Source organism: Lagopus muta, chromosome 10 (assembly GCF_023343835.1).
Source record: "Lagopus muta isolate bLagMut1 chromosome 10, bLagMut1 primary, whole genome shotgun sequence".
Lineage (NCBI taxonomy): Eukaryota > Metazoa > Chordata > Aves > Galliformes > Phasianidae > Lagopus > Lagopus muta.
Window position 1 is genome coordinate 1,230,018 of NC_064442.1, and position 127,483 is coordinate 1,357,500.

At 48.5% G+C, this 127,483-nt stretch overlaps 6 protein-coding genes across 12 annotated transcripts in view; 2 read left to right on the top strand and 4 right to left on the bottom strand.

The window, feature by feature from the left end:
* Positions 1 to 3,131: 3,131 nt before the first annotated feature.
* On the bottom strand, positions 3,132 to 9,986 carry FEM1B (fem-1 homolog B). Its single transcript, XM_048956461.1, has 2 exons — positions 9,538 to 9,986; positions 3,132 to 6,207 (listed from the first exon to the last, which is right to left on the bottom strand). The coding sequence occupies exons 1-2, from the start codon at positions 9,783 to 9,785 to the stop codon at positions 4,572 to 4,574; spliced, it is 1,884 nt and encodes a 627-aa protein (XP_048812418.1). The 5' UTR covers positions 9,786 to 9,986; the 3' UTR covers positions 3,132 to 4,571.
* A 2,494-nt stretch (positions 9,987 to 12,480) lies between these two features.
* On the top strand, positions 12,481 to 18,851 carry CLN6 (CLN6 transmembrane ER protein). Of its 2 annotated transcripts, none has more exons than XM_048956462.1 (7): positions 12,481 to 12,600; positions 13,669 to 13,783; positions 14,344 to 14,442; positions 16,264 to 16,452; positions 16,571 to 16,626; positions 16,991 to 17,113; positions 18,481 to 18,851. In XM_048956462.1, exons 1-7 carry the CDS (start codon positions 12,518 to 12,520, stop codon positions 18,767 to 18,769), a joined length of 954 nt encoding a protein of 317 aa, XP_048812419.1. In that variant the 5' UTR covers positions 12,481 to 12,517; the 3' UTR covers positions 18,770 to 18,851. The 2 variants fall into 2 exon arrangements, with proteins under 2 accessions (XP_048812419.1, XP_048812420.1); XM_048956463.1 differs by lacking the exon at positions 12,481 to 12,600 and adding an exon at positions 12,691 to 13,268.
* Positions 18,852 to 19,801: 950 nt separating this feature from the next.
* CALML4 (calmodulin like 4) lies at positions 19,802 to 25,737 on the top strand. Of its 2 annotated transcripts, none has more exons than XM_048956009.1 (5): positions 19,802 to 19,892; positions 19,990 to 20,020; positions 20,921 to 21,061; positions 21,461 to 21,649; positions 22,203 to 25,737. In XM_048956009.1, exons 1-5 carry the CDS (start codon positions 19,890 to 19,892, stop codon positions 22,298 to 22,300), a joined length of 462 nt encoding a protein of 153 aa, XP_048811966.1. In that variant the 5' UTR covers positions 19,802 to 19,889; the 3' UTR covers positions 22,301 to 25,737. The 2 variants fall into 2 exon arrangements, with proteins under 2 accessions (XP_048811966.1, XP_048811967.1); XM_048956010.1 differs by having other exon boundaries at positions 19,854 to 19,892; positions 20,900 to 21,061.
* A 1,139-nt stretch (positions 25,738 to 26,876) lies between these two features.
* On the bottom strand, positions 26,877 to 75,107 carry PIAS1 (protein inhibitor of activated STAT 1). 3 transcript variants are annotated; one of them, XM_048956008.1, is made up of 14 exons: positions 75,033 to 75,107; positions 55,063 to 55,507; positions 43,794 to 43,878; positions 43,181 to 43,228; positions 42,568 to 42,658; positions 41,784 to 41,918; positions 39,611 to 39,716; positions 38,067 to 38,140; positions 32,765 to 32,925; positions 31,072 to 31,202; positions 30,619 to 30,796; positions 29,249 to 29,391; positions 28,864 to 28,901; positions 26,877 to 27,175 (listed from the first exon to the last, which is right to left on the bottom strand). In XM_048956008.1, exons 1-14 carry the CDS (start codon positions 75,054 to 75,056, stop codon positions 27,140 to 27,142), a joined length of 1,695 nt encoding a protein of 564 aa, XP_048811965.1. In that variant the 5' UTR covers positions 75,057 to 75,107; the 3' UTR covers positions 26,877 to 27,139. The 3 variants fall into 3 exon arrangements, with proteins under 3 accessions (XP_048811965.1, XP_048811962.1, XP_048811963.1); XM_048956005.1 differs by having other exon boundaries at positions 26,877 to 27,375; XM_048956006.1 differs by lacking the exon at positions 75,033 to 75,107 and adding an exon at positions 74,788 to 74,903 and having other exon boundaries at positions 26,877 to 27,375.
* A 15,986-nt stretch (positions 75,108 to 91,093) lies between these two features.
* SKOR1 (SKI family transcriptional corepressor 1) lies at positions 91,094 to 95,029 on the bottom strand. The gene is made up of 8 exons (XM_048956320.1): positions 93,083 to 95,029; positions 92,928 to 93,018; positions 92,426 to 92,533; positions 92,226 to 92,294; positions 91,941 to 92,015; positions 91,799 to 91,873; positions 91,292 to 91,357; positions 91,094 to 91,191 (listed from the first exon to the last, which is right to left on the bottom strand). Exons 1-8 carry the CDS (start codon positions 95,027 to 95,029, stop codon positions 91,094 to 91,096), a joined length of 2,529 nt encoding a protein of 842 aa, XP_048812277.1.
* A 6,487-nt stretch (positions 95,030 to 101,516) lies between these two features.
* Positions 101,517 to 127,483, bottom strand: part of MAP2K5 (mitogen-activated protein kinase kinase 5) — a 110,781-nt gene continuing 84,814 nt past the window's right edge. For 2 of the 3 annotated variants that reach the window (XM_048955823.1, XM_048955821.1), the window contains 2 exons: positions 121,623 to 121,684; positions 101,517 to 101,871 (listed from right to left, as the gene is read on the bottom strand). In XM_048955823.1, the coding sequence (XP_048811780.1) occupies positions 101,709 to 101,871; positions 121,623 to 121,684 (225 nt within the window). In that variant the 3' untranslated portion in view covers positions 101,517 to 101,708. Of the gene's footprint in view, positions 101,872 to 119,087; positions 119,134 to 121,622; positions 121,685 to 127,483 lie in introns of all 3 variants that reach the window. The other variant, XM_048955822.1, reaches the window with a different exon arrangement.

Genomic DNA, 127,483 nt, shown 5'->3' on the forward strand with positions numbered 1-127,483 from the left:
GAAAAGAGTCCGGCCTCGCCATTCTGCCCCCCACACCTTAGATATTTATAGACCTGGATCAGGTCCCCTCTCAGTCTCCTTTTCTCAAGGCTGAACAGACCCAGTTCACTCAGCCTTTCCTCATAGGGAAGATGCTCCAGGCCCTTCACCATCTTCGTGGCCCTGCGCTGGACTCTTTCCAAGAGATCCCTGTCTTTTTTGTACTGGGGAGCCCAGAACTGGACGCAGTGCTCCAGATGAGGTCTTACCAGGGCAGAGTAGAGGGGGAGGATCACCTCCTTTGACCTGCTGGCCACGCTCTTTTTAATGCACCCCAGGATGCCATTGGCCTTTTTGGCCACAAGGGCACACTGCTGGCTCATGGCCAACCTGTCGTCCACCAGGACACCCAGGTCCCTTTCTGCAGAGCTCCCCTCCAGCAGCTCATCCCCCAACCTGTACTGGTGCATGCAATTATTCCTCCCCAGATGCAAGACTCTACACTTGCTTTTGTTAAACCTCATCCGGTTTCTTTCTGCCCAGCTCTCCAGCCTATCCAGGTCTTGCTGAATGGCAGCACAGCCTTCAGGCGTGTCAGCCAATCCTCCCAACTTCGTATCATCACAAACTTGCTGAGGGTGGCCATTATCCCCTCATCAAGGTCATTGATGAAGATGTTGAACAAGACCGGACCCAGCACAGACCCCTGAGGAACACCGCTGGTTACAGGCCTCCAACTGGACTCTGCACCAACAACGACCCTCTGCGCTCTGCCAGTTCTCAACCCACCTCACTGTCCACTCATCTATCCCACACTTCCTCAGCTTTGTTATAAGGATGTCATGGGGGACAGTATCAAATGCCTTGCTGAAATCAAGGTAGACTACATCCACTGCTCTTCCCCTATCCACCCAGCCAGAGACAACATCATAGAAGGCTACCAGGTTGGTCAAGCACGACCTCCCCCTTGTGAACCCGTGCTGACTGCTCCTGATAACCTCCTCTTCTTCCAGTTGTCTGGAGATGACATCCAGTACAAGCTGTTCCATCACCTTTCCAGGGACAGAGGTGAGGCTGACTGGCCTATAATTGCCTGGGTCTTCCTTCTTGCCTTTTTTGAAGACCGGGGTGACGTTGGCTATCTTCCAGTCTTCAGGCACCTTCCCCGTCTTCCAAGACTTCTCAAAGATGACCGAAAGCGGTTCAGCAATCACCTCTGCCAGCTCCTTCAGCACCCGTGGATGAATCCCATCGGGTCCCATGGATTTCTGCACATTGATGTTGCCTAGGCGCTCTCAGACCACCTCTTCCCTGACAGAAGGGGGGTCTTCCATTCCCCAGATCCTCTCACTAATCTCCAGGGTCTCAGATTCCCGAGGGGGAGCTTTTTCACTGAAGACAGAAGCAAAGAAGGCATTCAGTATCTCCGCCTTCTCAGCATCCCCCGTTACCAGCACACCCCCGTCACTTAGCAGGGGAGCCACATTCTCCTTAGTCTTCCTTTTACTGTTAATGTACTTGAAAAAACCTTTTTTATTATCCTTTATCCCCTTTGCCAGATTTAATTCCAGGCGAGCTTTAGCCTTCCTTGTCGCATCCCTGCAGACCCTGACAACATTCCTGTATTCTTCCCAAGTAGTCAGAAACACACCTGTGTATTCATAAACTACACACACGTATACACACACACAAACACCACACATATATGTGTACACACAGCCCATAGACAGCTATATATGCACACACATCTATATGTACACAGCCTATAAATATGTATGCCTCCATATATATATATATATATATATATATATACACACATACACACACCATTTATATACTATATACACACCCCATATGTACATAAACACACACACAGACCCCATATAGATACACACTCCTTATATATATGTGTATACACACACACACACACACATATATATACACAAACACACCCCCATCTAAAGCCACCCACAGACGTCTATGTATACAAAATACATACAGAAAAGCCCCCTCCAGCTCTGGGAAATGCTGCTCATAGCAGAGACTGTGCATTATCAAGGGAGTGTATGTGCATTTCTCTGTCATATATATATATATATATATATATATATATATATATATGTATAATCTACATACAGCATTTATGTATCTATTTACATAGATATATAAAAATAGATATACATATATATGCATACATATACCTCCATAATATACATACACACACACACACACTATATACTTAGGTATACACATATACATAAGCATATATTTATATCTGTATGTCCACTCAATACCTATAATGCATTATGTATACACATGGACTATATGTACGTGTACACACATATGTATATTTGTATATAAGCACATTATATGTGTGTATTTTGTGCATTTATGTGTGTATATATGTATATGTGTACACATACATAACGTGTGTATACACATATACACACACACACCTAAAAAGTGTATACATGCACACACACAGAGCTGTGGGACAGACATGGTCCCCCCTATCATGATCCTCCATACCAAGCACAGACTCCCCTGTGACCAAAACTTCCCAGAGCAGAAGCTGTGTGCATACGTAGCTATAGGAACACCTTCATGATGGATGTTAACACAACACACTGTAAGCATGTGCTATGTAAGATAATGCATCATGTCATACATCTGTACACACAGATTTGGACACCTGTGTATGTTTGTATACAAGTGCATCCACATGCCTGTGCACACATGTGCATGGTGTGTGCACACACACATGTACCATTACACACAACACATCAACTGTGTGTAAACATATGTCTTATGTGTATGGAAGTGAGTGACAGCCTTACTGCCTACATCTGTATGCAAATACACATATTAACATGTCTGCATGTTGATATCTGCATTAAAGCTGTGGTTATACAGCTGTGTGCACACATGGCTCTGTGTAGCTACGATGTGAGCAGTTATCTGTGCATACATGAAGGTGTGCACGCCCTGTTGCCTGCAGTTTCCAGCAGAGCAAAGATGGCAGTTTGAGAAGCCCATGTATTTCTAAATTTGCCCTTGGAGGAGACACAACCACCAATGCCAGCAGTACCACCCACCTGAAGCCCTGCTCTTCTTCCTGGTGCTGCACAAAAAAGCCACCCTGCAGCCCAACCCCACATTCAGTGTTTATTTATTTGTCATACAAATAGAAACGTGTGCCATAATCTCGCCTTGGAGTTCTACCCGGATCGTTGTTTAAAAAAAAAAAAAACAAACCTACAGAACATTCTTTCATCATCTGAGGGTTAAAAAGCTGCTTTTAAAATGGCAGAGTCCCCAGGGGGCGGTGAGGCCAGCGACGCAGCACTGCCACAGCATCTGCAGCTCCCAGCCAGGACAAGCCCCGTCTGAGGCAACAGTTCCACTGTACAATCAGCTGCTTACCATAGAAGACCTTATGATAGGAGAGTTCATCGTAAAAATCAGTTTTAAGAGAGATTTCCATAATGAAAGGAGTAAAAATGATGAAAAAATTCTCACAGAGTCCAACTGGGGGAGGCACAGACTCCTGGCTTGTTGGAGGAAGCAGTTTCAAGCAGAATCACGCTCTGAAGGAAGACTCTCTTTGGCGACGACGACCCCGTTAGGAAGATACAGCATTTGGAATCTGAGAGTGCAGCTCCACACACTTTGAGTCCAAGGAAGGTGCGTGTTGAGCGTCCAAAAAACAAGTGAAAAGCGGTTTGAAATGCTGGGACACACACAGACACAGATACCCTGTCCATTCCCCAGGTACCCATGCAGGGCCTTTACATGTGAGGGACTTTCAGCTGCATAAAAGGAAACCATGCTGCTGGTTCACTTTGACCAACGTGCCAGTTCGTTCTCCAGAAGCTACTCAACACTTACCAGAGTATTGCCAATGAAGAGCTTGCTACTTCAACTGTTATGAGAGGAACAGACCACATCTGAATTTGAACCTGTATTTCCTAACAGAGCATCCCTTACTTCGGTAGCTGTTGATAACTGCTGTTCAGAAAGTCATTAAAAAGAAAATTAAAAGCTTTTAAGATGTTACCAACATCTTCAGCATGAACTGAAAGGCATTGTAAGACTGTGAGGTATAAGAGCAATGGGCTGCTCTGTGTGCTGAGACATTAACCACGTAACGACCAGGGAATTCCATCCCCTACCTCACTTGGAGACGCTTTAAAACCTCGGGAGCAGCGTGAGTGGGGCACTGGGGTGCCTTTGTATGGAACCACTCAGAGCATTCAACTGCCATCACCAGCAGAGAGATAGATTTGGAACAAAATATTCTGCACCACTTACATGGGGAATCTTTTTCTTTTGTTCCTGAAAAGAAGGGAGAAAACATTATGATTATTTTTCTAATTAAAAGCAATGACCAAAATCTCAAACACCAGATGTGACTATGGGAAAATCACGTGGCTTTTATCCCCCCCCAGGATCCACATGAGAACAGAGGCTGCAGACCGAATCCAAAGGAACCAAAACGAGAGAGAAACACAACTCCATGTATACACGCATGTCCTGTCGCCTGCAATCGATGTCATCGTGGGATAGCACCACCACAAAAGGTTTTGTGTAGCCTAGTGAAACTTCACAAACTCCTCCAGAGTTCTGGGGATCTGGTTCTGATAGCTGATGTTATAGATCCGCACCGCACGGGCAGCCAGGCACTTGAGACTCAGCTTCATTTGAGTTTTAAGGAGTATTTCAGACACCCCCGTGGTACTTTTATCCAGAGGAGTTTTCTTCTGCTTATTTGTCATGTCTGTGTGGGCTCCGGCCTCCACCAGGCTAATGATGATGGAATGCAACGTCAAGAAGTCACTGATGGGCCTGTGGTATTGGACAATGAGGTGGAGAGGACTGTTCCCCTCGTTGTCCACAGCGTTCACATCAGCACCGCAGTCCAGCAGCAGCTTCGTGACGAGAGCATTCGGGAAGCTGCAGACATCATTGGTGTGGAAGTCGTCCACGGGAGTGCTGGAATTGACGGCGTGGTGCAGCAGGCTGGAGCCATCCCGCGTCCTGGGGTCGAGATGAATCAGGTTGTAGATCTGCTTGTTGATGCGCGACTGATCCTCTTCGCTGCACTGGGTCTTAGTGGAGATGCAGACCAAGTAGAGGAAGGTAAAAATATTGCATTCGTAGTTGTCCATGGCTGTGTGGATGTCAGCGTCCTGGGTGGTTTTGATGCGGGACATGCCTTGTTCTATTTCCAAGACGTTGCACCTCAGAACGCTCTCGATGTCCTTGGCTTTAACCGGCTCGTTTAAGTGTATCATCTGAGAAAAGACCTGGGCAAACCTCAGCAGGTCCCTGTGAGTATTCCTGTTGCCTTTTTGCCTCAGGTGCAAGGCATGGAGCCACAGCTTGATACACTGCTCAAACTCCATGCTATCCGCATAAACAGCCCCACGGTAAATAATGGGGTGAGAGACATCGATGTTGTCCGAGCCCAGAATTCTTTCACGCACAATGAGGCCTTCCATGTGGAGGGCATCTCTGTCCTGCCTGATGGACTCTAATTCCTGAGGAGTTCTGCATTCCGTCCTGTTTCCGTACGCCTCGATCGGTGGAAGAACTTCCTTCTCAATGATATTCTCACTGTCTCTGTACCTCTCCAGCATCGCTAAGTACAGGTAGTGGTAAGTCTTCATGATGTCGTAGTTCTCCCTGTCATTAGCAAATGAGGCGCCCAGCAGCTCCAGCGCCTCGATCCGACTTCTCCTGTTGCAGCCGGCGTGCGCCAGCAGCAGCTCCACCACGTCTGCCTTGCAGCTCTCGGCCGCTACTTTCAGCGGAGTCATCCCGTGGCCGTTGACCATCATCGCCGCCTTCCACTTGACCAACTCCCTCACTATCTCCAAGTGGCCAGCCTCAGCCGCAAAGTGCAGTGCTGTGGCCCCGCAGTGGGCTTTGGCATTGGGGTCTGCATGCTGCTCGAGGAGATACCTCACCACGTCCGTGTGGCCCTTGTAGGCTGCGATCATAAGGCAGGTGTTGTCGTACTTGTTGGCGATGCTGATGTTGGCATTGTTTTCCACCAGGTACTTGACGATGTCCAACCTGCCGTCGAAACAGGCGGCCCTCAGGGGAGTCGAGTTGGTCACCGTAGTGTGATTCACATTGGCTCCATGACTGACCAGCAACTTGACAACCTCAAAGTGCCCCGCTCCTGCCGCGCACCACAGGGCTGTGGCGCCATCGATGACAAAGCTGGAAAGAGAAAGCAAGCAACAAGCAGTTAAACATTTGGCTGCTCTTTTAAATGCATCTTTTAAAGACAGCTGAGGAGAAAAAAAACAACACGCACCTCACCACTTTATAGCCACCCTGTTTCTAAAGGCAAAGAGACTCAGTGGGATAGCCAAAGGAAGAGAACAAGAGACCTACCGAGGAGACCTCCTGCAGGAAGAAGAGCTGGAAGTGGAAACTTCAAAGCAGCCAAGGGTGGAGCCACGTTCTGCAGCAGCGCTTCCTGGGCTGCTTTGAAGATCCTACCTGCAAGCTGCAGCCCCGGCCTGCGGAGGTCTCCGGAAGAACAGCGGCAGGAATTCCCACTCCTTTCATCCCTTGTGCCAAAAACTCATTAAAGAAACAGATAAAGTTTTATCTTTAAGTTTACATATTGACAAAAAACAACAACAAAACTCTGAATTCAGGCACGATTGACAGTGTAACTACAGCATACATTTGGCAGCAAGGCTGCCTTAAGAAATTCATAGCACTTCACTTGTTCCCTGCCCCTGACAGAGAACAGGGGTGCTCTCTGTCACCCCTTCTGCTGTGCCCATTCCTTGACACCACAACGCACAGCAGACCAGCAATCAGATTTAAAAAAAAAAACAGACTTTAAGGAATATAATAAAATTTTAAAGAGGAAGCTATTCTAAGCTGGAGTGCTTCAGAGCTCTGCTTTGCATTACAGCCCTGCAGACAGCTTGCTGGCACTCGTAAACGTGGGGACAGTTAACTCCAGCAAAGCCTCACTGCTCCTTAAGCCATTTTCATCCCCAAATCTTCAGCACCTTCTGCGACTACAAACACAAGGGCTGATGTCCTTTCCATTCCCCTCCATCTCTGAAGCAGCACTTAAGCACAGTTCGCCCTGCAGGCGATATACATTGCAGGCACAGCCCGGATCACAGAGCAGGGAGAAATATCTGATTATTTCCATACGTCCACGCAGTCACGTTTTTCAGAATGAAAATATCAGGAGACACCGGCTCACTTTCAGCTTCAGCAGCAATTTTCATCATTCTACAAAGCTCTGCAGAAGCAGCTGGTTGCCTGTTTGTAAATCCAGCATCTCCAGACAACACTTCAGAGGCCACTTAAGAGCTCTGGCACGCAGAGATGTCTATATAACAGATGTGGCTACCTTTGTTCCCAGTAAGAAGTTCCTTATTTTGCACATACACAACCACATCAAAGTACTTTTCTATTAAAACAGAAGTAAATCAGGATGTAGGCCCTGCGAGTGAACACAAGGTAATTTACTAATGCACTACAGGCCCATATTTACGAGTCAAAAGCTTGGAGCCCAAACAAGGGGGGTTTCTGGGCCACCTTATCACAAAAATGAAAATAATGCCAAGCATGATCTGGGATCACATGCTGCCTTTCTTCTCACCAGGCTGCGACTCCTACTGAGGCCAGGGGAGAGGTGATGGCACACTGTGCCCATTGTAAGTCAAACAACACCTCCTTTAATCTGCATCAGGCAGAGGCTCTGGCAGGCAGATCAGCATCCCATCAATGCACAGCACGAGAGAAAATCCAGCAGCACAGGGGAGACAACAGCCCTTCTATCACTTTCTGTCAACACAGGCCCTTCTTTTATCTAAAATAAGGACAGACATGCCAGCAGGTATTCTCAACCAGTTTTTACTTGTGAAAAGAGGGCTGAAAGAGGAATAAAAAAGCACACACACAGGGAAGCCAGTTCCTCCCCCTTCATTCAGCACTCAAGAAGCAAGTCAGCCTTCCCCTGGGTTAGGTGGAGCTGCACAGACATCTCTGCAGCTCATCAGGCAGGAGCCAGATGAGAGATACAGGGGGACGGTGACGATCCCTCTCAGTATCTGATGGGAGCTCTCCTTCCTGTGCCAGCACACAGCCAGCTACCTGCTTAACCTGGAGCTGTTCAAAGGGTAAAAGGTCCTTCACGATTCCTGGCTTTAAGAATGACATATGGGCAACTATTTGACAAGAGTTGTGAAAGACTTTAAAAACAAGAGAGGTAATGAAGCTTGTGACAACAAAGCAAAGGAACGTGGGAGCACAATGGCCTGCAGGTTGAACACGAGGACAGGCAGAACCACTTCAACACCCAACAGAACGGATGTGCTGCTCATTTGCTGTGAAGAGAACACTGCTGTTAAGAGTCTAAAATCTATTTAGAAACAGGCTTTCTGCAGCCAGCCATGCCCCCCAGACGAGGAGCAAACCACAAGCATTCATCCTGCTGCCACACAGCACCATGAACCCCAGCTCCTGGGCAATGCCCTTGTTCCTCAGCACAGCCCGTCCTAAACCATCGCATTTTCCTCCCTACTACCCTGTGCCAGCCCCCAGCTGTGAGGAAGCTGCTTCTTATCCCAGCTGGAATGGAAAAAGCCTCACCTGGAACAAGCAGGTGGCACCACCCCACTCTCATCCTACTTGCAGCCTATCACAGAATGCTTGATGTCACAGAAAAGCTGCTTTGGTGCAGAATGCATATGGGGTCACCTGCCCACCAGGCTAATAAAACCCTGCCTGCAATCTCAGCTTGAAGTGGTAAAGGCGCATCAGGTGGCTGGGACAGCAGTGCCATGCCCACCCCAACAGCCCAGCCACCAGCTGAGCAATGCCAAGCAGGCAGCCACAGCCTGGTGCTGGCCCTGGGCACAACGTAACATGTCCAGGACAGACTATCAGCACAGAATCATAGAACTGTCTGAGTTGGAAGGAATCTTTGAAGGCTATCTGCTGCCACTCCTCTGCAATGAGCAGAGACACCCTAAGCTCTATCAGTGCCCAGAGCCCCTCCAGCATGACCTCAGGTGTCTCTAAGGAGGGGACATCCACCGCCTCTCAGGGCAGCCTGTGCCAGTGCCTCTCTAGTCTTACCGTAACAATTTTTCTTCCTTACACCCAGCCAAAATCTCTTCTCTCCTAGTTTGAGACCATTTCCTTTATCCTATCACAGAGACTACACTGAAGAGACTGCATCCTTCCTTCTCAGATGCTGAAAGGCCTCTCTCAGCTCCCCCCAGAGCCTTCTTTTCCCCAAACTGAGCAGCCCCAGCTCTCTCTTAGGGGAGGCGTCCCATCCCCTGGGTCACTTTTGTGGCCCAAAAATGCTCCAAGAGAACCACAAGACACCTTATGACAAAGCCAGGACAGGCCGTGCACACACCATAACCAGGCTCCGGCCAAACCACCACCGGGCCCAAGGCAGGGCTCAGATACACCGTGACCAGCAGCAGCTCAGGCCCCATCCAAACACCAACCCCATGCCCAATACCAGGCCCCGGGCATCGGGCAGCCGGCCCTACGTACCCATCAAAGCGCACGGTGCCGGTCTGCTGGGTCTGCACGCGGTAGTGCTCGAGGAGCAGGCGGACCACCTTGGTGTGGCCGTTGCGGGCGGCGATGATGAGCGGGGTGGAGCGCTGCCCGCCGTGCTGGCTGACGTATCCCAGCAGGTACTTGATGTCGCTCTCGGAGCGGTTGAGGAGCAGCGCGGCCAAGGTCAGCACTCGCCCCTCGCTCGCCGCTTTGTACACGTACCCCGCCAGCCCCTCCATCGCCGCCTCCTCCTCCTCTCGGCTGCGGCCCCGCCGGCCCGGCCGGCCCTGCTCGGGCCTGCCCGCGGCCGCCGGGGCCGCTTCTCCCTCCGCCTCCCGCTCCGTCCTGCCTCGGGGTCCGGCGGGGGGCACATGCGGCCCTCTCGGGGCCAGCCGCCCCCCGGGCCCGGCGGCGAGGCGGGGCAGCCCCAGCGCCCACCTCCTCCTCCTCCTCTTCCTCCTCCTCACCCACGACCCATCCCGGCGCCGCCGCCCCCGGCCGGGACGCGAACCCGCAGCCCGAGGCGGCGCGGGGTGGGGTGGGAGGGGGCGCCGGGGGAGCGGACCGCCGCTACGGGTCGCCGGAAGGGCCCGACGGGGCGCGCGCCGGGCACGGGGCTCTCGCGGCCGCTCCGCCCCCGATTCCGGAAGTGAAACCGGAAGTGAGCGCCGCGCGATCTCCCTCGTTGTCCACCCGGAAACAGGGAGCCGCGCACAGACGTTCCGCGTTACGGACTCCATCGTTCCCCCTGACCCCAGCGCCGCTGCCCGTCGCGGGGCCTCCCTCAGCCCGCTCGGCGAGGGCAGCCCGGCCTTGGGGTTGGCCCCTTGGTGCTGCGTTTGGGTTGAAGTCACGCGTGGCTTAAAGTTGCCAGCAGCTTTACAAGTCCATCCCCAACAGGGCGCACACAGGTGTGTCATCCCACTGAGCCGCCCCCCACCGTGCCCTCAGCAAGACGCCTCGAAATCCCCCGAGCTCCCCCTGCGGCCTGGGGTCCCATTGGCACGAGCGATGGCACCGCGAGCACAGTGACAGACGGCTCATGCCAATCCGCAGACCGTCTGCTGCGCCCCATTGTCCTGAGTGGGATCCGGTATCAGCCCAATAAAGAATTAATGGAGAGCCATGCAACCGGAGCTGTGCGTAGGCTGCAGCGTGCATTATGCATGGCTGTGTGGCCCGGCCGTGCTGCGGGCAGTCACCAAAAGGAGCCCTGAGGAGAGGGGTCGGGGTGTTCAGTCAATGGGGATCAGCCTCACGCAGCCCGAGCTGTGCCCAACACGAAGAGTTCATGGTGAGTGTAAGTGGAGTTCTCCGTTACCTCCGCCATCCCCTCTGCCTTGCAGGGTGTTCGCATTCCCAACAAAAGCCATGCTCCTCGATGCACAAACAGCCACGAAGGGAGAAACCAGGTCCATTCTGCAGCCTCATCGCAGCCTCTCCTGCCATGCTCGATGCTGTCAGGACCACAAGTCATCATCATGCAAGCTGTGGCACAGCCTGCAAACACTTCCAGTCTCATTCTCTGCAAAGAGAGCTCTGTCGTCCCAGCCCGGCAGCACATACTGGGGCCGTGCACTGGGTCACTTTTGGTCACAGAAGGCAGCACAGCATCAGGAGGTTTGGAACTCTGTGATCTTTAAGGTCTTTTCCAACCCAGGCAGTTCTCCTGACTCACCAGGTTACACCTTTGTGCCAATTGTGTGAGGCAGCGTTTGCACTCCGTCAGCCTTTTCCCACTTCCAAATCTCATTTCCTCCACCAGGTGAGGACTCACATCTGTGCATGTGATGGCACTTCGGGACCGATAGGGTTTTATTTCTAAAGAGCACTTAAGGAGTTAAAAATCGTCTCACTCTCCTTCTTCTATTTCAAAAATAGCAAGGATTATCTGAGCACGCTTTGGACGGGGAAATAAAATTTCTACGTGGAATACAGGGGACGATTGCAGACTTGAAGGGTTTTCTGTGCGTTATCTCTCCACTCTGATAGCTGGAGGAGGAAGGAGAGTGATGCTGTGCCCACAGAGCAATGCCTGCTCCTGGTTTTGGGGTGGATTTCAGCCCTGGCGCTCATCCTGCAGGGCACTGCGTGCAGAGGCAGCAGCAGCGTGCTGGCCGGCTGCTTCCCGTATCAGGGTGCATAAAGAGGGGGACAGGAGGATCATGGAGGCGGTAACGATCATCGTTTGAAAGAAATAATTAAAAACAATCACGACAAAAAACAACAAAAATAACAACGAACGCAACAATAACGAAAACGGACAGAATACAAACACGAAGAGTCGCAATAACGAAGCCCGTTACAGCCCCTCCGACCCCGGCTCCCCCCGGCCGCTCCCTCCGCCCGTCCCGCCGCCCGCAGCCGCGCAGCCGCCCGCCCTCCCCCAGCGCCGAGGCGGGGCCCGGGCAGAGCAGCACCGAGCCGAGCCGAGCCGAGCCGAGCAGAGCGGCACCGAGCCGAGCAGAGCAGCACCGAGCCGAGCCGAGCCGAGCCGAGCAGAGCAGCACCGAGCCGAGCAGAGCAGCACCGAGCCGGGCCGGGCCGGGCCGGGCCGAGCCGAGCCGAGCCGAGCCGAGCCGGGCCGAGCCGGGCCGAGCCGAGCCGAGCCGAGCCGAGCCGGGCCGAGCCGAGCCGAGCCGGGCCGGGCCGAGCCGAGCCGAGCCGAGCCGGGCCGAGCCGGGCCGAGCCGAGCCGAGCCGAGCCGAGCCGGGCCGAGCCGGGCCGAGCCGAGCCGAGCCGAGCCGAGCCGGGCCGAGCCGAGCCGAGCCGAGCCGAGCCGAGCCGGGCCGAGCCGGGCCGAGCCGGGCCGAGCCGAGCCGAGCCGGGCCGAGCCGGGCCGAGCCGAGCCGAGCCGAGCCGAGCCGGGCCGAGCCGAGCCGAGCCGAGCCGAGCCGAGCCGGGCCGAGCCGAGCCGAGCCGGGCCGAGCCGAGCCGGGCCGAGCCGTGCCGGGCCGGGCCGGGCCGGCGCATGCAGGTCTCGGCGCGGCGGCGGCCGTTCCCGGCTGCGGCTCCGGGCTCCCCGCAGCCCTCCGGGCCGCTCTACGCAGGCAGGTGAGCGGCAGGGGAAGGGTGCGGGTGGGGGGGATATGGACACGGAGGCGGCCCATCGTGCCCAGTGCTCCCGGCACCATCCCTGGGATCACCCGGAGCGCCCCTGCCCGCATCTTCCTGACCCCCCGTCCCAGACCATCGTGGCTGTATCGGATGCCCAGCTCCACGCAGCTCCCTCCCTGCACACATCACCCTGACCGCCCCCTGGATCAATGTGGACCCCTCCGGTCCCTCGCAGCCCCCCCGGCCCAGCTCCTGCCGGGTACCACCTCCTCATCCGAGATGCTGCAGTGCTCCCGGGCATCCCTGGTGGTTGGGTGCCCCAGACTTCATGGCAATTTCTTAAGGGAACTACGGCTCTCAGGCTCATCCCGACCCTCCAGGGTACCACCATCCATCCCACAGCTCCGTGCTCATCTCGGGGCTCTGCTCCCAGCACCCCAGAAGAGCACGTGGCACCTTGGCCCTAAAGCAGCTGCTTTCCCTTGCCATAGGCAGGTGAAGTCCGGGGGGCTGCCTGGAGGAATGGGCTCAGTGGGGCCGTTCTGCAGGGGCAGGGATTGGGATGACCCTGAGAGCAAAGGATGAAGCTGACGGTGAGGCCGGACCATCCCCATGCTGGAGCACCGCAGGGCAGGGATACTTTCTTGCATTCAATACTTTTTTAGGTTGAGTACTTTCATAGCATTTGCCACTTTCTTTTTCTTTTCTTTTTTTTTTTCTTTCTTTTTTTTTCTTTTTTTTTTTTTAGCATTGGAAGCATGGTGGGAGCTTTGTTTTGTCACACACAAGTTGAAAATAGTTGCACTTCATTCAGCATTCGGGCTTTGCATCCTGCTTTTGTGCTCCCACCTCAGCCGGGGAGAGCCTTCATAAGAGACGTGTGGGTTTTTATTCCTGCTGCTTTACCTTTCCGTGCTGCCTCCTCCTCTGCTCAGAGCCCCAGCTCTGTACACACACCACCGATCCCAACCCAGCAGCAAAGCACCGGCTCTGGCTGGGCACGCAGCACTGCAGCCTCCTCCTGCCTTCCCAATCCCCACTGATTTCTCCTTCTGTCCCTACCAGGCATGGGGCAGCAAAGAACGAGGACACCTCCAAGACCTCCCCGTTCCACCTCGACCTCTGGTTCTACTTCACACTGCAGAACTGGGTGCTGGACTTCGGCCGTCCCATCGCCATGGTGAGCTGGGGGTGGCAGAGCAGTGCTGGTGCATCCCCAGCCCCATAGGTTTACTTTTTCATAACACCTGTGATGTTTCTGCTGCTCATCCCCGTCCCTTTGCCTGAATGTCTTGAGCATGGGGCTCTTGCTCTCCACATAGCATGTGGCAGGAGGTTTTTTTGAGGCCTTTGCCCTAAAAATGAGGTTTTTTAGTGCTGGCACCTGAACAGAACAGCGCATTTGCACAGATCACTGCTGTTGGGTTTCTCAGTGCTTTCTCAGCACTGCAGGAATGCACAGCTGAGATTCAACCACACTGTTCCTTTAGCTCCTGTATCCCAATGGTGCCAGAGGGATGCTCCCTGCAAGAACAGCTCCCCACTGTCATTATTAGCAGTGTGAAGCATCGCAGAGCTGGCCACCAGACCACAGGCCAGCAGCCAAAGCCCCGAACCAAGCTCTGCTCTGTTCCCATCCCAAAGCAGGTGTGGGGCTGTGAGTGCTCCCAAAGCAAGGTGTGGTAATGGCGAGCTGGGCCATAGTTGTGCACTGATGCATCTTTTTCCCCCTCTCCTCAGATAATCCTGCCGCTGGAGTGGTTTCCCTTGAACAAACCGAGTGCTGGAGATTATTTCCACATGGCTTACAATGTTATAACACCGTTTCTTCTGCTAAAGGTAAACCATTCTTAACGCTGCCAGCTGTAAAAGCGGGGCGAGTGGCACTTCTCAGGTGAAACCACTCCCCAACCACCACTGAGCCCTCCTTGTGCAGTGCAGAAGGAACTGAGGATGCTGGCTGCTCAGGATTGAGGCAGTGCCCACCTCCTTGCAGCCCACAACCACCTCCCCACCTTTCTGCGCTCTGGAAACTATTCTCACCTTTCCAGCAATTCCCCACCCACCGGCCATAAGCCACAGATGTGGGGCTTTTGAGGTTTTTTCTCCTGCTTTGAGGCAGTTTGGTGGCTGTGAGCTCGTGGGAGTCAGGCTGCTTTCCCATCCGTGTGCCGTCAGCTGGAACAAACCCGGTCCGACCGCATTCTGCTCCCACATGGCTCAGCCTCTGACAGAAGCTCTGATCCAAGGGGAAGGCTGCAGAAGTCAGAGCCCGGGAGAAATCCCTTCGCTTGTTCCCATGCTCCCTGCATGTAAAAGCACGCCGCTTCACCCTTGAGCTCCACGTTCAGAACCAAAGCTCTTCGCCCCAAAGTTCTTTGTTAAGACAACACCCACCCAGACCTTACGGGGCAGCTGGAACTGCAGCAGGTTTCCCAAGTCATTCAGTGCTTAATTACACTTGTTGTTCAGCATTAGAGCTGCGTCTGTAGCTCAAATTCATCCAGCCACCAGATCTTGCAGCTACGTTTTCAGGTTAAGGACTGTCCTGTCACTGGGAATCTTTTCCTATGAAACACTTGGCAGTGAGGAGATACAAAAAGCAGTTATAAATATATTTTAACCTTCGTTAGCCAGGAATTGAATTACGTCCCAAGATGGAAATGATTCTCTCTTGAGTTTGGGAGTGATTGAATTCCTTTGGGGCTGGAAAGCAAAGCTCAGTCCCAGTCCTGGTGGGGCTGTGGGCACTTTCACACTCAGTGTGAGCTGTGCTGAGTGGCACAGCCAGCTTTTGGGAGCTCAGTGCTCCATAGGACACAGTTTGCTGCTGTGGTCACCCCGTGTAGCCCTAAAGGACACCTCTGCCCTTCTTCCTGCACCAGACGGCAGCTCCCTGAGCCCGGGGCTCCCCTCCCCAAACCGTGTGACAGTGGCAGCGGCTAGAGAGAGGGAAAGTTAAGCCACAGAATTAAATACAAATAAGGAGCTTTTCTGCATTCGTGCAGACGAAGGGCTGCAAAGCTGCTTTGGCAGCGCGGGGCTTGCTGGGTCCCAACACCGCCGTATCTCCGCCTGGCGGGCTCTGAGACCTGCCCCATCCCCAGGCTATGAGGGACGACGCTTCCCTGCCCACAGCGGGTGGGCTGAAATGAAGGAGGGCTCATTCCGCTCCACTTCAGGAGCAGAAAGAGAGGGAGGGCTCCACTTCCATCAGGAAGAAAGGAGAACAAACCACCCAGCAGAGCCCCCTGCAGACCCTCTGTACGGGGATGCGGCGCAGAGGAGCGGTGCGGGAGGTCCCTCTCACCGCTGGAGGGCACAGAAAGGCTGCTGGAAGCACGAGGGGAGGCGAGCCAGCAGCTGCTGCTTTGAGGCTGGTGAACGATGCTTTTGGTCACGTCTGGGGAAGGAATTGCGGGGTGTCCTGGTTGGGAATCGTGGCTCAGTGTGAGCGGTGACTCAGGTGTGAGTGCCCCAAAATGTGATTTATCGTCCCAAAAAGGGATGGAACGCATGCAGGGAACAGAAAGCTGCACAGGCTGCGCTTTTCTGCAGGTCCCTGCATGGCGTGGGGGTGACTTTTGCAAAGCGGGAGAGGGATGAATTTGTCACAGCATGGCTTTGTCCCTCCTCACTGCTCAGTGTCTCCTTTGGCAGCTCATCGAGCGCTCCCCAAAGACGCTGCCACGATCCATGGTGTACGTCAGCATCATCACGTTCGTGATGGGCGCCAGCATCCACCTGGTGGGCGATTCCGTCAACCACCGCCTCATCTTCAGCGGCTACCAGCACCACCTGTCCGTCAGGGAGAACCCCATCATCAGGAACCTGAAGCCAGAGACGCTGGTAAAGCCACTTCTTTATATCAGGGCTTAAAAAACCATCATCATCGTCGTTGCTTGTTCTTATTTGGGAGCGTGCCGTGCCCTCTCTGCCCTTTTGAATCTGTTCCGTTGCATTGCAGATTGATTCCTTTGAGCTGCTGTATTACTACGACGAGTATTTGGGTCACTCGATGTGGTAAGCGCTTTGCAGGGTTGATCTGGAGGGCTCAGAACGATGCATTGAGGGGCAGAGCTGCTCGCTGCGCTCCGCTGCAGTGCTTGCAGGGATCTCTCCCTCCAAACGCTGCCCATTTCTGCCAGCTTTTTTTGATCCCCATCACTTTGGGGATGTGCAGCCATGGGGAGCGGCAGAGCAGCACTGTTCCCCCCTCCTCTTTGCAGATTCACTGACAGTTCTGCTCCAAAAATGTAAACCTACAAGCACCACCACCCTGCTTGTTTGTTCAGATGATCACACTAACGAATGGTCACAGTGGGGGGGATGGACACCAAACAGGGCTCTGAGCCCCCAGCTCACCCCAGGCTGCCTCTGCCCCCAGGTACATCCCCTTCTTCCTGATCCTCTTCATATACTTCACCGGCTGCTTCACACCCGACAAGGATGAGAGCAGGATGCCAATATCTGCACTGCTGCTGACGGGGCCGAGCAGCCTCTATTATTGGTGAGTGCCCCACTGGGGCTCTGGGGGTGCCAGGGCAGAGCTGCAGCTCCCGTGCCAAGCTGGAAAATCCAATCAAATCACCTTTGAGAGCTGGGATCACTTCAGCACTGCGTGTCCCTGTCCCAATTTGAGGTGTTCGGTCACCCACTGTGTCACTCCCCCCACTGGCACAGCTGTCCCAGCCCTACCTGCTGGCATCCCATGCTTTTCCCACTCTTCTGTTCCTTAGGAATCCCAGCACAGGGTCCATACAGCTGCAGCCTGAGCTCCCACCCCCCCGTGCTGTGGGCAGACAGATCTGCATGGCGTTGGGATTCTCCTGGTGCCACTTTCCCTGGAGCACAGGGATGTACACCAACACATCCTGCAGGGCTAAATGGCCTTTTGAGAGAGGTCTTATTTATTTCCCATATTCATTAGCCTCCTCTTCCCAGACAACTTCCCTAATGGCAGCCAAACAACTTCCCATTCATTGTCAGTGACTGCGCCTGTGGCTTTGACCCCTGCTGAGGCTGTTCTCATACACTAAATTAATTTTTGATCGTCAAAATCATCAGGATGATTTGGTCAGTTCCCACTTACCCTGCTGCTCTGCCTTTAAATACATCAGCCGAGTCTCTGCCATTCCAAGGAAAGCAATTTAAGATGCTCTGAGCACAGTTCCACCCACCAGCACGGGACCAATCCTCAGCACAGCTCCCTACAGGGAGGCATCCATGGGTGCCCCCACCCCACAGGCTCCTGGGGGCTGGTACCCAAAACAATACCTGGCTTCCAACACTCCCCATGAGTTTGCTGCCTCTCTGCACTCCCCCAGATGAGTGCAGCACCCTGAGTTACACTCACGGTTCTGCGTGGTGCAGGAGAAAACAAATGGGTAACAAGCCGTGGGTAACAGTTCCTCAGGTCTCCCATGGACAAGAACCAAATCCTTCCCATTTCTCATAGACAAGGACCAAATCCTCACTATTTGCCATTGACAAGGACCAAATCCTCACTATTTGCCATTGACAAGGACCAAATCCTCACTATTTGCCATTGACAAGGACCAAATCCTCACCATTTCCCATTGACACAAACAAGAGCCAGGGAAGTATGAGAGCTGTTCCCCCCCGCTCCCCAGCCTTTTCCTTAAGCATTCAGGACTCACCGCAGCCATTTCTCTGGATTTCTGGGCTGACAACAAGTGCCATGTATCCCATTTGGAGCCAAGCAGGGAGAACACCAACCCAAACAGCTGCTTTAATGGGGAAAGAACATTGTAGAGTGCTTGCAATGGGCTCCTACAGTCAGTACGAACCTTTTGGACAACACTGCATTGCTGGCACATGTTTTGGGGTGCACGCTACAGGTGCTTTGCTTTGCAGGTACCTCGTGACCGAGGGGCAGATCTTCATCCTCTACATCTTCACTTTCTTCGCCATGATGGCTTTGGTGATGCACCAGAAGCGCAAAGGGCTGGTGTTGGACAGCAACGGGCTCTTCCTCTTCTACTCGTTCATCATCACCTTGGTTCTGATTGCTGTGTGGGTGGTGTGGCTGTGGAACGACAAAACCCTCAGGAAGAAATACCCCGGGGTGATTTACATCCCCGAGCCGTGGGCTTTTTACACCCTGCACATGAGCAACCTCCAGGCGGCGAAGGAGAGTTTATAGGTTTTGATATTTGGGAGCAAATCAAAGGGAAAAAAAAATAAATAAAAAAAATAAAATCTAGTTTTTCTAATGTAGAGGTGTTTCAAATAAATCCTTTGCCCGACATTGGCTGCAAGGTGAATGCTGTCAGCCGGGGGGCTTCGCTGGGAGCCCACCTGCAATATTCAGCTGCTGGAGGTGGGGGCTGCAGGGGAGGATTGGCTGCGCTGGGGGTGGGGAGCAGCAGGGGGGGCTGCTGTGCCCGGCCCTGGTGGGGCTCTGGGCAGACTGAGCTGAGCTCACATCAGGGGGGGCTTTGGGGTCCCTTCCAACCCAACCGTTCTGTGATGCATTACCAGACGTCGATGTATTATCATCAATTGGGGTCCTGCTCTTTGGTTTATTGCTTATTCGGGACACGTTGTGATACGTTCATATGTGGGAATGATTATTTAGGGTTGAGCTGTAATGCCTGCTCGGTATTTTTATAGGAAACACTCGACCCCACAAAAAAAAATAATAATAATAATAAAAATAAAAAAAAAAAAAGGAAAAAGAGGGAAAATAAAAGAGGAAAAAAGAGAAAAGAGGAGGAAAAAGAGAAGGAAAATAAAAGGGGGAGGGAGGGAAAAGGAGGAGGAAAAAAAGGAGAAGGGAAAAAAAAGAGGAGGAAAAAAAGGAGAAGGGGAAAAAAAAGAGGAGGAAAAAAAGGAGAAGGGAAAAAAAAGAGGAGGAAAAAGGAAAGGAGGAAAAAAGGAAGAAAAAAGGAGGAGGAGAAGAAAAGGAGGAGAAAAGCAAATAAAAGAAAATAAAAGGAAAAAAGAAAAATAAAAGGAAAAAAGGGGGGAAGAAGAGGAGGAAAAGAGAAAAATATGAGGAAAAAGGAAGAGAAGGAAGGAAAAGAATAAAAAGGAAGAAAAAAGGAGGAAACAAAAAGGGAGGAAGGGGGGAGAAAGAGGAAGAAAAAGGAAAAAAAAAGGAGGGAAAAAAAAGAAAAAAAAAAAAGAGAAAAAGCCCAGCGGAACCATCCGATCCCCCCCCGCCTCCCGCCCCGCTCCGGCTGTTATTTCAGCCCTTCCCCGCCCCGCCCGCCGGACTTCGGCCCTTCCGCGCCGCGCGGTGCGACCCGCGGAGCTCCGCCATGGTGAGGTGGGGGGGGGTGGGCAGCGCGCTGCGCCGCGTCCCCGTAACGATGTTGAAGTTTTGGTTCTTTTCTGTTTTTCTCCTCTCCCTCCCCGCAGGCCAAGTTTCTGTCCCAGGATCAAATTAATGGTATGTATTTATGGTTGCTATTATTCCTACTTTCCAGCTGCAGACCCTCGCAGCAGAGGGTGTTGCCCCCTCCTTTTTCTCCGAGCAATCTCCCTTCCCCCCGTGCCTTCCTCCCCCCCTCCCCCGCCCCCCCCCCCATCCCACGGGGTGTGCGGGGTCTGGGGGGGCCACCATAGGCAGAAAGGCTTCAGCTGCGGTGGGAGCCGAGGGGCAAACCCGGCTGCCAGCCGTATGGGAGGAGGTGGGGAGGGGGGACGGACCAGGGACCCCCCCCCCCGCCGCGGAAGGGGCCCCGAGGAGGGGGTTGGGGGCGGGGGCAGCGTGTGCACAGCAGTGCTGCAGAGCAATAAGAGTATTATGGCCAATCTGCTCAGCGGGATCGCGGCGGGGGGAGCCGGGGCCGCGGCCCCACCGGGACCCAATGCCTGTGGGAGGGCGGGGAGGGGGACCTCGGGGGGTTTGTGCCATGCTCCATCCCTTCCTGCTTTGCAAGCCTGCACTTTTAATTGCTTCTGGCACTTTAAGAACAGAATCACAAATTCCCTGAGGTTGGAAAAAGTTTCCAAGATCCCCAACCCAATCCACCCCAACCATGCCCACATCCCTCAGTACTGCAGCCCTGTGGTTCTGAACAGCCCAAGGGATGGGGACCAGCCCCGCTGCCAAGGCAGCCTGTGTCAATTCATTACTTCTCTCTTGGAAAAGAAACTGTTCCTTTGTATCCAACCCAAACACCACCTAAGGCCAAAGCAGTGTTGGAAAAGATCCTCCAGGATCCCCAACCCCACCCCTATCCCTGGCTTCAGTCCTCCCCTCCCTGCACCACAGGGTAAGGAGACACCCAACACAGCCACCTGATCCCCTCGTTTGCCATCATAGAGACTTTTGGCTTTTAATTAGAGTTCAAGGAGTGCTTTTCGCTCTACGACAAGAACCACAAAGGGAAGATCAGGGCTGCAGACCTGCTGGCTGTGATGCGCTGCCTGGGGGTCAGCCCCACGCCGGCTGAGGCACAGCGGCACCTGCACCTGCACAAGATCGGTGAGTCCCAAACACACATCCCAACATCAGCCCACCAGTCCCAAACACACATCCCAAAATGGGTCTGAGAGGGAGGGCACAGGGAGCGAAGCTGGCTGATGCTAGCAGGAGACGGCTGGGGGTATTTTGTGGTTAAAATGTTGATTTTGTGGAGTTGGGAGATGATGGGAGAGGAGGAGGGGGCTGTGTGTCACTGTGTGCCCCAGGACCTGGCACATAGAGGGGGAGTTCCGAGCTGGGCAAAAGAGAACAGCTGTACGTGGGCTGTGGGAACCACCAGCAGTGCTGCCCCTGTCAGACAAAAACCAGAAGGAGCCCCAAGAAGGGAGGATGGGGGATGTGGGAAGTGGTAGAACTAGCCCAGAGTCCAGAGCTGAGCTTTTCTCTCCCTTCTGCCAGAGCGCAATGCAGAGCTGGACTTCTCCACCTTCCTCAACATCATGTACAGGCAGATGAAGCAGGAGGAGCCTGAGAAGGAGATCCTGACGGCGCTGGCCATGATCGATCGGGAGAAGCGAGGGCTGATCTCTGCTGCTGAGCTGAGGGCAAAGCTGACACGACTGGGGGAGAAACTGTCTGAGGAAGAGGGTATGGCAGCTTCTGACCTCCCACTCCTTCTCTTCCCCGTCCCCCTGTCCCATGCATGCACACAGAGCGCTCCCACAGCCTCATTAGCGTGCTGTTCTTAATTACACACCCATCAGCGTGGGCTCACCATGCTGCTGCCAACCCATGGCCACCACCACTTGTCCAAACAACGCAGAAGGACAGCAGTTAAAAGCACCTGATGCTGACCTGACCCCATCCCACCTCAGCTGTGCTGTAACTCAATGCGCTCTGACCCAGTGACAACCGACCCTTTCTCCCCTCCCCACGTTACTTGAGTGTTCTGAGAATCGTTCATTATTTTTCAATTGAAGAATTAATTACACCAGCAGGATGTTCTCTTTGAGAGGAGGAGCAGAGTGCTCAGCCTGCTCACAAAAGCACACCCAGGTCCAGTAACCGCAGACTGGACGGCACCTCCAACAGAGCCTGACCACCTCACAAACCCACATCCCATGTTCCTTATCGTTCAAGCAGCACAGTACCACTGACCTACACCCAATACAGCCTTGTATTTCCTTTTGTTTCCTTGCAGTCGACGACCTGCTGAAAGAAGCCAAAATCGGGCCAAATGGCACAATTAAATACGAAGAGTTCACCCACACCATTTGCCTCCCCCCAGTCGATTACTGACAGCAGGAGGGGTTTGCGAGCAGCAAGACCTGCAACTTCTCTTCACTCCATCCTTCCTCATCACCACCTGCACTCAGGAATCATCATTTGCCTTTGGGAACCCAGGGGCTGCCTTGGCTGCGCTTCCCCAGGACCCCAGAGAAGCGGTCTCTCAAAACGCGAGCTGATATTGAAATAAATGAGGTGTGACGTTCCCAAAAGCATCGTGCTTCACACCACTTCTTATCATACAGCAAACCTACAGCCACGTCCTGCTGTGCTCACACTGCCAGGCCCTGCAGCCTGACCCAGCAGCAGAGCTCCCGGCCACATGCTGCCAACAGCAGTGCTGCACATAGAAGGGGTGCAGCTGGGCGCGATGCCTGCTGGCTGCAGGGGATGCTGCCAGCCTCAACGTGTGGCAGTTCTCATTCCCCCCTCCTGCAGCGTTGCACTCTGCTCAGGTGCAGCATCACACAGGTTGGCTCTGTGCTGTTCAGTTGCCCCTGCGTTCAGGCAGCACCTGGGTCTGCTGCTGAGCGCTGGGCTGGAACACATTCCTGCAGGTGTCTGGCAGGGAAAACAGGCTATGGAAACCCAGCTTTCCATAATAGCAAAAAAAAAAAACACACCACCAAGCAAAAACGCATCTCTAGACTGCTCAAAGCTGAGGTGATGCAGGGCAGTCAGTGTTCATCCCACCTGCAGCATGGCAGCACAGCTGAGGACTGAGGGCAGCACACAGCAGAGCCATGAAGGCCGAGCAGGGCTGGACTCAGTGCACATCCCCACCACCTCCTGCTGCCTCTCCCTCTTCTCATTCATTCTGCAGCAACCAACACTCCCTGCTCCATCTGTGAGACAGCCAGCAGGTAAACCCTCACAGCAAGTCAGTGCAGTGCCTTCAGGCTCTCAAAGGCACGCAGCACAGCTCCAGCACCATCACACAACCTGTGAAGTCAGGCAGGAACTCCAGCAGCACACCACTGCTTAGAAAGCAAAGCACCAGCAGGCTCTTCCAGCACCCCAGCAGCACGGCCACAGCTGCAAGGCAGCAGCAGGAATCACCCCATGCTACAGCAGCAAAGCATTCCTGCTCACAGGGACCTGGGCCACCAAAGACCCCCAGCCCCCCCAGCCCCCACCCTGCTGCGTGTGGCTGTAGGAAACACAATGTAGCTGAATGCTTTTTATTACATCTAAAGAGTTCTACATAAACAGGTAACATTCAATAGGTAAACCATTTGTTTGTTTTTTTTTCCAATGCATATAATAAATATTTTCACTTGGTACTTTTATACAAACTGACATTGGTCTACTATACATCTTTAAAAGCCATGTACTGGTTTGGCATGCCGTATGGAAACTATGAGAAAGTTTTAAGGCAATGAATGACAGGTCTGAGTTAATGGTCATTTTAATATTCTGCTTATATACATTTTTTTTTCCCTTTGTTAATTAAAACAATTAACAGCAGCACTTTGGGGGACCACCAGCAATTTTCCCTTGTTAGAAATCTAAGCTCTGTTAAAAAAAAGAAAGGAAAAAAACCCAAAACAGTTACACTGACAAAACAAAACCCTTTCTGAATATATTTAAAATGTGCTTCAAACCCTGAAATGTGAACCCGCAGGGAGGAATTCCCATCCCACTGCTCTCCCCACAGCGCTGCGTATGGGGGCCGCCCCACAGCCGCCCTGCATGGGGGGCAGCAGGTCGGCCTGGAGCCACTACTGCAGCGCTGATGGCGGCAGCACAACGCTCTCAATGCAAGCTGTGCAGACCGCAGTTCCAAGCGGTGGTTTATTCCCTTCCAACGCAGCACTGATGCCCACCAGCACCCAAAGCCACGTCCAGCCCATGCTGTGCACGCACCCTGACCCCACGCAGGGCTCCCACCCCCAGCCCTCCCCTGCAGGAGCTCAGGGATGTGAACCACAGAGCGCGGCCGCCCAGCATCAGCAGGCAGCGCTTTGCAGCTCTTCTCCTCAGCCACCCGACGGCGCGGATCAGAGCTCCGTTTGCAGGGAACTTTGAGAACTCAGACTGAGACTCCTACCAAGTCACGTTAGCTGTGGTCAGAGGCACAGAGATGATCGACTATACAGCACAGCCCAGCGTGAGACACCAACACTCAAAGCATACGGGATTCACACCGCAAAGAGTTTCGGGAACGTTTCTCTCCCTTCTTTGCAGAGCAACGAGGTCGGAGCCGGCAGCAGCAAACTGAGCAGCCTTCCTTCCCTCCGGGGCCACGCAGGAGGAGTGCAAGACATCACCAGGCGGCCTCACTCTCCAGGCGCGGGCAGCGAGGTGCCGCATCCTGTCTCACCACGCCTGCCACAAGCGGTCTGACACGTGAACGACAAGGATTTCAATAGCGTGGTGCAAACGGACGCAGGCTGCTCCTCTGCTCCTCTTCAGCACGCTGCTCAGTCAGTGGGACATCGCCTCCCTGCGCTCTGCCAACGTCTCTGGCTGCTCTGCTTTACAAGAGGCGCGGATGGGACGCGGCTGCTCTGCGGCACGGGGCAGCACGCACGGCTAAAATGCACCAGACATATTCCTCATGGGGCTTTAATCACTTCGAAATCAGACTGAGTTTAAAAAATAAGTATTTCCCATTTTCTATCCTTTTATTTTATTTTTTTTTTTAACTGACATTTAATAAATTATAAAATTGGTGTATGGTGAAATATATATATATATATCAGCCAGATATGTATGAAATACACATGCATGGGAAAAACTATTTAACTCACTTTTAACTCACACACACGGATCTATAAATACATATATACACACACATATACATATAAACACAAACGTTTGTTTTCAAAATTCAAGTCAACTATTTAGTGGCAGAGGGATGCTGTAAAAACACTAAAAACAATTTTGATGCCACATAATCATGTGAACCTTTCAAAGAACCATACAACTGATCATACAGCAATACCTAATGCTACTTGGATTAACGTGTTTTTCTTCTTTTTTTTTTGTCATTTTTCTCTTTTTTTTTTTTTTTTTTTTTCCTTTTTTAATTAATGCAATATTTTGAGACAACTTCATAGGCAAAAGGTGGCCCTCGTCAATGCTCAAAGCAAACTACAGCTGCAATCAACAGCTTGGGACATTAAAAACTCAGACAAGCATCTGCTAACCTCTGTATTCCTCACTCTCTTTCCTGATAAACCTGTTACCTGCACTTTCAACCAGTTACAAAAATAGTTTTCACACCAGAGGAAATCATTTCTCTCTGACGCGGACTTTGGGACACAAGAGAATCACCTCCTTCCCTCCCCCTACTCTCACTTTAAAGAATCTCCTGAAAAACTGCATTCCAGCTATTTACACGTTTCTCTGTAACAAGAACGGATCAGCCCAAATGATCCACCAGCTCTTACAAAAAGATTTTCCTATGTCACACATGGCTGAGAAATAAAAAAAAAGAAGTGAAACCAGGAAGCAAACGTGGCTCCAAGTGCAATGGAAGTGAATGGAAAGGAATGGGGAATCAAAATAATCACCAAGCCAAAGGGAGAAAACTGAATAGGAACCCATGACCTTGGGAGACTGCAATAGGCAGAGATGGGTTTAAGTGCAGGGAAGGGCGCCGGGCTTCTTTTTGGTTTAACAGACTCACATTAAACATTGAATATCAACTTAACTCGGTGAAGGCGAACTCAGAAGACAGTGTACCAAGACCACTATCAGCTGCACAAACCATGCAAGAGAGCGTTGGCATTTGGATTTTCTTCCTTTTGCTGACAAGTTCACTGTGAAGCAGCAATTTGATGTACTGCAGCTCAAAGGAGGTTTTCCCAGCCAGCAGGCAGGCCCAGCCCAGTGGGCCAGCGCCACACACGTGGCTGACCTTAAAGCACAAGCAGCTCCACACATCTCAAACTGACACATGCTTAATATTGTGATTAGGATCTGAAGTTATTTTAAAAGGGTTTCATAGTAAGTTGTTAGAAACAAAAACCTACAGTGGGATGTGTCGATGCTTTTCTCTGGGGCTAGATTCTGTACCGATTTGGTCTTGTCCCACATTAACACAGCCAAAACATTTCTCAGCCTGACATTTTATTGAGTCTGGCCCTCCAGAATAATTGGTGCACTAACGAGCTTGCAACATGCTTGATTAAAGCATGGAATTCAAAAGAAAGTCAGCTGAACAGAGGGTCACATGGAACAAAAAATGACAGATAAACACTCCTGAAAGGCTACGTACTGCAAACTGAGGGAACGGTACGGAACAGGCTGGGTAGGGTTTATTCCACTTCAAGCACAACAAAATCTGCACCAAAATGGGATGGGGGAATTACATTCCACCACCAAATACAGATGTCTCTAAGAGGCAAAAAAAAAAAAAGAAAAAAAAAAGAAAAAAAAGAAAAAACCTAGGAGCTTGAACTTCAGAAGTTCAGTTCCTTTTCCCATTTATGTTACTGTGAAGAGAATAATGCCATTTGTGTCCAAACTAAGGGCAGAAAAAGTAACTCACATGACAAATGCACAGGTGTAGAATCTTCAGCATCCAGAAAATCGAAGTTCCTTGTATTTGTGGGTTTTTTGTGTGTGTGTTTTGCTTTGTGGGTTTTTTTTTTTGTTATTTTTTTTTTTTATCTGTGAGGCCATCTTAGATTTATATACAAAAGTAAAACTGAAAATATAGTTTTGTTCTCTGTACATGTAAATTTTTTTCCCTAAAAAAGGAAAAAAACCTGTCTATGTTTCTAACATAAAGTAAAACCAAGCACAAAGACTTCCTCTGACCAGTTCGTTTTCTCCAAAAATCAGTCCAAGGAAATAATGTCTGATATGATACCAAAGATAGACGCCGTGTCCGCGCCGCTCCTACTTGCAACTGGATGACCATGATTCTCTCGCAGGCTGTTGGAGGAAACAAGACTGCTGTTACTGCCACTATTGCTACCGTTTGTGGCTGGCAGAGAACTGCTTCCTCCTGCATTTAGCTGATCGAGAAACATCTGAGATGAAGTGTATGGGAAAAAACGAGAGTGTAAGAGTTCTTGATCATCTGATGCAGAAACTGCCGCAGCTGCAGCGGCAAGAAGGGATGTGTTGTAATGCTGGGGGGAAAAACAACATTTGCAAGTTACATTTCAGACACCATTGGTTTGATTCAGACCAGCAAAAAAGAATATATCTGTAAGCTACAGCTCTGACAGCTGCTGGGTTTCACACCAGCTCACCCACTCAACCTTTCTGTAAGGTGAGTGGATCGACGCAGTCAACTTTTACCTCTGCAGCCCCTGACTTCCAGAGCCAAACAAAATGGGAAATACTGGCAATTAGTAAGAAAAAACACTAGAAAGGCAGCAGCATTGCACAGGCAAACAGTAAGAAACGGCAAGCAGAAGCACTCTTTCACCTCTCCATACAATTCCTTGGTGGAAAAATTCCCCAAAATTCAAATAATCATTTGGCCATCCCTCTGCTCATTAGTCATCAACTACAGCTGCTATAACTATGTCCTACTCATTGCTGGTGGAGGAAAGCATACTTCTGTGAAAAACACCTTTAGAAATAGCACGTTTAGGCCCATCAGAAGGCAGCAAGGGCTGTCCAAGGTGATACTCTCTGACAGGCAGCCCCCAAAAGGCAAGAACTTCTATTACCAAGATCTGGATTTGAAATGCTATCTATCCGTATGGTAATTCTGCACTTTGTATTTCTTTTCACCAGGAGGAAACATCCACACAGGCCATTTAGCCTTGTTTCCTGACACTCAGGCACTGGTACAATTATGCCATGCCAGTGCAACACCAGACTTGGGCAATACTCATTTCAGAGTAATCCTCATATCTGTGTTTTTACTGAAAATGAAGAAAGCTTCTCTGAATCCAAGCTCTGTTAAACTGGCTCCAGTCTTTGCAATGACAAACAAGGGAAGTCCCCTTGTTTGTAGTACCATTCTCCTATCTGAGGCTGCTGAACAGGAATGGAGGGACAAAAGGTGGGTGAACCCCAGTCCTCTTCTTTCCTTGGACACAGTGGAGGCACTGTGATCAAGTGGGAGGGCTTGCCAATCCTTTTGAGAATGATCTTTTTAGAACTGCAGAAGCCAGCACCAAATCTAGCTTGTTTCAGTAAGTGCCCACAGAAAAGCAGCAGTGTGAGCAGGCACACAGACTCAGGGGAAGGAAAAAAAAAGAGCTGCCCTGACTCTCAAAATTGTGCAGAGAAAACTGCCAAGAGGCCCAGTGGTGGGGCCTAGCTCTGTCAGATGGAGACAGGTCACACAGATTTAAAGTCTGCAAAAGCTCAGGAGGTGGCTGGTGCACTCTCAGCCACAGCCAATGGTCATCCCACAGTATACCTGCAGCTAACCAGCTTGAAGGCCTTGAAGAGAAGTATTTATCTGTTATTATGCCTTATATTGCACCTGTATTTAGGCCAGTGCTCATGTTTGGCTACATCCTGCGTGCACAAGAGGTACAGACTGCCTGCACTCACACCTGTGTTACAGATTTGCTCTTTTCTCGCCTATATGTCCAAGTCAGCAAGTCCTTTTCAGAAAAGCAATCAGCCAGATGATTTGAGTTTCCTTAACTTACCTGATTGTCTCCTGACAGGAAAGGGAAGAAATCTAAACCTGAAAAGAGCCAAAGAAAAAGAGGTCAAGCTTCTCAAAACAAACAAGCACCTCCCAATTTCTCCCACCAAATTTTGAAATGAAACAAATTCAATCAGCATAAAACTAACGACATTTCAGACTCTCTTTACCACCAGGTCTTGGAAGAAATAAGAAATCAGACTTTTAACACCTTAAGACACTAACTTAAACCTTCCTTCTCTTCAAATACCACCTTATCTTCTACGGTTGTAAAAATATTATTTTGTACAACTGGATTGTGAAACAACTGTATGTTTGAATCCTTCTCTAATAGTCACAGCTGCTGAGAGAGCTGTACCCACAGCTAGGAACAGTCAGAAGCTTACCTTGCAAGTCATAAGGCATAGGTGTCATATGGAATGGATGCCTGTAGTCTTGGATAAGTGATGTGTTGATGTAACTGGTGTCAACAGCAGGAAGGCTTGGTGTTCTTGACACAGGAGATGCTTGATGGGGTAAATTCAAAATACTAGAAAAAGCAGAAGGTTTAAAGGATAAAATTTAACCTTACAGCCAAGACTAGAAGTACATCATTCGAAGATTCCCTTATTTCTACTGCTGTCCCATGCAGGGGTGCCCATCTCCAATTTAACAATCTCAGCACACTGTATTACTGTTGTGACAGGCAGTAACAGCTCCCCTGCTAAATTTCAAAGCTTCTCTAGAAAGCATCAAGCTGCTGCTATACCTCAGTGAGTCCTGCAGGGGAAAGAGGTTGAGCATCACGTGTTCCCCAAACTTTTTTCTTGCAATTAAGTTGCTAAATCAGACAACTGATTCAGTTCCAGACAGACGGCCAGCCTGCTGAAGTTCAGCAAAACTAAAGCAAAGCAAAGTTCAATCTTAACAGAAGAAACTGATGGGACCCACTGCAAATGGTACAGGAATCTCCACTACAAAGATTCTACATGCACTCCTAAGCTGGGACAAGACAACCCTAAGGCATCTTGTATCCTAGAAGGAGGTACAAATCTGCCTAACAGTCCTGCTTTACAAGGCAATTAACAATGGAACACACCCAAAAAGGACTTGAAGAGTTTTAAGTGATCACTGAGAGGTTTAACATCACTGGAGAAGTAATGAGTTCAACAGCAGGATCCCATAGCTTTAGCTTCAGTTTTCATCCCCACATGTTTACGTGAACAGGGTGCTATTAACAGCATAGCTACTTCAGTGCAGTCAGCTTATTCTGGCATTCTTTATTGCTATGCTACTGGCAGCAGTTACTGGCAAAACCCACACGTCCCACACCACACCCGAGTATGTTTCTCACTGCTCACTCTCCATATATGCTGCTCTTACATTTCCCTATGGAAGGAAAGCATTTCCAAAGCCACAAAATCATACCTCTAAGCCACAACCTCTTGCATGAAACCTCGTTTTCACAAATGCAATTAAAAACCTGCATCATGCAACGCGCCGACCGATGTTAACTTTACAAAGCTATGAAAGCACGTGTACATACAACTTCACTTATGAGCTGCATATCCTTCACAGTGTTATATGTGTGTTTTACATAGAATATACATCTAATATTTTGTACTCCAATCTTTTCAGGCTTTGTAAGCCAAGACCAAATTATTTTGTAACAAACTACTAACTTTGGGAACAATTTAAGTATGCTTTAGTTTTAAATTTGTCAGCGTTTTGTTGCAAATACATTCTCTCTGCATTGGCCTGCATTTTTAACTCTCACCCCTTATTATTCATTGGTGATGCTGGAGATATGGAAGGACAGCTTCTCTTTGCAGAGGGTTCCTCCTCCTCTTCATCTGACGAGCTGTCAATGGTCAAATCAATCACTTCTACCTTCTTATTTTTGTTTGATTGCTGGTGAGAAGACACCTGATGTTCTAAGGAAGAGCTTATGCATCCTGTACAAGGCAAGACAACAGCAGCTGTAGTTTACAACAACACTACAATCATCATCACATCACAGCTTACTATACTGCCTCCAGAAACAACTTAGAGACAGCAAACTGACACATTACTTATTCCTTAAAAAGTACTACTGGCCCCAAGAGGGAATTATTCAAGCAGTCTTTCCTGCAAACATGCCTAAAAAAGTTACCACAAGCAAAAATAAGCGTATCAAAGTTGAAGTCCAGCAGTAGGACATTCAGTCCACACGTCCCAAAACACAACTTACCATCAACTCCATTGTAAGATGTGGTCACTTCCTGCACTTCCTTCTTCGATCTCATAGGAGCCCATGAGCCATCCTCCTTAAACTGAATTTCATCACAGTCTGTACAATACTTCAGGATTTCCATGAACAACCTGTCAATCAAAATCTTTTAGTACCCACCCTCAAAAAGAGGATAACTCATTTCTAACTCAGTATCTTTGTTATCAGCCACTCTACATTTGAATTCTGCTGCTTTATCCCTCCCTCATCCACTGCCTTATTAAAATGGAGTTACTGTTTTGTCTTCTTGTTTTTCGTTTTTAAAACTACCTAAAGTCCAGATCTGCACATTCACTTAAAAGATGGGTTCAGAACATTCCAGATCTCACAACACAGAACTCTGTATTTCCCAAAACAAAGGAAGAATGTAAACAAACATGAAAATAAACACGGGGAAGTAAGAGATTGTTCAACAGTGTCGACCTGAGGAAGCCTATATCTTACAGCAATCCCTACAGCTGAGCATTTCAGGGCCAGTACTTCCAGAAAGCTCTTTTTCCTTTCTAAGTGAAAGGCTCCTAACAAAGGCTGAGCATGGGAATCTAAACTCACATGCTCTTCTCCTATCTGCGTCTCCTAAAGCATCGAGAATCCTGGCACCACATCACCCCGTGTGAATTCCAGCTTTTGACCAGGACTATTCACGTGGTTCTGCCTAGGAAAGAGCTTTGCTTTAATTAGCGAGACAGTTTGCTCTTTCCCAGGTTAAAACATTTCTACAAAGAGCCTTTTCTCTGGGATGCTGCTGTTCTGTCACCTAATCTCCAACATCCACACCTGACAACACAGGGGTAATAAGAATGATACACTCCTTTAATTATTTACTAACTCTTAGTCTTTGCTACTAGAGGCTGAAACTGTTAGTCTCTACTGCTGTACAGGAGCAAGAATCCTCATAGTTCTTCAATCCAAAGCAGAAGACCCATAAATCCAAGGGCCCCCCATTCCAAAGCTGCCTGTACAAGACCCGAGGGTCTCCAAAAGGGCTCGAGAGTGGTTTTCTGCAGCTCTAGCTTTGTTTTCAGCATAAAACACATATTCCTCCAAAAGATAGCTCCTATCTAAAAAACAGAATTGCAAACTCTGGAATTCATATTTGGCATTTCCTCATGGAGACCAACGCTTGCTTTCCTAATGCTCTGCAGGTAAGCAGTCCCAGGGAATTGATCTCTGTCACTTTCCATACACAGCAACTCCCCAAGTGTGAAATTGTACGTGCATGGGGGGGGGGTGAGATGGCAGCACTTATTTGATCTGACACAAATGTCTTATCAATTATGCCAGATTTGTGCAGTTGTTCTATTTAAGGGGAAAAAAGTCAGTATGTGCTATTTTCAACTAGGAATCCATCATATGTGAATATGTGAAAGAACAGACAACTTTGAGGCACAGTAGTAAAACATTTGTCTGAGATTGGAAGGAATACCTCCAATTATTATAAACCTTCAGTCTGATCACCTTTGTTCTTCTGGAACACTGACAGAAGACACACCTGGTAAGCAGTCCTTAACAGTGGGGAAATTCAAAGATGTGGCCACTTAGAACAGCTCATAATCAGATAACCAGGACTGCAGAGCAATGTATCCTGTACTGCACAAACACAGTGACAGAAAGTGGAAGTTACATCCTTCATTTTGAATCCAGTTGTACTTACCCATCAATAATGAGATGTTCATAGGGTGCCTTCTTGTCACAGACAGGGCAAACCCAAGTTGGTTTCTTCTCATTCATCTGGATGTATAAAGTGGCATCAAAACACTGCAGGTGTGAACAGGTCAGAGCCCTGCATGGTATGGTTAGCCTCATTTTGCCAAGCTGTAGGAAAAAAAGAAGATTGCATCACCTTGTTATCAGATTAACAAACAGGGCTCTTCTGTCTAAAGAGGCTGGGATGGGCTGAATTCTACTCCAGAACACTTCCCCAAATCCGAGTTTCAGTCAGCACACATGCCATAATACACTGTTCCCTCCCTTCCTCATTTCTAGGTTTGACTGGCAATACAAACCTCACTGAAGTCACATTTTCAGCTACATTTGATCAAGTAAACTGACCACTACATCCCTCTCCATGCTGGCAACAACACACAGAGCCTCCCAACCACCCGCAGCATACCAGTGCTCTGGACAAGTCATGAAAAATAATTCTTCATGCTCATTAGTATTTGAAATCCAAAGAATGTGGGTCAGCCCTCTCCTATTCACTCACAGCTGATGAAGTGTGTGCTCAAACTGCTGCCCGTATCCCAGCCATCAGGGCACTACTGCAACTACCTGGTTAATTTCCACACTCAGGACATGTTTGCAAACGTGCTGCTGTATGCCTGCTCCCGAGTGTGGAAACGTGTTTCCTCAAGTTTTTTGTTATTTTCAGCACTTTCTCTAAAGAATTGTCAGAAAGCAGCAATTCATGAAATAAACCATACCTGTTAACCATTAAGAAACTATTTTACACTCACTCTGCTGGGCTAAACATCATTGTTATGCATACAGTTGAGTTACCCTGAAATATTTTTGCCTTCTTATACAAAATGCAAATAGCTGCCCATCCCCTGTTATACATTACATCTTTTCAACACCACAAAGGGCTGGTAAGAATGTAAGTGCTAACATAAGCCTTCAGAGGGGAACAGCCTTCCCTTCCCATCTGCAGGTTTTGAGGGCAGCACAAAGCTTCCACACACTCAGTACAAAGAGCACAACGAGAGCCTGAGCAGAGCAGGCAGACACAGGGGTGCTGCACACAGCAGGTGCACAGGCTGGATTTGACAACAGGAACAGCTTGATTTGGATTAGATAGATTAATGATAAATGGCCATAAAATATCAACACACGACTACAACAAACGCAACGCTGGTTGGACAGTGGTGGGCATTTCACATTCATCTGAGACGAAAAGTTTCTTCAACAGGCAGTTGCTTCTGCAGAAGTTGCACTCTAGGAGGGACTGCCTACACTAAAAAGCAACAAAGTCCAAAGGAGACTCCTCCCTACGTGGAAAAAGATCACAATGATTTATTAAGAAGTTGATGCCAACTATTTTGAAGCTAGATAACTGACCAAAATATATGTTATGACTTCACTTGAAGCCTCCAGCTAATTCCAGCAGCGGCTGGGAGGAGGAACTGTTTTTAGTAAGCTTAAGCAGTGTGGTCATGCATACTGATTGCGAGCAGTACAAGATGGGTGCCACAGGATGGCACTCAATCTCAGAATATCACAAAACTAAAAACAATATCAAGAACAAAGGCTCTACTCACCGTCCACTACTTCCTCCATGATGCTTTTTTTCCCTCCCCTTTTTTTAAACCCCCGTAAGCAGAAATCCCCCCCCCCCCCCCCCCCCACTCTCAGCAAATTCAGCTCGATTACAGGACCCTGCTCATTTCTGTCCCCTCTGGCTGTCCGTCACTGTCACAGACCTCACCACCAGATGGAGGAAAGCAGGGACCTCCCCGGGGAGCCTGCAGTAATGGTGCTGGAGCTGGGGCAGCAGGAGGTGCTGCATGTGCCATGTGTCTGGCACCCCTCCTCTAAAATCCATGACCAAGCACATTATTTCTATACCATAATCAGCCCCCAACAAAGCAAGGGCCCCTGACCCACGTCTATTATGAATCCTTATCTCCCAGATGGCAGTCAATGGCTCATTTGTCTTTTGGGCACAGGGAGTCTCCTAGCTCAGTGAGGATCGAGAGTAAGAGTGCTGGAGATTAAACTGGGTGCTTCTACGTGATGCCAAAGAAAAACAAGACAGGTCAAACACATATGCTGCAGGAAGAACTGGAATACTCCAGCATCCCAAATTGAAAAGATTCCCACCAGAAACATTTTTGCAAGCTCCTGGTACAGAAATTGAGCCTGGGTCTCACAGAAGCCCTACGCACACCAACAGCACACACAGTGTTAACAGGAAAGGTCTCCTTTCCCCATTTTTGGCACTGAACGCCTGGATCAGCTCTGCCACGCCAGCCAAGCTGTGTCAGAACTGACAAAAGGACAGGTCATAAAAGAAGGGATGCTTCCCAACTTCTGAAAAACTCCCAGTGCTGTTACTGGTTCCTGCCTGCTGTCAGCAAAAGAAACGCTGCATTCATTTCTTTCACAGGCTTACAAAACGTGGCTATCTTTTCGTGCTGAAAGAACGGACCCAAAACAGGAGTTACAGATTTGTAAACAAAGCTGCTAAACCTACGGTGAAATGCTGGATTTGGAATTTTTGTTCAGCTAAATATTTGGTCCTGCTGCAGAGCCTGAGGATTTATTTTTATTCTGAGGGCGGGAGGAGAGAGGGGAAAAAAACCCAAAAAACACAAATTCAAGTGCCTTCCTGAAGCACAGATTCAGCCCAGCCTCTGCCTGCTGCATCTGAGGCAGATCCAGCCAACAGTTAAGGGCAGCTTTTTCTCTGTGCTGTATGCTCTCCGAGGGAAAGCAGGCCTCTGTGCTAAAAAAAGCTCAGCAGCAACCCAAAACACAGCCACAGCAAGCTGCCTGGCTCCACCTTTTAATTTTATTATTACTTTTTGAGGGCAAAATAAAGGTTATCAAGTCTAAACCTGCCACCCTTTTCCAGACATGCAATCCCATTTATTTTGCTCATGTACATACATGATGGAACCACACATAACGAATGAGACAGGAGGATCAGCATCCTCACATCGACAGACCTGAAGATGCACTGATCTTTAAGTTTTAGTTTTGCTGTTGGAAACCACGTAAGCTTTTTCAACTTGCACTTTCAAATCGTCCACTCTGCACTCACGCAATAGAAAGCGAGCACAAAATACAGACAAAAATTTCTCCCTAAGCCAAATGTTTACAAATCTGCAAGTGAAAACGTGGAGCTTCCAACAAAACTGAGTTCAGAGCTGAGGGCAGCCTGAACCCTGCTAGCCATCCTTCTTTCCACAGCACAGTGTGAGAGGTGCAGTCTTGGTCCTGCAGAGCTTTTGCAATGATGGGTTACTCCAAGAGCTACAGTGAGATCAGACAGCACTGGGTGAGGAACACGTTGGAAAAAAGTCCACGTTTTGTAGAGAGTACTCAAATGATGCAGATAAATCTGTGGCTGCAAACTCCATTTTGTACGTCTCTCAGCAAAGAACCAAGAGGAACCAGGGAGAAAAGCGGGGCTTCTGATGAGCTCCAGCCTAATGTGCAGCTGGTGTCTCGTTTCCATCCCCATATAACTATGAGAAAGCTAACTAAAATTTGACATCTTCACGTATTTGTAAAATTGCAATCCTAAAAGCAATCTCGTACCTTCCTGCTCTAACACTAACTCATCCAAATCACAGACAGCATGAAAAAATACGCTTCAAAATATCAAAGCTGAAGAACTTTAATCATTAATAGACACAATTAGGGCAAACAGAAGCGTGTCAGAAAACTGAGACAGAACAATCTATGAAGAAACCCAACTGCCTCAAGTGGCTCTTTTGACAAATCAACCATGGCCAAAGCAATCAACTACTTCCAGAAGATGCACGAGCATTAATTCAAGATAAGGAATACATGGGCACTTCTAAACTCTTGCTGTCATTTAATTCTACTAACCGATTTATTATTTTTGTCTGTATTGGAAACTAATAATGGGGTTAAAACATCTTGTCTAATGAACGATAGAAAAAGCAACAGCACCGTCAGTGTGCTGTCCAGAACAACAGAATGCAAACAGCACAACACAAGTGCAGCTAAAGCACCTTCAGCACTGCCAGTCTGCAGCAGTTTCAGTGTGGTGCACTGGTTCTTGCGTTCCTACGATTGTAGGTTACAAGGTTAAGTTTAAGATAAAATTCTGATCTGTAAAAGTAATCCCTGGGTCTCATTTACACACAAATCCTATTAGTCTATAAATGTGTTATTATTTACAGTTCTCCATCCCAATATCGATGGCGAAACCTTAGGAAAGATTGTGAAAATACCACACAAAGATGTACAATAGTCTTTAAAAAAAACAACATGAATGTAATCACTGTGCTTTTAGATACAAAAGCTTTGCTTTGTAAAAAGCTTCCTTACATTGACGGAGCTGAAGTAGACATTTAATAACTACTGAAATGAACCACAACTTCCCAAGAATAAAGAGAACTCTCTTTCCATTTCAAAACTGAGAATTTCACATCAGGCTTGAGCAGACTGAGCCAAACCAGGAAAACAGATTCATCCTCAGTCTTGAGGGCAGGTTAAAAAGTTATACTGCACTAAAGACACTGCGTCAGTCAATACTAGAACACAATACAATAAGAATACAATGGAACAGTCAAGTGTTCTGAAAGTGTTTGATATTTAAAACAAGAGCACCACATCCCAAAGACTTTAAAAGTACCCATAATGTTAACAGTGCACAGCTCAGCCAATGGTAACAAAGCCAGCTATGAACCACTGCTAAACCCTACATGCACTTGGTTGAAAAACAATAGGTCAAGACACAGCAGGTCTGTCACTTCCACGTTCATTGGAAACACACTTCCCCACTTCACCTTTGCTACAAGTTGTATCTGAACATTCTCTGGATCACCACTTCATTTTTTCTCTAGGACTCCGAAATATTCAACACATACAAATGCATATCATCACCTTTACTGAGAAGACCCTCAACTCTTAGCTAGCAGGCACTGGCTGGAGAGCTATTTTGAACAGACAGAATCACCTGCTGAGAGTGGTGTTACCACAACCAAACACTGGGAACCCAATTTGCACATGTGCACAACCTAGTGACAGATTCAGATGTGTGCTTACATGTCGTTCTGAATAGCATCTTCAAGTCAATGGAATACTCACCTGCTCAGGGGCAAGTCACGTGCTTTATTACAGTACATGGAATAGGATCCAGAAGCTGGAACGTAAGCCAACCTCTACCAAAACCTCGTCCCTCAACAGCCACAGATTTTTTTTTGGCCTTTTTTCTTTTTTTCAAAATCACAGTAATTTTTAAGGGAACTAAAAACACTTACCGGACAAAGAAGAGAAACTCTTAAGCTTGTCGTTGCTATTTCACTGTCTGGATCTGCAGTCAGTTTCTCTTTGACTTTTGAAAGAGAGTAAGTTATTTGAAAGAAAGAAAGTTAGTTTTACAGTTAATTTAAAATAAATTTGTTAAGAGAAAATCATTCTAAAACATCTGCTGGAGGCAAGCAGCAATGTTTCTAACTTGCACAGTAAAGGTGCAATGTAAGCCATCTTTACCTCTAGAAAGATCTAAGTGACAACTTAAGAAAGGTAAAAGTAGGAAAAGCTCTTCTTAAACCCAGATACCTAGAAAAAATACTCATATACAAATGGCTTTTCCCCCACACACAACTGTTCAGCTGAAAGTTATTCAAAAGCCACCACGACGAGCAAAAGTAACACTGCTGTTAACTTCAACTGTTTTTAAAAAAGCTTCAGTAACTCTCCTGTGGACAAGTCTGTGCAACCCTCCGAAACATTCATGGGGAAAACCTCCAATTCAAAGACCAAAAATCAAACTGAGAAGTAGGAAATCACAGCAGAAGTACCCTGACAAAAGTGGAGCTTTAAATAACTGCAGTGAAACATTAACACTAGTGAATACACCAGTCTTCAGTCTCCACCCAGCCTCTATTTTTATCCGAGAGGACTGCTTTATAAGCAGCCATTGTTTAAGTGAACAAGTCAGTTCCACGTTCTTCCTGCTCTGTGAACCATACCTACACCCTCACTGCCCTCCTGCATACAAGCAGGGGCAGCCACCTGGGAAAGCTGGATTTCTGTGCGCCATAAGCTGCTGCTCAGTGCTACACAGCATCAGCTCTGCTCAGTACTGCACAGCATCGGCTCTGTGGGCCTGCAGTCACCGGAGGGCTGATTTCCTCCCTTTCCTGTGGGCAATGCGCATTATCTGAGCATCTCCCAAAAGAGCGTGAAGGAGTACAACTCCAACAGCTGGCAAGTGGTCTTTTCATACTTGCCCTGGAAAAAAAGGGTGCATAGCAGATTTTGTTTGTATTTTTCTTCTACCACTGCAAACTTGTCAGAAAACAACAAAGCAATAAAGCTCACACCAAGTTTGGAAAGGAGCAGGGAGGGAGCGGAGGGAATTTTGTGCCAGACTCTCTGGGAGCCCACTCCACAACAGTGTGCCAAAGGAACAAAGAGTGTGTTGATGAAGACCTTCCTCCAGCACTTCAGCATCAAGGTTCAGTCTCTGCCATTTAGTTCAGCTTGCTGAGGTACTGAATTACCAGTTAACTATGTAAATACAGTTGTTGTATTCTGAAGAAACAAAACCAGCATGACTGAACTGAAAGAGATTCTCTTGCATTTTTCTCTTCACTGTGTCAACAGGGTTCCTGGACTGGCTCCTAACACAAACAAAAGCCTCGGAGTCTTTGAATTGGAACCGAATACAAAGAACACCACTATCAGATTCTAGAAACCCAGAGAATTGTAGGAAGTCCAAGCCTTGATTAGTACAGCCCCATTTCAAATCTCCACTTACAAAAGCTACTTTTTTAATAGAGCAGTGCATCAGACATACTTAATGCTCTCGAGTGATCGGGGTTCCGTATTCCTTTTGCTCGTAACCTCTGCAGTAGCACCGTAGAGGACAGCTGCTTTACGAGATAGACTGCCATGGAATAGTTCTGGAAAGCAGAATAGAAGTTCATTTCTAAAACTATCATGCTATTCAATCACCAGCAACACCATCACCACCCCCGCTCCCTAGAAAAATAATGGAAAGGACAGAACATGCCTCACATTAAGGTGCATCAATTACTTTTTGATATAAAGCATTCTCCAGACTTGCAGATACACACTTGAAATTGAAAAATGAAAGGCTGACCCCCAGCAATTACCATGTATGTTTTCACTAGCAAAACAAACCAGAAAAATCCAGGCAGTTGTGACATCTGCCACTCTACGTAGGATGCAACAAGAACCCAGAGATGGGGTTTCAGTAATACATCTTAGCATAAAGTTACACAAATTGAAATAGCATCAGAAGCACATTTTAAATATTTCATTCTTACAATGAATGCATCTCACATCGTTAAAAACCACTACTGCTTTAACTTGTTTGTTTAATGCCTCAATTAGTATAGAAGTTAGGAAAAAAAAAAAAAGCTAATTAACATTGTGAAATTATTTACAGACAGCTTGAATCTACAAAGCTAGGAACTTGCCCAAGGCGCCTTGTACAGAAGGCTCGTGAAACAGATTGTGTAAAAATCACAATTATGGCTTTAGGAAAGGTAGAGTACATTAGTTGAGATGTGCAACTGACACTTCAGAGAAGGTGGGGAAAGGCATTCAGATTTTGTACTATGCTGGCACATCTGAAAATAGAGCAGTTCCTCACATTTAACTGCCCAGGGCTCAATCAATCACATTAGGAAGCATTCTATCTAACGAGAGGGGAAGTTCTGACTGGCACATAACTCCCATGAAGCACGCTAAGAATTTGCCCCTATCTTCAGCTTCATATTGTAAGTTGGAAGTTAGCCAGTATATTCTTTTGTAACTGGTATCTACGAAGGCTAAGGAAATTGCTAGGTCACTGAAGAGAAGCTTAGAGGCTGCAAACTTGTGACATTTCTTTTCCCTAAGTCCCCATTTGTATTCTTAAGAAAAAGCACAGCACTGCACTGAAAGTCATAACATCAGTGTGCACAGGCACTTCTGCAAGAGAAACCAAAATGGATTTAAAAATAAATGCTTATTTCTGATACCTGTGGCTCTCATTAGATAAAAGATGACTTTGAAAAAAATCATTCAGCCATCATTTACTCTGTAATCTGAATGGAGATTGTTTTATGCTCCACGAGAAATCCATCATGACAGAGAGGGAATGAAATACCATCGTGGTGTTTTACAACTGCCTATTGTGCATGGCTGGGCTGTAAGCATTCTTCCACTTCACTTCAGGAATCCTGGGCTTTGCACTCAGACAAATGTTTGGACCACGTTTCAGCCCAGGACAGTTCTCAGGACCTCAAAAAACAGGACGGTTGCAATGGCAAAGCCAGAGTTTTTTCAAGCACGTATCAACTTTTAACGTGTAACCAGCGGTTATTTGTCATCACTGAAAGTAAGGCACTAATTCAGGGACTAACTTATTCAATTATGCTTTTGCACCATGTTCCAGATTTAATTAGTGCAGTGGAACATCAGCAATTTTACAGCATCAATTGCAACGTTCTGACACTCTCCCTACAGACAAGAGAAAGCTATAAAATCATGACTTTTTAAATATTAAATAGAAGGACAGCATTTGTGAGAACAGAAATGCGAGAGAAATTAAGTGCGAATCCTATGGAGCTGCTATGCTGAGTGTCTGCATTTACAAGGTCATAAGCCCCTGCTCTATACACAATGCCACATTTGTTTCTCAAGTGCCCAAAACCAGGAAGGTGCCTGCATTATGACAAGCAAATTGTCTGAGCCCTGACTCACAGAGACAGCTGGGTGAGAGGTAAGGAGAGACAGCTCACACCAATAAAAATTGAGGACTACTGACCTAGGGGAGCATGCCTTATCAGCCCAGACTGAAGTGACAGAGTAATACAGTCAATATAAGGAAGGATCCACTGCGAAACCATGAAGTATTTCCTGCACAATGAATCTTGTTTTTCTTCCAAATCCTTCGAGCAGATGCCAAGCAGAAATCAGTAAGCTTTAGACACCATTATGCACCAAACAAAGTTACTTACTCTTCCAATTTCTGCAGTCCACGAAACAACGATTGTGTTTGGTACCGTCGTAGACAATCTGACGAGTGAGGTAATGTTGATTGGTCTGCTAGGTCGCTTTGGTTCAACACCATTTTTGGTTGGTGGAAGATAGCCCTAGAAATCAAAGGACTTTCTCCCTCAGCAAAAGAAGAAGAGTGATTTCGCCTCCTCCCTCCCCGCTCCCTGCAGCCCTGCCACAATACCTGCTGGGTCCCACCTGAACCGGGCTTCCTCTTCAGTTTAAAAAGTATGAACATCAGACAGCAAAACACCACATGCTTCCCACGTTCTTTTTCCTTACACACAGCTCCATGCTGTGCAAATCTGAGCCCTATCCACTGAAATATCAGAAGGCAGCTCCGACACCTCTTTCTCAGTGCTCACTGCATGTGCCTGGCTAACACTGCCCAGCCCAACCCCGTGCTCTGCCCCAGTCCTCCAAGTCTGCGCCTTACTCTTCAGCCCTGCTGGTCAGCGGTGCATGCGTGATCTCCGAAACAGAGCCCCACGTTAGCCAGACTCCCAGGATGTTTATCAAACAAAAACTGACTGTCAAGCTTTCAGAATATCAGTCTCCTAGATCTGCCGGCTGGTCTCAGGAGAAACAATTTACTTAACTATCTTTTTCATTCCTCTATCTGTCTTCATTCAAATGCTCCAAAACGCGAAAACAAAGGTTAGGATAAATTCTCAGGCTAATTTCTGACAGACAGCTCTTAACAATGCTATCCAATTATGTATGTCAAAATAACATCTTACTTACTGGAAGGCTGCATGGTTTCCCATTTACTTTCACACACAGATTGGGTGGGAAGTGATCTTCTTGTGGACAACTGGTTTCTGATAAACAAAACCTAAAAGCAAAGAGCTTCATCACCTTTCACTAATAAAATGATTTAAAAGCCATCTCTTCCTAGGATGACTATTTTTCCTCCCACTGAATTGTGAAAACATGCTAAATACAGTTCCCAAACTAGCCTCATGGATCTTTAAGCAGGAAAGCCCCCCTGATTACAGGTTTAGGTCAAGATGGCTGTAGGTTCCTCCTCAGATTTCTTGAATTCCTCAGGCTGGGTCTGCCTAACAACAGGTTCACTCAGATATGCAGCTTCTCACTACAAAAGATAGATCATCCAAGTTTCTTTCCTACCATTTCTCCAGCCTGACCTTGACTCCAGACCAGGGTTTCACAAAGGGCAGCACATACAGTCTCTTCAACTGCTCCTACTCCAATTTCAGTAGACACCATCAGATACTATCCTGATGCCTACGACAGGCCCTCTAGTTAAGTTCAGACAGTTTTTGATAATACAATGTAATTTAAGAAAAAAAAAAAAAAAATCACAGTATTGAGAACAGGCCATACAAATACATACCTTAGCTGGACCTGTACTGTGAAGTCGCATTTGGTCCCAGAAATATCCCTGGTAAAGAGAGACAACAGGTTAAGATGCACTGTTTGTACAATAGGTTTGCCAATGCTCTGTCAGACATTGCTTTAAGTCAGATCTCTGCTCAGCCCTTTATGCACCGCGCTTCCCTTCTGGTCAGTCAAAACACAGCTCCCAAGATACAGACTACTTCTTACTTTTCAAAGGGAATAAACCAGTTACAGCCTCACCTGATCTCTACCTCTTACTTTTTTTGATAAGATTTTGATGGTAAGTGTGAGGAACACTTTTATACTGAATAAACATAGAACTCGACGAAGGATCTGACCTGTGAAAAGGGGCTGCAAGTAGGAGAGTTCTGTATTTGTACAGCACTTACTGCAGGAGAAACCACAGCACAGCAGAGGTATTTCATTCCACACCCTTTTCTCCTCCATCAGTTTACACACAAAGGAGAAAAGAATTCCCCACACGAGCACCCTGTGAGCATTATGCACACTGAAGATCGCATTTTAAAGTGAAAACTGTTGTAAGCTGAGTTTGGGGTATTTTCAAGGATTTTGTAATATTTAAATACTGTACCACTGGTCAAACTCACATTGAACTGCTGATTTGCTGCACTTGCTGTGGCGTCAGTGCGAATGCAAAGCAGGTTTCTCGAAATCGCTGACTGTTATCTGATGCTGGAAGAAAACAAGAGATAATTGCCTTAAAACAGTAAATACAGAATAATTAACAACAGCCTCCTTTCGTTAAAACGTGTGCATATATATACACAACACATTTATAGCCCAATCATCTGATACACATCTGCTTTTACAAGCAATTTTGGAGCCAAGATGGAATTTGTCATTTGATTTCTCTTGTAAATAAAAACAATAAACAACTGTTATATTTCTATATAAAGTATACATTAAAAAAGCAATGCAGGTAACAGCAAAGCTGAGATAAATCAGCTTCAGACTTTACCAGTCACAGTAGCAACATTAAGGATTTGATATTAAATGAAAAAATTAAGGTAATTCTCAATCACTTCATTTCCTTTAACACACAAGACCATGGGTTACCTCATAAAAGCATACAGAGGGACTGAAAAGTACAACCAGGCAACTTCTCACAGTTCCAGAAGCTATTTTATAAGGTTAGATGCATCAAATATGCACTATGCCAGCAATCACAAAACACACAGCAGTGAAATCTGGCTTTGAAGTCCTTCAACTCTGCACTACTTACTCCACAACAACACAAACAGTGTTTAACAATTAATGCACCTGCTGAAAAATCAAAGAAACATTAAGCATCTCCAAAATAGTGCTCTGAAGGCACTTCCTCCCCCAGGGGAGGGGGGGGGACAACAAGGACACAAAGCCTGACTGCATCCAAAGCAAAGGAAACGGCCTGGAACAAACAGGAGCCCGCATCACCTTCCTGCAGAAATGGCCAAGGGGTTACAGCTTTCACTCCAACACACGTGCTGATGAGTTCACCATTCAGTTCTGCTCTTAATAATGGCACCAGGTTGCAAACAACTTTGGTTCTGAGCACTCAAATGTATCATTTCTGAGTTACTCTCATACATGCCCTGACTCACCCTTGACCAACAGAGGAGCAACAACTTCAGGGTAATACCTCAGGTACTCCCTTGAAGCCAGCATGTGGTAGGCTGGGGCCAGCAACAGAATAGCAGCTGCACAAGAACTTTTGTAAAAATATCAGCTACTGTTCTAAGCATTAAGTTACCTGAAGGAACACTTACATGTAGGGCATTTCTAACATTGCCAGCTGAGGCTCACAACACAAGAAGGCCTCCAGCACCTCCACCTGGGCTCGCTATCACCCTCACACACACTCACCCCAATAAATGGAAGCAGAAGTCTACGAGCTGATGGTCCCCAGTGGTCAGAGGTGCATTCTATCACATGCTGCTCAACCCTCCCCAGCTGTAAAGCAGTGCTAATATCCACTGCAGTGTTTTCAAGACGCTGTTTCTGTGTACAAGCTATCACACAGGAGCAGGGTCAGATTGGGAAGAAGGAAGAAGCAACTTGTTAATTAAAGAGAGATAACGTCAAAGCTAATCTTCAAAGGATGCAGAACTCCTGACAGATTGAGCGATGCAAGCAGAGGGAAGACATCCCAGTACCCAAGACCCAAAGCCAGGCTCTGAGCCATGGGACACAGCCCCACTGCTGCTACCAGCCGGGAAAAGGGCAAGTTCTTCAGCCCATCCTTTGTTTGTTTTGGCCACCTCGTGTGCCACTGGAAAGCAAAACTAACATTTGGTGGCTTTTTTTTTTTCCTGGCTATTTCTTTGTATGAGGGGAATGCTGGGGTGACAATACTGCAGGGGCAGAAGCAGGGAGGAGGATGGGAGGATGTGTTCTCATCCCCTCGTACAGGAGGAAAGGAGGGGGGGGCTGCAAAGCAAACTGAAGCATCTTCTGAGAGGGAAATGAGAAATGTTTTTCTTCTTTGTGGTTTTCTCTGATCTCCCATATGTTTTCTCATATCTTTTTATAACCTTATCTATTATTTCTAGATCTACTTATCCTACAAACGATGCATGAAAATTTCAACAAAACAAATCAAAGGGAGCTAATTTAGCAGCTCCACGTCTAAGCGCAAGGCTCCCAAGCTCATCTGTGACAACACAAACTCCCTCGTTTGTAAGGAGTTCGCGTTCCTCATGGAAGCGATTTTGGAAGCTGGGAAATCAGGGGGGCAGACAAGCCAGCAGACTTCTCCCAGTTCATCCAGCAGATGAGCTGGGTGTAGGAGAGCCAAGCAGACCCTGACCAGATCAACATATTGTTTACTTTCAGAGTAATGGGATTCAATTACAACTAGAAACACGCAAATACAGTTTTATATCAGAAAATCATTTTTATGGCAAAAAAAAAACATCCAACCACGCCTTGCAAACAGCTTCTATTTAACAAAGGGAGGCAGAAAGATCTCCAGCTGACAACCGAGCAGATTAAAATAGAACTTATAATCTGATAAAGCTGGAACACAGCCAAGACAGTTAATACAAAAATTCTTACGAAAGTTGCCAGAAACACATTTTTCCCCTCACAATTATAAATTATTAAGCTTTATAACCTTTTCTTTCGCGCATTCTGAATGGCAGAGCTCAGAGGATTACTTTGTAGGCTGATATCCTTCACATCCCAGAAAAGAGGTACCAAGCACAAATGCCTACTGGATATTTTTTGTTCCACATGCACACAATAATTCCAAGGAACGCCGTGCATGTATTACTGCTAACAAGTCCTGTGAATTACTCAGACACTGGAAAAGGGAGATGTTTGAACGTGGATAATAACAATCTTTCCAAGCCAATTTGTGTAATTAAATGGATGTCAACCAGAAGAGCTTCAGACAAGCGATATGGAAACCCACTTCTCCTGTTCCAGCAATCTCTCTGTTTTGCAGGCGGTGTTGGAGCCAACTATTCACTTCTACCTAATGCACCCAGCTTAGAATCCAGAGAAGGCAAGGCACCAAACGCACGTTCTCTTTTGAGCACAGCTGACACTGACCTGCACTCAGCACACCCGGGCCCTGATGTTAGCATGAGACACACCAAGCTGCACAAACTGCAGTGCAGCAATTCTTTTTCCTCTTACCAAGTCACCACTAGCACCAGCTGCTGAATTATTCCACCTCCTTCACTCCAGCAATGATCCAAGCAGCAGATGGGGTTGGTATGTATCGAGCGTGCCCCAATCACACCTTGTTTGTTGCATTTTTATTGACTGGTTCACATGAGTAACGAGTTTTCAAAGTTGGAGTAAAAACCATCGTAATCCTTTGGAACGCTATTCACAGGTCTAAAACACTTCAAATTCTATATCAATATTTCTATTAAAGAGATAATGAGCATAACTAATAATAATGACGCGTAAAAAACATTTCCTACCAGTTCTACTCTATTTTGACACAAAAAAAGTCCATGGCATTAGAATGAACGAAGGCAGCTCGAGTGGCTGCGTTTTCTACAGCTCTAAAAATATTCTGTTCCACCTCACCAGCACCCGGGGCTAAAAATAGCCACGCAATCTTTCTGCAGTAAAATACCTCTTGCTGCCTTGAGAAAAAGCTGCTCTAAGTTTCCATTCAAAAGCAGAAACCTTCAAACCTTTAACGAAGCTCAGGTCGTCACGCCGTCGACGTGGGGATGCTTCCTGATGCAACAGCAGCTGGCCATCGTGCTGTCAGTGCTAAGGTTCATGCTCACCCAGCTGATTACAGAGGGGACACGCTATTTTCTAATGCAGAAACATATTTGGACTAAAATTAAGCTTACATTTTATACTCTACTTTAGCTGAAGACAAGAAAAGCCATCAGTGAATTGGCCTTTGACCAGTCGCATGCAATAGTAGCATGTTTATTGCTGAATGCAGGAATGGTTAAGCAGGAGGATCAGGACTACAGCAAATTTTTGCTTGATGCTGTAAGCCGAACAAGAGGTGTTAATTGGGCATTCACCAAGCTAATAGAGTACATCATCTTCATCAGTTACATCTGACAAAATATTGACCGGTAAAACCCAAACACTATAGAAGATGTCAATCCAACACATAAATATTTATGTATCTCCCCTAAACACAGAAGATTCCTCATTTTGTTGCAAGACAGACATTTTGCTTTTTTATTCTTTTCAGCTACAGAAGGCATTGTGTCAGTTTATGCTCCATCTCCTCTCAAGTAGCACCACTGAAAACGTAATATACCGGCTCCAAATAAGACAAAAATGGCTGCATTCAGATTAAGGCACAGAAAACATTTACCTTTTTAAAAGGTAAAATTCAGACAGGCTTTGAATCGCGCTCAATTGCAGCGGAAGCCAGGGAACCTGTAACACAATGCCCGTATTGCTCATAACGGAGCTCACACAAATCCCCTCGCACCAATCCAGAGCAGGGCTCGTTTACAGGCACGGTGCTTTTAACGAAGCAGAAAGCAGGCTGCTGCACAGGACAGGAACGATGAGAGGCCGTTTCTCGTTTGGGAGATCTGCAGCACCTCAGGATACATCGCTGCCCTTTTAAAAGCACCACAATTTATGAAGCTCCTGGGTAATGCAAGCATTTACACACAAACACTTCCTTTCTATCAACCGCAGCCCTTTAGCATCGAGCCCCTGCCACCAGCCAGAGCTGAGCAGCCATGCTGTGAACCCAGCACCCCACTGCCCTGGGCTCCTGCTGCCCGCTACACACAGCCATCCTATGCCCAGAGCAGGCTGCTCAAGGCTCCATCCAACCTGGCTCAGCCCACCTGTAGGAATGAGGTGTGCACAGCTTCCCTGGGCAGCCTCCCCCTTTCTTCTCAGTGAGGATGGAGAAATATGTCATCCTTAGATCCAACCTAAACCCCCTGCTGATGACCAGAGCCAAGTCAACCCCAGTTGAAGAAGGACCCTGGGCCAGACGCCGAGGAGCACATCAAAACTCTTCAGAAAGCTGTATTTTTGTAAAGACACGAGTCATTCTTCCCCTGACAGCAGTGGCCAGCTCCTCATCCACTCCCAAGGGTTACAACTGCACTCCAGAACACTGCATCACAGTGAAATGGCAGTATTGAGTTCTTGGGCTTAAAACTGATGAAAAACTGACCTCGGGTTCTGGTCACTCTGCAGCATTTCTCTCTTCAGATCATTTTCAGATTCCACTTGGCTTAAGTCACCGCTTTTAATAGTTAAGCCCTCTTTACTCCCTGCCTTTCCCACTCCCAATGGAGCTATGCCTATTGCTTCTGAGCATTATTTGAAACAGTGCCTAAACATACGTATACGAAAATAGCCTGGAAATATTCCAAAGGCTACAATTAATTCATAAATATCATTTGTTTTATAGCACTTCATTATATACTGTATGAAAAGAATAGATCAGCTGGAACTTCCAGTGCAATTGGACACATACTTAGGCATTATTATGTTTAATCAGCCACATATCACAGCATTTCTGAGCAACACAGACTCCTGCAGACCTTTAAGACCGATCCAATGCTGACCAGCAGCATCAGAACTCTCTCCTTTCCATTCTACCTCTCACCACTACTCTTGCTGGGCCCACAGACCTCCTCTGCTGGGCAAGGAACATCACTGGATCCTCCACACCCCGCTTAAGTCCCTTGATTTACTCACACACCTAAATGTAGACCCCAAAAATCACCTGCCATTCAGGCTGGAAAAAGCTTCTGCTCCTAAGAGCACCAGCAGCAGTGAAGCACCCCAAGCAAGCTGCTAGCACTGCCTACCCTGATTCTAACGTATTTTTGGTCTCAGCAAGACAGCATCAAGTTTTATAATCCTAATAAGAAAGGCAAAAAGTAACTTCAACATTTATGATCAGATAAGAACCCCTACTAAGTTCTCTCCTACAATTAGAGCAACCCACACCACCTTCTTCTGAAAGTCATCCTAAAGGGAGATTAAAGCATCAAGATTCCAAGTTAACAAAGCTGTTCAAGACACAGAAGCTATAAATGCTGCTGGGAAGTGACACCCATGTCTTAGCTGCAAGTGGAAATCTTAAAAGCACATATGTGTATAGCACAGCTTCCTCTCGTGATACCTGAGCAACACTTCCGAGCCTCAAAGCACCTCAGTGGGATGCCACCCCAAACTTTATTCACTGATTACTAATGGATTACTCAGACTTTGAATCAACAGTGTGGTCTGCCGTAATTCCTTCCACTACAAGCTTTAATTATCAAAAAGATATCCTAATTTGATCTCGGGAAGTAAAGTAGCTTTCTAGATCCATCCACACTAGAGCAGTGGCATCAGAAAGCACCCACATCCTGCAGGATCCTGGGACCAGGCCAACAATCACCTGCTAAGGTGAACAGTGAGCACTGACACTCCTCCTCTTGCAGCACAAGAGCTGCACAGCTGTGCGAAACTTAAAAACATTAAGAGAAACTAAGTACGGAAAGATGTGAACCTGAAGAAGGCCATATGCAAATAAAACCAGAGCCCAAAAAAGAAACTTCAGTGCGCCGTAGCTCTGCTCTGCCACAGCACACAAACAAGAGCGCAGATTCCAGCTCCTTCTTGCGCAACCCGAAGCTGCAGAGCCGGAAGTCGGAGCGCGGCCTGGGCTGAGAATGCAGGGTTTTGCTGAACTTCCTCCCACAAAGAACATTTGAAAAAATAACAAACACAGAAGACAGTAAAAGCGTGACTTTCATATAAACCATGATTCTGATTGCACAGAGCAGCAGATCAGCTCGCTGATATATGGAAGGGTGAAATACTTGCCAAACAAAACTCTTCCAGTTTCCAACCTAGATTTCTAGCTGCTTTGATTTGTTTAATTGTTTAATAGCTGTAACTTGAACTACAGCCACACTAAAGATTTTGGTCAGACCAGACGCAAGCTCTGCCTTCAGGAATGTGCCATGTCCAAATAACCACGGCCAATCACACGTGAAACAAGTTTCAATGTAAATGCAAGAGCATTTACCGTGGAGCGTGACTGCCAGTCAGTGAGCACCAGGCAGAGCTGCTCTTCTGAGGGCAGGCACCAGGGGAGAACCCGGACTTCTGGAGAAACCCTGTTATAGTCCACAGGTGAAGAAATTCCACCGGGACCTAAACAAACCTGAGCAGAGCCACAGAAGCTCCTTCTGCCCAATGGAGACAGCCCACAGGTGCTGGCAGGCTGGCGATGCTGCTTTGTGGGGGTGATGCCCAGAACACCGCATTGTTGCCTCCTCCTTCCAGAAGGCTGAGATGCGTGGGCCAAAATTCCCATTTCCACGGCTCAGTGCTTTAAACATCACTTAGCATGGAAACACAGCAAACAAATCATAGGACCATCACCCACGTGGAGTTCAGACAGCTTCATAAAAACAGAATGGCACAGCCCATAACCTCCCTCATCCTTTAAATTCAAAAGAAAAAGTTAATCTTCCACTACACACAGGTAAACAAACACCCGTAGCCTAGTTACAATGTTTTTTGGAACAACTACATAGCTAAAGCAATTAGAAATGACATATGCTGTAACAAGAAGTATTTTTAAGATGTTGTTTAACAATCTAAGGTTCCTTCCATAATAAGCTGGCAGAATTCGGGTACTCATTACTCATCTCATAGTAAACATTTTACCACACAAGAGATCTATCGGTGTGATAGAAGTTACTTTTAGAAAACTGGCCCTATTCTTAAGAAATAACCAATTAGTAGCGTATGCACAGCGACTGAAGGCTGAAAATAAAATACAGTGAAAGCTGCAGCTTCTCTTAAGGAACTAAGAAGCAAGATTCTCTAACTTAAAGGAATTCCTATTAAAAAAAGGTCAAAATAATAAGCAGCTTTCATACATTCGTCAAGGCCAAATGGGATCTCCTTCTCCAAAACATCTTCATATAATCACATGAAATGGCTGTTCAGCACAAGGCAGAGTGCTCACACTTCTCATTAGTGCTGCAAGAGCTCAGAGTACACATCCATCCACCACCACACACCTTCAGAACAAGCAATGAGCATCCTGAACTGGCTCGTACACAAAAATATCCAATACGGGTTCCTTCTCAATGTTGCAAGGATGATGACTAACAAAAGATGGATAAATTCCACAGCTCTGCTGCCTTTTGGAGAGATCTCTTCCTCTCAGCTAAACGAGGCTACTGGCAGCCTTCACAGGACCACAGAAACGCTGTCACCTCCAGCAGCCCAGGCAGCAGAACCGTGACCAGCAGCACTAGCCACAAGGCTCCAAGAAGCTGTGTAGGAGTTATATAGTTGGAACAGTTGGAAGCAAAACAAGGCACCTAAGTGAGCAGAGCAGCAGGAGCGGTCCCACCACCACCCAGATCTAGGTGCTACTGTCAGCTGTTCAGAGACAAGCAGGTTGAAGCAGCACGGGCTGTGCTTACACGTTCAACTCGTTAGGCGACTCTGGGAGCATCCTACTCACTGCTGGGGGTTTTACGGGTTGCTGCACAGCAAACAGAAATAAAGATAGCCAACAGCCTTCTAACGTTAGCCTGTCACAGCCATTTCAGCCAGCCATGCTAAAGACGAGAACCTCAGTAATTGCTGCTGGTGAGGAGGGGGGGTTGATAAAGCACTGTTTTCTTCCCTGTTGTGAATGAATCCTGCCCACCTAGCTGTCAGCAAGCAGATTTTATTGCAGTTCAGAGCTACATTTTGAGGAAGCAAGTATAAGAAGGTAACGTCCATTTCCTTCTTTTGTTCTTGACATTAAAAATAATAGTTACCAAATTTAATTTCCTTATCTGTTATTCACATTAGCTTGCATACTGCCTACTTGCACAGAATATCTGGGCACAGAATGCATACTCAAGTGTCCTGCTGTGCAACTCCCTTCCCCCAAACTTTGTCAAATTATCGTTTTCCAAATTAATAATTACTTCTTGATGGCACCGAAGACTCCTCCAGGCAATCCTTCAAGCAGCCCCACATTGAATAGGGAAAGACCAAGAGAGAATCAGATCCAAAGATGCGATCCACTGAATTCATATGTAATGATTTCTTTCAGAAGAATCCAAAAATCCTCAAACCCATGGAGTCTGCACTCATCCCCATGTACTTTTACCATTCTGACAGGTTCTATTCTAAGAACAGAGACATTCATTCAAAACTCTTCAGCAGCTCATCTCTTAGTTCTCGCGGTGCAAGAAAATGAAGAAAAAAAACAAAGTTTCTTATAACCATCCCATAATGAACCTATCAGGAAAAAGCAAGCAGGAGATCCCAAAACGTTGGCCAAATGACAAAGTTCTGAATGTTCACAGTCTGCATCTGCCATTTGAAAACAAAACCCGAGAACCAAGAAATGGGATATCTGAGGAAAGCCGTGCATTGCCACAGTGAGAACAATGTCCAAACCATTTAGGGTGAGTATTAAAAAATATCCCTTGGAGCTCCTTTCTGTCAGAGTATTCATAAATGCACAGATGAAGATGACACGCAGGGGCTCTGAGTTGTTTTGCCATGACGCTGGGCACCCTGCTCTGTGTCCCCCTGCTCAGGTAAGGGTTGGACCAGGAGGACCCACAGGTCCCTTCCCACCTCAACCCCCCGCAATTCTGCGATAGTGCACAGAGCTGCACACCCCTGGTTACTAATCCAATCGTTATTTTCCTGCTCCAGTCGACACATACATCTATTACTTTAAAACATCCTCCTGACGTTTAGAGCTGGCAACTTCACAATCTGCAGAAGCATTGCTTTCCACTACAAAAGGAAACAAACGTTGCTCGCACGCATGGACACTGAAATATTCTTCCCAAAAAGCACAGGAAGAAACAGCTTTTTTTTTTTTACCAGTACTGCCTCAGATAAACAGCACGGGATGCACATGCTAAACAAAAACCCAGAACAAGCCCTGACACCAACTGAAAGGAGCAGAGATTACTTCAACTGCTTGGTTGGAGCTTCACCCACTCGCATTTTCTTACCCTGGCACTCAGAGTCCACCAAGGGGAAAAAAACATTTTATTGTACATGAATCCTGAAGCAATAAGAAATGACAGAGCACGAATTACCATCTCCTCATTCAGGGCTGGTTTGTCAGGCACAGCACTGACAGAAAAGTGTTCTTACCACATCTAGGACTAAAAGCAAACCATAACTCCTGCATCGGGATGTCTTACTGAAATGACAGGGTTATTTTTAAGTAGTTATAATGTAGAAGTGATGAGACACGTTCTGAGCACCTAACTGTCCTGTAGCACCAACACCACCCGGAACGCTTATCAATCCATCAGACTTCAGACTTGAACTGAACAGATACAGCACACCTTTGAAAACAATATCTGTACCAGAACCCGAGATGATCAAAAGCCGTCTGTTCTTCTCACAGTCTCAGATTCAACAGCTAAAACAAAACAACTGTGCAACGTGCTGCAGTCTGCACACAACCACACTCGCTCACACAGCACACTCCTGTCAGCCCTGCGGCAGCGCAGGCTACAAGCATAAACTACCTGCTCACTTCTGCTTACAAGGAATCTCTTTTGCAAAGGACAATCTTTTCACGCCCCACCACCTCCCAACTCTCTCCCTCCCATCTCCCCCTCCTGCCAACTCTTCTCGCTGTGAGTCTTCACCAGGATTTCAAGACGGCAGAAGGTTCCAACATACAAGCAGCCTCTCCAGGAATCAACAGGACTATTGCATTGAAGTCGTATTAAAAGTTGCCGTGCTCACAAATGCAAGGTGGAGTCAGAGCCAGAAAAAACCCACGTTGTTACATAACGCTCTGTAAGCATCATCTGGTGCTCAGCAGCTATCCAAGAGATTTATACCTTGGTACAAAAACTGTTAGAGAAAAGAAGCCACAACAGCTGAAGAACCACAAGTCCTCCCAAACTCGGATGTTCAGTCCATAAGGGATCATGGCAAACAGCACAGCATTCCTTCCCAGCACAGATGAGAAGACCTTTGTGGGCCTTACTCAAGGTTGTTGGAGTACTTTATTATTTTTTTTTTAATCATTAAGCTCTATGTTTTGAGGGATTTTTCTGTGCGTGCTTTTTGTTTTTTAAAGTTAAACAGTTGTGGAGTTTGTTTGCTTTTTTAAAGTTCCTTTTCCTAAGGTTCAATTGTTTCTTTTCAAACTCACCCCTTAAACATAACGGAACTTTGAACCATATTTAATGGCTCGGCTAAAGCAACTAATGAGCATTACGTAAGATGTCTCTCTGCATAGAACAATCTGTTCCCAAAGTTACCAAAAATAGCAATTCTCTAAACACTGCTGTGATGCAATATTTAACCAGTTGCTGCATTAGCAGCTTAATTCATCCATCTATTAAAAAGTCCATCTTCAAACACTAGCACAGTCACAAACATTAACACAAACACATCACAACGCAAGCTTACCTAGGCTGGTAGGTTTTATCAGCTCATCCAACAAGTCGTAAAAAGGTAACTTCTGAAGTTTGATGTCGGGATGGACAGGGTGGAGCGCAGATGTGAGGTGGGGGAGTTCCAGTTCATGTTTAGGTCCCAGAAGCGAAACGGGGAGCAATGGTGACGTGGCGGGGTGGGCATCGTAACTGAGCTGTGGAATGGTAGATGGAGACAAAGCTGCTGGCATGGAGCTTGAGTGTACGCTGGAGAGAGATAAGTCTGCAGGTGTCATGATTTTCTGGGGGAACCTTCGCCTATAGAGTTCTTTGATTTTCATTTGTACAGCAGGACTGCAGCCAGCCTTTAACAAATGCAGTGCTTTCGTGAGAAGTTCGTGTTTCCGTCCGTGCTTGTTCCTCCCTGCGTAGCCCAGAAGTACTTGCAGCTCAGAAACTCTAAGGCTCATAACCATTTGCTTGAAAGAAACAAAACAAAAAATTAGTATTCAAGTTTCATCATCTCAAGCACTAACATTAGAATGTAGCTTAATCTTGTTAAGCAGAACATTCTTGAAGGCACACGACCGTTGCTATTCTTCCATTACTGAACTGAAATATAATGAGAACAGGACAAGATAGGTGTATCTACTTAGAGAGTCTGTAACGAGCAATTTTTAAAGGGATTTCCACTTGCCACAGGCAATTCAGGATAGCAACACTGAGGAAAAACTGAGACAAGGACAGCTTGTCAGTACGAGAAATAACACTGGGATGCATAACTATTTTCTAATCAGTGTTCTGCTAACATCTATAACGTTAACAATTCTTCTGACTTGCAGCTAGAGGAACCAGAAGTCACACACTGCCCATATCCAAGTCTCCACTACTTGCACTTGAAAGCTTTGTCAGCACTTAACTCCAGGGCCCTACTTCACTTTTAAGTCCCTCTCTCACTTTCGCCATGCAGCTTAACTATTCCACGCAGGTTCAAAGGAAAGGAGAGAAATGACTGATGCTTAAAGAAATAGAAAGAGGTAATTATAATTCGAGTTGCCTAACCCCACATGATCATTACTGAGTTAAAGGAAACTCCTTGGGCTTCAATTTCCTCACTTATCCTCAATCTGTTCTCTCATCAGAGCTTCACGTTCTGTTTTGGTTCACAGAGCCCACTGTGCCTTCTATTCAATTGCTTCTTTATTTAAGCAGTTTTTCACTGTCCCCCCAGTAGTTAATGAATCAAACCAGTAGGACTTGTAAACCGTTTCACTTCCCCAGGAACCGAGAAGCACACTATGCAAAGCAGAGCAACCAGCAATCCCCTGTGCACACCAAGTGCTTCCCCATGTCAATCAGCAGCCAGAAAGCCAACTCACAAGTCTGCATCCTATTTCAGAACTTCTTTCAGTGCTTGTCAGTGGCTTACTCACCATAACACAGCCCATGACACAAAGTGAAATGATATTCCTGCAGAATTCTGCATTTGCAAGAATTTCATGAAAGCAAAATGCCTAAAACCCATCGCTACCACCAGCTAGTTGGATCTTCCATAGGAAGAACAGGGGTGTCTTGGCAGAACAAGGCATTTCAGTTACACTCTGAGGCACTGACAGCTGAAAGGAAAGCGAAACAAACAGATCTGAAACACGCAAAAGAACACTGTAATGCTCAACAAACATTTCTCCAACAGAATGAGGATTTACAGCTGAAGGGCTCTGCCTGTGACCATCACCATTTACAAACACCACTTCCTCAGCAGTGGTCTCAGTGTCACTCGGTTCTTGTACTGCTAGAAACTCGCAGGCCCAGCTTGCAAAAAAAATGCAGAGGAATAAGAAATAATTGAGCTAAATGAGAAACTCCTGCTAAATTTTGGATGCTGTCCATCTCTCAACTTATGGAGAAGTTTGAAATAAGCACACAGACAGCAGGGCCCATCGTGCAGCCAGACTCTTGAACCAAAACAAATAAAATTCCTCATGTTTTCCCCACCCTGAAACATTCCTTAAAAAGAAGAACACGAAAAACAGTGTTTGCAATATTAAGAGCACTAGCAGATGCACCAACTGGAAATAGCCAATGAAGAAATAGCACTAGCAGTTTGTAGCAGAGAGCTGTCCCTACTTCTGGCTGTTTATCAATATAAAGTGCTTGTTCATTTCTTCCTAATGCAGAAACAAGTAGAAGGTAAAAATATAAACAAAAATCGAGGTTGGTTCAAGTTAAACACAGATATCAAAGACTGAAGACTAGTTTGCAAACTGCAATTACAGGTAACCTGGTGTTACAGCCTAGAGTACAGGTAAATGCACATTCCTCCCAACTTCACACTAGTGCACAGAAGCGGGTGCTGTTTAATTTAGCTGCTCACCCGCTGTGGAACTGCGGTGCGAGGCAGCAATGTGGCCACAAGCTGGTTCCATGCATGATGAACCCTGCTATCAAACCAATGGGGTGCTCTGATGCTACTGAGCATTTTGGTACCTGTCATACTAAGGTAACAACTAAAGTCCAAGGAGGGAGGACAGCAGAAAAATTGTTCCAAGCGTGAAAGCCAGCTCTACAGAACCACAACTTATCTCAGTTTTGACTTGCTGTAGCCCTCGATAGAGCTCCGAAGGTAACTCTAATCTATAAACACCCATCTGACATTTCCTGCTCAACAGCACAACACAAGCACGTGCTCCTGCACGGAAGCTGTGAGTCACGAGGGCTGCCTGCCTGGCAGCATGCACTCTGCCACCCATGCGCCCTCCCCCAGGCCTTGGGTGCCACTTCCCTGCCTCACCACAGGTCACCCAACTGCACATGTCGGGCAGGAGGCCCGCAGAAGCACTGCATGAAGCCACTGCTTTCCCACCTCCCAGCTGCTTGTTTCCAAATCTGGGCCACGGCACTGGCAGCCAGATGGCAGGCACGCAGCCATTCGAGCCTGCTCCCACTGCACCACTGCTGCTGGCTGAGGAAACACAGGGATGTATCCTTCCCACACCTACTTCAGGTAACCAGTACGGTCTGAAAAAAAAATAATCAACAGCTTAAGGGTGCTGAAGCAATCCATGGGCATCGCCCTAAGGCACCCACTGACTTCCTTCCTGCATCTACTTATTAGAAAGGATGTTCTACCTACAGCTCTGTTTCAAGAGCTGCTGCATTTTTGAAGGTTGTACCTACATATCAGATACGAAAACCATTCAAGTTACCCATCCAAAACATCTGGACACGTCTCAGGCTAACAGGAACACTTGTCTCTTTTCAAAACCCAAGACATCCACCGTAGGGCTACGAAACACAAAACAACAGGCTGCTTAGTGCACACTGCACAGTGTGTGCCCGGCAGCTCCTGAGCCAGTCCAACGCCTCCATCAGCAAACAGGCCACTTTGGAGAAGTGCACCTATGACACAAAACTTTTGTCTCACAACGCTATTTAGGCAGAATAGCCACTTTCCCAGGAACCTTAACTTCTAGGGAACAAATGTGTACAGAGCCATCAACATTAAGTGCCATTTACTGCTACTTCTGTTCAAAAGAAAACAGCAGAGAGAAATCTTCATAGAATCTTCACTTTCTGCTCCCTCCTCTGCTTCTTTGGGGGAAGGACTTCTCTGGAAGGAAAGACACCTTGACCTGGGAGGTAAAAGCGAGCATCAGTAAGCTAGTTTTTTTTGTCTTTCTTTTAACTAAATTAACAGGAAAGCATCAACAGGGAAGCACAGCAGACAGTACTGAAAACTAGTTACAAACAGCAGTCAGAAGATGCTGCCTACAAAGCAGTGCCCAACCACCCTCAGCAGCAGCACAAGGAACCCCAACAAGCAGATAATGCCTTCTACAGAGGGTTACTGCTCCAATAATCAGCCCCAGCATCAATCTGGAGAATTTAACAAGTTATTTCCGGATGCCTGTGATAACTTGAAGCTGTGAACAAGCTCCAAAACACATCCAAGAGATCTGCCAGGACAACAGGCAGCGTTTGGCTGGGTACCATACCACACGGCATGCCTAGAGCTATGCAACAGGTCCTCCTCAGCTCCCTAACCATCAACATGAACGCTGAAGGGGGGAAAAAAGGAAAATTGAACGCCTCACCCTAATCTGATGATGAGAGAAGAAAAAGAAGAAACAAGATTCCGATTCTTTTTCCCGAATAAAAGCAACTAGGAAGCATTAGATTAGTATGGAAATGGTCTTGGAATTAATCTCAGTATGCCTCCGACATCCAGCTGTAAAAATAGAGGAGAGTTCCTGCATGCTACAAGCGGCCTGGTTAACCCGATATAAATCTTCTTGAGAAGAAAGAGCTACACAAGCCCTCCGCACAGACTGAGCTCTTGGGCTTCCACACACCTACGATTTGTGAAAGTGACAGATCATAAAAGATGGGAATACTTTTACCTCTATGAAGGCACATTCCTGGGTCCTAAATTCTATTTGCAAGACTTACAGGAGGAAACTAAAGGGGCTCAACTGTATAAAATGAAACCAGCCTACCGAAAACCTACAGGAGGGAGTGAAACAGCCAATTCATGGGAGCTGAGGCCTCCACGACAGGCTGTAACTTCCTGCATTTGTCTAATGCAACCAAAATACTAAAGGGTTGAAGTCACAGTAATTCAAAAGGGAAGGGAGGCAAAAGCACAGAAGAACGGTCATAAATATGCAACACACTGCAACCTTTAAGGAGGCAATTGGTTTTCATAATGAGAAACTCAGCTGTCTCCCAGTGTGATACATACAATGTTTAGGCAAGCGGGGCAGCTCTAAAAGAATAGGTACAAACCAATGGCAGGTACAATGTTATTTGCCTTTCGCTGCACGCACAAGGAGATTGGGTTTCTTTGGCTTACAAGATACTCAATGTTTGACCAGTTTATCCATGCTGATAAAGAACATTTTACAGCCATATGACCAGAACTACACGTTCACCTCCCTGGCATTAAAAGTGGTTCTGATCCACAAAAAAATGCATCAAAATGACATCGGATGCTAACGCCAGAAGCAGCCTGGGTTGACCTACTGTTAGCATCTCTGCAGCTGTGGGCTTAAGGTCAGACTCCGCATTCATGATTTTCACTAGCTCCCATGCTAGCAAAGAAAGCACACGGCCAAGCTGAAGTCACCCTGTGTTTCTTATTTCAGTGAGCTAACAAACAATGTGCTTCCTTGCTACTAATGTTACGGCTGAGCATCTTCAACATAAACATTCCAGCCCTTGAAAGAACCCACCTCAGCTGCAAGCACCTTCCAAGAGCAGGAACCCTCTCTGGCACTGAAAAGCGTGGAACTTTGCTCTGCAAGAGCTTCTGAGAGACTTTCAAGGTGAGGCTGGATCAGCCCTGGGGCAACCTGATCGAGCTTTGAATGCTCCTGTTCACTGTGGGAGAGTTGGACTAGACGGCCTTCAGAGATCCCTTCCAACTCTGAGGTTTCTATGATTCTATGACTCTGGCCAGTAGGTCCTGCAATTTCCTGCTGTCCTCACGTGACAGCTCAGTATGCCCAAACCGCTCAGCTCTGCCCCAAACTCCACAGAAGCAGCAGTGCAAAGAACCCCATTAGAATCACCCAGGTTGGAAGGATGCTCCATGTGGCCAAGCCCAACCACCAACTCGCCCCACTGAGTGCCGTCCCCAAGTGTCACATCTGCACATCTCCCAAAAGCCTACAGGGTGAGGACTCCACCAGTGCCAGGCAGCCCACATCAGTGCCTGCCCACCTCCCTAGGAGGGAATTCTTCCTGAAATCCAATCTGAACCTCCCTTGGTGCAACCTGAAACCATTTCCTCACATCCTATCGCTTGGCACCTGAGAAAACAGACCAACCACCTCCTCTGCTGTAGCCTCCTGGCTGCCAGTAACAACAAGCAATCCAAGCAGACAATTTTTACTGTAATACTCTCATACTAAAAGTTCTCTTCTGTTTTGTTGTTTGGTGGTTGTTTGTTTGGTTTTTTTTTCCTTTGACTTTGGGGCTGTTTGTATTTTGCACCAATCTCTCCCGGTGGAGCAAAGGCAGCAACCTGCTGATGCAGCAAAGCAGAGATCTGCCGAAGAGGCACAGCCCTCCATCATGTCTGTGCTGGGTTTGATTTCAAGTCACTCACGTTTTTATCTTAATCCATAAGAAAAGTTTTATCGCTCTTGAGAGATGGCACCCACTAGGTGAGCTATATTAGGACTTCTGCTATTAAATAAGGTTGCTGACAGCACTAATCTTCATTCCAGTTCTTGGAGACTTGAGGGGTTTTTTCAGCCACACTCAGACTTAATTGTCCCCAGCGTATTTATCCTTGCAGAGGGGAATTACTCATACAGAGCTACGCACTAGCATCATTTTCATGACAAGTAATTGCAGAAATACCAGCTTAGACCATCCCTGGATACAAAACAACGTGCCTCAAGACTAACAGCTTACACCTAGGGCTAAAAAGGAAGACAATTACTTTCAGCTATTTGGGAGAGGGTCACTGCCAGACAAATTTACTTTTTGTTAACAGCGTTCTTAACTAAAGCCTTTCAGCTGGCAGACAAGAGAGAATTCCTACGCCATACACTTCAGTGGAGCCCACACGGGCTGCAAACACAGCTGTCCCAAGAGCTGCTAAACACACCATGTCACATTACAGTCTCTAGCTGCTTACACCACAAGTCTGCATCGCTAAAAATCAAAATATATCTTATACAGCATTCAGTGAGAGTCTGAAAGATCATCTCATAGTTTCAAAGGGATCAAGACATTACAACTTCTGGAAACCACACTGGGCAATCATTCATTCCTAAGCCCAGCAATCTTCAATTTAAAAAAAAAAAAAAAAAAAAGTACACATGCATTTTTAAATTTGCAGTTAAAACACAAAAGCAATGGTTATACGAACAACGTGACTGATTCGAGATTTACAGACAGGGAGTCTGCTAAACAAGAGCAGTTAGCCTTCGTTTTTCAGCTGAACACCAGAGAATTAAGCTCTGGTTAGTTTCTAAATATCTGAACTATCTGCTTGAAGCACACTAGCTTTGGGAAGTCAATCCAGAAGGGAAGCTGGAGAAGAATGTACCTGGAATTCAATGAATGCACTCACGTTGCAGCAAGGATGGAGAGGCAGCTTCCACAAGAAGCTTAGAGAAGCTCTGAGCAGCAAAGCACAGCAATTCCAGGACTTACATTCTCACTGTCAGTTCTGATGTTTGCTTGCAGCAGTTATTCAAGTCTCTGCTGCATCAACAGATGTTGGTTCCTCACATGCGATAGCTAACTTAACCATCACTTGATTCAAACAAATTAATGCTATAATACATGCCTGCTTTCCTTTCCTCCAAGGATACATATATATATATATATATTTTTTTTTTTTTTTTTTTTTTAAAAGAAAAAAACACTTTTCTATTCCTTTACATTACAAAACTGCAAAGTACTCTATCCTGCACATGCTGTAAATTAGCACCAAGTACTGATGAGTTAGTTGTCCACTGTAAATAAATGAAGTTTTTCTACTTAGCTCGCTTGATGTAACACTTCAGGATATGAAATTACACAAACAGATGCTCAACACATTCTCCAATAGGCTGCTGTTCTGTTTGGGTCTTTTTTCCTCAGTGCTCATTTTCCTAGGATGCAATACAAGATACAGGCTGAGTCATCACTGACTTATCCTGTCATCCAAAGAAGTCTTAACGATCATATTAAACTTGGGTAACAATTTGAAAACTATGGAACAGCAGGCGGAAGCCAGTATCTAATTGATCCTCCCTTCTCTTGGAAGTGACCAGTTATGCCCTCGGAGAAGGAAAATTGAGCAACTGGAATCGTCCGTCCACAACTCTCATTAATGTAAAAGATAACAAAGAGAAAAGCTAAGAAGGCATCTTCAGTTAGACTTCCAAGCAGCCCTCCTCAGGAAGATCCACCTGAAAAACACATTCCCAGGCTTTGTGACCTGCAGGACCCACACACAGCCACGGGCAGCAGCTGTGAACCTGCGAGGCAGAGCCACAGCCACAGCAGCCCTGCCACTGTGAAGCACACAGCAGCACCACCAGTGCCTCACCGGGGGCACGAAAGCATTTGGTAGTGCTTTCATCAGTAGCCATTGGAGTATAAAAACAACAGTCAATAAATCCAACCAGAGGAAAAAGGGGAGAGGGAGGAAGTGCTGGAGGAAAGAAGAATGGAAGGAAGAAGAACAGGAAAATTAAGAGATCAGATAAAACATCATGTATGGAAAACACTTGTGATTTATCATTAGAATATCACGATTGCCAAGAGGGGAAACGGAACCCAAACGAAATAAATCTCCTCACAACAAATACCTATGAAAAATGCTGGCCAAATACCCTATTCCCTCATAATAGGGGTCCACTGAGAATAATGATTTATTACTGCTAACAAGTGTTCTTAATTGTTATGGCAGAAATAAGCATGGGGAGGGGGAGAGAGCAAAGGTTCCCACTATGTCAATAAGCAGAAAAGCAAATATTCCATCAAGCAATCATACTGCCATCCATGTAGCTTGGGGTTGGCTTTTTCCTCCCTTTTGCATCACCACTCCTCCAAGCCCCAGGTAAGAAGCACCACACAACAGGAACCACCTCACCAGACCTGCAGAGACCACCAACACAGCAGGAAGCCTCCAGATCACACATCAGTGTTCTCAGAGCACAGATTAATGTGAATTCACCTCTACTTCACAGCGTTGATTTCAAACACGTCTGAGTGAAGGGAAGAAGGCATCAATTGGGGACTGGGGAAAAGTTCAGTGGAATATTACTATTTAGGCTCACCACAGGAACACATGGGGCTATGCATGAAACTAAATCAATAAGATGCTGAGTAAAACCACTCCTACCTATCCTAGCTCATTTTTTTGTTGAGACAAAAGATCTAGGATAGAGAGAAACACCATACCAATGAAGTGCCACAAGAAAGCCATGCCTGAACCACGTGTGGGTACCTGGTAAGCCAAGAGAAGCCAGCTTAGCAAACTCTGATGACGTACTGACTGACCATCACAGCACAATGTAGAATACAGATCACAGGTCTGACTATTTAACTGCACTCTAAAATCTAAGGCATTCCTAACTGTACAGGTGCATCAAATATGGAATTATTTATAACACGCAGCAACATGACATGGAATATGTATTTATATTTATAAGATAGACACCTCTATCTTAAAGTGTCATTTATTACTGCAGAGGAGAAATCAGTACCTGGGTAAAAAATACCAATGTCGAAAGTGGGTGAACATGCTGCCAATGGCCACAAGGAGAGGAAGCAGACCTTCCTGCTTTTCTTCAGCACTCAAAAGAAGACAAAGACATCAGTTCCAATGACACTGGCCGGTGGCAGCACACAGAAATGTATCCAGGCTGCCACAAAGTGATCCTAAAACCACATTCCTGCTGCACCCCTCAGACTTCGGGCTGCTCTGTTGTCCCAACCCTTCCAGTGTTGTCTATGATGGACAAACGTATTTTTACACCTAGTAACTGCACTGTGTTACCTGCAGGCTCAAAGACAAGCAGGCAGTGCTTAAGAACGCATTAGTTAGCAATGATTAATCCCAGGACAAAACACTCTGCAGTGTTAGAAAGCTAAGAATACATCCTCTATGCAATATTTTCCTGGCCCACATACAGCACAGACAGAAACACTCCTTCCAAAGCTTGCCTAAGGAGACACACCAAGGAACCTTGCTCGGTGCTAAGGGACATTTCATGCCACGTGCCATCGGCGCCTTTCGCTGCCACCGGATTCTTCTCAGAGTCAACATAATGCTGGATTAATTGAATCTATTCACACAAGAACCCCCTGCCATGCATGGAAACAAACTGCCTGATGGAATGAAGGTGGATTATTTTTTTTTTTGGCTTTTCCTTTTTTTGTTTTAAAAAACAAGCCAACTTTCAGCCACACCTATGATTTAAAATACATTATAACTCTGCAAGTAAACTCCAGAAACGATACTGCGTTTAACTTGGCTTTCTCCGTAGAAGAGCTGCCTAAGAAAACTTTGATAGCACAGTTCAAACTTCCATGGAAACCCTGACCAAGTGAGCACAGAGGCGCTCTGCCTTTCTGCAGCAGTGCCCACAGACAGCTCTCCTTGCTCCCCATGGAGCACAGGGGGCAACGCTGCAGCCACTGCCCCGTTTATTTAATCTTTGGTGGCCGAACCACTGCCCCCCTCGTTAACAGCACTCATCCAAATCCCCTCTCAAGAGGAATTTGCATAGATACAAGCCTTCTGTAGCTCATTAATGTCATCTGCACGACTCTCACTTGCTCATGAATTTATACTCTGTTTGACGCTTTTCACATACACAGACCAAAGGCATTAAGGAAAAAAATAAAAAAGAGATTTAGGATCTCCTGACAAAAGCAGGATTTTCTGGGTTTCAGTCCAGCACTTCACAATGAAGTGTCTTCATCTTCCTGTCTCCTGGTAGGCTCACTAGATAACAAGTAGTTTCCTCCCAGGTAAAGATGCTGTAAGCTGTGCATTATTTCCCCAACCTGGCTCAGCCCGTATCCCACAGGTACCAAAAGCCCTCTTTCAGGAAAAAATACAACCAGAGGCAGCCAATGCAGTTAATCCACTAACACAGAGCTCAAGTCCTTTACTAAGCTATGAGAACGTAGGCTGAAAAACAAAGCTGCCACCAAAAAACAAAAAAAAGCTTTTCTAATTAACCGAACACAGGCAACAAGTTTCAACACATCTCTGCTTCCCCTTCAAACAGCTGGGCACCTCCTCAGTCCTACCTATGCTTAAAAACAACTGTGTAGCACAGGTTGAAAGAAACTCTGAAAATCCAGTCCACGCACACAGCCAGGTATTCTTACAGCTTTTTTGTTTTTAAACGGGTCAGAGATCCCTCGTTTGCTATTCAAAGTTCTTCTATTTCAACCCCGTCCAAGTTAAAACAATAGAGGAAGGTCATGCATGGAGTTCTGCAGGGGCCCACGCTGGCACATGCAGCTCAACCTGCTTGTTAGTGACCTAGAAAACAAAGTGATCAGCTGTGACAAAGTTGCTGACAATATCATGTGGTCATAAGGATGAAGGCACACAGGGGAAACTCTGAAAGAGCTCAAGAAACTGAGCGCCAGAGCAATTCAATGCACGTAAACGTAACGCGATGCCTATGGAGACAGATGGACCGAGCTGGGTGCAAGCAGCAATGGGCCCTGAACAGCCTTTCCCACCCCCAGAGCAGCTTCTGGCCCCTCGATAAACAGGACGTAGAACTATCGGCTCAGTTGCAGTCAAACACACAAGGTATTGTTAGAGATTATTCAAAAAGAAGTAGAGAACATGATAAACCATCATTTGCTGTATTAATCCCTGGTTCACCCGGATATCGAAGAGTAGATGGCTTTGGCTGTCTCAATTTAAAAATACACGAATGTCACAGAAGGATGACAAGTCATTTAGCAAAAGCTAAGACTTTTCAGCCTTGAAAACAGAGAACGCAGGGATGGACACGGCAGCATAGAACCACGTGCAGCTTGAGCAGAGCAGACAGGGATCAGCTGTTCAGTCTCTTCAGCGACACAGAAGAGCAATCAGAGCACAAAGCTGGACAGAACCAGACTCCAAACAAAATGAGAAGGGCCTCCGCGCAGCAAAGCAGCAGAACAACAGAAATTGCCATCAACAATGCTGGGAACAGAAGCAGCAGACGCATGCTCAGGAGCAACCTGCGTGAGCACCTGGAAGGGCTCATTGCAGCTCACCCAGCCTGCAGCCCCAGCAGGGTGAGAGGGCTGAGCTGAAAAGAGCCAGACGCTGCGAGAGCTCTGCAGGGAGGTGGGACTTATCTCTCCTACCTGCCTCCTTGCTGGTCTTCCCTATGCATTCACTTGTGGAAGCTGGAAGGAAACAAAACTGAGCTAACCGTACCCTCGGTCCCGCACTCTTTAACTCACGTTTGGAGCAAATCTCTATTTTCAGCCGTTTCCTCAGAACTCCAGGTGACATTGTCAAGAGCTCGCATAAAAACATTACCTCTCAGCTGAAAGAGTCAGATCCTAACGGCAGAGGTAAAGGCGAAGATTACCAACTGTATGAAAACCTGGGTGTACTCCCTTCAGAAAAATATTATGTGAAGTACTTGTAATTCAAACTGACAACTGTCTGATACTTGATTAAAAAAATTTGAAGCCCCGCCATCCAGTGGCCTCAGCAGGTTCCCTGCAGAGATACTGCTAAATCAACATGGAACCTAAGGAAAAGAATAGCTTTGTTTCTGTAGCACTGCTGAAGTTCCTCCATTTTTCATTTTGGTGCGATGTATTTATAGGTGTGCTAACAACTCCACAGACAGCCCGAGCACAGCCGTCCCTCACAGATTTTTCAATAAGCTGAAAATCTACACAAATACTTGGACTCTTTGAAAGGCCCTTATTTTGCACCAGGGAAACAAGATACAACATCTGCACAAAAGTGAGATCATTTTATCAAGGGAGTCTCAATAAACAGCACGAAGAATGAGTATACCAGAAAACATTCCCATCCGCACTACTTTTTTACAACTCACTTTCGCAGCTCATATTACAGATCTCTACCTGAACCAGACGTATTATCCCTACCGGATTTGACTTCTGCTTAGGTGTTTAAAAATAAACAAATAAATAGCTGCACCTCTGAATTGCCAGGCAAAACCAAGTTTGCTGCTGTTTCCATCCTACGTTCTACTCCGCCTGCTACCTGGTGATGTTTCCAGTTGAAAAGCTGAACGGCTGCCTTATTAAGCACAAACCCTGGTGTACCTGCCTGCAAATACCATCCCTCTGTCGTCACCTTCGCCTGAAGATTGTGACTCAGCTCTAGCCCAGCACAGACTCTGAGAGCACTTACTGTGTGTATGCACATATGGGTTACAACCACAAGGGATGCACCTTAGGAAAGTGAGGGAGCAGTAAGGAGAAGGTGCTCGGCTTTCAGCCTGCTTAATAACCGTATATTTCATTGGAGTGGGTTTGGAGTAAAGAGCAGGGAAGCTTCACGTAGCAGCTTTCAGAACAGACAAGAGCCTTCCTGAGCCTGCTGGCAAAGAGATGCCCAGCTCCTGCCGGCCACCTGCCGCCACCTCCAACAGAAGACGGGCCACTTTTGAAGTCCAGCTCTCTGAAGCAACTCTCATCTTTCCCAGAAGCATCAGGATGGTCTCAGCGTTCAGCGGTGCACGTTTCTGAAGCTGGTAATGATTTGTTCCTACATTTCCACGACCCATCCAGCATGCACAAGAGGACAGGTTCAGGCTCTTCAAAGGGGTTCACAGCAGGGTGACAAGACAGAGAGCACAAACTGAAACAAAAGGTTAGGACTAGGTATGGAAAACAAACAAAAACCCGTTTCCACCACAGGACGGCTAAGCAGTGAGAGAGATCGCCCACAGAGGTTACACAGTCTCCATCTCCAAGGGTTTAAAGGCTAGACCGGATAAAGCGCTGCCTAACCTGCTCTGACCTCGCAGCTGAACCCACCGTGAGCAGGAGATGGACTGGGGACTTCTTGTGGCCACTCAACCCAAAGCACCATACAATCTGTGGTCGGAATCAAGGAGGCAAGTAAGTGTCAAACTGAAAGCAATACTTACAAAAGCTAACAGGAGAGCCCTTCTGAACTCTCAGCTTGATGAATTTAGCAAGACAGATCAGACCCAGGCTGGAAACTGGGAAAGAGCCTCTTTGTATATACCATAAACACGTAAAACACGGTGAAGGAAACATCTACAGAGATAAAGAGCTGCTTCACAGCTTACTGCTCTGGAAAAGCAGCTGGTTGTGCATCGGCCCCAAAGCAGGGTAAAGACTAAAACTCACCTCTTCTTAATCTGTCTTGCTGTTAAAACAGACCTCTAGGATGGAATCTGGCAACTGAAGTGCTGCCTGCAGCCTGTGCAGCTCAGGTGGAAGCAGAACTCATACATGGCTAATAGCATACATCCAGGAAGCTCATTACCATTTCCTAAACAAAACCAGGGAACTTCACTACAGAGCAATCTTCAGTGATGCGCATAAATGAGTAACACCATCTCTGCATGCTAAGCAAACTCTAGCCTATTCACACAGCTTCATGCTCTATTTGCAATAAGCAATGGCTTTAAGATGCTCCTTTTCCGTTACTTATCATGTCCCTTCCTGTATAAGCCTCTCATATATTGTTTCCTATAAAGGTCAAGCTTAGATTGACCCCTGGGTAGTTACATACTAGCTTTCCACTTCTTTCATGCTAGACAAGCCCTGTAATACTCACCTGCTGCTTGCTCCCATTCTCCTTTAACCTGGGGATACAGCGCTTGTCTACGGAGTGCTCTGGCATCCCTTCAGCACATGCTAACACAAGAGCAGGGATGCAGCACCTCCAATACCAGCTAAGATTAAGCTAAGAGCTGAGAAATTCCTAAATCAGACATGGGAGCATCAGCAAAGGAAGAAGAGAAATGACAACAGAAAGCCCTGAACCACAGCACACAGAACAGCAGCACAGCATTGCCTGCTATGGAACATTCTGCAAGACTAGAATAAAGCTGGCTGAGGCGGTACGTCCCATCCCATGCATCCCTAACTCCACATATTCTCATTTGCAAAGGTTTAAGATCCTTGACTTTTTGTTGTAGCCCCAAAGTTTCTCATTTACTCCAAAACGGCCATGTTTTTGGCAATGACTTACAGCTGTTCAAAATAGCTTTGACAGCGCTGAGTTAAGTTACAGAAATAAACACCCTTCTGTAAGCTACTAGAGGTCCTTTCTTCTCCCTGCACCCCCCACCATTTTTACTAGCAAAAGAATCTGCTCTTAAGAAATGCATTTAATTTCATGAACAGACTACCATTGAAGGTCCTACTTGCAATTTTTGCATCGTAAAACCCAATTACTCTCATTTCAAAAAGCCCAACACTCCAAGCACGTACTAGCTTACAAAGAGCTGGAATGGTGACACAGCAACAGGACAAGCAGTACCTGAGCTTGACTGAGAGGACTCCAAAGCTGCCAAGCACGTGTCCCAGCCGTCACCCAAACAATGATTTCCTTTTTCACTCCCCCTAAGAACAGAACAAACTTTTCTCCTTTCTCTGCTACCCAGAGGTGAAGTTCCTGCTCCCCAAGGACAGCATGAGCTAACTGCAGAACGCACACGGGACGTGTCGTCAGCTTTTTTAAACGCAGAACCGTGTTTGCATTCTTCACTCCTGGCTTTCTTAAGATTTTATTTTTATGGAGGGCCATAAAGCAGGATCTCCCACCAGAAAGAAAGGAGGACCTGTAGCATCTCACATCTGAGCAGAATTTTGTCAAGTGGAAGTGCAGCAGCAAAAGTAAACAGCCAATGCTGAGACAACTCAACGTCGCAGGCAGAAAGGGGCCAAAGTGCCAAACACCAGTATCACCCCGTAAGAGAAAAGCTGCAAGCGGTCCATCCATTTCCCAGCCACAAACCTCTGGGACAACAGGTAATACAGAAGTCCATAGGCTACCTGTTGAAAACACTGAGTCACAGCAAGGCAGGCACACTTACCCCAACTTCAGCTGTTTTAGACGAGATCCCTCTGCCAATGGAGCCCACAGCCCTGGGGCTCAGCTCCCACCAGCACGAGGTTACGAGTGCTGCTCCAGGGCTGCACAGCAGCAAGGTGCCGGCAGCCATGGAGAGAGCTGGGGTATCTCTGAACAATTACAGGCAGCACTCGAGCCTCAAGTGTTTACAAGTTCTGTTTTGTTTTCCACTGTAACAGCGCTAAAGAGAAAAATGATCAGATGTTGACTTCCACAAGAACAGATTACAGGAAATAAAACCCGTCATGCCAAACACATTAGTGACAAGTCCACACTTATCTCTGCGCTCTGCATAAGCACAGGTCAGACTATAAACCGTATCCGTCATCTCCATCCCCATAAATAACTTCTATCTGAAGAAATCTTAACTGCCCCAACCCAGCTCCAAGGGATGCTTTTAAGTATCCCTCGTGCACCTGATCCATAGCCATTCCCATCAGCATTCCCTGAGCACTCCCCTGCGCAGCTGACGCTTGGCTCTTGCTCCTGGAGAACACAGCTACATTAGGTGCTCCTGCCCCCGCCCATCTCTTCCCATCTAAGCTTTTTAACTGCGATTGCTAAATCTCCCTGTAACCAAAACAGAGATATTTGGAGCAGCCGGCGGTTATCCTCTCCCCCTTCTCACAAGCGGCAATAAATACAAACTTCATCTGCACAGCCCACAAACACTTCCAGGATGGCCCCTGGCGTCTGGGAGGGGTTCTTACTGGAAATGTGCTGACACTGTATTTACGTGTACACAACAAGCAATCTGTCCTTATCGGCAATAAAGAAGTGTTACGGATTGGGATTTTGACAGCTCGACAGTGATGCTCAGCTGCCAATTTTATCCATCTGATATCTGCAACGCCAATGCTGAAGAGAAAAGCCTGAGAAGTGATACCTAGACCACAGTACAGATAAAAATACAGCGATACTGACACGCACCAAATTACTGGCATGAAAACAACGTAATCCAGGACTCACTTCACAATGAAAAGTGGATTATATTGCCTTTAATCACAGAAACACGCAACCCCAGCAACTTATAAAAGGATTAAGCAAAAATAGCTCGTAATACAGAAGAATAAAATTCTAATTGAATACCAAAATAGGTAGCTTATGCTTATTAGCATCGACAACGCAACTTAACAACCGCATTTCCACACCAGAGATCCATTTGTCACTGATAGCAGCACCACCTGAAAGCCGTGCTGCCAGCCTCTCCCCCCGAAATTCAGCTTCCCCGTATTTAGGGGAGGGGTATTTCCCCACTGCGTGCTCTTAAATGGCTCGTTTTCATCAACGCTGTGTGGAAATGCTATTATGAATTTTCATTCAAACTCTTGGCTCACTTTTTTTTTATAATGGTATAAATTGTGTCTAACAAGAAACACACCAGGGATCTCTTCAATCCCCAAAGGCACTTTCTTAAAAGGAGAGAGAACAAAGGAGAAAACCTCCCAGCATGTGCTTACCAAACCAGCTTCTTAGGACAGTATCAAGAATGACAATACTAGAACATAAGCTTTTCTTTTTCATTCTTTGATCCATGTATAATTGAATTGATTATTGCAAATTGTGTAATGATTTCCAAAAGCCTCGAGTAGAAGGCAAAGATCACAACAGTCTAATAACCAATTTAAAGAGATGTAAGAAATATTGAAGGAAAGATTTAATCACTCAAGTATACTCCTTCCAATTAGAAAGAGCTTTAAATAGCTTACCTTGAGATAAATTACAGTCTGTATGCAATTATACAGAAATAGTAATTAAGATCGGGAAAATTCACGTATGTCTCAACCTCCAGAGTTAGGGAGGTAATCTGCAGAACAGACTTCCCAGTTACCTTGTTTCACCAGCAGAAATAAAAACATATTGCTTCAATTTATCCAGAACTTGGAGAGTACCAAAGAATTCAGTAACCTTACAAGGCTACGATCTGCAAAGTAGGTTTGATCTTATCTGGTTATTTTTCTTTCAATAGGACAAACATTCTCTAATGGGGCACAAGACTGAAACGCTCTTGATCGTGGTAAGAAAATACATCACAGGAAACGTTATTTCATGACTTAACATTATGTGAAAAATTACAGCAAGCAAGATGACCGCTGTTTCTCTTAAGGAAGCGAGATCTTTTGTTTTACTTGGGGCATCTGGCAATACCCCACGCTGTATCACATTCCCCAATTTAAATGTGTGTACATTACCCACACGTCACCCCGTGGTTCTTTGCACAGGAAGGCAAGGAAGTTTTAGAGAAAGAGAAACTCTGACAAACTTCACCCTGCACGGGCAAGCCAGATACTGCCAATTATTACATTGGATTTTAGCTTTAAAGGTCACTAGATCTGAAATCAATGCCACTTCCTAATTAATCAGAGGAGAAACGTGGAAAAATTTCACCTAAGAAAATTGAAGTAATAAAAAGAAGTCTGCGTTCATTCCTCAAATAGCAGAGTCTCGATCACAAACCCTCCCCTTAGTTTCCTTTAAACTTTACTAAAAGAGCAAACATAACAGCTTGCTTTCTGGGGATGTACACCTGCACGAAAACGTTCCCTGCACCAAAACCTGACAGAGCAGCTTTCTGTTAGCCTCCTTTTTTCAAGGATCACTCACCTTACCCAATACCCAATAACAGAGCCAGCCTGCTCCTGGAAAACCCAGAACATGATAGACATGACCCCGAGCAGAACTTCCATGTTTCCATGTTTTCCTCTCCCTCCCAGAGGGCGGCACCCACCCACCTCTTTTTTTTTTTTCGTATGTCCTAGAGGAAAAAAAAATATGCAGTCAATCCCCTCCATGCTGAAGTCTTCAAAGCATGAATATATGAAGTTACTGGGTTTTTTCTTCCATAAACTGCCAAGCCCTCGCAGCCACCAAAACCAGCCAACTTCTCACAGACCGCAGAGTTTCCATCCTACGGTCCCAGCCTGCAAGTACCACTAAATATCCCGAGCCGAGAAGTGAAATTGAAAATAAACCGGTCAGACTGACATTTACCCTTCAGGTCCCTGAGGCAGCAACAGTACTTTAAAGAAAAAAAATAAATCATAATTTCTCAGCACTGGTACTCAAGAAGCAACATTCAGACAGAGATCGATGAAGAAGTCAGGGATGACACGTGGGCACAAAACACTTCTGCACGAGCTGTGGCTGTAATGCTGCAGACACCAGGACAGGGCGTTCAGCAGGCAGATCTCAAAGCTTTCAGGATCAATACATCATCACTTTTCATAGGGAAAATGTGCCTTTTAGTGCTGTCTCTGGACCACCACCCTGCCAGCTCAACACACAGTGTAAAAACTTTATTCCTTCATTGCACTCAAATCAGATGCTAATAAAGGCATCACCACGTGCACACAGCCCAGCTCCAAAAGCTGCAGAGCCAGGTACCTGCACACATTCGCCATGCAGAGATTAACAGAAGTTTAACACTGGAATCAAACCTCAATGCTTTAGCTCGTTACATGGAAGGATAACTCGGGGGGAAAAAAATCTTGAGGGCAACACAGCTCAAGCAAGGCAGCTTAAAAACAAACGACAGGAGGGGAACTGAAGGGAATGGGGGTCTGGCAGGCACAGAGCCCAGACTTCGGGGCACATACACAGCGCCTGCACTGCCAGCCCCTAAAAATGAAAGCACAGGAAAGCTGCGTACAGAAAGCAGAGGGCTCCTCGGGAAGACAACAAGTTTCCCCGGTCACGCTCTGTAAATCTCAAGTTTCTGTCATATTCGACGCACTTCTGATGCGTACGGCTCTCGTGGTGTGAAGTGCAGAGCGGGGAAGCGAAGCCCTCCCGCTAAGAGCCCTGTGACAGCCGCAGCCAAACTCTCAAACTTTCCAGCTCGCTGCCACACACCCCCAGCTCGCCAACGCGAAACGATCGCAAAGTTCCGTCGGTTTTTGCTTTAATTTCTCAGCATGAACTCCCTGACACCCCCCACCCCCCGACGGCCTCATCCCGCTGGGCCTCAGCTCAGCACCGCACCGCAGCCCGGCTCGCTCCCCACCCCCGAGGAGTTAAAGGAGAAATAACTTCGCTGACGGACGGGAGGGCCGGGGGAGGGCTGTGTGGGGGGGCTGCCAACGCCTCCTAACGGCCCCCGTGGCCGAGCGGGGGGGGCCCGGCCGCCTGTCAGCCCCGGACGGAGCCGTGCCATCGGGCTCGGCCCCCGGCCCCGAGCGGAGCGCTCCGTACCCGCCCCGGAGATCTCAGGGCGGCTCGACCGCTGCCCCCCCCTCCCCCCCGGGCTGCTCCCCACGCCTGGGGGGGCACTGCCCGGCGGGGAGAGCTCCGCTCCGCCGCCCGCCCCGCTCCGTCCCTCAGCCGTCAGATGAAGGCGGCCCCGCGGAGTCACCGCGCAGCGCCTCGCTTCGCCCCGCAGCGCTGAGAGGAGCGCGGCCCCGAGCGGCGTCGCGGAGGGAATTGGAGCTGCGCTTTACCTTTAGTTCCGCACTGTCCGCCATCTTGCAACTCCGGGCGCAGGCGCAGTGAACCCCGCCGGGACGCCGCCCCCCCCATCGCCCCCTCCCGCCCGCACGCAGCGCGCAGCGTTTGAATCGCGGCGCCATTTTGTCCCTCCCCTGCGCTCCCTCAGGGATCTCTCTCTCCTTCCCCTCTCTCTCTCCCGCTCCACACGCGGGGCTGGGGGATCCCGCACTTCTTTCTCCGTACGCAGGCGTTGCTGCGGGATCGCCCTGAGCGCGGAAAGTTTCCCCGCGGCCCGCTGTCATCGCTGCGCCAAGGGAACGGGGCTCTGGGGGAGCCGCGCTCCTCAGCGGGGCTCTGAGGGGGGAACGCGGGGCCCCCCTGGGGCGGCGCCGGCGGAGCGGTGGACACGCATTCCTGCAGCAATAAGTTGATTAAAACTGGAATTTGCCTCTCCGCTTCTTATTCCTTCTAATTACTGATCGCTGTCACACTTTTTCCGCTTGGCCTTTACCTCCACAGCACGCAGGGTAGAAAAATGGTCTTGGGCGCAAAGGTCAATATTGTACATCCTTTTAAGTGAGACCAAATTCGCCCGTTTTCCGCAGCTTCCATAAAATTCATCATCATACATTCAGAAAGCACTTACATTATCTGCGGTGCGAGATAGAAAAGCATTAATGCCTCCACTCTCTGGATGGAGGAAAGCATGCTTGAGGCCACACGGGGAATCGATAGTAAAGAGATTACTACTCGTGATTATTTCTGAATTATAATTTATGTCTCCCATGTGACCTGGGTAGTTAGCCACAATTTAAAATTAGGCAGTTTCCATTGAGGGGAAGATGTGATAGCGGTATCAAATATCTCCTACTAAGTAGCTTTTTGATACCATCCTGTTAGCGGTGAGAATACACATGAAGTCCTGTTTTCTGAACAACAGAAAGCAACCCCCTTCCTTCACAAACGTTTTATTTCCAAGTGTTTCATCCAGAAGCATTCCCCAGCTTGGTCTCAGGACCAGAATGGCAGAAAAAGCTCAGGAGCATCTTTGGACTCCCCTGTGGCAGCCTGCTCCGTGCTCCTGGTCGTGGGTACATCCCACTTGTCTTGCAGGTACACCGAACATCCACTGTTCCCATTGATTTCTCTTACCATTGCGCACTGGAATATCGAATGAAGTGCTTAGAAAATGAGCGATGAAAAAAGGCTGCTAAGTAGCAGATACTCTGGCTTAATACTGCACGTAATGCAGAGTCTGAAGGCTGGTTTGGGGAGGGGGCAGGGTGCTAGGCAAGATGTCTAAAAAAGCAAAAGTCAGATGACTACCCGTTACACCCACACGTACCATAATTAGCTGATCTATTTCAGTGGTCTGAACCAGCCCGTGTTAGAATATTTCATTTTGACTGATTGAATGTGTTTAATAAACATAATCTTCATATGGTCTATTGGTTTGTGTCTAACACAAAGAATTTGACAAAAAGATCTATGATCATATGAAGGCAAATCCTCATTTGCTTTTTTTTTGCTTTTTTTTTCCCCCCCCTGAAAGAAGCTTGCTGCACAGCAAACAGTTCTTCCTCTACTTCTTCACTTCCTACCAAATTCAGTGGGATGTGGACATGTGTTTAAGTGCTTTGCTAAATCATGGCATAGTGCTATCAAACCTGACACGTGGCCATAAACCACAGTGTCCTCTTTCAAAACTTGCTCTAAATAAAATAGACTATGTCTTCAGATAAATTTTAAAATAAAGGAGCAAGCTAAATGAGAGGATACCGACAACTCCATTCAAAATGGTTCTCCCTAAATGCTGTATTTTTGCAGTGCTAACACAGACCCTCTGTTTTTCAGTGGAGACTTCTGATAGTCACTTTTTTGTAATGTGCTATGTACTTCAGCTTGAAGAAGGAACTTAATGTGAAAAACAATCTGTGCTTCTATTTTTAGACAATTATTTACATGTAATGAAATTTTGTTCCTCTCTGCTCCTGAGACTTAAATGAGGGTTTCTTTGCCAAGAAAAACTTTGTCAAACAGACAGCAGTTTTTCGGAGATGCTCCCAGTTGCTCCAGTTCTGCTGCAGATCTGTCGGTGGTAGCAACACTCAGATCCCTCCCCATTCTGTCATTTCAGGAAGGCATGGCCCGCTGGCAGCGCACCTAAGCTCACACCAGAACAGGTGAGAACACCTCCAAAACAGCCTCCCAGTTGGCAGTAACCTCTTTTCCTAAGCAAAAAACTCAGTTTTCTTTTTTTCTTTTAACACTTCCCCCAACAAAGGAGGAGAAAAGATAAAAATAAAGACCTAGGGTTTTCCTCAAACTTTCAAAGCTTTGGTATTTTCAATTCCCAATTTTCAAAAGCTCATTCCCCCCCCCCCCCCCCCTTTTTTTTTTTGCTGGATTGCAATAAAATCAGTGGCTGCCAGAATGCACCTTCTAGCCTAATTTCTTCCATTTTTCTATGCTGTAACCTCCCAGAAAACCCACCATGTCAAATAACTCACTTTCTGAAAACCGTGTTCAGACACAATAACATTTTTATACAGATATGCAGTTTTTCTACTGACATGTTGTTTTCATTAGCCTGAATCTCCAAGACCTTCCTCTTTTTCTAACAGTGCAAACTTGCTTTCTGCTCCAAGTCGAGGAGGTTGCATTTTTGTCCTGAATTTTAAGTCATTTAAAGAGAGGCTCTCAACGTCTCTCTTTCTTAATATTAAAACACGATTGGACCATTAAAAACATCGTTTATTCCCAAGGTTGTTGGAGGCGAAAGAACCACTTAGATGTGTCACTGAAATGGACATTTCTGGCAGGAAAAAAAGGTTGCAGAAATACATTTGAGTGGAAATTACTTGATTACATGCAAAGAAAATTGTGGAATAGAGTAGCCAGCACATCAAATGATCAAATAAATGCTTTTAATTCTTTATATACAGTGTGCACGGAATTGCTCCGCATGCTGCACAATAAGTTCAGCAGTGTAAAGTAAGAGAAACTCGGCTGGTGCACACATCCCTGAATTCACATCTAAGTGCAATGTTATATTACCACCATCCCAAATTAGGCCCACAATAAAGCTGGTACTTATTTAGGAAAGCGTTCATTACATCACCGGTGCCCGTGTTATTAAAGTGCACAGAGAGCTAACCACCTAAAATCCTAAATGAGGAAAAAAATCTGAACCGTTCTGTTAAGGTTACCTGTTTTATGTCCTCAGGCCTGCTGATAGAGCAAAGTTATTGCAGGATGGAAAGCACATGTAAATGAGTTACTATCATCTTTAATTACACATGCAGCGTTACAGTGTGACACATACAAGCTTCATCTAGATATTTCCTGTTTTTTCAGTTCCTAAATATCAACTTGCCTTTTTTCTGTACACATACGAGTGCATTTTACAACACCAAGCCCCCAAAGCCAGCCTTGGCAGCTATACAAACTCTTTTTCCATTGCAATTTTGTGTTTAATCTTTCAAAACTTCTAATTGTCCTCTCTGATTCTTGCATGCCCTGTATATTGTATTCCCAGGCTGGAGTTACGGATGCCAAGCCAGGCTTGGCTCCCGGTGTGCTTTGCTGCCATACAAAGCACTGCAGCTGCAGGACAATGGCAATAAGCACACAATTAGCCCATTCTTTCAAACTATTTGCTTAGCCTTTTCCGCCCTGCTATCAATGGGCTCACTACTATCTGCTGGCTCACAGCGCCCTGCTAATTCTTAAGGCCTGCCCTCTGGAGTTAAGCTATTCTACATATGCACTGTGTAAAAATTAAGTGCTGGTGATGTCAAATAGCTGTGGTTTTCAACGAGGATGGACAGGACGGGGTCTTCCTACAGTTCCCCAGGAGAGGAGATTCCCTCCTGCCCAAACCCTTTGGGTCCAACACCTTCATAAAGCAAGGGGTGGAATGAAAAACAGAGGGTGGGTGAGCACTGCTGCAGTGTTCACGTGAAAACCCATCCGTGCAGCCTTGCTGATGTTTTGGAACAGGCTGCCCTGGGAGATGGTGCATTCATCATCCTTGGATGTAGCACTGAGGGACGCGGTTAGTGGGCATGCTGGGGGTGAGCTGGCTGTCGGACTACATGATCTTAGGGGTCTTTTCCAACCTTAACGATTCCTTCACTCAAAACTCGATTGCACTGGATGATGTTGTGCCATAGGAGAGCTGCTTTCTGTATGAGGTGAGGCACACACGTTACACGCTGTCCTAGCTAAGAAGGCAACCGCGTCCCACCTTCCTACCAAATCCTTCCAGCAGTGGTTTAACTTACCCAAAGGTAACTCCTGTAAGTTTTATCTCAGAAAAAACTGCCCCCAAGGAATGAATCTGTTTCTGTGTGTACATCTGCTCACCTTCCTCTGGTGAGAAAATGTATTTAAACATTCATCTTCTTTTTCCCCTCTTTCTTTCTTCTCGCTCTTTTTTTTTCCAAGAAAGCTAGAATAAATGGTCATTCCTGAGATATTCATCTACACTTGCAAAAGCATTTCCTTTGGCTGAGCTGAATTCAGATTTTGTCAACAGAATTCCACCTCGCTGAGTCACAATTGTGATTTTTCCCCACTAGCACCCATTTTCACAGCACGTAGATGAGGACCAAGGAGCAGAAAGCACTGCGGCCGGTTCACCTTGAGCCATGGAGCGCGCCGTGCTGTGCCACAGCCAAGTCCTCCCCTGCCCAAAGACAATCCAAACCCAAAGACTGGAAGCTGCAGAAATTAACTTCTGCCTCCACATACCTTCAGAGAGGTGAGGCAGGTTTGTAATAAACCATGCAGACTTACAGCACCAACAAAACCAAGTTTTTGGTTTTGGACAAATTCTTCCATTTTGATTACAAGTGATTCTAAGTAAGACTGCAAGGCCTCATCACTCAAGAGGTTAAGTTCTACAGATACCAAACGGTTCCTAATAAGGAAAGTTCTGTGGCAGAGAAAAAGAATTAAAAAGCTCAAGGTACTGCACTTTCCAGAACTTGGAGAGTAAATCCCTGTTACAGCACTACGTCGCTCCCCTCTCTTTGCTCTCCCGCTGCACTGTGCACGTGAAATGCAGCACTTCCACACAGTCCTGTTTTGTAACAATTTTGCACAGGGCATCGGCCACAGGCAGCGATCTGAACAAGATAGAGGCAGGCTACAGTCTGAGCCTCTTTGCTCCCCGCATCGCACCATTTTCCCATTCTATTGCCCGCACAGGGAAGTAACACGGATAGCACGGCAGCAGATTTGCTCCTGTTCTGCAGTCCTTCAGCTCTGATGTGGTCTAATGAGGCTGGGAGCAGAGCTGGATGAAATGCTGAGGAGACGCCAGCAGGCAGCCTCCACCCACAGCATGGAGATGCTATCTCATACCAAGCACTCATGCCTTTTTTTTTTTCTTTTTTTCCTTTTTTTTTTTTTAACCTAATCTCAATTTTTTAAAGAATCACTTTAGTCCTGGGAACGCTGTAAATAAAGCTGAGCTCGAGCAGCAAGCACAGTTCATTTCAGCTGGCTCTTAGGAAAACAAGAAAGCTAATTATACTATAGTAATTACCTGAAAATTATATGTATGTTGTTTTTCCACCAGTCGATACTGCTATTTTTGAACTTTGCATTGTTCTCATGGATTGCTGGAGTCATGCTGTCTCTAAACGGTCTTCATGTCTCATCATTAGCTTAGCCTCTGCTTTGGAAAGAGTTGTAGGAGTTCAGCTGCAGCACACGCTCTTTAGCCCAGATCTTTTGTGCTCGGTTGCACTCCTCAGCACATCCTCAGCTGTGGTATATCTGAGAAAACATTTCCATTTTAACAGCCTTCTGAGAATGGATGCTAAGATTCTGCCTCCACAATAGGGCTTCAGTTTGCTTCATCTCCTGCCCTGGGTGTGGCACGCTGTTGTTGTCTGCTTTGTGTTTTAAGGGCAGCCCATAGAAGCACCTGAGGAGCAAAGGCACGGCGCAGGTGAGTGTCACCCCACACTCCCACGAAGGGAATGCTGCCTAGCAGCAAGGACAGGAGAATGGGAATCAGGAATTTTTGAATCATTCCCAAACAGATTCCTGCCGTACTACCTGCCTTTGACCACGTCATGGTGTAAAACACACTGCTTTATGCAGTGGGGATGATGATAATACGAGATATCTCCCTGGACTGTTGGAAGGAAATTTATTAGCGTTTGGAAAGCACTTTGAGATTCTTGGATGAAAGATGGTGGAGCTGGAATGCTGGCAACGTTAAAATGAGTTGGAGTCATCTTAATATTTATTGCATCCACGGCTTTCATCTTCAAAGCTCTTTACTAGCGTCAGTGAATTAACAAAGAAAAATATTAATGAATATCATATTTACCCATAAAATTATTCTCCCAAAGCATATATAAATAGAAAAATTCAAGCATCGACTCCAGTATAGTGCATTAAATCCCCAGTGGATCTGTCCATAGCAAGCCTTCTTAGAACTGTGAGTTATTGGTTTGTGCTTTTAATGAGGATAATTGGACCCTAGGCCTAATCCAGCAGCACTGGAGTCACTGGGAGTTTATCACTGATTTCCAGGGGCCAAAATCAAGGCTGCTAAAGAAGAGCGAGAGCAGCGCTTAGAGAACAGCTCTGCTGTGCCAGGGTGCTCACATTGGGCTGCAGTGAGGGAGGGATGGCATCTCACACTGCCCAACAGATTTCGTGTCGAAATGGGGTTTGCTGGGTCTTCAGAATGAGCTGCAGAGAACTCAGAAACACGTTTTACCACCAGGAGTGAGACACAGCAGCCCCAGATATGCACTGCTCGATACAGAAAACTCAGGACATCCCAGACTAAACTACCCAAGTGTTGCTTGCAAGGAATTGCCGACTTTTTTTTCCCCAGGTACATTCTTACTGGCACAGACATCACTATCACATCACCACAGGGAAATGCAGCCCAGCAGTTTACTGAAAACCAGAAAACAAGGCAGCCCTTCCAAGTGCATTATCTACATTGATTTCAAACCAGTGCTCAGAGAACAGCGAGGGCCGTTCCCCTCTGCGTTTCATTTCCCAGCCACCTTCCCCGGCTCAGCTTCTTCAGCTATAAAGATAAATAAAACCAGAGGATAAGCGTTCTGCTCTTACTCTGCCCCTGTTTTGTTTGAATTAAGCACATTGCCATGGGTCTCCTTTATTTCAGACAGCACAGGGATGACGTGCTCAGATACATTCCAGAACATAATGGGCTATCATAGATTTTTTTTAAATCCATGGCACACTCCATAGACCCTGAAGGTCATTTTAGGCAGCCCATCAGCGTTCAATAGAAATCTTTCTGTTCAGAGTTTTTTCTGCACACCGATAAGACATACGCAGTTGCCAGATGTGCTTCCCACAAAACCAAAGCAGTTCTGTTTTCTCTTTCTGTTTAGTGTGAAAAAACACATTATGGGTGAAGCATTCCATCCAGGTTCTACTGCTGTTCCTTCAGAGCCGGCTGAAGGCTTCACAGTTATCACAGATTATATTGTCCCCGTTAATCTGCAACACAACGACTCGCAGGCAAAGCTTCAAATATGTCCAGGTCTGGATAGAAATCAAATGTTACCTTTGGGAAATATGCTTATTATTAGCATTAGGCAGGGCTCTTGGTTTACCTCCAATAACTCTGCTGAATTATCTGGGGTTTGTTACCATTTCTTTGTGTGCCTATTTAGCATGGTGGGGTGGACACTTTTTAAGCAGTTACTGTTCCTGACACTGCCAGAGGAGTCTATAGGAACTAATTATTTCACACAACACCCAACACACAGCAAAGGATCAGCTAAGAGAATTGCTCCTGCTGTGTGCTCCTGAGCCAGCACGGTCAGACACAGGTAGCAGTGCCTGTAGGACAGAAAAACAGCCTGTGCAGGAGGCAGGATTTCTATGGACAAACTGCATTTTAATGACAGGCAGGACTGACAAGCAGCCAAGGCCTTTTTCTCACCATGTGATCTTTTCATAATCCTCAATTTCTCTTTTAGATCAACAGGTTCCTCTTTATTTGTCATTGTCAGGCCCCAGCACAAAGAGCCTTCTGTCTACAGCTCTGACCTGAACACAAGATTTTTTGTCCATTCTCGGCCATATGCTTTCTGATGGACTAATGGGTTTCCAAGCTATAGAGCAGAACCTTGACCCCAGGACGGGAGATGGTTATGTGACAGCATCGCTGTGTTTTGACATCGTAACTTAGCCCATGCAGCTCCACTGACACCAAAGCACTCCCAGCTAGGAACAACCCAAACCAGCCAGATCCACTACACCAGCACCCCTGTGACAAAGGCAGCACACGATGCATTAGGAACTGCACAAGCCACAGAGCTCAGAGTCCCACCACAGCTTCCTCGTGCTCTGCTCCCCCTGCCCTGGTTCAGAACAGGCTGCAATGGAACGCCATGTTGTGGCCATGCAGGAAAGGCGTTGCTACGAAACAACCAGCATGAAGGCAAAAGTTAGTTTTCTCAGTTTGTTGCAGCACATCCCCGTGTTGCAATCAGCCCATCTGATGAAGCAGGGTGCAGAAAGCTGCCGACGGTCGGTTTGAAACTTGCTGAACTGCAGCTGAACACAGGATGAAAGGAGCCCATGCCCTTTGGCTGGCACTTGCTCCCGACTGTCACAGAAACCCTTTTGTTTTCCACTGAGAGCAGTGCCGGAGCCACATTCCTACCTGTCTCCCTCAGGGTGTGCCTGTGCCCACTCTGTCACATCAATAATATGGGTTTTACTCAAGGGAAAGCTGTTCCAGTGCTCTAAAGGTGTCTTCTTGACAGGGTGCTGGTTGAAGGGAACCTGCTCTCTCGTAAGCACTCTTAAATTCCTTTCCCCATACCATTTTCATCCAAATGTTTGTACTTAAATGTCCCCCACAGACAGGGATGCATGAGACCCATTCCATTTGAGAGCCACTTCCCCATACATTTAGTAGAGCTCACAGGGTACTGAGAGCTGAGCCTCAGAATGCAGGAGCTGCAGGGCAGGGAGGGGTGGCAGAGAGCCCCTTATCTCCCCATCCCTTATCAGAGCCCCCAGCTGTCCCTCTACAGCAGCAGAGAGGAGGGGAGGAGAACAGACAGACCTCAAAACCAGAGACAAATATCAGCAAGTCACCCTGCAAGGTGCTGCGTGCTTCCAGCCAGACCTGAGATCTGTTTCCTAGCATTCCTCTGTGATTTCCCTATGGTAAGGAATAAATGGATGGATGTAGCATTAGACCTAACGAGCAGAGTTGCACAAGATCCTTTCAGTTTGATGGCCCCCCCCGAACGCTTTCAAAACAGTCACTTCCCTCTTTCTGTTGAAATTTCCTTTCTTTAAGTCAGAAGCCTTAGCTGGAAGGCCTTTTATTTATTAAAAAAAAAAAAAAAATCAGCTGTTAATACCATTTTTTTATACTATTTTCATTCAAAACATCCTGTTTTCTTCCATCCAAGAACAAAAATTCTTCAGACAATGCCAAGAGCTAATGGCACATCTCAGCCAGCTCCTGGGCCATCCTGGAGCACAGCTAGGGCTGGGTTTCATGAAGCATGGTTATTATGGAGCTGTTGTCTCAACAGAGCCAGAACATGAGCTGATATAGAAAACCACCTATATACAGTGCTAACAGCCAGAAATAGATTAAAAATACGTGCATCAACCAACCAACCCCCAGCCACAACCATTGCCTCCTTGCTTGTGCAGCAGCAGTGGAGCATTGCTTTGCTGTTCAAAGCTCTGGGTCTGGTTTTAGGGGCTGGAGCAGCAGCTTGCCCACATTCAGTGCGCTAGGTACCACAACAAACAAGAGTCCATCTTTTGAGCCCGCTGCTCTTATCAGGAGCCGCAGTGCATGCAGATGCAGCTCTGATTAGAGCCTGCAGCCCCTTATCGGCCATGCAGCCTGGGTCCTTTTGAGAAACCCACGGGGCTGGCAATAGGTTGGAGGCCAGGAGCTGGGCTCCACTCAGCATCGGTGCTGTGGGGACACCAAGCTTTGCCTTGTGCTGCTTCAGGGCCTTACACAAGCAGCAGCTCGGTGAGTGAACGTCCATCCCTGAAAATATGGAGGCCCAGGCAAGCTCAGACTCATTGAGCTGCTCTGCCACCAGGGACACAGCTCAGGGTCGCATCCCACGCAGCAGCAGAAGCCCCACTGGCAGAGCTGGGCCCCCCATTTCCCTCACCCCTCACTGGAGCTCACAGCTTTCCATACAAGACCCCATTTGCACTTGAAGCTTTTTTGCTTTTCTTTCAAATACTTCCCTGCCTGTGGACACTCAAGAAAGAAAACGAAAGAATGAATTTCAATCAACTCCATTGTTTCCACTAAACCCAACTCCAGAAAGGGATCAGACCGTAGCTGCAATTTGCCACATCTGTTCTTTTTATGCATTGTTTTATCGCCAAGCATTTCATACAAGGTGTTATGTAACTTCACATCGTATCACATATTCAGCATGTTTCCACAATCAGGGGCCCACGTGAGCACTTCTGTGGCGATCTTGCCCTGAGTTTTCCCATCCATCTTTCGGCTCAGCCATGGGCTGTGGCTGGGTTTGCCTCCCTTCTACAACTGTACAGCCACTTCCTGGCCAAGCTCCACTGTGACCTGTGCAGCATGGATCACTTCTGCATTTGCTCACAGAACGGCGTGCATTGCTTGCATCCTCTGCACTGCTCAACAGAACAAGGAGGTCATATGGATGGCCGTGGTTACATATAACCAGGCCATCTGAACTCGAGACAATAAGGGATCCATTGTTTGCAAGACAAGCATTCAAAAACACATTTGCACTGAAAGCTGCTGATGGACAGTTGGATCCAGGCATGGAAATAATGGTAGAAAGCAATTTCACTGATTATAAAGTGATTGCAAAGCTGCCTTACGACACTCTCCCCGCACTGAGTGCCACCCATCCACCTGCGAGCAGGAGCTCAGCGCTGGCAGAGCTGTGCACGGGGGGGATGCAGTCTGTGCTGCAGTGCAGGTGAACTGTTGAGTGCTTTGGAAATTTCCAGCCTGGCACAGCTTCCCATGCAAGGCTCCATCCCATTCTCCTGGGTCGGATATTCTGCACGCAGATCCTAATTTGGACCGCGGCTCTGGAAAACTTGATTAGAGCTGTGAAAATGGAATTTTTATTAGGGAGAGCTGAGCTTTTGCCAAGGTTTATTTTTCAAGGGAGTAGGACCTAATCCTCGAAGTTGTTCCAGGGCTGTGCTATTCTGGATGCCCTCGTGATGGTTTATGGCAATTACGCAGCCAGACCTGGCCCGACGGGTAATGTTTGCTTTGGACAAGTTGCCACAGATGGCAAGCGACTGCAAATGTACTTTTCAGCCCAGCACGGGCATCACTGAAAACGCATTTTTTCCTAAGCTGTTTCATTTTTTCTTCATTTTACACATTATTACCGCGGTGCCGAATCCACACTACCTGAAAAGCATTTAAGGAGAATACAGAACAACGTACGGGTGCCGGGAGAGCAGAATGCTGCAGTCATTGCATAGATAAGCGATGCCAGGAGATCAATCTCTGCCCAATCAAACCTGAACCTCTGTTTGGGTGATGCTTTTCAGGGAGCAGCATGGGAACCCACAAGGCTCAGAGCAGCCCTCCAGAGGGGCTTCACCCCTCCCAGCAAGCAGCAGCCAGACGAAACCAAGCTGTAAATCCAGGAATGCATGGGAAAGGAGCAAATTAAGACGTGCTATACTTGGCAGGTTGCTTTGCAAGCGTAGCACTTGGGAAAGGTGACATTAACAGCCTCAGCAGCTGAAGGCTGCCTGCTTCCAGAGCTGGGGCAGCAGAAGCAAAGGATCCCCAGAAAGCATTCCTTCCTCTCCTTCCTCCTCGGGCGCAGGAGCTGCGGTGGCACAGCCCGCTGCTCGCTGGTAGCAATCAGCACCGATCCGTAGCAAAGGCAGAGGGCAGACTGCAGGGACATCGCTGCTGCCCCAGCACTGAGGCTGCGGAGCATCTCTCTGCCAAACGCCCGCACGGTGGCAACAGTGGCTCAGTTCCACAGGAAAATAATGAGAGTTCATTCGTTAGTGTCTAATTCCACCGCTGGAGGTGCGTGCCCAGCTCATAGGGCCCCAGTGAGAGCCCTGCTTTGAAGCGGGGCCGGTGGCACCAGGTGCAAAATATTTGGGAGGAGAGCTCACGTGCACGCAGGGCCGGGGCCACAGCTTCATTAGGAGCTGGGAAGAGATGAAAGGAAGGAGTTTTGAGCATAGAAAGGGGATAGTAAAGGGGGAGAGAACAGGGGGGAGAAAGCTGCAGAGTTCACTTAGCTACACGAGTGCAAATGTGGGATTCATGCAACTGCACACCATCCTCTCAGCCATGCCTTACAGGAAGCCTCCTCAGCACCCAGACCTCCGTCAGCCTAATTAAAGCCAGAGCTGATTGCACACAGGCACTGCAGCTGCTCACCTGCAGCTCTCTGCCTTCCCTGACCCACCTGAATGAACCCCAAAGAGGGCAGCCATGCATTGCACTGATAACCCAAACGCTCAGGCTGAGGGCAGCAGGGCCTCCAGCCAGGCAGCAATCAGATATCAGGGATTTCCCCCCCCCACACACACACACACAAAAAAAGGCTGTTGAGGTGCAAAGAAAGGGATGGACCACCTCACTGCTGCTGCTCTTCCCACATGGGATGCACAGAGAGGAAGGAGCCCACAGCAGGGCCTGGAGCCAGGCAAATGCTGGGCCCCCTCCCAACCCAAGGCTCTGTAGCTTGTCCTGTGGATCTCACACACCTCTCCCTCGCAGCCAAACACAGCTTTGACCCAACAAACAGAAAAGGTGAATATTTTTCCTCCTCGTCACCAACAGCAAATAGAAGCTGAAAATCCAAGAGCCATATAAATAAAAATGAATACTTTTTAGACACTTACTGGTGAATTGTGGGTACGTAACGCTCTGACTTTCCAAGCCAACCAATCTTTTGCTTGTTGTTGGAACCTAAATGGTGCTCAAAGAACATTTCCTCACTTCTAACTTGAGTTAGAGAGCAGCACTGCTTCTCAGACACTGCTCCATCAATCTGCTGATGCTCAAGATGTCTGCAAAAGCAGAGCCTGTCCTTGCATTATGACAGAGCATCTTAAATTATCTGTAACAGTGCCACCGGTGAGCCCCCAGCACAGGGTCAGTGACTCCCACCTGGCATCACTGTTTCAAGGCAAACTATTCCAACTCATCAGCTCCCTCTGCTCAGAGCTGTGGGATCAGAGGGCACAGGAGGATGACCCCCACATCCCCAGTTGCTTTCCAGACCTAAAATCCTAAACTCCAGCGTGGACCAGGCACATTTGTGCCCCAGACCGCCTCCTCAAGGGGTAATTTGTGAGTTTCCATAAGAGATGCACAGCTGAAGCCCATCTGGGCACAGGGAACACCACGCCCTGGCATCCTACAGACCTGGTCCCACTGCACAGTCAGGTGCTGCACATTGCTGCTGCAGACCCACATGCCATTACATCCAACTGCAGCACAACAGCTTGGAGCACATCTCAGGACCAGCAGCTGAGCTCCAACCAGCCGCTGCCACTTCGAGATCACAGAATCACAGAATTGAGATGTTTCAGGGGCTTCTGATATTTGCATCCCCTCTAAAAGCAGCTTTGCAAAACATCTTCCAACCAAGAGGTGACACAGCAACAAAGCCCACAGCAGGCACTGCACTGTCACCACCCCCAAACAAGGCCTGCATGCAGCCCTGAGTGCAACAGGGAGCAGCATATGGGGAGAAGCATTGGCCAGGCTGGAGGTCTGCTGCTCAGCTCCTCAGAGCTGCTCTGCCACTGGCCTGAAAGAACGACTCCATCAGCTGCAGCACACAGACCTTCTGCTTCCCCCAGTTCGAATTCATCACAGGCTCAAGTACAGGCACTCCAGGCTTTTTCCTGCTTTAATTATTTAAAAACCCTAACTCTGCCTGTTTATTTTCGTGGGCTATTACTGCTTTCAACTATTTTAAGACTGAAAAAAAAATAAAAATAAAAATTTGAAGCCTCTCCCTCATTGTGCTGCTGAAGTTTAATTCACTCTAATTATTTCATATTACTTAGACTATAATAGTTTCATAATTTCTAGTATATTAAGCACTTAATACGTTGTGTCATTTGATGTCGCATATTAAATTCAGCAAAGTACATTTTAATGAGAGCTAAGTAGTGTGAAAATATTAATACGAGACAAGGAGTGGGTTTTGCACCCACGCTGCTGGGGGAAGTGTGGGGCAGGTGAGCACCAGCATGGTCCCACAGCTGCTGTGGGGAGAGAGAGACTGGAGGGGTGGGCACAGTGATGGGGTGGCAGCGGGGTCCCCTGTGGGTTGCAGGAGCTCCTCAGGGTGTGATGGCACTGCCCAGAGTGCTGCCAGCGCTGCCTTGTGCTCCTCCCCAGGGACAGAGGCCCAGGCCAGATTCCTCCATAGGGTCGCTTTGTGCCACATCTCAAGGAACCCACAGCAACCCAACCAGAGAGCGGCAAAAGAAAGCGTGCAGTGCAAGATGCTGCGACCTGCAGAGTCCCAACTGCTTCACCCCCACAAGCTGACGGCCTCTCAGCCTGCAAAGCCTGATTTTAACTTCTTATCAAAGCTTTCAAAGCTCCTTCAATCTCTCCATCCCCTCCACGTCCCTGCAGGAAAACCCCTTCCCAATGGGCTCACCTGCATCCAGCTGAGATAGCAGCAAGGTCACACACTACAACTCAACCGACAGCCCCAAAAAAACCCACGAGAGCTCCTCAGAGTAAAAGCAAAGCTCCAAGGACCGAGGGGAACCCAAGGGAAGGGGCAGTGCCCGTTTATACGCCCCTTTCCCCCCTCACCCCAGGTGCTGGCGATCCGCTCCCGCTGCCCACCCCGCACAGCTGAGCCCAACCTCAGGTTGCGGCACCACCCGGAGCCGTGCGGGGTTCGGGCAGCGCTGCCCCGACGGGTTGGTGGGTGGAAGAGGGGGGGGAAAAAGGAGCTGCACCTCCGGCTGCTCCCACGCGGTGGCGGCCGAGGCTGCGGAACTGCTCCGCTTCTCTCACCAACGAGCGCCGGCGGCTGAGCGCGGCCGCTCCGCTCTCGGGGTTGCGCGCCCCGCCGGGACGGGCATTACGCAGCTTTCCCCGGGCCGTCGAGGCATCCCCCCGGCCCAGCGCTGTACCCGCAGCCCGGAGAGCCCTGTGTCCGAGGTGCAGCTCCGTCCCAAACGCTCCCGCCGTGCCCCATCTGCTCAGCCCCTCCGGGCCGCCCCCGGCGCGCCGCTGTCGGGTGTCCCGCAGAGATGCGGCGCTGGGGATGGAAGCGGGAATTTCGGGCTATAAGGTGCGCAAACTCCCTCCCAGCCCGCTCCCGGAGCTCATTAATGTGATACTTTCATGTGTGAAACGAGCATATAAATGGGCATTAATGAGCTCCCGGCTGCGGTGCGGAGGAGGATAAGGGAGCGAGGAGCTGCGTGGGGTGCGGGCGGCTGCAGCGAGGGCACCTCGGGCTCTGCGCCCCCAGGGGGCGGCCCGCAGCGATAACCCCCCCCCCCCCTCCCCTGGCACGGAGCAGGCGGTGCTTAAAGTCGGCTTTTATTAAAGAACCAAAATCCCGTACAGAGGTGGTACCCCCCCGGAGTCGCGAACCGCCCGTTAAAGTGCTGTCACATCCAGAAATGTACGGGGGGGTGAGGGGAGGTTGAGGCAGGAGGGGGCCCGAGGGAGGATGGGGGGGGAGGGAGGGGGGAAAATAAATATACATCATAAATAAATAAAAATCCAACAAATACTGTACCAAGAGAATCACAGTACATTTATATCCATTGCACATAGCCACGTTTGTTTCCAGTCTGGACGAGGGCGGAAGAAGCGGACACACAGGGAGGGGGGGGGAGGACGCGGAGCGGGGTGGGGGGCCCGGGGGGGTCCCGCCCTATTGCCAGTCCGAGAGGGCCGAGCTCCGAGTCCCCTTATGTACACGTGGCTCCTCGTGGAAATGGCTTTGTGTGGGCTCTGCCCTGGGCTGCGGCGCGCCGCGGGGCGCATGGCTTCGGGAGGGGGGGGAATGGGGAGGATCCGGGGGGGTCACTGGGGCAGCAGAGGCGGTTTGAAGGAGCAATTCCCCGTGCAGTGCCGCGGGGTCAGCATCTTGCAGGAGAAGTGGTGCAGCGCGTCGTGAGCCTCTGCAAAGCGACATCGCCGTCAGCCCCGGCCCCACCGACGGGGAAGGGGGGGCTTCTGACCCCGCGTTAGACGGCTGAGCCCCCCCTCCTGCCTCGGTACCTTTCAGTTTCTGTTGGATGGCGTAGCGCGCTTTCCTCTCCTGGTCCAGCTCGTTGCACAGCGTGTCTGGAGAGGGGGGAAGAGCATCAAAATGAGCCGGGGGGGATCCGGGAGCGGCCGCCCCGTCCAAGGGAGCGGGTAAAGGGAAAGGGGAATTGGCGAGAAATGTCGCTCCTCGGCCGGGGGCTTAACAGGGCGGGGGGGGGGCGGGAAGGGGCAGCGCCCGTAGGTGGCTCGGGTGTAAAAGTGCAATGAAATAATGCGAGGAAATAATAAAACGCGACCCTAAGAATAAAAGAATAAAAAGAACTAAATTTAAAAAATAAAAAATAAAAAATAAAAACAATGAAATGTTAAAAAAAATAATAAAACCAATAAAAGACATTTAAAATAATAATAATAATAATAATAATAATAATAATAATAATAATAATAATAATAATAAAAACAATTAAATGAAACGAAACAGAAAGGGAAGAATCGCGACGGGCCGCGGCCGGGCCGCACCTCGGACGATCTGCAGCTGCTGCACCATCTCCTCGCGGTACGCCAGCTCCCTTTTCATCTGGTCCTGGAAGTTATCTGCGGGCACAGCGCGGTCAGTGCCGCCCCGCCCGGCCCCGGCCGCAAGGAGGGGCTCCCCCGGTACCTTTCAGGCTCTGGAAGTCCCTTTCCAATTTCTTCCTCAGCTCCATTTGCTCCAGGACGAGTTTTTGCAGTTCGTCTGTTGAAAAACACGAGGCCGGGTTTTGGGGGGAGCGCGAGCTTTTCCATATGGAGCGGCTCAGCGCGGCGCTAATCGCATTACATTGCATTAATCACAGGAGTTAATCACTCCCGCGGAAAGCACAAAGACTTCGAGCCGCGATGGGGGCCCGGGGGGCGTCGGGGGTTTCCCCTGGCGTCGGGTCCCGCAGCGGCCGCCCCCTCTCACCTCGGGCCAAGTTCTCGATGTCCTTTTCCACCAACTGCGTCCCCGCCACCTCCATGCCGAGCTCTTCTCCTGCGTTGGTTTATTATTGTTGTTTTTATTTCGGAGCTCCTTCCGCGCCGTCGGGGGAAGCGGGGGGGGAGGGGGGGGGGGGGGAGGAAGGGTGTTGGGCGGCCGCGCAGCGCCCCGCGGTGAGGACTTACCTCTGTCAGTATTTACAGGGCTGGGATGCGAGACGCTCCTTTGGTCCTGATAGGATTTTCTGGTCTCTAAATCCTCTGCTGTCGAGTGATTGTCTTCTTTATCTTGCTCTTAAAGTTAATAAACCGATTTTCAACCGTAAGCAATGAAAGTATGGTCCTGATATATCCTTAATTACATAATTAAGGACAAAGCCCTCGTTAAAACCTTCTTAGAGGACATCCTAATCGCTTTGCCGTTGGAAAGTAGCTTGCTGGCAGCTTTGCCCCTTCGGGCGGCCCCCTCCCCTCCCCGCCCCGAGCCCTCCCGACGGCCGTTCCGGTGCCATCCGCGGGCCCCGCGTGCTCCTCGGCCGGCCCGTCCCCTCTCCAAAATCCGTTCGCTGCCTTTTATTTTATTTTATTTTTTCTCCCAAAAGCCTCTAAACGAAAGCGGCGCTCCGGAGGCCCCCGCCGGCTCCGTGCCGTGCCCGATCCCCCCCTTCCCCCCCGCGGTGCGATTTACCCTTCGCTTCAGGGGTGCAGAGGAAGGCGGCTCCCAGGGACGCGGCGGCTTTCAGCGGCTGCAGGTGCTCCCCCCGCTCCGGCGCGTACACCTACAAAACAGCGGGTCAGGGCGCGGGGCCGACCCCGAGGCGTCCCCCGGCCCCGGCCCCGCACCTCGTAGGCGCCGCCGCTGCTGCTCCGCTCGGGGCTGCCGTCGGGGCCCCGGCTCCCCTCCTCCGCCGCCCCGTCGCCCCCTTTCTCCTCCGGCCCCTCCGCCGCGGGGAGCGGCTCCTCGGGCGCGGGCAGCAGTCGGGGCGGCGGCGGCTCCCGCTCCTCCGCGGGGGCGGCGGTGTCCTCCTCGTCGTCCTCGGGGAAGCGGTTGGACTCCACGTCCACCTCGGGCTCCTCGGCCGTGTCCCCCCCGGGGGACAGCGAGCGGTAGCTGGAGCTGCCCTCGCTGAGAAAGTCCGGCGAGAGGTAGCCGGGCGCTCGGGCCGCCGCCCCGCCGTACGCCTCGCGGGTGCCGTAGAGCTTGGCGATGCTCTCGGTGTCCTTCACCACCGGGCGGAAGGCGGACAGGTAGCTGCCCTTCCTGGGCAGGGGCAGCGGGCCCAGCAGGGCCTCGTCGCCGGAGCGCTCCTCTTCGCCGGCCGCCCTGGACAGCGCGCTGGGACAGCGCTCTCCGTCCGCCCCGGAGCCTTCTTGGGGCGTCGCGCTGCTCCGCCCGCTGCCCGACGGCTCCGAGCCCTCCAGCTCGCCGTGCCGCCCCGACGGCTCCGCCGCCGCCGCCGCAGCCGCCGCCGCCGCCGCCACCACCACGGCCGTGGCCGCCGCTTTGGCCTGGCTCTGCGCCGGGTAGGGCGGCACGGGGAGGCTGCCGGCCGCCGGCCAGAACATGGGGAACGAGGGGTACACGGCCGCGTCCTTGGCGGCGCCGGGCTGGTGGGGCGGCTGGGCCGGCTGCGGGGGGTGCGGGTGCGGGGGTCCCCAGAACATCCCCGACGGCAACGCGCCGCCTTTCCCCGCCTCGCCGCCCCCCGCCCCGCCCAGCGCGTCCTCCTGCTTCTTGGGGCAGAGTCCGAAAGCGGCGGCCGGGAAGCCGTAAGGATGCGGGAAGAGCGGCGGCGGCAGCTTCTGCAGCATCCCGAAGCCTTTGCTGGGCACCGGGATCACCGGGTAGCTCCGCACCGCGCCGGCCCCGCCGTGCCCCCCCGCCGCCCCGCCGTGCCCCGACGGCAGTCCCAGCGCTCCCCGCTCCCCCGGGGCCTCCTGCCCGCCGCAGCGGAGGCTCTTGTGCGCCGGGGGCAGCTCGGGGCCGGCGGGCGGCGGGGGGTGCAGCGGGGCCTTGGCGGCGGGAGAGCCCCCCCCGGGACCGCCCCCGGCCGCGCCCTGCAGGGAGAAGGTCCTCTTGCGGGTGCCGCCGTTGAACATGGCCTTGACATCCTCCCAGGCGTGCGACAGCTCCTCAGTGGCCGTCTTGTCGCTGAGCTTGAGGTGGCGGCGCCACGAGTTGAAGTTGGCGGCGTCGGGCTGCGTGTATTTGGAGTCCGGGGTGCGGTGCGAGTGGAAGATGAACTTGTTGGGGGAGAAGTACATGCTGCAGTAGCTGCACTTGATGCACTTGGCGCGGGAGCTGTTGTAGCGGGCGGGGATGAAGCTGCCCCGCGAGCCCCAGGCGCACTCGTGCACCACGTCGAAGGCGAAGTTCTCGGGCAGCTTGGGCGGCTTGTGCTCGCCCAGGAAGGACTTGCAGAGCCGCTCGGCCTCCCGCTTGGTGATCATGCCGCAGCGGCGCGACGAGATGGGCATGGCCCCGGCCCGCCGCAGGATCTCCAGCTGCACGGGCGTGCACTGCACGCAGGTGATGCCCAGGGCCACGCGCCGGTTGTGGATCTCATTGTAGCTGTAGTTCTTGAGCAGAGTGTTGGAGATCTGCGCCAGGCACAGCCGCTCCTGCCCGTCGATGACCAGGGACACGATGGGCACTCCGTACAGAGAGGTCTCACCCACTTGGTTGGGCTTCAGGGTATTGGAGCCCTGGTACGGCTGCAGCTCTTGCTTTGAATTTGGGGAGGAGCTTGCATCTCTCCCGTTTCCCAGCTGACTGCCGATCGCCTCCATTCCCCTCGAAAACGCCCCTGCAAAACAAAATAGCGGCGAAAGGCGTCGGTGAGGAGCGCTCCGGGGGCCCCTCCGGTCCTCCCCCCGCTCCCCGCTCCTCAGTACCGGGCGCAGCAGCGGGGACGTTCCCGGCTGCGGCCCCGGAGGGCTCCGCGCAGCCCCGCACCGCACCGCCGCTCCGCAGCTGCGGCCAAGGGCGTCCGAACCGGAGACGGGATGGGGGTGGCGATCAGGATGTGGACGGGGACGGGAACGGGGATGGAGATGGGGAGGGGGACGGGGGTGACACCGGTCTCTTTGTGCCGTACCCCAGCGCACCGCACCGGAGGGAGCGCGGAGCGGCTCCGGCCGGGCCGAAACTTGGAGCCGGGGCCCTGCAGCCGAGCGTCCCCGGGAGGCGATTAGGGGCGGGGAGGGGGATTATAGGGGCCGGGGCGGACAGCCCCCGCCGCACGTAGCAGCAGGGAAGCGAACGAGGCAAATTGGCTTAGCGAGGAGGGCTGTAAGCGGCTTCCGCGCTAGGCGCACGAAAGAACGGGGGAACCGCTCCCCAAATCGCTCCCCCGCGCCGCCCCGCGCCGCCCCGCACCGCCATCACTTACCGCGGCGCGGAGCCGGGATGGACGTGCGAGCGGCCCGCGCTCCTCGGGGTTAAGGGCCGCCGCTCATCCGCCGCCCCGGGGCCGCTCATCCGCCGCCGGGCGCAGTGCGGGCCCCCCCGGCCCCCTCCTCCCCGCGGGGACGGGCGGTGCGGTGCGGGCGTTCAGCGGTGCTGCGGGGCGGCCGCTTCCTCCGTGTCCGCCCGGGCGCGATGCAACAAGAGCGAGTGGGCAACCGCGCCGCCGAGGGAGGATCCGGATCCGTACTTGGAGCCGCCGCACATTGATCCGGTGACAGCTAAAATAACGGGAAGACACACCCACTTAGCACCAGCATATTTACATTAACTGCCTCCGGGACCCCGCGGCCGTCAATCACCGATGCGCTCCGCTCAATCACGGCGCGGCTTTAAGGCACAGCGGAGCGGGGCGGGGGGGCTCGGGGGGCCGCCAGCGAGCGGGGACCCGCCCGGGTCTGCCCGAGGTAAGAGCGGGGATCCGCAGCTCTCCGCGCATCTCTTCTGCCCTCCGCGCATTTACCGCGCGTCCCTCCGCGTTTCGGCCCGCGCCGCCCCCCGGGGTTCGTTGTAACGTACCGGTGGGAGCGGGATGCAACGAAAACCCTCCTCCCCGGGGGGGTCACCGCTAGGGCCCCAACGAATCTTCCACTTCCTTCTCACCGCCGTTTCCCCTTTCCTCCGTAGCCGGGATGAGAGCTCCGCCCGGGGGGTGAGGATGCGCGGATGGGGGACAGAAGGGCGGTAACGAAATCGCCGGGAGGAGGCGGAGGGGGGGGCGACGGCCGCGGTTTTTCGTTCGCTCCGGGGGTCTCCTCCACGCCGGCCGGACCGGAGGCCGTAGGAATGGGGGTACCGCTCCGGTGGCCTTCGGTCCCGCCGGCGTGGAAGGGCCCCCCCGGCTCCGCGTCCCCGCCCTGGGTGGGTTGGTCACGGCCACATTAATTAAACTGTAATTAATCATCATGTCCGGCCGCGATCGGCGCAATTACACTGATCAAACAGAAGTTAATAACGGCGCGCGTCGCCCCCGGCTATCGCTTTTATAGATATATATTTATCTCTCTATATTATTGTTTATTATTTACGATTATTTTATAATCCCTCTGCCGAGAGGATGCGGTGCGGAGAGAAACGCGGCCGCGGAGCCGATCCCGGCGCTGCGTCCCCGCGGTGAGGCCGCTCCGCACTGCCCGAAAGCGGCTGCGGGTCCCCGCAATTTGGGTGCGGGACGCCCCGTCGGGGCGGGGCGGGGAGAGAAGCCGAAGGTTGGGAGCTGCGGGCTCGGCCTTCCCGCAATGGCCGCAACCCGAGCCGGTAATTATTCCTCTTTTTTTTTTTTTTTTCAGTTATTTATCCCCGCTCCTCCTCCAGCCGGGAGTGAGTGAGACCCTCCGGCGCTGCCACATCTTCTCACCGCTTATTTTCGTGTTTGCGGGTTGGGCTCACGGGTGGGGGTTAAACACGCGCGGTACCCACGGAGCCGCTCCTCTTCGCTGTGCCACCGCCGGCCGCAGCCCGACGCCCCATCCGCACCGGGCAGCTCTCACGTCGAGGGGCTCCGAGGGGCCCAAATCCGCGCCTCCACCGCGTCCCCCTCCGCCGTTCCCGCTCCCGCGCCCCGCAGCACCGCACCGCACCGCACCGCCCCGACAGCGCGGAACGGCCGCGGCTCCTCCGCTCCTCGCCGCCTCCGTTATCTTCGAACAGTTGAATTGACTGCAGTTTTTGTCAGTTAATTAGGTTTAATTTACATAATTAGTACAGTATAAAGAGTATTGGGGATAATCAGGAGGTACGTCTCGCTTACTGTGTAAACACGGATTCGGAATTAAAAATCAGATGTAATTAAGGCGTGTGCGCGCGGCTTTTAATTGTAATGAATTTCTAATTAACGCTCAACGATCGCCGCACGCGGGAGCGGGGACGTTTGCGGGGCTCCCCCGACCCCCCCCTCCACCCCCGGGGCTGCGCGGTGCGGGGCGGTGCGGGGCGCCCCGACGGGACCCGCGGGCGGTGCCGCTCCCGGCTGAGCCCGGCGGATAATTTCGGTTAAAACTTATGGAGCCGTGGCACGGGGGGGTGGGGGTGGGGATAAATAAATAACCGCCCGGAGACGGCCGCGGAAGGGCCCTCACTGCCTCTCCCTTTCCCTCCTGGAGGGCTGTGCCGAGATTGCCACATAAATCACGGCGGTCTAATTCAGTGGAAGTTTAATAAACGCCTCCTATTGGAAATGAATGTTCCCCATTTAACAGTTGTATCAGCACCATATAAAACCATGACCCCAATAAATTTAATTTTAGAGGCCGATCAATCCGGGCTTCTCTCCATCGATCCGCAGCGGCTCTGCGTTTACGGCCCCTTCCGCGGCCCTTTGCGGGGAGCGAGGGGGGGGGGGGGGGAAGGAGCGCTTCGATCACACTCTTTATTAGGAAAAGATTGCTCCGAGAGGCCTGAAAATTAAACGGTGACATTTTAATTACTGGACATTGACAAAGGAAGCGGGCGGCGGCTCTCTGCGGGCCGGCAGCGCTGCGCCCGCCCCGACGTGCGGAGCGCCCGCGGGTGCGCAGAGATACGCAGAGCGGTGAGCAGAGCCCGGGGCCCTTTTCCCGGCGCCTGTGTGTGCCCCCCGGCTGTGTCTCACGAATGCCCCTTCTGTGCTCCCAAGCGCCGTGCATCCCCACTCCGTTCCCCCCCTCTCATCCTCCCATCACCCCTCCATCTGCTCTCCCCGTTACCCCTCACCTTTCTCCCCCCCCCCCCCCCCCCCTTACCTCCCAGCCCAATTCAGCCCCATCCCGCCCGGCCCGGTGTAGGAGCTGTAGGGGATGCGGAGGAACGCAGCGCTGAAGATCGATGCCCGCAGTTTATCGATGGGGTTAAAGCAGCGCCGTGCGCCCGGGGCAGCAATTAGAGGCGCTTCGTCCCCGAGCCGAGCCGAACCGAACCGGGCCGTGCCGAACCTGCAGCACCCCGACCCGCAGCTCTGCTCCCCCCGCGAGTTGTTCTCCTCCCGCCATCCATCGCCCGGGCCGACAAACCTTGACCTTCCGGCAGGACGAGGGGTTCGCCGGAGCCGCAGAGCTGCGGTGCGGGCTGAGCTGAGCCCATCCATCCGTTCCCAGCGCGTTCCGGCTGTGCCCCCCCCGAAGGGAGCGCCGCTCCGGGTCACCGCGGCTCCGCGCACTGCGGCTTTCGGCGGAGATCGGCGCGCACCTTCGAGCTTTTGATTTTTGCCTTCTTTCTATTTCCGTCTGCCCAAAATATCTGAACGTATCGAGTGGTTTTATTTATTTATTTATTTTCCTTTTTCCTTTTCTTTTGTTTTTCAATTATCATTTTTATTTTTATTATTATTATTATTTTTTCCAGAGCCCGCGCCGGGCAGCCCAGAACTGCAGCACCTCGAGCAGCGCTCGGCTCAGCCCATCCTGCTGCTTGGTGCCCTAGGCTGAGGGTCCCCACTGAAGGTGGAGGATGGGGCTCCCCAAAACTGGGACTCTGGACCCCTCATGGGTCACGGGGTGCAGCACTGCTGCTCTGCGGGCGCTGTGGTGTTTGGGGTTCAGGTTGGTCCTGCCCGGGGGGGGGGAGCTGTGTAGGGTGGAAGGACAAGGAGCAGCAGGCACAAGTTAGCTGTAGGGACGTGGGTGGCTGTGGCAAGCCGCCTGCGAACAGCCCTGCACAGCGTAAGAAGCTTCTGAGCGCCTTTCAGAAAAGTCGGATCCTGAGCGCCTTGCTTTGCAGCTCTCAAAGATGTGGGGCGGCTCCCGGGGTTTGCTTCGGCCCCAGTCCCACCTCCCCGCATCACAGAGGCAGACAGAGCTCCCTGTGCTCAGCCCCGTCCCTTGGCAGCCCTCAGTGCCACCTTCCCGGCGGGACCGCGGAGCCCCCGCGCTGCTCGCAGGGTCAGTGCCGGCTCCTGGACGGCGGAGGAGCACACGGAGCCCCTCGGAGCTGCTCCACGTGTCGGTGGAGCTGCGCGGTCGGCGGCCGCTGTTTGTCCCTGTCCGGCAGAAGGGACACGTTGGGACCGCGCAGCCTTCCAAGCCGCCTCCTGCTGCAGTTCCCACTTTCTGCTTTTATATTTTGCCAGATGTCTGCCTGCACAAACACACACACACACACACACACACACACACACACACACACAGGCTGTTAGTCAGAAAACAAAGAGTGACACTTCGCCTTCGGAAAGCTGGCAGCGGGATGCACATGGGCACGGGACGCGAGAAACTGAAGGTGTTCCGTGCTGCCCCGGGCTCGTGGGATGAGCAAAGGTGACTGGCAGAGGAAAGCTGCACACATTCCAAATCCTGCACAGATTTCACACGCGCACGGTGGTTCATAGCAGAGCCTGCGAGCTCCTGTGTGCGCCCACATCCACGCAGGGCGTTCATCCTCGCTCAGGTGTTGTTCACCACGCACCGCCCCGTGCTGCGGCTGAGCGGGACGTGGCTGCAGGGTGTAACGGCGCTGTTTTCTTCAAGCTTTCCGGTCGAGGAACGCCCCGATTCCGGCTTCAGAAAGCTGCAGCAGGGAGGAGCAGCCCCAGCCCCTGTGCACGGAGCCTGGATGCACCCCATCCCTGCGGTGGGCTTCGGGGAGCAGCGATCACAACCGGATCCCAGCCGGTGCCACCGCTCCCCCCAAGGCACAGCCTTGCTCCTACCGACTTCTTACCTAAACCCGAGGGAGAGACTTTTTAGCCAGAGAAAGCCAAAGCGAACCGCGGGAGATAAACAAACAGGCGAGCTGCCCGCGGTCCCCATGGCTCCAAGGGAAGAAATTTGTCTCACTTTAGAAAAAGGACCTGAAGGTGTGGGGTCCTGTTGACTCATTCATTGCGCTGTTATCTGCCGGGGAGGCGGTGACATCAGAGCAATTAAGATAAACTTTTAGTCTATAAGTTCATGCCTGCAACCCCTATACTTCAAAAGAAGACGAATGATCCCTCCAAGGAAGGAAGCAAAGTCTTCTCCAAAGGAACATTTACGATTTGCGGGGACTGGGGAGGAATTTTTCACTGCTTTGTTCTTAAAGCTGCTGGTATAGAATGCACTACCTGAGCTTTTCTTATAGCAAAAGTTTATTTCTAAGGCAAAAACGAGCAAAGGAAACCCCCATCCTCCCCCCCCTGCCCAAGGTGTGCAGTTTGCTGAGCAAACCCTCAGCTCCCACAGCGCCTTCTGCCCTCTGCTCCTCCAGTGCCTTAACATAAGGATTGACGTTGTGCCCAGCACACACAGGGATGGCAGGGACAGCAAACACACGGCACAGATGCTGGAAGTGTTCCTGCTCCACTGGGAGCACAGCCGGGCGCTCTGCACGACGGCAGTGAGTGCTGTGCCCATCCCTGCCCACAGCACACAGGGGATCGGGGCAGGGACACCTGGGCACAGCGCTCCCCCCCTGCTCACACCGTGCCCCACAGCAGTGGCGCTGCTGTTGCGTGCCGGGGGCTGCTGTGTGCTCCCAGCCACGGGGAGATGAGCCACTAACTGTGACTATCAGTGAAACCACAGCCTGAGCAGCACCGTCCCTCAGCACAGCTCTGCCCCCGCGATGGGATGCAGCACTGTGCAGCACCTGCCATCCAAGGACACCACGGCCGATGCCCCTGCAATGCTCGTATTGCAGTGGGGTGATGGCCTCTTCCCAGGACCAGCAACTCCACACTCTCCCTTCCTCTTCTTCTTGTTCTTTTGGTTTTTTTTTCCTTAAAAATACCAAACCCATTTCAAACAGGTGTTTTGTGGATGTCCACACTCCCCAGACAGCCAACGGCTCCTCCTCCAGCCCTCGGAACAGCCTGCTGGTCAGCCATACAATAGCAAAACTAAGTTCAAAAATACTCTGGAGCCATGAAATATACAATACATTCAATAACAACAAAAAAATAGAGATATAAAATACTCGCTTTAAGGCTGTGTACAGTTTAACTGAAGATTAATTTGAGGACATTAAACGAGAGAAACGTGTGAAGGGAATTCCTTAACGTGTCTGCGCGGGAGGGAGGAAGGCAACAACCAACATCCCAAAAGATTGTGTTGCTTTTTAGCACAATATGACCCGGATGGGGGGAGCCCAAAGCTCTGTCCCACGACCCAGCAGCTCACGGTGCGCCCTGCGCCGAGCGCCGCTCCTCCAACGTCCTGCACACCCACATGGAAACCACCTCTGCATGGCCGTCGTTGTACTGCACGATGAACGGGTGGCCCTGCAAACGGGACAGGAAGGGTTAGCCAACAGACACAGAGAGAGAGACCCTGAGAGAGTTGATCTCATTCGTGTTTTAGAAAAAATACACTGGAAAATTCTGCAGTTGCAATGAAAATGGGATTGCAGTCAGTGGGCTTTCAGCTGGATGCATATTGTCCATGTTCAACACTGATACAGAAAAGAGGAGGCTGGAGGACTCCAAACTCTTCACTGAGGTCACTGACCCGCAGGTTTTAAAGGTCCACAATCTCTTAATTTTCTCCCTTTAATGGCCCCTTTGTGCAAGTAACATCACAACACAACATAACCCAACCCAACCCAACCCAACCCAAACTGACCCAACCAACCCAACCGAACCCAAACTAACTCAACCAAACCCAACCCAATCCAACATAACCCAACATAACCCAACCCAATCTAACATCATCCAACCTAACCCAATCCAATCCAATCCAACCCAACCCAACCTAACGCAACGCAACCCAGCAGTAATCCAGCCCAATCCTAAAGGAAATTGTCCAACTGGGTCACACTCCAAAATGCTTCCCCTATCTAGGGGCATAGCCTGAATCATGCCACCATGAACACACACTCGTAGCAATAACCTTGTACACATATATTTGCACCCTTGACTTCAGTCAGTACAAACCCCACACCTTGCCCTGTGTGCACCCTCACTCTTAGGGTTGTGTGAGTCACACAGAAAGTGCCACGTCCCTCCAAGTGTTACGTTGCAGCTGCAGCAGGACGTGAGCTGTGTGTGGCCTTTGGAGCCATCACTTGACAATGAAACTGAAATCTCACCTATGCACAACCCCAACAGGCCTTCGTGAGAAGCCACTGTGGGCACTCACGTATGACGGAAAGAGGGATGGCTGTACAACACGCTGCCCCATGGAATCGTAGGGCTGTTACTGGCTGAGACACCTCAGAAAATCAGAACAGGAATACAGCGTGCAGTTTCAGCAGCCAGCTTAGGCAGCTCAATCTGGCCCCATTCCTAGAGATGGGAACATGCCATCTTCGGATGAATCTCAAATGAAGTATAAAAATCCACAGGAAACCAAGTACCGCAATTACATAAATGGCTGAAAGAAAGCAATCGCCAGGAGAAACCATCACAGATGATGAAAACCTCTCCTCCAAATCACTCAAAAGCAGCTCGGTTTTTGCAACACTAAACTTCACAGCTCTTGCAAACAGCGCCTGAAAGTAACCAGTGTTGATGTGGGGACCCTCGGGGACAGTGATGCAGTGCTGGCACAGCGGCGTTGGGCGCACTGGGGGGTCAGCAGGGCAGGATGGCACCGAGCGGAGCCACGAGGCAGCACCGGGCTGAACACAGTGCCATAAATCCTTGCAGCACCAGCTCAAAGCAATAAAACACTCTGCAGGCCAGGGCCAGGGAACAGAGGAGCTGCAGGGATAAAACACGTCACGATCTACACGATGGAGGGAGCAAGTGCGAGATGCTTCGACCCTCTGGGATGGCTGCATCCATGATGCCCTTCCATGGGCTTTGGGCAAAGGCAGTGTGAGGACTGGGCAATGCACAGAAGGGGCGATGCACAAGGCAGGGTGACCTCCATGCACGCACGGCAGAGCCCAGCACAAATCCATCTCAGTCCTATGGGGTCCAGGTCCAGAGCTGCCTGGGTTAGCAGAGGTGCTGCAGGGCTCACTGCCTTGCAGAAGGACACAGGATTGCTCTGTGCAATCCCTCGACAAGCAGGGCTGGCGGTCACTTGGTCTTTATTCTCACATCACAACCTCTTCTGTACCATCCCAGAGGTACAAATGGGGCTCCTCCACGTGCGGATGGAGAAATAACACAGTAAGAGGCAAGACTTTGCTAACCAACACATAAAGGTGAACTCAGTCACTGCTGGGAGCCAGTTGTTTCCTTCACCTTCAGGAACTCATTCCCACCATGATGCACAGAACAAACATGGAGTCGCAAGAGCTTCCCAAAGCAAAGTCAGCTCCAGGAACTCGCTCTCCCTGCTCAGATTGTCAATGCTTCCCACCAGGCTCAAGCCACCAGCCCCAACCTTTATCTCAGGCCTCTGGAACCGAGCATCGCTCTCTGCCACTGTGATCGATCTTTCTAAATTTGCTCTTTGTAACTGCTGCAGAAATGGATATTTTCTCCCCCCAGCCTTCAATCTTTTTTTCTTTTTTATATTTATCTCTGGGGAAGCAGATCGCTTCCTTTCAGCCGTTCTGGGCTGCAGAGAACAACTTCACATTTGTCAGAGCTCTGAATTTTGCACCCATGTGGACACACGTGAGCTCTGCTTGGGAAATGGCCACCGAGGAGCACTCCCAGGGGTACCACAGCCCATCTGAGAGTCTGACGATGGCAGCAGCCAGCTCGATGCTACAGCAGAAGATGGATGAGCTTAAAATGATGCATTTGAGTACACAGATGCTCGCGGCACTGAGCATATGGACGACGTCTCTTCCTTCCCAACACCTGGCTATCAGAAATCTTTAGCTTTGGTCTTGAATGTCTAACATCAGGAACAATGCTACAGAAAGGCCACAACTTATTCTTCATCCCTTCCTGCACACGCCCTATGGGTTTAGTAAACAAACGCAGTGTGAAATATTGCTATTGCTTGAAACATTCCTTGATTCTACCCATGGAAACCATTTGGAAGGAGCACAACCTGCACCCCAGGGACAGGATCCTGCAGATATTCCATGTACCATCCAGTGTGACCTTTACAAAGCTGCAGGACCTCCCCCAGCACATGGAAAAAATGGGAATACACAGCTTCTGCTGCCTCACTGAGTGCTGAAAGAATCGGTGTGAGTGTGCTGTGCACAGCACCGCGGTATGGTGGGTGCAAAAGTGCACATTAAAGTAAAGGCTTATTCTAAGCAACACAGCCTAGAGGTACCCGTCTGGCCTCTTAAACAAAAAAGCAGCCAAGGACACCAGTGAGAACTAGGGAGAAACAAGGAGCCCACAGACAAGGAAGAGCAGATGCATTGGGGCAATTAAAACAAAGCTATTAAAGACAGTCCGCTTCTCCCATGAATCTCCTTTACGATGGAGAGGCTCCCTGCAGAGGAAGGCATCTCACGCCTGGAATATCCATGCAGTTCAGCTCCTTGCAACACGCAGGGGAAGAATGCAGGCTACGAGGTGTTTAAGATGTCAGTGAGCCGTGTTGCTCACACCCTCTGCTTTGTTTTGTGGGGTTACTCCATGGAAAACCCCACATTTTACACACTTTTCTTCCTAGAAAGAAGTTTAACTTGAAACCACTGTTTGGTTTCTCTTGTTTTCCACTGTTCCAGAGAAGAATTTCCTCAGACTACAGTGCTAGTAGGACCTGTACTGGTGGGCAGCCCCCAGTTTGCTCAGGTCAGGCACTGACAACTAGGAGGGTGCACCAGGTCCATGCACAGCCTCAAGTCAGCGCTGCTCCTGATACCTGGCCTCACTCAGCAGCACCTTACTGCTGCATCACACCTGCAACAAAGAGCAGTACACAACTGTGGACAAGGCATGAACCCATCAGACCAGCCCTAGGCCCACTTGTGGCAAAGCTCCATTGAATCACAGAATCACTAAGGTTGGAAAAGACCTCTGAGAAGACAAACCCAACCCAAGCCCACTGACCACGTCCCCAAGTGCCACATCTCCACGGATGGTTCTGGAGCACCCCCTGGGTTAGGGACCCACCACCCCCTGGGCAGCTGTGCTGTGCAGCACTGCTCTTTCTGAGAACACATTTTTCCTAATATCCAACCTGAAATTATTGGCACGTTTTTATTGGCACACTGTGCTTGTGTTCAGTCTTCTCCCCATACTTTGCACAAACGCCCATTTGCAGCAGGGTGGTTGGAATGAGATGATCTTTGAGGTCTCTCTCCCAACTCATTCTGTGATTCTATAAACCCTCAGCACTGAACCCACGTGGCAACCAGCACAGCCAGGAGGCCCAGGCAGCAGAAAACACACTGAAAAGCCCCCAGAATGCCATCCCCACCCCCGGCTGGGGTCTGGCACGGCATACAGCCACTGCTGCAGGAGGGGAAGCAGAGGAGCAGGAAAGGTCAGGCAGGACGGGGCTGCAGTGAGTGTCAGCCCACTTAATTTTGTGTGTCAACGCTGAAAATTAGATAAACAATGACAAACCAGGCTTTTTAAATGAACTTGTCTCATCTCGTTCCTTTGATAAAGGGTACGTTCCCTGCGCTGCGGTGTCCCACCAGACAGCTTAACTCTTTCCAAGGGAAGCGCTGCGCAGAGGGGGAGAGAAAGGATTTAAATATCTGACATGAAATTAAGAGGGCAGTGCCCCCCTGAGCACACAGCCCTGGTAATTCCAACCCATTGCCCACGCACCATCAATCATTTAGCCCAGTCAATTAAATGGCCATTATTCAAGGGGAAAAGTTCCATGGTTTCAGCCACACTTTGCACTCCCACAGAGGGGCTCCTCTGCTACACGACGTGCTTGGATGGCACAGGGGTGGCACAGGGATGGGCACACCACCATGGCTCTCCAGCCATCCCAGAGCTCTTCACAAGCACAAAGCACACAGCACAATCCTCCCAGCGCTCTCTTTTAAAGGCCCCCTCCTCCCCCCAAGGACTATGAAGTAGAAGGACTGTGCCCCATTTATTACAAAGAAGCACCGACAAATTACTCATCTCCTTTAAAAAACTGAATTGGGCATCACACACACACACAAAAACCATAATAAAAAGACCCCAACTGTTGCAGACACGGACTATCAAGACGATGGCAGTGCCCTTAGACAGCATTTCAAATACAGTTTATTAGCGTGTGATATGAAAAGGGTATTTTTATTGCATGATATAATGCAATGGGACCTTGGGCGCTCTGCAGAAGGACCTTGCACTCAGAAGTGTAATGAACCCATAGTCCAAAAAACATTATACTGTACATTAACCTATCATTAATGGCACATTAGGGCTAGGGGCACTGCACGCTTGCTGGTCAGGGCTCCATCAGGACAGTATGGAGGAAACCACAGTCTTCACAGGCTTAAAACAAATAGAGAAAATAAATATTACTGATGGCTACAGGCTGCTTTAAGGGAAGCTCACTCTCTGCTTAACATGCGACTCCGATGCCATTTTGTAAGGGGGAGGGAGAAGACAATGCAGCAGTTTATTAGGCAATATTAGGAACAGCATGGCACTGCCTTGAAGCACTGGGTGTCTCTGCGGTGCATCAGATGCCTCAACACAGAGATTTTTTCTGCAAAAAGCATGAGAACTGGGGCATCTTTTAAGAATAAAATGGAATCTGGACATCTCTGCTCCTCCTGCCATCCCCCCATCCCTGACAAAGCGCCGTTAAACATGACCCAAACAAGGCACTGCTTCTGCTCCCAAGGCAGCTGGGATGGTCAGACTGCCCCAGTGCAACACTAAATCCAAGGAACAACTCATCCCTGGCTGTCTGAAGGTTTGGAAAACAAGAACTTGGCTGCAAAGAGCGCACCACAGTTATCAGCCCAGCTCGTTCTCCCATTGCTACCACTGTTTGTATGCTGTTTGTAATTAACTGAGGGCACGTGCTCGAGAGGAAATTCTGCTCATTCACATGTTTAATGGGAACACAAGTCAGACCTCCAAAACAACCACCACAAACCTCAGCCCTGGAGCTCCTTCCCAGGACACATGGAGAGACAAAGCACCCCACACTGACCTGTGTTCCCACCTCTGCTGTCCTCAGCACACGCAGGATGTCATTGCTCTGCCACCTCCTCCAGCAGAGCAGGATTTCACATCTAGAGCTTCTGCCCCCAAGGACAAGCCAAACTAGACGCTGCTCTAATTATCTGTGCTAGCTCTCCACGAGGCCGATTTCTGCTCCCACAGCCAGGAATAGCAGCGAGGAATCCTCAGGCCAATACTCTGCCGTCGACTCCCAGAATATTGTTAATTCTCAGGCACAGTGGTGTCAGAGCCCTCCCTGGGCTGCTCTGTGCGGCCACCTTCCCTCCATTGCTCACCTCTAAGGTTCGAGCAGGGTAAAAAATCAGAGGGCTTCAAACACTCTCGCTGACCTGTGGAGACACAGGATGACTGCACGGGTGGAAAGACCCTGTAAGACACTATTTGTGATCCATCCCATCCGTTACACCCCTTGCTGTACTTCTGCAATGTTAGCACGTGTTCTGGCCACGATGGGTGACCCCTTAGGGAACAGGACGGGTGCTTGGGAAAGCAGTGGCTGGGAGTCCAGAAAGCACGTCCCAGTTTCCCAAAGCTCCAGCAAGGTCAACCCTTTCTTTAGTAGACACAGTTCCCCACAAATGACAGCTCTTTGCCTCTCCTGTGCTACTCCTGCAGTGATGGGACTGCAGGTGCCAAACGACAGCAAGTTTAGTTCTACTTACGTACTTGCATGGCTACGTTTGATGCTGTACTAAGCATCTACCAGCCCATCTCTCTCCCCTCATTCCATCCACTATTCAGGGCAAGGATGGCGTCTCACTGCATTCGATGAAAACACCAGCACCTCCATAAGCCATAAGACTGAAATCCCCTACAGTGGGAGCCAAAGACACAGGTCCTCAGGTCTGCAGAGCTCAGGGTGACAGAGAGACTCAAGGGTCACCAAACAGAATCACCCAGAAGATGAAGTTTGCTCCACATCTCCCACCCTGCAGGGACACCACCTGCAGCTTCTGCCTGTGAGAACAGGGGCAGCAAAGAGGGTCAGCAGCTGCATCAGTCCATGGTATTTTATGGGCGCAGGTGAAGCAGGGACAAGAAACACCTGTAAGCAGAATGAGGTACTGTGATCTCCTCGAAGCTTTTTCCTCATCCCTTATGCTGAGCAGTTGCAGCACAGCCTCAGCCTGCTAAAAGTGTCAGAGTGCTGAGTTCTGTTTGTTGCATGGCCTCCCGAACATACACTGTAATTAAAATGCTGATTACTAAACAGTTTAAATATATGACAGACAGTGCAGTTAAAGCCTACAGTTAGGTCAATATGTGATTTAGATTTGCCATTTAAAAACTCTCATTTAAATTTTGCATACATTAATCACTACCATACTTCAATGTTCTGATATCCACCTGACTACACTATTAAAATAAAACTTGCTGCCCCAGGGAAATCCTACTTATTCTTAATTGTTTCGAGGCTTTGATGGGCTTTTAATCTAAGATTAATTTATGCAATTTTAAATAACTCTTCTTATGATTAATAAGCTTGAAAATTAAAAGGAGTCTAAAGCAATTATAATGAGCATTTGGTCATAACCTCATTAGGAGAAGGAGTGAAGGATACAGCTCTGGAATTCTTACAAGACTACAATTTAAGGTTACTTTCAGAGGAGTCAAACATACTTCTTGAAATTGCAAAGGCAGATTAGCCTAGGTCAATGGTAGAACCACAGCTGTCTAGATTAGCGCTGTAATGGTTTCATCCCTCCAATGATATTTAAGATAGTGATAGGAAACGTATCAGGCACCACAGGAAGACCAGCTTCACTTAAACCTGAAAACCTGTACCTACAGAGGAGCACAGCACACCACACAGCAGCACATCTGAACTTCCATTGTCAGACAGTAACGCACATCCTCCATGACCATTAAAGCTCTTTTTTCCACCTTCCTCTGAGGCTCTGGGCATCGGCCGCAGCCCTCCAGGCAGTCCCCATAAACCCGACCCCCGTGTCCAGACTCAGAGTCAAGAGAGCATTTGTTCTGCAGCTCAGGTCAGCAACAAGCGGTGCAACTCATTTGACATCTGTAGCACAGACCTGACTGCATGCAACTCAGCTCCTCCACGCTGCGTGCAGGGTGGGTCTGATTTGTGCTACACTCTCACTGCGGTGCATTACCGGCCTAAAATTCACACAGAGCCCCGCTTTTGGCTGTGGCACAGCGGAATCTATTCGCCCATCTGCAGATCATTCTTCCCACAGCAGTTCTGCTTTTTTGCTATTTGCTGTGGAGCCGATAACGGTGCTTGGCACGCTTCGTGGTGCTCAGCTAACAAAACGAGCTCACTCCCAGCAAAGGTATTTTTCATGATGACTCCTAAAAAAAAAAAAAAAGGCAACCAAAATATAATTGGAGAGCGCTTCTGCAAGTGTTGCTGAGGTTAAGAAGAGCTGTGGAAGAGGAATAGAGAGAGTGGCCCAAGGCTGATAGACTATGTCAACATTAGCAAGCTGTCAACAGCAGAAGCAGATCTGCAGAGTGAAATGGTTGGTGCAGGGTTTTGGGGATGGAGGAGGTTTTGCTTTTGACCAGCTCTGGTCTGCTCTGCGGACACAGCACCCGTCTGCAGCCAGAGCACGAGGTGCGTGCCTGGAGCACATCCTCTGCTTGGGTTTCATTTGAAATCAATTCGATTCATTAGCTTTGAGAGCTGTGCGTGATGGGAATGAAAGTGTGGTTGGCAGCTCTGAAAGATCTGGAGATTCAGACCAAGAATGCACACCTGAACCAAACTCACACGTTGACGCAGATGCCTCCTGAGCAGTGTGCTCCAGCTCATGGCTCCCTGCAAGCACACCACCGACCAGAGAGAGTCAAGCACCGAAAACTGAGGATGGAGTATTTCCTTCCAACAAAAATTTCCCAGAGAGGGAGAAAAGGAAGGAAAAAACCAGACGCTTCCTACGAGCTTTGAGGAAATGGTTTCTGCCAACACAGAAAATTACTGAGATGGACAGAATTCAAACAGCGTCCTCAATGTTTTCTACCTTGGGGTAGCAAATGCCATGAGGTTGGTTTCAGAAGTACCCCGTAGTGTTGCATCCCATCACACAGCTGAACACCAAACATCGTGCAAAGAAACATCCCAACGTTTGCTGACAGATTAAACAGAACCAGTGCTGAATGCTGAAGCACACAGATAGCATCGAGCTGTGCTGTGTCACAGCCACAGAGCCACGAGCAGACAGATGCACGGAGCCCTATGGAAAACACAGAGAGCACAAAGCACACCATCACCACTCGGCTTGGGAAGAAGAGAGATCCCTTCGAACAAGACCACCATGACTGTGCTCCAGTCTTCCTGCTGGACTCTTCCCCTCCTCACGCCCTGGCAGTGCGTCCCACTGAGCAGGAAGGAGCAGCCATGCTGATGGGACGGGGTGCATTTTGGGGCCGTGCCCGTCGCGCTCTGCTGCTGCAGCCTCCATAAAGCTGCGCATCCCTGCTCTGCGGCAGCCCCGGCTTCAAAAATCATCTTTAATTTAAAAATTAGAAACTGGAGCAGGCTGCAAGCACGGAGGTTGATTGAAACAAAATTTAAATTCCTGTCAAGCCCATTTAAACACAGGGGCCCTTCATAGACAATTAGCTGCTCCCTGTGAACGCAGAATAAACTCAGGCCTGGTCACTGTTAGACGAGCGCAGACCCACTGTGAGGAGCTGGAAAAAAATTAACTAAAATCAGGCGCTATGAAATATTTAGCCTCCCGGTTTATCACAGGGGTTTGGAAGTGTAAACAAGACAAAAATCGATTCCTCGGTGCCCTCCAATCAATCCCCCAAAATGGTTAGGGCATCTGTTTCTGCTAAATTTTGTTTACTCTGGCAGATTTGCCTTAATTGCAGTTGTTTATCTCCCATTGTCCCCGGGGCCCTAATCTCCCGATTACTAATACTTAACACTCATTTCACATCTAAAGCTACTTCTAATCCTCAACAGGTTTCTGGGGCTCTTAAAATTATCGAAGCCGTGGGGACGGGAGACACAACCTCTTTGTGAGAGGGACATTTTCCTCTCTGCTACCAGCTGGGCCCAATCATCACCAGGGATGGCTGCAACAAAGGTGCTAAAAGGCTCTTTCACAGCCACCGCAGCTCCGCCGGGAATTCAGCGGATGAAAAAGAGCTTTGATGGAAGAAATCCCAACAAGAGGGCTCTAACAGTCCAGCCAAATAAAGTTACTGTCATAATCGAGGGCTGTCAATCACAATGAAAATCCAATTAACAATCTTTCAGTGCGGCCCTCTTCAGTAGAAAAATGTCCCCTATTTATATGCGTTTTTGTCAAGCGCACAAATTAGAAAGTCGTATTAATTGATTTTTTACTACTTCAGGCCCTGATCCTCCAGCTGAATTTCTGTGGATGCAAGAATCAAGCGGCACAAATCTGATTAAGGGATTTGTGGCACAATGCGCACAGGTCAGAGGAAGCCCTGTCTGCACCCCTGCTCCGTGCTCTCCTCATTCATAGGCAATTACTGCTCTTATTTAATACTGCAGGATAGTCCTGAGGTGCTGCAGCCCACCGCTGCTGGCTCTATACGAACGCCAGCAATTTGAATTCATCCGGTGGCTTCGAATCAATGGAAAATTCCAGTCTTATTACACAAATAAATACCGCACGGAGGTCTCCAGAACTGCCCGTTACAGCACATTCCGTGCTGAATTTGGAACAAAAGGAAAGGACAGTGCTCTTGGTGTTAAAGATATGCTTCACTTTGGAAGTATTCACAGATCTACTTATTTTTAATAAATACTGTGGAATCTTAAGGGCTGGAAGGACCACTAAGATCACCTCGGCCAGCAAGATCACCTCGTAGGCAAGGGAACAGAGACAGAAGCATCAGTAACATAAAAGCACAACGTCTCCAGATATTTAACTGAAAGACTTGCAATTGTGCTACCAAGATGAGTGAGATGTAAATATTTGCCTGAGCGTCTGGAGAACTACAGAAGCACCAGAAGTGCCAGATGAAACATTTGCTCAAATTAAGCTGCAAAGCCCAGGAGACTCAAGTCACCAAAAATATTAACTATCATCTGAGCTGTATCACTCAGAATTGCTGCCCATTTGTTTTTGTCCCGTTTCCTTACATTTTCAATGCTTCTTCGTGCCGGCTCAAGTCCTCTTTTTCACATCTCACTAGAAAATGCCACTTTGTTGTGCAGCTTTAGGGCATGTTAGTAAGAGAAAGTCAGAATTTCACATTTTCTGTACAAAGTCAGTGGCACGTTGAGCAGTGGGACTGCAGAAGACAGAGAATGAATGTAACACCTTAAAACCCTATTGCTCAGAAGTCAACCTTGTCACAATCTTAGTCTGCTGTAATTGCCGGCTTTAGTGACACTGATAGAACATATTTCTCCATTCCTATAGCTGATTTCTCAAGTGACAAAGAAGAGCAAATCATATCCCTAAGGACAGAAACAGCGGAGAGAGAAGGAAAAAGAAAGAGCAGAAGGTCCATAACCCACCTTCCTCTATTTCAGCAGAAGGGAATGGGTTGAGCACTGCAGCCACCAAAATAATACACCTATTTTTCCTCCGGCTCAAGCTGACCAAGGAGGATGACAAGACACAGTAACAGGAACACCCTGAGTCCCACAAAATCCCATCAGTGAAGCCAATATAAAATCTCTGCTGACTCCAGCATAGCCAGGATTTCATCCAGGACTTCTTTCCACCGTGTGTCCAAATTGAACGACTGAAGATGCAGTTTAATATTAATCATGTTTACAGCTGCTGAAGTACCTGGCCATGTGCTCGTTTCCTTAGGAAATCAGAGAAGAGCCCTCTCCCTCCCATCTGGCACGTGTTTCAGTGTCTGTCAGAATTTCTCCTTGTCATGGGGTGAATGAACTGGGATCACTGCGACAGAGGAGAGTCTGAATGTTTGCAAACAAAGCTATCCATCACAGGTGCAAGAACTGACAATTCTTCTCTGGGCAAATCACCTCTGAGAGGTGATCCTGCACTGGCTCAGGAAAATAAATGCTTGCAAGCAGCCAAAGAGTGAAAATTCTGGGCTCAGTGTGATCCAACAATGACGCATAAACATCCAGACAGACTGCGACAGAAAACATTTATCTGTAAGCTGTCTTCAAAAGATTTACTAAATGCCTCTGTGAAAAGCCAAGTGCAGACAGCCCTCTGCTCCCTCTCAGAAGTTAAGGTCATGAAAACCTCAATCTGTTCAGCAATCTCAGCTACTCGGTGATGCCACCGCTGCAATGCCAAATTAGCTGCTGGGGAAAACCTTCCATTGGAAACATGAGTGGAAGGATATTATTGGCTCTATTCTGAAGGCTTACATGAAAATTCAGGTAGGATTATGCTGATGTTTCACTAGCTTGCTGAAAGCACAAACTACTTCCTACCAGCTGCTAACAATGGGCTAACACAACAAGCAGCACACGAGTTTAGCTCTACCTGGTAAGAAATGCTACTGGCCAGACCCTAGTGAATATCACCACATAAAATATTGCTGCTTAAAAGCTTCTCATCTCCAATTTCCTACATTTGTTATTTATAAGGGAACGCCCAGACAGAACCCATTTCTGAAAATCTACATATCCTAAGTTTAAGAAAAAAACCCATACACTTAAATATAAAAAGAAATAACTATCTGAAAAAATGTCTACTGTAGCTTCTAAGACCTAAATGGCACTCCTGAAATGTAAAGAAGCATTGCTGAAGGCACAGGGACAGGGAACTTTAGCACTGCACCAGGCAGCATCCAACCAACTAACCACCCAACCAACCAACCACCCAACCAACCAACCATCCAACCAACCAACCATCCAACCAACCAACCATCCAACCAACCATCCGACCAACCAACCAGCCAACCAGCCAGCCAGCCAACCAACCAGCCAGTTTTCAACACAATAGGTTTTTTGACACAGAGGAGGTGCAACCTATCACTCAATTCTGAATTGATAACACACAGACATAAGAAGCACTGACAATCTAAATTTTAAAAAGGAGAAAAGCTAAAAGCTGTGATTCAGATTCAGAGACCTAAACAAAAATGAGAAGATTGGTGCAAAAGGAATCCAGGGCAGATGCTGTCCGGATCCTTGGCCTAAAGCATAGCCTCTCCCCATCCAATACTTCCCTTCAGAAACCCAAACAGCATCTTAACAACTGTACTTTTATGCATTCACGTGAAAGCATAAAGGAATGACTTTTATATGCTTGACTTCTGGTATTTCAAATACAATTTCTTTAAGCAAATCACCTTCGTTTATACAGCCAGATGCAGCATGGTAGAGTTCAATGCTGTACTAACAAAAACCAAGGGGCGTCTACAAATCTGCTGGCTTTCTGAGAAGCACACACAATCCGCAAAATGAAAGGCCAAGTTTCCAGCTAAAGGAGAGATTTTAAACAATTACCAAAGCAGATAGTGATATCATAAAGGCAATTTCTGCGCTAGCTTGTTTTCTGAAACTCTCTTTGCCTCTGAACAGCAAGAACAGATAATAACTATTAGTAAATCAAACTCCTGCAATATCCAGCTGTGTCTCACACATTTACATACAGATAGAATGGGTATATGTTTTTAATATGTATGCGATACGTACTTTTACCACAGCTGAAGTGTACGCTACAAAGGAGGAGGAGAATGGGAATGGAATCAGCATGAGATAATAAAGTGGCCTAGATAAAGTATTAGCCAGTGATTGATCTCAAACAGGGGATGTTGCTTCTCTCTGACCTGATTACTTACTATGCATAGATTCCATTAAATAGAGCTTAGAATGGAAAGCTTCTGAAAAATACTGTAAATGCAGACAGATCTACAGCTTCCTGAGCTGCACCAGCATGTGGATGCCCACCCATACGCTCGGCACAAGGAGATGGAACCTTCCCTGCGCTGCCCCATCACACGCCCTCAATGCAGGCACCCTGCTCCAGTGTGCCGCGATCCCCTGGGAGCCTGGCCTGCAGAGCCAGACAGCTCTGTGGTGTACATGCAAACAGCAAGTTCACGGAAAAAATAATCTTTAAGGAAAAGAATTGTTGAGATCTTCCTTTTCTTGGTGGAAAGCAAGAGAAGAAAGGCAGGAATACGCTATGATGCTACTCAGACTTCCACAGCACTGCAACACAAGCAAGTTCCATTGACTCTGTGCCTTCCTCTTCTTAAGAAGAAATTGGAGACAGAAGAGCAGGCAGAGTAAGAACAAGGTTCAGAAGAACCACCAGTGAATTACACAGATCACTCCCCCTCTGGAACGGACCACTTGCCAGCTGCTGGGTGAAATCACTCCTTTGCACTCCTGTGGAAGAAGTCTGCTAGAAGAAGTGGAAATACTGTGAAACAATTAAATTGCTGATTATATATATATATACACTTATGCAGAGAAACCAGCGTTAGGCATTTTTTGTGTGGATGGGGAAGAGAGACTAAGTGTAGATACAGAAAGTTGATTTCTGTCAGCTGTTGTGGAAATCAGGTGTCCGTTTCCACAGGAATATCCATGGTACCAGGAAGGCTGACTTTATACAGGAATTTCATGCAGCCTTGGCTTTGGCCCTGTTTTCTAAGAAGATGTGCACAGTGCCCCTCCTAACATGACAGGCAGGGTAAAAGCATCCCTGCTGCAGCCCTACAACTTTGCTGGAGTCACCAATGTGGCACTCCAGGTATTGTGAGCCAGCTCTTAAAATGCCTTTAACAATCCACTGATTATCAGGAGAGCAGAACAAGATTGATGTTCTGCTCCCTTCATTTTGCTTCCAGTCTTTAATTATACTAAATTGGTTACAAAATAGTGACTTCCAGTACGGTTAATGTCCATAGGGGACAAAATCTGCACTCTGCTGTTTTGTCTGAAGCTAACGATGATAACGTGTTACACCTTTCATCCTTGCCAGTACATTTCCTTTAAATCAAAACAATGAACAATGTGAAATCCTGCTTTCACTGAAATCAATGGTAAGCTGACCTTGAGAGCTCCAGGATTTCACTGATAGTATCTGTATCACTCTACCCACTGCTTGTTAACACAGAGATATCCATCAGAATTACAAGGGAAGTTTAGGAAATGGAGGAGGGGAAACTAGAAAGGCTGTTTTGGTCAGTAATTTAAGAATTCAGAGGGTATTTAACAGCTTTTGGTTTGGCCTTCTTTTCCAACTAAGCACGGAAATGTATACAAACATGTGAATATGCATGTTCAGTAGCTTTGTTGGTGGGGATGGGCCAACGGGTTAGGTTAGATGATCTTAGAGGTCTTTTCCAGCCTCAATGATTCTATTATGCTATAGATATCTGTAGATAGACATAGAAATGGACTTGGACTCGATCTCTGGAGGTCCCTTCCAACCCCTACGATTCTGTGAAAAACATATGTATTCTTACATACGGACATTACAGATAAAGTGCTCCTTGACAAGGCTGGCTAAGTGCAGGAATGCAAAGAATCTGTCTGGAGAGCAACCACTGAGCTCCCAGCAAACCTGCTGCAGGAGCATGCCATGTCCTGGGAACCCATCCCACTGCAGGAGGGAATTGAGAGCAGCTGCTGGGGCTCAGCCACACGGCAGGCAGTGACGGGGTCACTCCTTCCTTCCAGCAGCAGCCTGCTTTGAGCTTTAGCATTTGCTGCTGCGCGTTCATTTATAATTGACTAGGAAGTATCATCAGGGAAAAAATGTGTTAAACAAAAGATTTTGTTTAACAAGTGGGAAGGCTTTTTTTTTTTTTTTTTTTTTTTTTTTTTCTCTGAGCAGCTATAATTTTAAAATTATTTTACAAAACACCTCCTTAAAAGGGGCCCAGCACACTCGAGGGCATGTAGTTGTAAAGATAAATCTGCACACTTCCCTGGTACTGCAGGCACTCACCCTTTGGCCTCATTTTTATGACTCTACACCCTGGAGTGGTGTTATTGCTTACAAACATACATATATACTTATGGGGGTATGTGAGATCTGCAGATGTTTTATTTATAAGTGGCAGGCCTATTGCATCACTGAAACATACATTTACAAAGAGATATAGGTTTTATGAAACCCTATTCCGTTGTTTTAATAGCTAAGCTATCCAGCCATAGCATAATAGTGCACAAGGTAAATGTGTCTACATTTCTAGAACCTGTTCCAAGTTTTCTCAGATGTGACTAACTGCAAGAATTTCCCAACCATCAAAAGTTAATAAAAAAAAGACAAAATAAGGCAGCGGAAGCCTTCCATGTGAGATGCACATCACCATCTCACAGGGGCTCTGAGAAACTTGAGGGCCTCATCCTGCTGAGGTGTTACAGTGGGTGCCGAACTCCAAAGGTAAACCTATTGAAGTTAATTCCTTAAAATGAGACCCAGAGTTAAACACTTTATTAACCAGGGTCTAAATTGAGGCTAGCCTGGATCGTGCACTACCTGCCCCAGGGCATCTCTGGAGACTGGCCTTTAACTAGAGAATGGCTGCAGTAGAAACACTGGGTTTTTATCTTTCCTTGTAGATTGTAGAATGTAAACAAGAAAGGAAAGGATGCAAACATGCTCCATATCTCACTGAAGTCTGCTGAAATTATTTCCACATAGTCAATGCAGAGAAAATAAATGATGATGACTTTACGCCAATCTCCAAGTGACAGGAAATGCAGCACATGAAGAAAGTAACAAAACCCTTAAAAATCAAAGCTATCTGATGCGATTCAGAGCAGGCTACAACTCCTACCTCCAGCAGAATTTACTGCAAGTATTCTGTATTCTTGTAGCAGCTCAATAACAGTACTGTGCAGCAAATGCACAGCCATGGCAGGCCATCCTGGGAGCAGGCAACCTCACCTTCCTGAAACAATGACAGGCACAAGAAAAGGAAGAGGTCTCTGAGCTCAGATTCCAATGCTGAGAGCCCTTCTATGAGAAAACCGAAGCTACATATTAACTCAACCTGCTGTAGCCAATCTAATTCCATTTTACATGAATACAAGTGAAAACAGGAGCTCCTGCACGTCGTTAAAAATACGCTGCTTTGACCAAATGTCCAGTTTTCAATCTTCAGATTTTGAAAGGTTAAGGCTGGCAAATGATGACAAGGCATGACCTGCATCAAGCTGTAATCCCCGGACATACAAACTGAAAGAACGGTGAATCGAGCATCAAAATGGTTCTGACTGGAAATTGATGCTGCCTGTGAAAGTTCTGTATCGACTGCCCAAATCACAAGTGCAGCTTTGGCCACAACAAAGGGAACAGCAAAATACCCATTAACTGCACTGGGATCAGAATTCCACCTTTTGTGTGCTCTATGTAACTGTGCAATTGCTTCACAAGCCCAAAATAGTTTATATTTGTACATGCTGAAACATGCAAAAAAATAACGCAAGCCCCACAAAATTAATGATAATAATTAAAAAAAAAAACCAACAGTAAACCAACAAGAAAACCCCAAAACTCCACTTCTGTATATATTAATAAGAAACATTGAGAGAAAAGTAATACCGGAGGCTCTGAAGTTTCACTTACCATTAAATCTTCAGGTGCTGGCCTTTCCTTAGGTTGCTTTTTCATACTACATATCACAAAAGAAAACATTCACATATAAACAGATGTTTATTTATTCCATTTGCTTTAGTATTGAAGACATCCTCTTTTAGCACAGACAGACCGTGCCCAGAATCTCCATCCATTTCTTAACTTGATCACAAGCTGACAGAAGACACGGCTCCCAATGGTGGCCAAGACGTGGCCCAACCTCCCCCTCCACCCATCCCTTGTGGCCAGCGTTTCTCCATTCTGAGTGTTCTGCTGACAGCTGCCCAACTTTCAACTTTTCTTGCATGTCTTTGAAGTCCCCTACACAGGTACAGGTTCCTTTCACCAGTTCTGAAATGTGTCATACCTACTGATATCCTTCTCCAAGTGCCTACTTACCCGGGCAAGAGATGCAGTGACAGCAGCTTCCCTTCTATTTCATGGCCTGCCCTGCTTGCAGCCATGAGCATGTGTGGATATGAAGATCACTGCAAACCAATCAGCTCAGAAGGCATAGGAAGATGCTTCTCGTTTTGCTGGGGATTATTACATAGCTCGGCACAACATATTATCCAAACAGGTGGGAAATTTAACTCCAACACTGAGCAGCTTCAGGAGAACACACAATACCCCGGGGTTTCTACCTTAATTTTTTCCCATTCATTTCCATTACACTGCAGGGTGATAGTTCATTACACAGCATTAAGCTGTTTATAAGATCATGTTTCTCATCCAAATAGTCCTAGTTTTCTGTGCAACAGGTGCAATTAGCTATTGAAAACTGTGCTTAGCTGCATGAAGGAACACAATAACATGGCACAGAGGTGACCATCAGGAGCTGCCTACTGACTAATTGGATTACATCCAAGCAGCAGTGTTTATGGCGGAACTGGCATCAAGTCCTGTGCGCTGCTCACTTGACATCTCTAATACTTATTAGAAATTGATTGCTTAAATAGTCCACAGTGTAATTTCTTTCTTGCATAGTTCATTTTTAAACAGTAATGCCCCCTTCTGAAAAGAGCTGCCTGCAGTACAGCCGATAGAACACTATCTCAGCAATCCTGGATGAACTGTGTTGCAATTAGGAGGAGCTCAGATATGATTTACCCTCCCGACAGATAAGGAAATCACCAAACATTCCCCACAAATAACTGGAACAATGCAGGTAACAGCGGGCGCCGATGCAGGTTGGGAGCAGCTCTAATCTGACAGCCCAAAGTAGCCGCATCCCCGGGGAAAACCAGGCTATTAGCCACCATCAGTTATGCTTCACTTTGACATCTGTGGAAATTTGAACACGGGTTATCCCTCCCCCTGCCTGAACGAGGGCTGTTTTTTTTTTCCAAGCAGTCCGTCATTACCCTCGGAAGGGATTAAAAATGCACAGCCCCACGCACAGCGGCGGTGCTGCAGAGCCCTCCGCACGGAGCTCTGCCTGTAAGCTGAAACTATTGGAAAAAGGAAGCCTACGTTATCCAACCTTTAATTATTTAGGAACTTTAATTAACCGATAATCAGACTGCTTTTGGTTTCTGCAATGTTTGTGGCGTCCCATCTTGGCCCCGCACTACGTACAAATACACGAATCCCTGGGGCAGCAGGCAATCTGAATGTGCCACGAACCCGACGGGCACAAGTGCGTGGAGTTGAGGGCACTGCCTGCCTGCTTCAGTGGAGAGAACCCCAAAAGGAGAGGAGTCCCCCCATCTGCGCAGCCCTGGGCGGCACCCCGCCACGTCCACATCTAGGTGAGCACCTCATCAGGGCATGCTCACTGCGAGGGATGCTCCTCCATCCCACACACCGTGTGCAGAATTTCAGCTTGTTCATTCTGCCACGCAGAAAAAATAAACAACATTTCCCTTTGCTTTGTTTCTGTTAGGAGAGTTTACCCTTAAAATTCTTACCCTCCTGCCACTAGTCACTACTAAATGACTTGAGGGTCATTCAGACCCTGCTGTCACCCCACACATCAGAGAGGTGCGTTCTTTATTCCACAAATTCCTCCTTGCCCATTCTCCTCTCATTTCCAAGCTTTTCAACGAACGATCCGGTTTGAAGGAAAGAAAATACACCCAACAGTGCATTTTAAAGTACGACTCTCAGTAAAAATTACTTACTGGGAAGCCAAGGAATTAATCAGGGCTGCCTGTCTCTCCAAACACCGCAGTGATTTTATCAGTAATACTGCAAAAAGCCCTAAATTATGGTATGACACATCCGGGACTCCGCGGCCCCTCTCCCCCAAATGAATCCTTCGGTCCCACCGCCGGCTCTGCACCCACATCAGGGTTTATTAAAACAGGGAAAACCCACGTAAGTACTTTTACGACCCTTTGTGTAAATAACGTTTACATAATTTAAACAGTTTGCTTAGCTTTGCTGCCCCATCTGCCCAAGGCCCCCAAGTCCCTCTCCTCTCGGAGCGGATGCAAGGAAAGCCATAAGGTCTCGCCGAGCCGCGGAGTTAATGGCATGTATCATTTACATCGAGGGCATGGCATGTTTGCAAACGGAGCTTACCATTGAGTGATGAAGTGTACAAATGGCTCCGAGAACTCCCCGGCTGGAAGGACGGGCGACTCCTGGGTTGGATTGGAACAAGGAACAGCGTCAGAAGAGCATTTTTTAGAAGGAGAGCAATACAACAGCGATGACAAAAAGGGGGGGGGGGGGGAAGGAAGCGACAAAGCTCCCTTTTCACGCAGAGAATTGGAGAGAGAAAGGTACAGATTCTTCTGAGAACGTGTTATAAAAACACTGAATTTCGACTAATGAGTATTACACAATGGGTAAAAACATGTGGAAAGACACTGAGGGGAGGTGAAAAAAGGACAATGATAGCCACAGGGTAAAAAGGAAGGTAGGGAAAGTGTAAATGAGAAATTAATGATTATTTAAGTAACACACAAATGGTCTTGTAATTAACAAAGAGCTGTGAAATTATTCTTGTGTTGACCTTTGTTTCTTTCACTGCTTTCGCTATTTATTTACACTCATGTTTATTTACACTTATTCATTTTAGAGGCTGTCCTAGCAGGAAGGCTGTTCCAGATTTTAAAATGTTTTCTAAATAAAATCATTTTTAGGGGGAAAACGGGCAAAATTTACCAGGCTGGTGAAAACCAGCACCCGGCATTCGGGGGAAAAGGAAAAGAATAAAAAGAGAGAAAATAAAATGAAGAGCAGAAGGAAAAAAATCTCCACCCAAACGGGGAACAAACAACATCCCCATTTACAAAGACAGGCTTTACGAATTTAGGAGTTTTTCCAAGAATGACAGAGAGCTCCACTGTGTTTATAGTGTAACAGCTCAGGATGTAATGAAATTACACTGCAGAGTACTTTAACAGTGTCATCTCATTAGACCTACAGTTGGAACAAGAGAGCCACATAAAACAGGCAGCTGCAAATGACTCCATTCTCATCTATTCTCATTTGCTATTAAAAATACCTTTCGGCGGCTTTTTTCCTCCCTGACATCCCTACACAAAGTACCCCGCAAAGTATGATACATGCACCTATTTAAATTAACAAAGGAATGACTTATTTTAATCTCACTGTGCTTTGGAGTGCTTTGGCCATTTGGATGAGCAATATATCATTACATACAACCTTCCAGCGCTGCAGGCAAGAAACTCAGAGCGTGCAGCATTTGGTGGGAGCCAAACAATTTCTCTAGCACACAACTGTGTCAAATGCATGCATGTATTCATTATTGAGAATGCGAGGAAATAGCTTTGATGTAGTGGAAAAAAGAAGATGATAAAAGCACCTCTGCAATGTGTGTGCCATTATCAATGGTGGCAGATAGACACAACTGCAGAGCCTCCTATGTGATTAGTAAATATACATATAATTGCTGTGGCCAATTATCAGAAAAATGAGATCGGTAATTACAAGACAGAAAATTAACTAGAACTCTTATTAAGGCTTTGTTTCCAATTCAAACAATCGGAAACTGCTGGAAAATACAATTAAATCAAAAGTAACTGAAGAGTAAAAGGAGAAGGCAAAATTGCTTGACAATTTTCAGAGTTCTATTAACCACGAGCAGCGTTTGATAGAACATGCCCAAATTCCCTTTGAACTTAGGCCGGGCGAGGGAGAGGTTATTGTTTCCCAACTTATAAATGGCAGCAATATGGGCTGGTTTGCACCGCAGAGCGGGAGGAACGCAGGGAAACAAACAGTGCAATTAAACTTCCTCCACTTCAAAGAGCTGTGCATGAAAATTAGTCTTATTAATACCGAAAGCACAGAGCCAAGTGTTGGAGCATCAAGGGCCGCAGCCCAGCAGGTTGAGCTCTCCCATCGTTTGCTCCTGTCCAGCACGCAGCCAAAGGCCAACACCTCCTTCCCAGGTGGGATGGGGTCAGAGCACAAAAGCAGGACAGGAGCTGTGTGTGTGCAAAGGGGCACTGTGAAAATGGGAAGGCAAAGTACCGGAGCCCACTGTTGGGGTCTGGGTGCACCCAGCCAACTGTCCCACGCTGTAGGTGCAATGAGAGCAAAGCAGCACGTGTTGGGGCAGCGGGGCGGGCACAGTGCACTGCACAGCCAGCGGGTGGGAGATTTCTGCCTTTGCCAAGGGATGGTGGACCAGCAATAGAGGGAAGCTTCACGAGGAGAGGCTGATAGAGAGCTCTGAAGCCACTCTTCTTTCAAGTGCAGACTGTGAGGGGTGGGATAAACACTGACTGGATCCCAGCAGGAAAAGGAGATGCTTTAATGCAGTCTGCCAGGGATTTTAGGTTGGATGTCCTGCATATTTGTCAGTCATTTGCAGGACAAATTGCTACTCTTTGGGGACAGTACAGCAATCTCAAAAAACGCTCACTAGGAAGCATGTCTGAAGGCAAACAGATCAGTAGAAATAGGTAATTTCACTTGGGTAAATAAGAGCCAATCCTTACTTTACAGCATGGGTAAGATGGGACAAGGAAGCTCTGCTTTTAGCTGAACCAGGAAAGCATGGATGGACCTCAGCTGCTTCCAAAGGCAGATGCTGGAGAGCTGCCTCCAGTGTTTCATTTTTAAATGACCTCAGTAACAGAAATGGCCCCTTCAGTTGACAGCCAGCCACGGAAACCAGCAATGGAGACACTTCTATTTCTGCCATGGTTCCACTGCAGAACATTTGAGTAGCAGAAAGTTAAGAGTATTTTGTACTTAGAGTTATTTCCATGAAAGTGCTCCTATTGCTGCCTGTGGGACGTGAGCAATCACAATGCACCAAGTGCAGAGCAAAAACATCCCAAACCGCACAGAAGCAGCACAGCCTATATGTACCCTGAAGTTCCCCAGCCTGTGACTGACTGACTCTGAAAGGGATGGAAAAGAGGAAATAAAAACAAAACTACAGCCTCAGCCACGTCGGTGTGACACAATACAGTCACACTGGATGGAACAAGGAGGAATGCTCCGGCTGTACTCCGATGCTCTGCCTTATTTTACCCACCTGCACACCGAACAACGTTCACCCTGCCTCCCCCAGCAGCTTGATCCCAAGGCCAGCTGCTGTCCCAAAAGCATCTCTGCAATGGGACCCGCTGCAGGAGAAGCCTCTGCAATTGCTTTGTGATAAGAACCAGCCGTGCTGTGCACATACGGAGGGCAACAGGAAAAGTTTGAGTGATGCCTTTGCCTTGTGAATAATGAACAGTTCAAGGAGGTCAACCCATTACAACTGAAACCGTTTAATTATTAATTATGCACAATCTATGAGCAAAAGGACAAGTTCAGAATGTTTAATGTGTGGTAACTCCAACTGGACCCTCTCTTGGCATTTTATTATTAGCACTTGTCAGCAAGGTGCTCAGGCATAAAGAAAACAACACAGCAGCAGAAAATCAGAGCTAGCAGGAGGAGGGAGGGCTTTGAACTTCAAACACGGCTCCTAATATTTAATTCTCAGAATGCCAGTGCTCTGGTATAGACCTTACTGACTTCCATGGCAGGGGGAAGCTGTGTTATATAGGCAAAGGCATGGAAAGAAGCACAGCACAGTCCCTTTAAAGAGAGGGCATCCGAAGGCACTGATGGCATTACCTCCTGCATCTCCACCTACTTCTCAGATCTCTTATCTGAAACATCTCTTGATCTCTTTTGCTGCCATTAAGCAGAGCAGCAGCAGGAGAGATTCTGCCGAGGCTTAGAGAATAAGTACTGTCCAACAAACTCACAAATGATGGGAAGAAACATAAATGAGGCTCCTTCTCCTCCTCTCTGTCCTCCCTGGAAGTTTGTCTGGACAAACCCAAGAAGCAAATTCAACAGACACAGCTGACTGGCCTTGGAAACACGTCAATGGAACTTGGAATTCATCTCTGACTGACCAAGTACACTAAAATCAGGCTGTGTTGTACACATCTCTCCCAAACAGAACGCTTCTTGAGTGGCATTTTCTCAAAACAACTGAAAGCTGGAGATTCATCACATCGTCCTTTCTGAAGGAAGAAAAAGCCCCCTATTTCGCTATGACAGGAACACCAGCAAACACAGAGTTCTACTTGAAACCTTCCAAAGGACGACGGCAAAGCCCTCAGTTATGCGTTAGGGCTCCTTGCCATCACAGGTCCCCAAGCAGAGCTGAGCTGCACCTTCTGGGCAGAGGTTGGTGCGCTCAGCACACGTAGGTTTTACCTTCTCATCTGCTCAGCACCTCTCTCTGAAGGGTTAAAATTTCCGTTTCCCACAGCTCCAGAGCTGCTATTTTGCAGCACTCTCTCGGCAGCGTGCAGGCTTGTGCAGAAGGAAATGCCATGGTCCTATGGCTCGATGGCCACAAGAGGGAAGTTAGCAGAGCCGAGCAAACCAAACTTCAGTTACTCTGTCCTCTGGGCTTCCCAGCACACCCTGCCTCTGAAATTATCATCTCCTCTGGGCAGATACTCCTATTCTGCAACTCGCCCGCTGATGCTGAAATGGCAGTATTTAATAAATAATGTGTGCGCTTTACGAAGCATTTTTGGCTCATCACTTCAGCCTACTCCAATCCCTGGCACTGAAGAGTATCTGTGCGCTCTAGTTTTCACCAAAGCTTTCGAACAATACACCTATAGCTGCTGTTTACTTTCTGGCCAAAAAGTGACTTTTTTCAGACAAACTTAAGTTTTAGCTGCACCTGAAACGCTGCCAGTTGCAATTAGGTGTAATAAATGCACTGCAGTTACGGAGCCGTTCCAACGAGAGCAGCAAATCACAATATCACACACGTTCAGATTCACTCCTTCAAGGTCAACTTCCCTTCAAAGCACTCCTAAACAAAATCCCATCGCTGACTTTTAGCCAATCTACTTCAAAAGCCCCGCAGAAGCCTAATGGCAGGTGAGCCCTTGCAAGTAACGAGTGTGCAAAAGCAATGCTGTCTGGAGGTGGCTCAGAGGCCCCGACTTGAAAGAATTTCTGGATCGTCCCCATTACGCTCCCACCCCTGGCAGGAAGGTGAAAGATGATTACATCTCCGCGCCAGGTCGCTTCTTGCTCTTTCCTCAGTAGCAGGTGCCAAATGTGACAAATGACACGCGGGGGCATTTCGGTGTGAAGTTCCGTCTGCTGGGATTGAAGTGTCAGCAGTGAACTCATTTATTTCCAGATCTCGGGCTGGACTGGAACCAAGGTCGAGAGGCCAGTGTTTTATCCAGCAAACCCCTCCGCCTGCCTCCCACACCTCACCCCGTGGGACAGCCCGCTGTTCTCCCAGGCAGCACTACCTGCTCCCAACCAAAGACAACACGGCGTCCACATAACCTACATCCACACGGGACCCACGCGGGCGCTTGCGGTGGGAAGCCAGTAGGCACCTGGAGCTCTTTGGCAGCATTTGCCGCTGTGGGATGCTTTTTAGAGGCCAAGGAAAGAAGCTGAAGAGTGTAATTAACATTAGGAATAATCTAGAGTGTCCAACACGACGTTCCCCACCCCTCGCCAAGCCCTGCACTTGTTAGTGAGGCTCTCCAAAGGGCCGTGCAGATCGTGTACAGGTAGCTGGAAAACAGGTTAATCCTTTAACCGTAACTGTAATTGCTTTCTCTCTAAAACAAACATAAGAATTTTTTCTTCTCCTTGCTGGTCTCTTGTCGATCATAAGCCAGCAGAGCACAGCAGTGTTTTGGGTAGATACACGCACATATGCACACTTCAAATAGCTAAGGCACAGCAGCATGAAACGCAGCCTCTACCTGCTCACACCGAAGGGACCCAATTGAAAAACTAAAACCATTTATTGTTCCCTTTTTCCTCTGTACACTCCCAATGCATTTTTATTGCTTTTTCATAAAACACTGCTGCAAATAATCAAGCATGACCATTGACATCCACAAGATTGAGTTTTAGGAACCATTAAATGAGCTTGCCCTCTTGGGAAGGTTCTTGCTCAGGTT

Bases quoted from the DNA above. Each gene is read 5' to 3' on its own strand.
- SKOR1 (XM_048956320.1), bottom strand. From the start codon at position 95,029: ATGGAGGCGATCGGCAGTCAGCTGGGAAACGGGAGAGATGCAAGCTCC. The intron at 92,534-92,927 runs GTAAATCGCACC...ATTAACTTTAAG, and splicing joins CTGCACCCCTGAAGCGAAGG to AGCAAGATAAAGAAGACAAT. The intron at 92,295-92,425 runs GTAAGTCCTCAC...AAACCAACGCAG, and splicing joins CCCTGTAAATACTGACAGAG to GAGAAGAGCTCGGCATGGAG.
- FEM1B (XM_048956461.1), bottom strand. From the start codon at position 9,785: ATGGAGGGGCTGGCGGGGTACGTGTACAAAGCGGCGAGCGAGGGGCGA. The intron at 6,208-9,537 runs GTACGTAGGGCC...TTCTCTTTCCAG, and splicing joins GGCACCGTGCGCTTTGATGG to CTTTGTCATCGATGGCGCCA.
- PIAS1 (XM_048956005.1), bottom strand. From the start codon at position 75,056: ATGGCGGACAGTGCGGAACTAAAG. The intron at 43,879-55,062 runs GTAAGCTTGCGT...GTTTTCTTCCAG, and splicing joins GATAAAACCTACCAGCCTAG to CATCAGATAACAGTCAGCGA. The intron at 42,659-43,180 runs GTATGTATTTGT...CTTTGCTTTTAG, and splicing joins ACAGTACAGGTCCAGCTAAG to GTTTTGTTTATCAGAAACCA.
- CLN6 (XM_048956462.1), top strand. From the start codon at position 12,518: ATGCAGGTCTCGGCGCGGCGGCGGCCGTTCCCGGCTGCGGCTCCGGGC. The intron at 14,443-16,263 runs GTAAACCATTCT...CTCCTTTGGCAG, and splicing joins CACCGTTTCTTCTGCTAAAG to CTCATCGAGCGCTCCCCAAA. The intron at 17,114-18,480 runs GTGAGTGCCCCA...TTTGCTTTGCAG, and splicing joins CCGAGCAGCCTCTATTATTG to GTACCTCGTGACCGAGGGGC.
- CALML4 (XM_048956009.1), top strand. The intron at 20,021-20,920 runs GTATGTATTTAT...GCTTTTAATTAG, and splicing joins GTCCCAGGATCAAATTAATG to AGTTCAAGGAGTGCTTTTCG. The intron at 21,650-22,202 runs GTATGGCAGCTT...GTTTCCTTGCAG, and splicing joins GAAACTGTCTGAGGAAGAGG to TCGACGACCTGCTGAAAGAA.